Source organism: Agelaius tricolor, unplaced genomic scaffold, assembly GCF_023055355.1.
Source record: "Agelaius tricolor isolate 1412-34295 unplaced genomic scaffold, bAgeTri1.0.p SCAF_7, whole genome shotgun sequence".
Lineage (NCBI taxonomy): Eukaryota > Metazoa > Chordata > Aves > Passeriformes > Icteridae > Agelaius > Agelaius tricolor.
Window position 1 is genome coordinate 44,650,129 of NW_027269267.1, and position 124,966 is coordinate 44,775,094.

Consider the following 124,966-nt stretch of genomic DNA (forward strand, 5'->3'; position numbering starts at 1 on the left):
AACAGAGTGCCTGGGGAAGTGGTTGAGTCACCATCCTGCAAGTATTTGAAAGATGCGTAGATGTGGCACTTGAGGATGGTTTAGCGAGGAGTTGGCAGTGCTGGGTTAACACTCTCAGTGATCTTTGATGTCTTTGCCAGCCTAAATGATTCCGTGGGTCTAAGGGTTGTAAGTTGGTCAGCTGCCCACTAAAAATAGCTATTGGTCAGTCACTACCCAGTTCTTGAACATCAGCTTTAGGCAGAGCAGTCAGCCACTGCTGCCTTCACCCCGCTTTGTTGCTGTCTCAGGTGTAAGGAGGAAGAGACAGTGATTCTCTGTTCAGGGCATAAGTCAACTTTGAAATCATCCAGCCTTCCAGAACATATAATTTCTATCAGAGTAAAGAGAATAAATACCCTCAGTAGCCCCCAGTGTACTACTTTGCAACCAGATAGCAAAGACAAAACTTTGATTGTGTCTTCTCTCTCCCTTTGGAAGAAAGAAGGGGGAAATGTTGAGTGTAAAAACCATCTGACCCCAATTCTACCATGTTTTATTAGAATAAGTAACAGAATCCAGTTTTCACTACTACAGATACCTGTAATTTTTATTCCCACAAGTAAAAGGAGAATTGAGCTTCTACATGTTTAGTCCCAGGCAAAATGTGTGTCTCTCAGTTTGTTATCACTAATAATGGTACTAGCCTTAATTCTTAGATGTGCGTTGTTACTCCAGTAAGATTGCAAAATTATATAAAAAGATTAATTAGCAGCATATGTAATATTGAATTTATTATACAGTGCTAGTGTACAATGGAAAAAAAAAAAAGCCAAGAAGAAGTTCATTATAATATCAGTCCTGGAGGATGCAATGAGGAAGTAGAGCTTCAGTTATATATCATAGCATTTTTTTTCACTGAAATAGTAGTTAGGCATTGCAATAAGTTGCCCATGTAATTTATTACATTAGTGGTTCCACCACTGTCTCTGGAAGCATTCAAGAGGTGTCTGGATGTGGCAGTTGGGGATATGGTTTAGGGGTGATAATAGTGGTGCCAGGTTGATGGTTGGACTAGATGATCTTGAAGGTGTCTTCCAACCCTGATGATTCTGTGAAATACTCAAAACAGATTCAAAATGGCAGATTTTTTTTTTTAATTTGAACCAAGGATCCAAAGTCTTTTAGTGGACCAGCAAAAAAACCCACTAAATGGGTTTTTATTATTTAAATTTTCAGTTCTCATAATAGGAATATGACAGTGTGATCTGGATATTGCATGATTTGCAATATCCTGATGCAGACACCAGTTTGGAGATATATCAGGAGACACATTTGAAGACAGGGTAGAGCATGTAGCATCATAGCACAGGATCTGAAGAGTCACCATGGGAAAGCTTATCCTCAGTTATGAGTATAAGCAGTTGAAAATTTTCAAATGCTCTCTACTGTTTGTGCCACCTACACAAATGTTGCTCGCAGGCATTCATTTCAGAACTCAGTTGCCAAAGAGAAAAAGCTTAGGACTCGGTGTCATGCCCTAGCATGGATACAAATACATATTCTCCAGAGAGATGCATTGATCACAGACATCAAGAAAATGGTCCAGAGATTGGCTCCTCCTTGACTGGGACTTCTTAAGTGAGATACCCAGTAGTATGGGTAGAAAGCAGCTTGAAGTTATGCATACTTCAGCTACCATGCTCACAGTCAGTGTGAGAGACTCTGTCTTTTTCAGGCCTTTCCTGTACAAGTGGATTTAGTAAAGGGTAAAAATGCATTTCACTGTGTTGTATTTGTTGCTGTATTTTAAATGTACATGTAATTTCACTAACACATAATTCCACTAATAACATAGCTTCACACAGAGATGCTGGCAGGTAATATGTATGTCGATGACTACACTGTCCCATGGTTTTCAGGTTGGTCAGTTTGAATGCTGCAGAGATGATTTGAACATCTTAGTTGTTTAAATAGTTCATTGTTTGGGTTTTTAAACATAAATTACTCTCCTCCCAATATTGGCATTACTAATAAATTGTTAATGAGTTCCATTCAGTATGTCAGCAATAAATGATGAGTTTGATAAACCCAGAACTTCATCAGCACTCTACAAACTGCACTGAAGGCTTGATGGTTCCATTCTTTTTTTAAGACATTGCTAAAATGTGTCTAACCCCAACCCCAAACGTCCTAATGTGCCATGAAACCTGTTACTCCTGGACTTGAGAAATCATATGCTCTAAATCAGTAGAAATCTACCACAGAATTCTACTTACACTGTATCCTCTGTTAGGAATTTCTGAATCAGTGTAGTCTCTAATAGGGTGTCGATGCAGAGAACAAAGAAGCAGGAAGTCCGCAAATCCCATCTGCTCTTTTCTGGTAATAAGCTTGTTGCTTTATGCTGCAATAGCTGCAGGCAGGCTGGATCTGCCTTTCAGGCAAGCCAGTAAAGAATTAATTGCTGTAATCCAGTCTGGGCTATACAAAAGATGTGTAACAATAAGGTCAGAGCACGGACAGTAAACTCCAAGTCTTGTGAGATTATTTTAAAGTGCAGTTCCAGTCTGAAAAATGGCTGTGAAAGTTGTTTTATAAAAACAGAGCCACTATCATGCCAGCAGAAGTGCATCCTATCCAGTATTCTGCCTTTAGCAAGGCCTTATAGTAGCTTTGTAAGGAAAATATCTCAGAAACAAGAAAAATATTGAGGGATATTTTCCCTCTTTCAGAAGTCATTGAATCAGGACATCTGGATCATTTAATTTTGATAGCAACCAGTGTGTAATAATATTCCATTTGCTGAGACCCATTTTTAAGCCATTTAAACATGAGGGCTCTACAACCCCCTGTGGCAATTAGAGCTGCAATTTAATAATGTATTGTTAGAAAAACTGCTTCTTATTATCTACTTTAAAATCTGCTGCTTAGTAATTTGATTGGGTGCCCCTTAGTTCTGGTTTTCTGAGAAAGACAGAATGATTAATCATTCTCTATTCAGCTTCTCTTTGTCATTCATGACTATATAAAATTTAGATACTTCTCTTCCCAGCTGACAAGCCCTAATTTATGTAGCCTTATCCCCACAGAAGTCAGGCCAAACCTCCCATTGTTTCCTGTCTCACTCCATAATGAAAACGGAATTTTCTAACCCATTTTTTTCCTTCTATTCTCACTTCATGTTTTCTTGTAAAGCCAAATTTTCTCAGTTAAAGAAATCAGCTTAACCAGAAGCATGTTGGCTTCTTCAGAAACACTCATCTATTTATGAGCATGCCCTGCTTGAAAAAATCTCCAATAGATTGAAAAAATCTCCTCCTGTAGACTCTTCTCCAATATATCATACATATCCATAGCTTTTATATTCTGTTATTTATTTCAATTTGTACAAATTGGCTTGATTAAAAAAAAAAAAAAAGACTAAATTAAATGTAGTTCCCCAGAGCAGTTTTCGTGGTTTTTTCAAGGCTGATGTCCCAGCTAATGCATCCAATTTGTTTGGCACCAAGCCTGCCTTGATTGGTAGGGTAAATGTTTCTGAGAAGTTCAACACTGTCACTTGAGCTGCCATAGAGATTTTGCATAGATCCTAGACCTAGCAATTTGTTATTGTTAAATTTATATGTTTACTCTGCATTATTTGAGCAATTAATCACTTTCCTGAAGTTACAGCATGGATTCTTCATTCTCAGTGTGTCTTGCAAACATTTTAACTTCTAGCTGTTGCTAATTTCATGCTAATTGACTTTCTCTTTTTTATACTGTTTCCTTCTCTGAGCTACCATGGTTCCTTCCGGCTTTTTCCTTATTTAATTAATATTAAATTGAAGTACATTGTAATCACCACTAGAATGGATTTACTTTAAGAACAAATCCAAAATTGCATCATTTCAGTGAGCTCAAATTGCTCCAGTGCTTATGGTATCCAGAGATACTCTCTGTGAATTCAACTCAGGCTCTGCTAGTTCATAGATCCATCTAGACAGAATTATCCATGACAGCTCTTGTTCAAGGGGTTGTTATTTGATTGTTATCAAATCACTCTGACTTTCAAATGCTTTAGACTCCCTTCCCTTCCCTCTCCCCCTTCCCATCCCTTCTGTTTATTGTAAACTGAAAACATCAAGCTGAATCTTGCAAATCAGGATGGGTTTCTTTCTAATGATCTTCATCGATAACAAAGACTAATTAGACTTTCAAAGAAGTTTGAATATTTACATTGTCTCCAGTATACAAAGCTATTGGAGAGTATAATTTGGTTCACCACTGATGAATAAGAAAGAGAAGGTTGAGGGGGAGATGTGATGTTCAAGGTTGTTAATAAATGAGCTGATAATCTAAAAGTAAAGTTTTTGAAACACTGTTTGAGTGTGAAGTGCTGAAGATCATAATGACAGGAATATAGCTTCTCTCCAGAAGGCTAAAAATCCATGGCACACCTTCTGCCAAGACTCCAGATTTCAGCTTGACTTATCTTCAGGGAACAGTGGCAGTTGATTCAGGAAAAATGCCTTATTTCGTGATAAAATGATTATAGGAATCATCTAATCCTGGTTATGATTTTTTCTGTTTTTTTTTCTTTTATTCATCTTCTGTCATCTTTACTTTTTGTCTATTTGCATATAGTCGGGGAAAGAGATTGAAGAAATTAATCAACTTTGCAAAAAAGTGGAAAAAATTACTATCTATGTTAGCAAGTCCATCATGTGGATACATAAGTGATCTTTACAGTTTGCAAAATGTTAGTATGTGTAGGCCAACAGACTCAAGACTTTATGATGCTGCAAAGTGGTTTAGAAGTTATCATCCTAAAAAAATAAACAGCAATATGCTTAGCATTGGTTATGTGATGGATGTAGGAAAAAAATTAAATCATAGAAACAACCCTCAGTCCAGCAATAATTGTGTTTGAGAAGGCAGATCTGAGTAGCACCATGTCAAAGGAGCATGGAAAATTTGCAGTTGCTTGAAAGGCTTTTCTTGTGTCAAAGTGGGCGTGTTAGCTTTTCAGATAGGGAATGGTTTAAAATAATAAGTACCTGAACTTTCATGTAGGTTCAGTTTGGTTGAGGAAGAATCTTTGCTGACTATCCAGAAAAGCTCATGGAATTTATTTTTATCATTTATTTTTTACTGTGAGGTGGGATAGGAAAAAAAGCCTGTAAAAAATAGTGTGTAACAACTTGTGTATAAAAACTTGTCCTTGCACTATCTATAACCCACTGAATCACAAAAGATACAATAAAATGGCAGAGATACCTAGAGGGTAATTTAGGTACAGTTAGAAAAATTAGATCCAAACTTTTTTTTCTGGACCCAATGTTCCATAAACTGTATATAACTTGCAGAGTACTTGAGATCTTTCCTGCAGCATCACTAGACTGGCATAAAACCCCTTGCCCTTCCTCCTGCCATGCCAGAGCTCCTGGGTCTGGGTAGTGATGGATCTATCAATCTTACTGGATCTGTCTGGATCCCTTTTGTCCATCCTTGAGATGTGCAATCAGTTCTGGACACACTTCCAGGGCTGGGGGAGTGCTGGTCTAAAATCAGCCCTTTCTGGGACAATCTGGAAGTAGAAGTGCAGTACAGCAAAGGTATTTCTTGAGTACATTCACTGGATTGATGAAGGGTGTATGAATTGTGGTATTACTAAAGGAGTGTATTCTTCTTAGCTAGATCTTTTCCTTGTGTTTGCTCTAATTTCATCATAAGAAGCAAGTCCCTGCTATCTTCACTCCCAGTTTCATTTATGTTTCTACTGAGGAGATTCTGATTCTGAATTCGAAGGCAGGGGAGTTTTTAGATAGTCCTAGTGATCTCCAAATTAAAACCCAGAAACCACAGTTCTCAAAGCATGTGCCCTCCTCTGACTGGATATTTGGGATGTCTCTCGCTAGAGTGGAAGAGGCAGAAAAAAACATTGCTCCTTCCCAGCTTTTGTCCTTCAGCTTTCCAAAGATGTCAGTCATGTCAGAACTGGTATGCTTGCTCCCAGACAGAATTTTGCTCTGAGAAAACTGGTGTTTTGTTCAAAAGGCTTTTCTGTTACTTTCACATATGTCACTTGGGCAAATGGATAAAGTCAATGCTCAAAAGCATTATCAATTGTGAAAACAGTTAAAAACAGTGTTCAAATGCATTATCAGTCAGATACTTCCGTAGATTTCCCAAATATTGTTTAACTATTTGGCTATTTGAAATTACAATGCTACAAGTATGGTTAGCTGGATTCTCATTCTTAATTCCAAGATTTGAACTACATACTACATACAGGGATAATATAATTCAAAGTTCTGTGGGTGGAAACTCCCTGGAGGAGTTATATCTTCTCCCTGGAGAAGATATGCAGACCAATGTTTTCTGGAATATTCCATCTTACAGTCAAGTTTGACTATTAATTTCAATGGCACCATTATTAGCACTAGTACTGTTAAAATTCCTTAATTGACTTATTTACATAGTGCTTTCATCTTTTTCATAATGTTTTCTCCCTTTTCTGCTGCTTTTAGTATTTAAACATATAAAAATGGCTTGAATGATAGAAGAAGTTTGTCCTTTCTGTCCAGAATGGATTGTCTTCTTTTTTTCCTGAGTAAGTAGTTTTAAAATGTTGGCTGCCAATTGTTTTGACCACAATAGCTGTCTAAGCTCCCTAAACAGATGTCTGATGACTGCACAGCAATGCCAAGATTCAGACAAGTGCTTTTGGCATCATTATATTCAGATATTGATTCTAACAGGACCAAACCAGTCACTTTTAAGTCCCAGCACAGCCTACAATGCTGTAGCTGTCAATTTATAACTGACACAGTTATAAAAACCCCATGAAAAAATATTCCATTTCCTAGCAGCTTTCTTGGAAAGGGAGGTAAACTCTGGATTTTTCTTGGGTCATACAGGTGCAGCAGTACCACCCAGAGGCCACTGCTATGCTGGACACTGCACAAACTGGAGAGACTTCCTGTCCAAAAGGGCTCAGAGGCTGGGAAGGCAAAGAAAACACTAAGGCTTAGAAGAGATTATCATACAAAGATGTATTTGTAATAGTCTTCAGATGAAAACCCTCAAAATTTAATTCTCTCACTATCCTACTCAAGCCAAATCTGAATGTAGACAACCCTTCTAATCATTGACACTGCTTTTAATTCTTATTTAGACCACTTGGATAAGATGATGAAATTCCAGGATTTGGTTTTTGGTCCCAAGACAATGTATTTTTTGTTCAGGAGTCATTCCTGAGCTATCAACAAGCATATAATGAATGTGCAAGCAAGTGTGGCTATCCAGTGGAATGTGGGCCCTAAGGATCCAGCCTGCTCTGGGTAGGGAGTGTGGCAAAAAGACTACCAGGAACATCTTGTTTATTCCACACATCCAGCTGTTCCACGTGTTGCACAACCTGCTTAGGTATGTTGGGGGAGACATTGAACTTGGCACTTCTATTTTCTGGGGCCAGTTCCTCTGTTCAGAGAACATAACCTCCATGGTTTTAGGAGGTGGTAGTTATTCAGGTGTTCAAGAAGGTCTCATTTTAGCAGATTGTGCCAAACATATTTGAGAATACCTGCAGATTCTTCTCTGAAATGCAAGGAATGTTTGTAAGTCCTAGTTTTGCTGATGATTTTAGAGTTGAGTTGCTCAGACCAGGCAAAGCACAAAACAGAAGAGGGGGCCTTTGAAGTCAAAGAAGGACCTTATCAGTTTAAGAACTCAGTTGTTCTGCATCAGTTAAGCAACTAAACAGAGCTGTTTTGGTCAACAATTTCAGACTTCAGCACATCAAACCTACGTACGTATTTAGTCTCTTTATCCTTTGCCTTTATGGAATGATGGATGTCTCTGCTGCTGTGAAGAAAAATGAGGATGAGGGGACAGTGTTACAGATGTTTATCACTCTCTGTCAAGCACTGATAGGCAGGGATGCTAAGGCTGAGCATTCTGTGGGACCCTACATAGGATACAACAGAATATATTAACACTGCAAAGATGTTCTTATGACATTCCTTGTTCTTGTAAGTATCAGTAGTTTTGAAGCAATCTACATATTTAAATGCATCAATATGCATTATATGCATTATTTCACTCCTTTCTTCTGATTGCTTGATTCCCCTCCCCGTAGAGCAATGCCCCAGCTTTGTAAAATAAAGTATCCATTACACACTGAAAAAATGGGCCTGATGAATCACAAACCCCCACATAATTTAGTACATCATCTCTCAATACAGCTTTTCAGTCTAATTTAATGCATTATTGAAGATAACACGTTCATTAAAACAGCTGCCAGCAAACTCTTCATTTGGATTGTTTCATGGAAGGACTAGTCAAAGGGAAATGAAACACCACAGGCTAATGATATGCAAAAAGGACAAAAAACATGTAAGTTTTGATACATTGGTATTGAGATGTTAATATGATTTTTCTTAATGAGTACTGCTCTGCCAGATACGGTAAATCACAAACCTGGTGTTTCTTCTTAGCCAACTTACAACATATAATAAAAAATAACAAAAAAACACATGGCAAAATTACCAAGGCTGTTCAGTGAGGATGACTTAATAAGCACAGAATTATTATTTATTGTTTCTTATTGCTACTTCTCTGTCAGTGAGCATTTAAGTAGCAGATATTTTCATCCGGAGCTCCTGGTCTCTGGGGGAGTGAACTGAAATCTCTCATCCTCTCAAACACTAGGAAGTCCTAGATTCTAATGTGCTGGCTCAAATGAATGTCTAACATCTTCCATTTTAACTGGGCTTTAGCAATAAGTGTTGGTCTCTCAACAGGACCAAATTTGTGACGTTAAAATTTTGCCAATACTTTTTTCACCCCGTTGTACCATTTTTTACTGGTGAAGCATAGAGTTAATAATTATTGTTTCACTAGGACATGTCATCAGCAAGAGACACACACCAGAAAAATTATCAATAACTAAAGATTTATTAGAGTTACTGACATTAATTAATAAGATATTCATAAAATTAACAAAAAAAAAATCTGCTGTCTCATGTCTCCATTGCATAATCAGTCCGAACATTCTTTAAGCCAGACAACATACTCAGCTGCAGGCCCAGTGCTTTAAATTACACAGACATCCATACCTCCTGCCTCCCCTGTGAAATGTGCAATCAAGGAGAGAGAGTTTGACTGGGACAGCTACTCACCAGTCTATTATTAACCTATGGCTTTAATACTTTGCATGCTTTTAAGCTCTTGCCTAGGTCCAGCAGCCTTCAAACACTCACTCTTTGTCATGTCCAGGAAGTCCACTTAAACTGAGATGTAAGGAAGAAAAATCCATTCTGAATAAATCATAATCTAAAGCATCTCATGACAAAGACTAGTAGTCAATACCTTTGTCTGTCCAGTAAGCTACTGAACTATTGATTATTTCAGACAACATATTATAAGAAAGCATGAATTCTTCTTTCAGTTTCAATAGTTATATTCTCTCCAAAATGAAAAAAAAAAAGGTTTCACTGTAGTCTCAAAGGAAGGAGTGTGACTGACATAGTGTAGATGTCTAGAAATCTGAGCTGTTCATTCCAGGTTCCTTTGCAAACCATGGAAGTAAAGATGTACATTGATTAATGTCACAGTAAAATAGATGTTTGCAATCTGACCAATTGAATTGCTTCCTACAAATGCCTGCTTCTCTCTATAGGATAGAATAAATCAAGTAACTCAGAAACAGAAATCTACACTGTAGATGTATAAATTTAGGCAAGATGAATCGATAGTGTTTCGATAGTCAGTTTAATAAAAGTAGGAAAGATAAATACAACATACTGTCATGCAAAGTAGGTGTTTGATTATTTCATGGCAACTATTAAGTGTGCACTTCTTAAAAAATGGTGATTAAATAGTTACCAGAATTGCAAACATGGAGTGGGGTAGTTCTTAAAACCCTCTAGCAATTTTTGCCCAGATTCCTTCTACAGTAGTAGAGATGCATTTTCCAACAATTATTTGTTCCATCTCAAACTTATCGTTTAAGTTATTTAGGAAGAACCTTTCTCTGGAGTTTGATGTCTCCCCTTGAAGGTGCAATACGAACCTACTTCCCTCTGCATGAAAAACAGTCATTTAAACTGAATTAGTGACTTCTAAATGGCTAATCTTGATGAGGAGAATCCCATTCATGCTATATTAAGCAAGCAGGTCTTTATATTGGAGGAAAAGAGAATACAGCCCCTTCAAATCAAATATGTAGGAATGTCCTGGCATTCAGAACATTTCAATCAATTATCATTGATTTTACTTAAAATTTAGTGGTTTCACAGATCTGATAAATATACTGACCAATATCTTGTTTTGCTTCCTACAATGTGTGTATGAAAATGCATCTAAATTCTCATTAAAATAATTCTTTTAATAACCATGCAGTAGGACTTTGTTCAGAGAATTCCCAGCAGTAAAAATGAATAACTTCCCACAGTATTTTGAATTAACAGGCCAATACAGTTAACTTAACATTAGTAATTTCTTCATCATACATTCTGTGTGTCAAAATTAGTAGATCCATTTTTCTGCAAAAGAGAAAAGATTGGTCAGAGATGCCAAGCAAATGATTATGCTCTAAGTGTCCTATAAGGGACCTTCAGATTTTTTTTTCTTTTTTAGAATGTCTACTGAAGTCTGTCTGTCTGTCTTGTAACTTGATGAAACAGGACATGCCAATTTATTGTGCTTATTATAGAGATCCTTGCTATGTCTTTATACAGTTTATAACTGTTACTGTCCTTTATTAATTTTCTGATCTGATTATTTGCAAAATTTCCCATTCCCATCAGATTTTGCAATGAGTTAATGACAAAAGTATTCTAAGAAAACAAGTTTTTAATATAATTTTAGTTAACATGATCTTATCTCAGAATTACATAGTTGAAAACCCGCTTGTCAGAGTATTTCATCTACATCTCTGTTTGTATTAATTTGGTACAGAGGTGCTGACTTATAGTATTGTGAAATAATAATTGCCATGGAGAGAGAAGACTTAAAATCTATCAACTTCTAGAAAAATTAATAAAACAAAACGTTTACTTGTCCCTGCCTTGCATATTTTTTTACTCACTTTGCTCCTCACAAAGGTAAGAATATAATCACGTGTAATATCTTCATTATAATATCATAGATTTTGTATCTTCTCTGATCACAATTACTCCACTAGGTGAAAATACCTCTTCACCCTGGCTTATTTGTTTCAGTAGAACAATCTGATTCTCAGATGGCCTTGTAATTTATTCTCACTTCCAGGGCAAGATGCCATTGCTCCCCTCTAGGTGTCTCTATTGATTGCACAGGTACAACTCTACAACTCTCTACAAGAGAGACTTGAAGAGATGAACTTGCAGTGCGACCAAGATCTCCCTCACAGATGCAGAATAATTGTGTCTAGAACCTGGGGTTGGATATCATCCTAAGCACCCAGACTTACTGAAGTAGATGCTTTGGAAAGGTTTAAGTACACACAAATGGTCAAAAGCAACAGCTGTGTTGTCATATATTGAAGTCTTTTGAATGAAGTTCACTAAATGGTTTTTCCCACCTTCAGTATTACACATCTCGTGCCTTACCTTTAACTTTGGAATAACAAGGCTCACAGTGCACAGTTTGTTTGTAAATCCAAATGCTGTCTCCTGCTTTTAGATCTTCCAGAGGTCTCTTACATACTTCACACTTCAACACACAAGTCAAAGAATGAAGAAAAATTAAAATGAAACATTTCTCTAATACTCTTACCCAGCATGCTTTCCTTTAGGAAACAAACAAACCCAGACTAGAATAGGAGTTATTAGTACTGCAATATAAAAATGAACTCTGAAATAGTAGTTTCAGAAAACAAGAAGTTAGATATCTGACTATGTCGCTTTTGGATATCTAAAAATCAGATACCAGTGTCTCAACTTGTTGCCTAGGTATTCATTACACTCAACAACCCTGTCCCTCCTCCAGACATTTCCAAAGAGTATTTTTACTTTCTCTGTCTTAGCTTAGGTGTTTATCCTGCAATAAGATGAATCACCATTTTGAGATCCTTTTACTTCTTCACTGAATAAAGGGAGAATGATCACACATCTAACACATCTAACTCAGAGTAGATCTTTAAGAATCTAGATCTGCTTATTTCAAAATATCTTATGACACTTTATCTTAACAGTTAACTATGTTTCCCATTCTTGCAGTATCTGGACACTGCTTTCACAAACATCTCAAAAAAGGTAATTTTTTGAGATAGAGAAGCATTTCCCATGTTTCACATATGAAAATGCTCAGATACACACAGAGGCTGACTTACCAAGATCACAGACAGGTAAAGCCTACAGTGGATCAAGAAGCATGGTAATTTGATACAGAAATTAGGATCTTGATACCCAGATAATTTTATTTATTTATTTAAATCTGATGAAAGAACAGTAAATTCTGGGTTCTTTGCATATTTTATCCACTGATAAGTGAAAATCAGCATTAGTATTAAGGTGCTATTAAAACAAACTGCTGTCTTCACTGATTTTATATTTCTTTGTTTAAATCAGCAAAAGGGTGGACATGTGTTCAAAGCTCTGATCACCAATATTAGCTAGAATTTTAACACAGAGGAAAAAAAATCTAAAATTTGGGTTATTTAATAATGGGCTTTTGGTATATACCTTTACAAGGAAATGAAGATGGTGTACTGCTGTCAGCTATGTGCAAATCTCTAATGGATATAGGGTATTTGTTAGGAAATAAATGAATATTAATTATAAGAAATTGCACTACTTAGCTGAATATATACCTGCAAGTGTGAACCACAGACCTACATCAATTGTTTAATTTTTTTGCCAATGCTTTCATAAGTTTGTAATTATACAAAAATTAAGCTGAATAGTCCTGGCCAGATAGGTCCCCATTTGATAATAGGTAACAAAAAAAATAGTTTAAAAAATAAACATAAGTATTTAACAGATAATATAGACACTACCAACATGTAAATACTCCAAATGAAAAGCCCATTCTTCTTTATATGGGTTGATCTGTCTAAAAAGAATGGAAGCAGACCAGAACTTATATTTACTTGCAATAACAGTATTGAGGACATATTACATAGTAGTTCCCATGGAAGAAAATGCATTTCTGGTGCTCAGAGAGCTCAAAATGTCCACAGTAAACAAAAAGGACATGAAGCTTCACACATGTGAAGTGCAACCTTACTGCTGTATTCTGATTTGCGTTACTTTTCATGTAGTAAATAGGGACTGCTGTCAGAAGTGGAAGTAAAAGCTGTGCAGGACTGGGCAGAAATATGAGCTGTGCTAATGCAGTGACTTTGCTGAGTATTGTTTGTTAGAACAACAAACTCTGTGTGTGGATGCAAGCAGAAATAAGACAAATGAGGCAGAAAGAAAACAGACTATGGGACTGAGCACTGCCAGGCACCCCCTGAGAAAAGTTAAAGAGTGAATTTTAGGCTAAGGCCTAGGGCTTGGAATTACAAACAAAAGAGAAATTTCTTCTGTGCTTTCATTCTTAATGGAAATAAGAACAAAGTACCTACTTTTTAATAACTAAGACTGTTTTAGATGTCAATCAAGAGCAACTAAAAAACTTCATTAAAAACTGAATAAAATTTTACAACATGAAGAAAGTATAAGTTGATATAATTCACTGTATCAGACTTGAAGTGAAGGCTTAAAAATGTGTAGGACTTTAAGAATACATTCAGCTGCATCCTTTATCCTGATTATGGTTGCAAGGGAGGAGAGTAGAGGGAGAAGGAGAGAGGGAGATAGAAAGAAAAAGGAAGGGATTGTGTAGGGAAGAGAGGCAAACAGAGAGATTAGTATTTCCTACATTAATCTACTCCTCCAGTCTCAAGACTTCTTATTCTCACAGGTGTAGAAGGCCTAAGGCCTAAATAATCTCTTATTATATGTGTACTATAATGCAGGTATTACAATCAAATTTCATTTCTTGATAGCAGGTGAAATCTTCTTACCTTGAAGCAGGTCGAATGACAGTGAATTTGCAAGGCATCTAAGATCATTTTGGCATCTATGCCCAAGGGCTTCCTGCAGTATGTACATATATCTTTTCCAATTATACTCCTGTGTATATAATATAACATCAGCTGTCAGAAAAAGGGCTGCAATTGAAATGTCAAGCAGAAAATTGATAAGGCTAGCACACTGCGTGGGGAAGACATTTGTGTACTGTACAGTGGCCATAATGGGAAAATGTCATTTGTGTATTCTCTCCATTCCAGTTGATAGGTGTCATACATGTGCTCCTGTGATGGGCAAATTGCTGAGCACAATTGTCAAGTTACAAAAATACCTTGGTAGATAGAATGGTCTTCTCTGGTAAACTGAATTAAGCTGCTTAATGTTTGGGAGCATGTATACTAAACAGGGATAAGGTGGAGGGGAATGATTTTAATGTTTTAATCTCAAAAGTAATCTGGTAGTTGAATTCCAAAAGTGCCATAATTTGATCAGTCTGGTCCACAGAAATCTCTGTGATGCAGAGGTGCCTGAAAACTTTTTTGACTTTCTGCACTGTGGACAGAACTCATACCTTCTTGGCAATTATAGCAAATTAATGTATGAACAGCCTACAGGGTATTTGTGACAAAAACATTTTAAAAATTTTTCTCAGCTCTTACTGCACTCCTATGTGACATCACTCTGTACTTTGTCTAGATACAACTGTTGGTTTGTTTTAGCATTACTAAATCAATGGCTCTTGCTCCTTGCCTGTCAGTGACAAACTGCTGTACTAATATTTAATCATCCCCGGAGTTCCTTATCCTTAGTTGGAAAGGATACAAGTTTTTCTGATTAGGTAGTTCCATGTAGTAGGGCTGTCCAAATGGAATTGAAAATTGTGGGTCCTTTTAACTTCTTTTTCCCCATGAGGTAGGTTATTACAGATTGAGCAAATATCCTTCTTATATTTGGGAATGTCTTACTGCTGTGAAAAGATAGTTTTCAACAGCTCACCACTGTCATGTGAACCTATTCCTCCATGCTTGTACATAAATTTGGTCATTACCATTCTCACAAAGGAAGGAAATTTTGCAGAGTAAGCGGCTGCCTGAGATAGAAACCTACAGAATCGCAAAGCCAACTCTGTCACTTAAGGCATTGGCTCTTGTTTCTATAGATATTTTCAAATGTCAGCTGTGACAAGCCTAACATAATATTAGGCTGCTGAACTGTGGTAATGATTTGATGGCAAGATCTCACTGAAAGGAGCTTTGTATGAAAAGCTGTCTCATGATGGTGACTTCCAGGGCTCTCTTTTGTCTGAAGACTTGAATGCTTATGTAAATGTCTGTGTCCTTTGCTACTCTACGATGTTATTAATGTGTACTTACCGATCAGAAGTAGAATAAACAGTTTTGATAGTATTTCCAGTTATATTTTTTTCATAGGCACCAAGTGATGATTTGCTGTGAAGCAAAGAGTACATAGCTATCACTAAACAGTACTACATTTTTTAAAGGCTTCACTACATGGACGATAATATGCAAAATAAACTAAGACAACATGCTTGTAAAAAAACATACTTGGTGATGAGTTCTTTTTCTGTTTTTTTCACAACCATCAAGAATAATATATCAAATGAAAAATGTAAATTAGTAATATAGTAATATTTTTAATATAGTGTCCTTAGACTGTGTTCTATTTTTGAATGATTCTTCAGTCCTTCAGAATTAAATCCATGAGTCCACTGAGCAAAATTTACATAACAGTATTGGGTTTCCTGTGTTGATATCTCAACCTAAATGATACATATCAGAGAATGGTGAAAGACTACATTTTTTCATTTTCCTCTTCTTCTTTCACTTGTCCTCAAAGAGCTGTCAAACAGCCAAACAAAATTACAATATGTCCCTAGAATTAGAGTGAGAGTCTTTATAATACAGGCTTTTCAGTGTATGATTTGTGTTCACTACAGTAAATGTATTGTTCCTTATATCAGAGTAGAAAGGAATATACTGAATTTAATTATCAGGGAATAAAATCTTCCATTTTTAATACTCCCATTTCCAAGTTAGTTAAATGTCAGTTTTGTTTCCATGGAAGGGATGAACATGTATGTGACAGTTGAAGAAGTTATCTTGCCATATGCGTTTTGAAGATTTCTGAATTGATTTATTTATCCTATTCTCTGTAAATTCTTAAGGCATATAGTAATTGTTACATGTTTCATATCACTCCTGAATAATGCTCTGTAACATTAGGAGCAACTGTTTATAATCATGTGTGTTTACCAAATGTTGATTTTTTTTTCCAGGAAATACGACAGATTGATAACATGTGTGTGTAAGGTTTTATGAAGCTCAGATACTCTTTTCTACATACATGTATTTTGTAAAGTACATATATCTTATTTGATTTCTGTGCAGCACCAGAAATGTATTTAAATTGCAGTTACAGATAAGGTGAAATGATAAATGTTTTATTTATATTTCATAGACTATAACATAGAAATAACAATGGGCTTGTTATTTAATCAGAATGTAACAAACCTGGGTTTGCTCACCACAGAGGAATTATCTCCTCACATGAACACCTAGAGCTCCATTTACATTTCAGGTGAGATGAAAGTAAGCTTACTAAGTAGGAATGCAAACTAAAGTGATCACCTTTTGAAAGAGTTTCTCTGACTGAGAAATTCTCTTGACCAAGAATGTGCACAATACATGTCACAAGGTGCAGTAAATTGATAGTGCAGTTGCCTAAAGTTTCTTGCTACAGTGAAAAGTGGCAAAGGAATATGATTTATTTGTTCCTGTAAAGTATGAGTCTATGTTTGTTATTTTTGTTGTTAAGCTTATTTTTTCCCAAATCTTCCATTCCACTTGTATTTAACTGTGGAATCTTGGGGAAAGTGAGTACTGTGCATTGGACACTCGACATAATATGGGCATTTACATGCTGCATGCCTGAAAGCAACATTATCTTACAGGAAATCAAGTGTCCTAGTGTAGAGAACAGCAGCCCTTGGATTTTACTAATTGTATTATGGTTTAAATACACAAAAATATATATAATCACAGCTTAGGTAGGAAACCTCAACTGGAGTATGTAAAATAAAAAATGCTGAAGCTACAGCAAAAATATTTCCAAAGCATCAGTTTCTAACCTTGTCAACTGAAAATGTAAGGAAACTCAGAACATTTAAATAAATGCCTAGTCTGACAGCTTGACAAGACACCAAGTGAAAAGTGAGTCCCAGTGTAGCCTGAGAATTGTGCATCTGATCACGTCCCTTCTTTCAGTTCATATCAGTTGCTCCTTTACTTGCTATGGTGTGACTTGTTCATGCAGCAAACTACTCAACAAAAAATACTCTGTAGAACCTATTGCATAACACCTGAAAGAATAACCTACAAAGACCATTCATTTAATAAGTTTTCATGAATTAAAATGGGATTAGAGGTTCAGGTAGAGGGTATAAAGTCTATCAAGTGTAAGGTAACATTGCATATTGCAGCACATTCTTTGCCCTGTCGTTCTTCTATTACTGATCTCTATTTTAACTTTCAAAGATAATCAGAATATTACAACTCAAAGCCGTTATGTGCACAAAATTCTGAAAAATGCTAATTAATTTTTCTGTTGAATATTAATTTTTAATCTTAAATTGTAGGCTGTTTAGCTTTGCTTTTATTCTCAGCCAATTTATGGGTCTGTCCTTCAAGGTCATGCAGAATTTTCAGAATACACAGATTTCAACTGTATTTCAACTGCAGATGTAAGAATATGAGGGAATAAAGATCCTGTGCCCATTCATATCTACAGCAAGGATCAGGTGTGCATAAGGTTAAGGATGGGGACATTGACCATAATTCCTATTAAGTATCAGACTGTGACCTTTTACTTTCCCTGTCAGCAAGGCTCCATAGATTTCTCCTCTCCCTGCTGAGTCATCAACCATGGCTCAGGCAGTTTGCAACTATTATACAGCAATACAACCTATAGGTTATGTCTTTAAACAATCCTTCCTACCTAAATAATTAATCCATATAGATGGGTAGATTGATACTGAAGAGAGGTTTTCTTAATCCAAAAAGGTCTTCCACTCAAGAACTATATATCTTATACTTTTTTGTTGTCATATTTTGTGAAAACAACTTTGACCATGAAAAACAAGATAATGTTTCCTTTTATTTCAATTATTTCCCGATACCAATAGACATGGTTTACAGGTAGCTCTATTGAATATCCCTACATCACATTTTTCACTCAGATTTGCAATGTGTGGTTTTGTAGAGGCAGAATCCAGCTAGAGCATGAATACTGCAAGAGAAATGTTTTTTGAAATAGTTTGTTCTTGGTCAGAAAGTCAGAATCCCATGCCACAGTGTCAGTGGCATTGGGTTGGGTTGATGCTATGTGGGTTTAGATTCATCCCATATAGGTGTAGGAAGTTAAAAGGGCACTTTAAGGGAAGAGGTAATGTCTTCCTTACAGTCTCATAAAGGAACAAGTTCATAAGAAATAAGAGCATTCAAGAAATGCCTTTCCTCTATTGATTAGATAAGAATTCTGGCTTAGCTGCCCTCCTAAATTTTATGTTTCAGCTCTCTCTCTAGAGCTACATAGGGTGTGTCTTGTTCTCCTTACTCTGTGCATTTGAGTTATGATTTGTGACCTTCTGTGCCTGGGATCCGGGAAGTAGATTTGGAAAGTGGCTGCCATGATTCCAGAGACCAATGAGAGCCTTCTAAGAATTCCTGGAATTTCTTGCTTTTTATGGATTATTTATGAAAAAAAGCTTTTTATGAATTATTTTCAAGAAATGGCACTTTAGCCATTACAGTACCCAATTAATTTTCCACAGTACCTGGTCTTTCTTTCATTGTCACTAGAGTACTTTATTTCTGGGAGATTATTTCGAGCCCTTGGAGGATTTTCATAAGCTTTCTCAATTATCCTAAAATAAAAAAGAAACCACACAACAAGAAAATAAACAATTTTTAGAAATCTTTTTCAGCTACACAGTTTTAATTTACACTTACAGTCATTAATGCAGAAGCTTGGACTAGAAAAAGCAGGTAAAATAAATTTAGCTTATTTTGGTCAAATAATTGCTGGTGAAAAATAATACAGTCACTGACCTATAATTTTTAGTCCTCCTTTATGCTGATATATTCATATATATTCATATTGGAAACTTCATCTAACTTTAATTGAACTCTAGTTTCCTCAAAGTGCCCACTGGGGTTTTCAGCTGTGCAATAATTCTCAGTTGTTAATAGCATCCCACATTTTCTTGTCAGTATTCCATAATGTTTTATTCTTAGGCTTTTAGTTCCAAATTTTCTTTTTTGGATGTACTACTGTTATGTTTTAATTAGAAATGACTAAATAAATGTAGATATGTAGACTAATTTCAAAAAGCAGGACTATGATGGAAGCAAGAGAAACCCCCTCCTGCAGTTTTCCCTGCCACAAAACATGCCAGGCAAACAAATATAAAAATAGATCTTGTCATACAAATTATGGGATATCAGGAATAAATGCTAATAATGTTTCTGATGATTTTACAAAGCAGCTCAGACAAAGGCTGCCCTTGTTTGGTTCTGCCAAAGGTTATATTCAGGAACAACGTGCTCATTATCTGCCTTAACTCTGGATGTGTGGGCTGCAGCTTGATTATTTCAGTGAGCTTGCCAAGGACAGAGGCTCTGCTGAGCGACCCTCACTCAGTGCTCATGGTGCTTTATATGCAGAGCGGGGCTGCAGGAAGCAGCACCTCCTTTGTGCCCAACTCCTGATGGGGCAGGCCCCTGCCAGAACTGAAAGAGAAACTCATTCACTGGAGATGCTCAGTATATGCTTCCCTGGTCAGACTGTCCAGTGGAACTGCTGGGATAAAAATATTTTCTATCAAAAAATAGAAAAACTGCCTATCTCTACAGATAACTACATTCTCCCTCTTCATGTGGATATACAACAAAATGGAAGACTCAAAAAAGACACCATCAGAATGGTGCCTAAAACATACTACTAATCTCACTTTATTGTCCAAAATGGGTCCTAGATTTTGTAAATAATGAAATCTAGTAGCAGTTAAGCTTTTATACTAGGAATGCATTTTCTTTTAGTTGTTTGAGATGCCAGCAGCTGAATTCACAAAACACTTAGATAAGCACAAAAATACTAAGGAGAATCTTGTCACTAGTCATTTTCATTCTCCACAAGAGATTATAGGTTTGACTCATTGCTTATCAAAATACATGCAGCTTTATTGTTATATTTGGTTAATCATGCACATTTTAGAAATAATACAGATATCTTACACTGGGCAAATTCTGTCTGCTTGTAATGGGAATTCATATTTTCTGATTCTACTAAACAGCTACAAGTCTTGATATTTGATCATTAAACTTTAGAGGGAATTATGCATTGATTCTCACCACTTTTTACTTTGGCCATCAGCAGACTTTACTTCAGTGTGATCCCCAAGGTCCTCATCTCTGAAAGTGAGAAAGACCTCAGAATTAATAAAAGTATTTTATTTAACCTAAACATATTAAATGGTCTAAATTATTTATGCTGAAGAAGAAAAAAACCCATGTGCATTTCCCAGGTAAGACTCCTGACTACAATGAGTGAGTTATCTGTTCAGGTTTCAATATTTTTCAGTTTCTTTCCAATGTGACACTGCAAAAGAATTACAAATGGCTCAGAAATGTCAAGTCCATTATAGTATTGTAGGATAATTCAGGTTGGAATTCAGGGACTTCAGGACCTCTTTGGTCCAACCTTCTTCTCAAAGCAGAGGCAGCACTGAGGCCAGACCAGGCTGCTCAAGTATTTGTCTATTTGGATCATGAAAACCTTCAAGGAGAGAAATGGCACCATCTCTCCAAGCAAGCTGCTCCAGTGCTGGACAGCTGTGCCTGCAGCCAGTCAGAATGTCTCATGTTTCAGCTCACAGCCACTGTGTCACATCGTGGTGCCACCCTACCGGGGAAGGTCCTGCCTACATCTTCCAAACTGACTGTGGCCCTGTCACTTTCACTTGGTAAGTGACTTTCATTCAGTTCATGCATCAGTACCATGAACTATGGAAATGGCTATCAAAGCATGTCCCTTGCTTTGTTATCATATCCAGTCCAAATCTCTCTTTCAATTGCTGTTAGCTAGGGTTATGTACAATCTCTAGGTCCATGTGGTCACATTTATACCAGTAACTCACCTATCATTGGCTGTGAAAAAGCTGATTTAATATAATAAATTTCATGTATTAATATACGTCAGGTATATAAAATATAATTTTACATTCATATTGGATAGTAAATGCTCTATAATAAAAATATGACCCATTGACAAATAGTTTAAGTTTGAAAAAAGGTCACTGTTGTCCTCATTTGAAAACAAATAAAAATCTAATTGTTTTTACTGAACAGAACCTATTAATACTAATATTAAATCCACCACAAATATTTTATAAGTATATAAGAGGCAGATTATGACAGGCTTACCTCTTATTTTTCTGATCAGCAGTATTTTTTTCAGTCAAAGCTGAAAGGTTTTTTTCTCTGAAAAAAAATCCCCAAATAGAACTGTTAAGATATTCCCTCTTTCTAGGAAGGGACAAAGTGTCATAAAAGAAAGAAATATATATGCACACATTTAAAAGAAAAAAAGTAAACTTTTAGTTAATTTTATGTTAAAATTTTGCAAAACTGAGTGTTCTTCAAAAAAATATGTTTGTAATTTTCCCCTAGAAAGGTAAAGTTCTGTACTATTTATTTATAAAAATTATTATCTAGTACATCCAAGAAACTAAAAATGCTTTTTAAAATTATATTAATTCCATAGTTTAAGATTGTTTTTTGCCAGTGAAGACAGTGAAGAAGAAACATGAAGTTTCAAAGAATTTATAATTAATTTACAGATTCCAAGCAGCTTAATCCATGTTTGCATCATTTATTTGCAAAAATAAATTTTTATTTAAATTAAGACACTTCAGCTTCTGAAGATAAAACCTAAATATATGGCCACATGTCCAAAATTTCACTCCTGGAATGACAAGAAATTACCTCTGTGTGTCATCATGGTTAACAATTAAAGCACTGATCATGTCTGTATTTATATTGAAAATGTTAGTATCTGAACACTTGCATATTTTACACATAAGGAAACCTTTTCTTTGATTTCTAAATGCAATTAAATTAGAGGCTAGGGTTTTTTTTTATTTTCTTTACTATTTTAAAGTGGTTCCATGGATTCAGGAATGGAATGACTTATGAAAATATTGTAAGAAAAACCCCATGGTTCTCTTTGGGTAGAAGGAGAGAGCAAAACAGAAGGCCAAGCTAGCTCTGCGAAACTCCTAATTTGGTCACTTCAATTCATGATAGGCTTAAAACTTTGGATACTACTAAAATTCAGTAGTGTCTCAAAGCCTTGGACTCTATCCTAATAAATTCTCTATGAATTAACAGGTTTTTTTAAAAAAGATACCCAACTTAGAGTTTAGTATTAAATGTATATCTCTATGTATGCCTATGTGTGCATATATGTAAGATTGTCTACCGTAAAATAGATGATCACAGGTTAGCAACATTTATCTGCTGTTACTGTTTAGAACATGCTTCTTGAAATTATTTGTAGAGTATCAGTGCTCAATGTGACAAATATTACACAGCTCTCATTAGGACAGTACTCCACCAGTTCCTCCCTTTCTCTGTGCTGAAGGGCTGCTTGCAGATCTCCAGAAAATTGGCTTGAAACTCGTTGAACTGACACACTGTTCAAAAAAGAAAGTTCAAGCTGTTCTCTATTGATCACTTCCCTTGCTGATTGAAATGCATTGTTGCACCTGGGCAACACTTACCATCCTTGAGTTCTCCAATATTTTGCTTACTGCCCCTTCTCTAACCATATCAAAATATTTCAGTGATAGTTCAATGTGGAAACATGTGAGGCATGTATGGAAGCTTGCCTTAGGTAGTACTTGTTCTGCTGACTGTGCACATGCCAGTGAATTAATCTGTATTTCTATATTCATCTTTCTATATAAGGAATGCTACTTATTAATCTATAGACAATTTAAAGGTTAGCAACATTACCTTTCCTGACATTCTTATAGTTGCAAACTACTCACTGCCTTAGAAATGTATGAACTTTGAACACTTACTCTTTGTCACTTGTGGAAGAACTTGGAATTGCTTTGCTGAGGTTATTGAGGTCTTGGTTCCTTTAGAAACAGAATAAAACCCAGATCAAATCACAATTAGTATAGCCAGCTGTCAATTAGTCAAATGCTCATTTTAAAAAATGTTATAATTGACACATTCTTTATGAACGAAAAAATTTAACAGATGACAATCATTTTAGTAATTCAAAGGTATTCATAGATACAGCAATATGCCCACCATATGCACCTACTCTTCCTGGAATAAAAAGACCAATTTATGTTTTGGAAACAAAAGGTTATATCTAGTGCTATTGTCCAAATGATAATTCCTGCTGAACTTGCATTGTGGACAACTTCAAAGAGTGTCTGACCTCAAACATGCTATGATATAAGAAAAAATCTTTACCAAGTAGCACAATCAACCAAGTACTCCTGATATGTGTATGAATCATATCTTACCTAAAAAGTGATTATGGACTAAGTCTTTCTGTCTAAATAAAAAAAAAAAAAAACAAACAAGTTCTTTTATCTATTTTGTAGGCTATCTTGACCACCTCCTTCCCAACTAAACTCTCCCTTCTCATAAGAAATGTATATAAACTGAGGGGTGCTGAGATCTGGGTACACCCACTGATTCTTGCCCTTCCACACAGGGATAGAATGTCATTTATCATTAATATCTGATGTAAGGAGAAAAAAAATCTTCCTTGAATTACATCCTGTTGGTTAATTATTTTCCCTTTTTCAATACACTAATATTAAACATATATTAATGTAACAAAACAATTAAAAATAGAAATGTAAATTAATGTATTTTATACTTTTTGAATTAAACTTTTAGAAGTATCATGGCAAAACATGGACTGTTGCTTTGAGTACCTTTATTTTCCTTCAAAGTATTGCACTGGTGTTAACATTTCTGTCAAATACCTCACTTCTGTGAAAATGCATTTTCAAAAGGCAAACTCCTCTACTTGAAAATTTTCCAGCAGCTTTACCTAAAAAGCTACCATCTATAACATTAGCTCACTACAAAAAAATTATAATTTTACTCCTCAAAAGAAAGTAATGGGGAAAGAATGATGCCTTTGATGATATGACCTCCTATATAACCTGTTATATAACCTGGCAGTCAACAATGTTCCATATGTTTGTTTACTGACTTTTCATTCTGACCTGTTCTGTCATGAAACAACATCTCCATGGAACATAAAAGTAGCCATTTCTGGTTTCCTCTTGGTCATATTTGTCAGATTTGGGGCCGCCTTTGATAGGATTATCAAGATCTCCATTTTTTTAGGAATTAAACAGTTCAGTGCAAATAGAGTCGACTGCCATTTAGCTAGAATTCCGTACCAGTCCTTAATAAACTATATACTTGTGGAAAATATTTTTATATTATCACCAACTTAACACTTTTCAGAGTATTCCTTCAGAAGCTGAAGCCTTGCAATTATCCAAAAATATCCTTTCCTTGCTGAACCGGATGGCAAAGTGCTTCCTCACTATGTGAAGGTAGCAACACTAAAATTATAATAAGTGTAAATGAGAGCTCAGGTAGTTACTTAACTTATATTTTTGCAACTTTTATTAAAAAAAAACAACAGCCAAACCCAGCTGTGCATATGTTTGGCTTGATTAAATATGTATTATTATTCTTGTCTCTTGCATCCTCCATGTCTTTCTGTTCTTAGAGGTATTTTAAATATTCACTTCAAGTCTTCTCTAAAGTCTATTGAAGGTTTGAAGTTGCAGCAATCTCAATTATGATCTTTATGCTCTGTGCAACCTGCACATATAAGTCAGCCTCAGTATTGTATATTGACCCAAAACACAGGAAGCAGATTTGAGGCTCCTGTTCACATTCTGCTTGCAATCACAGGATTATGTGCAGTTTACTCAGCACAGTTATCAGAAACCTTTCTGCTGACTTCTGCTGCCTTTCCCAGCATGGAGCAATGGAAAAGCTGTGACAGTAGCAAAGCTGTGCCCTGCAGGCCACTGTGTCTGCACCCTCCCATGTCTGATTGTCAAAGGCATGTAAACATTTGCAGAACCAAATCCCAATGTACTTCCAATGAGATTTTGCTCAGTAATACAGATATATTTGAAATTTTTACTCGTGGTGTAGATGTAAAATATTACATTCACTTTTGTATGATTTTCAATTTAATAGTCTTAATAATTCCTGTGGGCTCCTCTTTCAGAATTAGATACCTTAGTTGAAGCAGCCTTCCTACAAAAATATTCCAATACAATGCAGATAAAATATGCTCCCACAACAAGGCCCAAAAACTAGAACTTTCTGTGTTAATCCTTGTAAGAAATGTTAAAATATCTCAGTATTATTGTATCAAATAGTACATAATTGCATGAATAATGCTATAGAAATATATTTTAGAGCACTGGGAAGTTGTATCACCTATATATTTGTTCTACTAGGTAGTAGCTTTCTGTCAAAAGGGGTGCAAGAAATTCCTTTGAGATGAGCAGGAAAGATTCTGGCTCTAAGACATGTTCTTTTTAAGTTTTCACATGTATTTTAACACTCTTCCCACATAACTTCACATTTCTTTACCTTAAATTGTTCTGTTCACTTTGCACAGAATTTTCAAAAACAGAATGACAGTTATCAAAAATAGTTCAAACTTGGCCTACTGCCTGTTTGGAAATAAGGGGGAAAAGAAATTTCCAATAATTTAAGACTTACTCCTTCAGAAATGCATGCACTAGCCCATATTAATCCTTGGTGCAACTCGAAGGATAGATGAGTTAGTTCCCTTCTGTAATCTTTAAATCATCCTGACTGTAGCTGACAGCATTTTGTTATTTCCTCTCACATTATTCTGCTCCTGTCAGTGCTTTGGGTATCCCAGTGCACTGACTGGCTTGCAAGGAAGATTTTACTTGCTATCTAGGTGAGACTACTCATGCACTCCTTGTTACCTGCAGCCTGATTCATAGAACACCAACCCTGAAGGATCCTAATAAGAGAACAGAAACAGTTGCTGCTGCAGATTGCAGCACAAAAAACAAGCAGACTGACCTGTTCAGCTACACATCATGGCTCCTATGAAAGAGAACCTCTGTAAAATAGAGCCTTGGAAGATAGTAATTTATTGTGCACTTCTCAAACTTTCAGTCCCAGGAAACATCTTGACATGACTGCAGCAAGTATCCAGGACTGATGTCCTGCAAGTTCTTTGCCTTGAGATGGCTGGCTTAGTGCAAAGCAGAGGTCACAGGATACACAACTGCAAGCTACTGGTTCAGATTAGTTCAGGTTATTAGCAACTGAAATTAAAGAGCTGTTATTTATAAAAAGAACAAAATGTAAGGTAGAACAAGCTGTAGGACATGGAGCATAACTCAGAATTTATCTGGTTGTGCTCAGGGCATACTTTTGCTGACTTTTTACATCTCTCTTTGCTCACACAGCTATGTCTGCTTTAGCAGTAGCACTCAGTACTATCAACCAGTGTTGATATTAGGACATAATCCAGCCTCACATTGAAAGTTCAAGTAGATTTGCATTACAGAACCTAAACAGAATTTCAGGTTAGGTTTCATTTGAGAGTTGTTACTGTGTTAAAAATCAGCAACAACTTACACCTTTTTTAATACTTCTGAAAGATGACAAGTATTAAAGTAGGAAAAAACTAAAGTATATTCATACATTAAAAAAGCTCCTTGAATCACAGTAACAGTGAAAGGCTCCTGTGAACTCTTCTCCAGGAGAAGAGTTTCCAGTTGCAAGTATAATTTTCACTTGAAAAAATGAACTATTGCTGTGTCCAAAGCTGGCTGAACTGAATTCATACTTCTTACATTTGTCAACAACTTTTTAAAACATAGATGATGATGGAAAACAGCAGCATAAAACTTCTATACAAAGCAGTTTAGACAAACTAGGGGTAATATATTTCAAATACAGTAGGTGGCTTGGAATAGATGTTGACATTTTTCATAGGTCATTCCAAAGGATGCCACCTTGAAGTATAGTATTTTCTGAGACAGCTATTAAATCCCTGTGAACATTCTGCCTAGGGTGAGTATTTTGAAATGGATGAAAATGAGGTAGGTCAGACAGCCTGCCAGGAGGAGAATATATAGTTTGCTCACAAATTTAATAGGATGAAATATTTTAATAAAGACTCAGGATATGGCTGGAAGTTTTTAGGAGCACCTAACTCAGGACAACTAATATGCATTTTTGCATTCTACATAAAAATACTTAGAATGGCAGTACAGAAGATTTTGTATTGCATATGGTACAAAAGGCTCCCAAGTACTGAAGAAAACAAATTAATTTATTATAAAATAGAAACATTAAGTTTTGGATTAAGACCTAGGTATGCTTGTCATTATTGTTAAAGTATGGAAGACAATTCTCTTGATTCATTTAATTTTCTGTTTGTAAGTGACCACCTCATGGAAAAAAAAAAAAAGAAGCTTATTTTGTCTTTAACAACATCTTTGCAGAAAAAATGCACCAAATAGCACTGTGAATCCAAAGAAAGCCCCACCCTAAATGATAGAAAAGCTCATGTGCAGCTTTGCTGCTGTGGGTCTTATGCTGTAGACTTGTTAGCCATGAAATTTGCTGCTGCTCTGTGCTGTTTTGCCTCTAGCTGCCTGTGTAAAATAGGATTCGAAATCTGACAACTAATGAAGACAGTCCAGCAGAATAAAAGAGTAGCAAAGAGTATAAGTAGGTTTAAAAAAAGCTGTCAAGGCAGGCTGCATGCAAAATGTATTGCTCAGTTTAGCCAGGGACTCCTGTTTTGCCATATCTTGGATCCCTATGCCCCTCAGACACAATCAGAAAGGGAAATTATATAAGGCTTGTGTGACAAACTCTACAGAAGTCAGCTAAATTCCAAAAGCTTAATATCTCTGATCCTATATCAATATCAGCAAATGTTCCTTCTTTATGGAACAAGTGTGGTTTGCATTACCTGATTGTATTAATGCCTTCCGTGATTAAATGTATGAAAGATCTATGGACATCTTCTGTAAGCAATCTTTAAAAGTAGAAAAATTAATGTAATATGTAATCACAAAGAGTGATTCTTTTTCCTTTTATGCTCTGTATCAAAAAGTTAGAGAAATTCAATTGTCTACATTTTGCTTTGCTTTTCAGTCTGCCTTTGATTTCTAACTCAGTTCACTTGAGATAGAGCAATTATATAATATTTTTCAGGTCTTCTGCTCTGTGATCTGTGCTTGTGAATCTCACTTATTTCAGATAGTAGTTTTGAAATTCTGGTGTATCTGGTGAGAAGTCAGACTACATCAAAAAGAAAAACATAAATTAATCTGATCCACACATTCAAGCACATCTCCTAGTTCTTTCTGATTTCTTGGTTTTTTTTTAATATTGAAAACATACAGATAAAATTTCAATTAGGAAACATGAATCACACCTACAAAAAAGATTTAGTGATGTTATTCTTTAGTGAAAGCAATGAAAATATTTTTAATATTTGCATTTAAAATTCTGAAGGCAATGAAGAAAGCATCAATGCAAATAAACTGTCCCTAATGCTGAGGTGAAATTGAAGTTCATTCTAGACATGTGGGAGTGAAAAACAAAATTTTAAACAGACCCCAGTTAAACTCTTGAACCTCAAGGATCAGGAAGCAGAGTATGAGCCCACAATTCTCTCATTATTTAGTGAATACTTCCCTAACCTGTAGAAGTCCTGAGCCTCTATCTAATTCCAAATGTTCCCTAATTCTTGAAGGCATTCTTTCCCTATTGCCTAGAATTTTATCATCCATCTTAGCAGCTACACCAACAGTTGACATAATACCCAAGCACCAATAGCACCAATACTTTGTTATTTTATAGACTAGAAAACTAAAGGACCATGCCTAGTTGAGGCACTTGATGTGAAATCCAGGGATACTCAGTGAGGTTTTGAATTTAGTCTCTCTGTCATCATCGACATAATCATGAGCAATCAAGAGGCAGCTTTATTAAAGGAATCATATACAGTATTTTTAATAGATCTGCATCTGTTTTCTGATTAAAAGCCCTGAACAGAATTATAAAAACTACCAAGATGACTCCCTATTTCTAATATATGATATAATAAGATATATGTAATATGCTTAAATGTGATACCAAACAAGGTCTATCTGATGTCCATTCTTCAGTGATCTCCCTGTTGACCTACAAAGCATTCTGGTCAACAGCTTCTTCTTCTGACATGATGGAATATGAAAAGAACACGATAAGAAAGTCTGGCTAAAACCATAAGGATATTTTTGATTTGGTCATATCAGCATAGGAGAAGAAAAAAACAACCAATTTCCAAGTGGGCCTTCCAATGCTGAAATAAAAGAATTGGTCTAGAGTATATTAAACAAGCCAGCCATCTTACTGGGTAAAGTTTAGCATCATGGGCCCAGCTGAATTTTGATCCTCTTTTATGGCTGCTTTACTGTCCCTGTAAATCCCTGTCCATCAGCTTTTGTCAAGTATAACTGAGGATGAATAAAAGAACTTTTTGAGAGAAGATTGGCATTTATCCTGGAGCAGGGTGCATTTCCTTCCACATTGCTATGCTCACTAATCAGTGCCAGGAGCCCTCGCTCAGACCTTTCATCAATAACAGCTGAGAGTTAGGGCACAGAAGATGACTGCAGTCAACTGTGAAAACCAATTTATAATGTGCCAAAACAAGTGTAATGCTTAGCCCAGAGGATTTTGGAGTTATATACAGAGGAAGAAGCTGTTGATCAGAATGTTTTATGGGAGATAGACTGAGAAAGATCACTGGAAGAAGACAACTTATTCAGTTTTTCTGGAAAGATATGTATCACCCTGTAAACACTGTATTAAAATTCATTTTGGAATAAGGGGCTTGGATCTCTTAAAGAAGCTGTGCAACAGTGAATCATTTGTATCAACATGCAGAAAAGCTGCAAACAAGTGTTACAGTGAATGCCAAATCTATCAGAATTGAGAGACAGGAGGAGTGTGTCACTTGGAAGGGGCTGCTGCTGAAATACAAAAAAAAAAAAAATTAAAAACTACTGCATTGACTTGTATTATCAAAAAAATTTAGAAAGTGTAAAGTGACTTCACTTTACCATAAAGAAACAATTGTCATTGTAGCAAAAGCAAGCTAGTGAATTATGGGTGTGCTTCTGTGAGTTCTGCTTCAGTATCCTTTCTTCCAACAACTTTTGAGGGACACAGGTGACCTCCAGAACATTTTAGAGGTCTCTAGATGGTCTAGCTAAAAAGTCAAAGCAAATAAAAGACATCCCAAGGGAAAATTCATACAGAAATTACTCATGTAGGAGCCATGTCTTTAAATTTTGGCCATCTAAACCTCAGTTCAATCTAAGATAATTCCTTTGAATATTTCTCATGGCTCTTTGGAACTGCATATCTTACAGACTCATAGAATGGTTTGTGTTGGAGCTAAAAGATCACCCAGCTCCAACCCCCGTGCCGTGGGCAGGGAGACATTTCACTAGGCCAGGTTGCTCAGAGCTCCATCCAGCCTGGCCTTGAACACTCCCAGGGATGGCAATTTAATGAGAACACATAATTGGCCAATGTCTCAAAATGCACCTACACATTCTTTCAATTTTATGCTTTACACAGCTCTAGAGCAAGAAAGGTTTCGTCAATAAATGTTTGTTTAGGAGACCTGACATCATGGTTTTAATTCCATTGGTTTGGAAAATTCCAAGTCAATAACAAGTCACTAATTTTATTTTTTTTTTAATAGAACCCCTGTAAGTTAGCTTTTTTTCAACTTTTAAAAGTTCCCAGTTGTTGATAGACACAGCAGTGTGAGTCCTTATCAGAAGAGTTAGTTTAAGCATAGGTAATTAATGTGTTCTTCTTTCACAATCTATTGCAATGATAACTGGGAACACATCTTGGGTCAAACAGGAATATCATTAAAAAGGAGCATAGTACACACAGATTTACAGCATTGTCTGAATTTTCTGCTACCTGAGAGGAGTAATAATAGTGAGTTATCCTGTACACTAGGGGAAAAACTTGCACAGGAGCAAGAATATAGGATTCTGTTAATAATGCCAGAAAAATTTATTCTAGTCCCTTGTTTCTCTTCCCTAGAAATTGCCTCTCTCACCCACATACTTACAAATAAACAGCTGAACTATTTTCTTCAAGACAACTTCTGTAGCTGCCATACTAAAAAGACATCTTTATGTAAGGGTTTCTGCAATATGCCCTTTGTCTCCACAGACTAATAATCTTTCCCTGCTAGCAGACAATCTCACTACAGATGCTTTAAGAGCTGAGTGAGATCTCTCTCTAATCTCTTGTATAGCCCGTTACTATCACCTCAAAGCTTTTCCTAAGGTATGTCCAGCATGAATTAATTCTGACATATCTATGAAAAATAAAAGATAAATTAATTAGTTAGACAGTTAGTGAACTTATGGAAATACAACATTTTGATTATTCTGCATTCTTGGTTGGTAATAATTTTGTATGCTCTGGTAAATGTGGCTCACTGTGCCACCATTACTTTCTGTGACTATGTGTAGTTCAATACACATGAACTCCATTATAAAAGCCTTTTTATAGAAACATAGGTTTTTTTGTATCCCAGTAGTAATCATTATTGAAAGACTGACTAAAGCTGTGTTAAACACCCTCAGAATGTTTGAAGTGGTTTAACATGATTTTCTACAGAACACTGTTCTTTAAAAAATGGTTTTTAACACCTGCATTTAATGGTTACTACAATTATGGAAAGGAAAAAGGCAGAGGGAGAATCTTGCATTTTCACTGATGTGGAAAAAAGCACAAAAAGGACTTGATAAGCCACAAGTAACAGGCCCATTGAGGAAATCAGAAAAATATCTCTGAACATATCCAGTGTAGTGCTCATCTCCTGCTGCATTTGTGAGATACCAAAAGACCTGATTTGACCTGTTATGCTCTGAAATGTTCACAATTCTTAGGCAGTAATCTTCTCTTCTTCTGTGTCCTAGCCTACTTATGCTGCCTAGAGAATCTATAGATGCCCCAGCTAGTCATGAGATGCCCATTCTCTGAATCAAATCCAACAGGTGAAGGTCCATAAATCCATGCCTTCAGATGTGAGATGTGTATATATATATATATATATATATATATATCTACACATACACGCTGTGTTTTAAGATGGATGCCAGGTCTAACTGTTGTCCTTAAAAACAATACTTTTTCTTTTTACAATTTTAGCCAGAAGAGAGTATCTGACATCCTTTTCAGGTAAATCCCTTCTGAAAGATTTTCCTTGTATCACTGAACAGTTTGTTAGAAAGCCAATTGCCATTTTCCATTTATTTTATATTGAAATTAATTCCTTATTCCTTTAACATCCCTATCAGAATCCTGAATGACAGACAATTAATGAATTAAGTCTGAATAAAAGCATAACCTGAAAATCTTTCTATTCCAAGGAAAAATATAGGTACCTAAAGGATGTAAATTAAGACAGTATTCTAATACACATTTATATTACTATATATACTCTTCATGTAACTGTTTCCTTGCCCTGTGTGACACAACCATTTTTGCCAAAAACATAGTATTTATGTGACATCTTTAAAAAAGGGTAACTTTTGCTGGCAGCTGATTAATGCAATTTTTTCTAGCAAAAATGTAACAAAAATCTGTAGTTTTGTGAAGCTAACCCATCAGCAGCAGATGGATGACATCTGAAGCACTAGCCAAATGTAAAGGAATTATAGCAGCAGTAGAGAGGGCTGAATTTTGCCCACTAAGATTACAGACTACTTACAGTTTATATACTGACACAAATAGCAGTGCAGTGTTGCCATAGAAACTTGTAGACCAGTAAAATATTCCTCCAGCTCTTCACCAATGAAGGGACAGGAATACAGAGCTTGGTATGGTAATGAGAGCAACCAGGGGATGATTAATGTGAACTGATTGAGGGTGAGGATTAAGTCAGACCCTAACAAGCCCTTAGCAGTGAAGAATGGCTGTGACTTCCCTACTTAATACTAGGCGTATTTAATTCTCGAAGATCTCCCACGTTTGTTGACAGGAAAATGTTTCACAGAAACATTGCCTTTCTTTTTTTCCCTTTTCCTAGGGATTACACTGTCAGACATCTTTGAGATGCTTTCTTAGTCATTTTGTACTGGTTTTACATTTTTAGGACTTTGGGGGAGGGGAACAGGATTCAAAATAGTAAAGACTAGCTTCAGATCTCATAAAACTGAGCTTTATGAATCAAATTAAATAAAATTAACTAATTTAAATTAATTTTAATGTTTGCACCATTTAATATTTCCACATAAAAACTGCAAATGAGCTATTGTAATTCTCAGTGCACATCTAGAAATCTCTTTCTAATTTAATTCATTTTATAATTGCATATTCAGGCATTTTACTCTGGTCAAGGTCACAGAGTAAAATTTTTTGCATGTTTATAGAATCATAGAATGTCCTTGAGTTGGAAGGAACCTTAAGAATGATCCCATTCCAATCCCCTTCCCTTGGGCAGGGGCATCTTCCACTAGACCAGGTTGCTTAGAGCGCCATCCAGCCTGGCCTGTAACACTTCCAGGGATGGGGCAGTTATTGCTGATTGCTTTGAAAAATGTAACATCTCTATCAGTACAGGACCTTACAATTTCCTGAAATTTTAGTTTAAAAATGTTTAAAAAAACCCCAAAAGTCAGTGTCTTTTCCACCAACACTTTTTATGGTATTCTGCAGACTTTCAAAGATTAGTTGATATGGCATCTAACTCATCCCTCAGAAACAAGTCCATCTGTTGAGACATGCTAATTTTGTCACCCTAAAGGGTATATGTTGGGTTTTCACTATTCAAAATGCTTACACCACAGTGCACAAGTTGGGGTGTTTTTAGATACATAGTAAAGTATAGTTACTACCTCTCTCATAATGTCTGAAATGTAAAGAAAATACACTGTATAATCCATACTACCCTGATTTTTCTGTTTCCAAACATTTACAGCAACTTAAGAAACATGCTGCTTTTTAGGATGCAGGCTGGACAGACTGGAAGATTAAAAAATTAAAAAGCTATAAACTAGCAAGTCAATGAGAGGGAACTCAGAGTTTGGACTTCTAGGTCAATGGTTAAGACTGTTTAAATGCTGCATTAATCACACACCATGGCCAAACAAGCTATCAAATATAGAAGTAAAGCAAACCGAGTACTTAACATCCCAATAACCAATGCTTATGAAAACACTGGTTTGATTATACTGTTTATGTTACCTTGCTGTAGCTTGATTGTCTACATCAGTCTCTGATTTCTGAGGAGTCACCTGTTCTGATGAAGGGGCAGCCCTGCAACAGGAATGGTGAAAGCATATTTAAGGCACAAGAAGACATTTGAAAATATTGTATCACTTAAATGGTTTATCATTGTAAATACTACACCTTCTTTCAGGTGTAACTACAAGGAGTTCACATTGTCTTTGAGAAATTTTTTCTGGTTTTTTGCTTAAATATATGTTTTATATCTGTATATAATATGTGTATAAAGAATTATACATTTATTAAAAAAGAAATGTAATGCTTCAGTTCACTGGATTACCACATCCACTGAGCCTTTTGAAAAACGAATATCCCTGGACTAGTTATTTGGCTAATATGGATATAGTAATAAAGTGGAGTTTCCTTTACTGTTCAAAAATTATTTTAGTAGTAAAAAAACTCGAAAAACCTCTTCTCCTTCCTAATATATCTTATTTAGTAAAGACAAAACTTTTATTTAACTAGAAAAGTACCGATTTTTAAAAAGCTAAATAAATAAACATTTACACTTTCCTATTTTTCTTTATGTGACCAACCAAATTGGTCTCTACAGGGATAGTAAAATGATAGTGATTATAAGAAAAGGAGAAGGTGGCAGATAGAATTGATGAGGGTTACCTGCTTCTTTAGAGTATTTTTCTGTTAGTATGGCAACTAAACCATGACAAGTTGCATAGCGGTCTTAATTATAAGTCATGAAACTGCAGGCTGGTTAAGTAGTCTTTTCTTAATTTAGACCATATGAAATGGACATTTAATTAATGAATTAATTTAATAAATTTATTTTCTAAAATTAGAGCAATATTTCCAGACACTAAAGTTTAGACTACTTTGCATTGATTAATCTTAATGCCTTCTTTACAGGCCTTTGCATGTGCAGAGCTCCTTGATTTAACTTTCTGTTTATTCACATTGCTTACATGCTCTTTAACAGTTTCTTTTTCTTTGCATAGCTCACACTCTTTCACTGACTTTAGAGCAGCAGTTGTATATAAAAGAGTATTTGCATTAGCAACATATATGACTGTGGAACTAAAACTGCAATGCAGTTTTTAATGTTTTATGCAGTTTAATGGGTTTTTTTCAATTTGAGTAAATATCCAGTGAAATATTTTAAGCTATATGCAAATAATTGCATTTCTGCAGGAAAGGAAGTCTTCTTCATGCAGTTCTGCAATGTCAGCTACAGAGGAGCCCTCCCAGGTAAATTACACAGTGTTTGTATTATAAATAAATGTAAAATATAATTGAGGTTTATGCAAAGGAGCGTGTTAAATTTCTAAATCTACTAAGAAGCAAAGTAAGACATACGTTGTTGGAGCCTCTGAATTTTCTGAAGTAGTTCTAGAGAAAGAAAAGAGTAAGCATTTCAGAAACCAAGTAGCCGAATGCTAGTATTGAAGCACTTTGCAAGATTAGTATATTTCTAAGATTCAAGATTTCAAGCAACAGCAAGTACTTTTACTTTCCCTTCCTTCCAAGATATTTTTTTTTTAAATGTAGAATATACATTTAACTCAAGAAACATAATACTAAATTCAAGCCATATTCTTTATCTCACTAAGACAATCATTCTTCAATTAACATTCTCCAGTTAATCACTTTGATTAATAGTGTTTTGTTTTCAGCACATAATCCACAACCATAAAACTCAAATACAGTGAGGTGCTTATAGTCGTAGCTCCAACTGCAATTTCTTTCAAGTGTTCTTTAAAGTGTGTTTAATCAGCTGGAACTGAGGCAAAGAACTCTGGAAGTTTATATATATCATGTTTAACTGTAAAAGTCTAGAACATCTCAGAATCACAAAAGTACATAAACCGTGACCAAGAAAGCCCACATATCCATGGTTGCTGGACTTCCTTCCTGAGGACAGCAGAGCAGTCAGCCATTCTCAAATATGAAGAAAAGACACAAATAGCAAATATCTCTTTGCTCAGTCTTTAAGACAGATAGTGACCTTTAGAAACTCTGCTTATTAGCATCTATGCATGGCACTTTATTTCCTGAAACTCACAGGCAAGTAAGAGGCTTTTCTTTGATAACTATTTTTAATTATTATAATATTCACAACTTGAAATAGCTTTCACATCTTCAAAGCACTTTTAAAAGCTAAACCAAGCAATCATTAAATGCCCATCACTTTTTTTTACCAGCTGTTTGTGATGGCAGCATTGTTAGAGGATCTAGGAAGGCTCGTGAAAGCTTCAGAAAGAATATGCCTGTTTTCAGTCTTCTCTGAGCTGTGAGACTGGAGGAGTAACTGGATAATTAGTGTTAAGAAGAACACAGGAATTCCAGCTTGCTATTGGAAGCTGGGTGGATGCCATATACAGCATTATCCTATGCTTTCAAAATTACTATGATCTTAGCAAGATATTGAAATGAAGCCAGATAAATTTTCAGTTGGCACATTGAGAACATCTAGTAATGACTGACTTCAAAGAAAATAAACTTTAACATCTTTGAGCCATCTTTCTTCTGGGTGGAGAGTGACTGAATCTTGGCCAAAAAGATAGAGGGTAGTAAACAAAGCACAAGATTAAAAATAATTGCTAAACTTGGTTTTAAGTCTTCCAGTGCCAGACATTCCATAAGCTCCCAGGGCAATTGTCTACCAAGACTTATATCTAACATCACAGTGTATCCATTCATTTCTGTTTGATTTCATTTTCATCATTGCTGTACACGAGACTCATGTTGGAAATTGTCCAGGTTAGAACTAGAGAAGCAGAAGGCCATGCTGCAGCAAATAGTGGGCACAAGAAAAAAAAGATCATGAAGGTTTATTTATTAATATTTTAAACCATCCAAATTCTGCTTTTAGATAAGAAAGAAACAAGAAACATTCCCCGTTCTCTTTCTATTCTGCCAGAAAACAACCACAACTTCAGAAATAAACATCAAACATTTATCTTCAAGTAACTTTAGTCTGATTGGTTTTGGATACTTTGATGACAGTAGATTAGTAGATTTTGAGGTTTTGTTCACAAAAGGGTCAAGGGTGAGCCCCTGACTGTGAATCCAAATGGCACCAACAGATCCCTGCCCTTATGGCCAGTCTCTCTACAACACATTTGCCTTGAGGAGAATTAATTGGAATAGTCCAAAGTGAAACCGTGAAGAAAGAATTGCAAGCATGATAGAAAAATTTTGGGATCACTCACATAACCTCAGGTTGCTGGCACTTCATATGCCCAGGCCCCAGTCAATGCTGGGCATCAGGCTGCCAAGAGCCCAAAAAAGTATTAGGCCTGAGATGCTTTCTCTTTGCATGGCATCTTCTGCATCTATCTCAGTCCACCAAAAGACTGCCCTGCTTTCTTGCTCCCAAAATGAGCTCTAGCCAAGAGTTAGGAAATAAGCAGCGGTCACTGATACGCACCGTTTGCTTTCCACTTTTACTGTTGGAGTCTTACTGCTCGAAACTGGAGGAGGCATCCAAGATTGCCTGTAAATTTTAATAAATAATTTTTTCAGTATTAGTTTAATGTTCTGGACCTGAACAGCATACTGTGAATGTTAGAATAGAAGTGATGTAAAAATACCTGGAACTTTTCTTAAATTATCAGTATTTTTAAAGACTGCACATTGATAATTTTTAGACCATACTTACAGAAAACTGAATGGAATAGGAAATAGTACAGTAATTTTATTTATCGTGAAAAATGTTCTGTGACTCTAGGTGTTTTTTTCTGCAATCTGAGTGGTGTAAATAAATGGATCATTCATGGAAAGGACAACCAGATAAAATGCACAAAGGGTGTCAAGTATCAACACAAGAAACACAGTCAGGCTATTAGAGGTCACATAAACAGCACAAGCACTTTCAGTTCCTTTTTGTTTGTTTTTTTTTTTTTTACCCTCACAACTATCAATCCAGCTATTGTTTTTGAGGTAAAAACAATTACACCAGAAGCAGTGAAATTCATTGTTGGCCTTCCATATCTTCCAAGAGCCTGAAGAGAACTACTGGACTGAAAACAGCATAAACTTCCACTAAACAGGCCTGTTAATATAAATACAGAGACATTTTCATTTCTACATTCATTATTCTACTGATCACATTTTTATGCATTAAATATAAAATAGAAAATCATGAATGAACAGAATTTCCAGCTGGGAAGGATGCAGAAAATTATGGCTATCACCAGCAGTACATTTTAAATTAAAAATTAATTTAGTTGCACAGCCTGTTTTTATTCTTGCCTAGATAATGCTATCTGAAATCCAGATTTTTAAAGGTAGTTGTGTATCATTAAGAAAACTGTGATTCATATGTGCTGCAACAGCACAGGGTGAAGTTTGGCATAAGAGATTTCACAATTCCAGTGAGCTACAATGCTTTAAAACTGGACACTGAGAATGAGTACACCAGCTCATGAGGGGCTGCAGCCAAGAGTTAGCACCTATTGTGCCATAGCTCACCAAACAGGCTCAACAGAGATAAAGGTTGTAAATCCCATGGAAAGATACAGAGGATGTAAAAGTTTCATTCTTGAAGCTTGCTGAGTTTTAGTGTGCTGAAGGAAGAAGTAGATGATTTTTTAATATCATTGTGATACATTACTGAGGCTTGACACAGTGCTATAGACACTCTGGCAACCAAGCAGTGGTGATAATGAATACCTCTTTTTCTTGACTGGAGAAATGACTGCAGTGGTTGTGGATGCTGCATTAGGAGTCCAAGATTGTCTGTTAAGGAAATATATTTAGTGAGTTAATCTTCAGAAAAAGCATAATTTTATATTATTAAAAGAAAAAAATATTGTATTTCTGCTATCAGAATGATACAAATGGGTATGGTAAATGCTATAACTATGTTTATATACTTCAAAGGACACAAGATGTGGGAGACCTTAAGGGGTTCTGATGTTTACACAACTGCATTTTTACTTGATATCCAAAGTAATTTCTGGCTTCTTAAAATTTTGACTTCTGTACCTACACTTTAGTCTCCAAACACTATAATAATAATATCTTTCATTTTCTTACTTTAAATTTTGTTTCTTGTTCAATTAGAATGCTTTATGTTAGGATATATTTGTAAAACTAAACTATAAAAAATCCAAGCCAGTGATTTCTTATAACATTTATCAAAAAGTTATTATCTTATCCTCTGCAATTCTTAATGATAGTAATTGGCAATTCATAATAACAGTAATTGAAGAAGAGTGCTTCATAAATCATTTTGCTCTCTGGCAGGAAAAAAAATACATACAATTTAAGTCTCTCTTAAGTCCCACTTCAGAATTAATTGTTGGTCTCTAAAAAGCCCTCTCCAAAAAACACCGTATAAAATTCAATTTATATGATGCTTCATGTGTCATCATCAGCATGATTTACAACATAATGGTGCAAAATTATAATTTGAAAGAGTGACCTCAGTTGACCTTTAAATGCCAGAGATACTGATTTTCTCTTCAGTGTAATATCTCAATTCTCCACAAGATGACTTTTAATTGCTGTGCTCTCTAGCAACTATGTTCTGTGTAATTTATTACTGACACAATTCTACTGACATTGATGAAGACACAAAGTGATGCATTTACAAGTATGGTGGCTGAGCTCTTCTGACTTTCTTAAATGAAAATGAAAATTCAGGTACTAGGTGGAAGATTTTTAGAAAATAATTTTTCAGTGTTGTAGAATTATATGACATATATAGAGTGACCACCTCTGAATCATAGCAACTTTTTAAATAATGTATCAACAATATTGTAGTAACTTCTTTTAAATTAAAACTGTTTTAATCAAAAGACTGGCATTCTGACCAAAGAAAATATTTCCACTGGAAAAATCAACTAAGTTATCAAAAACCTATTTGTTATGTTTTGGTACTCAAGTTTTCCACTGGCAGTGTACAATGGCATTTTCCACTGAAAGCATTAAATAGATTTTTTTTCTTTATCTTCCTCAGAATTATGTATTGTATTTGGTAGATTTTATGCAGGGAGTTCTGGAGCTCTAGAACACACCCACATTTTTCATAATACTCTTACTCTTTTTTTTTTTTTGTATTAAAATCCTGTAATTATTAAATAATCATTATGCTGAGTAAATGCGTGATCTGAGGTGGTGTCCCTTTTAAACTATGTGGAGAAGTAGGATTCTTTAAGGAAAATTCTTCAGGTTTTAATGATTTTTTTTTCTCCTCACCAAATTTAAAAAGAAGTAATTTAGATATAGATGCCTACATTCCAGAGGTCAGGTGGTCAAATGAAGCCTAAACCAGGCCATATGCCATGCAAATAATTTCTCTGTATAATCTTGGTGTGTATATGAATTCTAAAGTTATGGTAATATATAACACTTAGATGATAATGCATGATGAATGATACATGATAAATTATAATACATAATACTTAGATGATAATATTTCTGAAATTCATACCTGTTGTTTTGCTTATGGTTCAGAGTTGGGGACTTATTTATTTTATCAGTATCACTTCCAGCTGGAATTCTGTCAGAAACACAGGAATTATTTATGATACACACTATTTTTTTTAAATCCATTTTCAATTAAATTAAAAGATAGAGTATCATTTTGCCCTGTGTACTGATATCCCAGTATCACAAATATCCCAGTATCACTAAAGGTGGAGAACAGAAGCTGAAATTATATAAATTTAGTGTATTATTATCTGAAGACTCTGAGTAGCTCACTGAAAAAGTTTTCCAAGATGATGTTCAAACCATTCTGTATTAAACCACTCTGTTGCTAACAATTTATTACAATTCCTTTGAATTAGGTCAAAATACCAGAAAGAAAGCAATGTTAAGTCAAGCAGTACACACAGAACTATTGCCTTTTTCTCTGCCTCACTATTCCTAGAGAGATGCAACAGTCTTGTTTTATTTACAGATTTCATAGATCAATGTGATCTATTAAATCGAAAATATTCTAGTGCAAAATCCCTGGCAAAGCATACTATTGACCTACAGGAGTAATTTCTATCAAAGATGTTGGATTCTTTGTGCTTGAACTGATTTCACTAAGCCATGAAATTTACATGAAGGAACAACCACATGATTTTTCAAGCCCTTTATATACGCTACAGTTGTCGCCTAAAGCCCTTCAAAATTTTCACAGAAAACACCATGTAGCTATCATAGCTGAAGCAGATTAGATTCTTATTTTATTCCAGTTTACTTCCTATATATGGAATATTTTTTAGTAAGGACTGGGGGACTCAGAAAAGCTTAAAGTGATGTATACTGAAATAGAGGACAAATACTAAGTTGAGAGGGTGATCTTAAATATTGGATTAAATCAGATGAAACACATCTTGAGCTACAACTTACATATAATTTTTTTAAATTATTTATTCTCATCTATAAACTGAAGCCATAGATGCAAAAATTATTAATCCTGTAATCTGATGTTACTTATAAAATATTTTGTGTCCTGCCTTCAAGCAGCACAGGATACTGTTGTATTTAATGAAAAGATGTCCGGGGAGTTCTGGGACACAATCTGCACCAGCGTGTGCTCTGTGTCTTTTGCAAATCTTAAATGCAGTTTTGCAAAGAACCCTCTCCTGTCAGGGCAGCATGTGATGTGACAGCAGCTACAGTTGCTGGAAGGTCACTAGAGGTCTCACTAACCCTGCTGGCACTGCTGCGGATACAAACCGAGCGTTCCCTCTCATTCACCAGCGAACCAGCATTTCTTTCACGTTTCATCGCGAATTTTCAAAATTCCAGCACAATGCTTTACATAGCTTTGTATTTCCTCATTTTAAAGCCAGCACTTTTTTTGCTTAAAAAAAAAGTAAAAGAAAGGTAAGCATTGTGTTAACTTCTTGTATAACTTTCGAGCTTCTGATAAGGAATCAAATAGACAGCCCTGGATCAATCGTCCATTTACACAAGTAATGTTTATCCGAACCAAGTTAAATTTCTGGCCTCCACAGTATCCTGTGGTGGTGACTCCTACAATTGATATGTGCATTAAAGGAAAAATAAATGTTCTTTTCCTTTCCTTTTCTTTCCTTTTTCTTTTCTTTTCTTTTCTTTTCTTTTCTTTTCTTTTCTTTTCTTTTCTTTTCTTTTCTTTTCTTTTCTTTTCTTTTCTTTTCTTTTCTTTCTTTTTTTTTTCTTTTCTTTTCTTTTCTTTTTTTTTCTTTTTTTTTTCTTTCTGTCTTTCTTTCTCTCTCTTTTTCTCTTTCTTTCTCTCTCTCTTTCTCTCATTCTCTCTTTCTCTCTTTCTTTCTCTGATTCATTTTTTTTTCTTAATTTATTAGCCAAACATTTATAGGGTATCTCCCCATTCTTACAGTACAACAAACAGAAAATATTCTCTCATTACTCAGTTTCCCTATATTATTCTTTTCCAAACTGAGGACTTTTTGTCTTTTCAGACATTTTTCATATAAGAGCTATTCCATCCTTTCTCACCTTCCTCTTTAATTTTTATTGGTTCTATTGTAGTTTCTTCAGTGAAATGATGCATGCAGCATTCAAGATGTGGAAAGCAGGTTCATACCACACACTACAATGGTTTCTGGTTTGCTCTCTGATCCTAGTAATTTCTATAATTCCAAAGTATTAGATTATTAATAAAGCAAACAGTGAAAGTATGTAATTTGCTTCTGTCTCATCTATCCGGATCTAATTGCTGTAGATGCAGTTGGGATTTAGTGTTGCTGGAAGCTATTCTGGATTTAGGATTATTTAGTACATGGAAAAATAGCATTGTAATTTTCATCCCCACCTGACTTAAAAGGTTTGTCCCATCTTTTGTCAAATACTTAGTTAGTTCCTAATAATATTTCTGTTTCCTCTGGGAAGGATGTTCTCCACTTGCTACATTTCTTATTTATACCTAAAGTCCTCTTTTGGTATACTTTGTCATCAGCTGCATGTAAAGAACCCTTTATGTTAGATATTTGTGTGTATGCAAAGACAAAGGTAGTCAGCTTACAACCTGAAATAATTCAGATACTTTAATATCTCAGCATAAACCAAAAAGATATCAAGTACAAAAGAAAAGTGGTCCTCAGTGACCCTGTAGAAACTGGATTTGTCCTATGACTTCTAAATTAGCAATCAGGGTTTGAGGCATGAAAATCAAGCTTTAAAAATTGTTTTGAAGTGAGTGGCCACCTGGATAGGTGTAACATAGGTGATATTTGCTACTTGAATTTCCAAAAAACTTCATAGAAGTCTGTTTTAAGTGTTTTTAAATCAACTGACCTCCCATGGGTAATAGAGAAAAAAACTGCGTAAAATGTAAGAAACAAAGGTTTGAAATAAATGACAAGTTTCCAGAGGGGAAGGAGAGATCTGTAAAAAACCTGTATTGTTCCATACATTCATGATTTATCTTGAAAAAAGGAGAGTGGGATGATGTTGCTTGCCAATGTCATTGCTTCCTGGTAGTCAAAACAAACGGCAACTGGCAAAGCTTTTCAGAAGTCATCTGCTAACATGTCAGATTTCTAAAATGGCAGATGACATTCACTTTTCTTGGATGCAAAGTAATGCCTGCCAAGAAAAACAATTGATCTCTGAACCAGCAATTATCACTCAGAAAAGAAATCTTGGAATTACATAGATAATGTTGTGAAAATTAAAACTCAATTCTTAGTAGCACTCAAAAAAGCAAACTCAATGTTATGAAGTACAATGGGAGGAATTGCAAATGAAATAGAAATCATTGTTATTACTGCTCTGTGTACATACAAGGTGTGCACAAATCTTAAATACCTACATGGAGATTTGGATTCCCACATCAAAAAACTAATATGGAAATAGAAAAGATACAAAGAAGAGCAACAGGTAAATTGAAGTTATAGAATGGCTTCCTCGTGATGAATTAAACAATACAGTGAACCAGGATTCACTGGGGTGTAGAAGAATAGGCAGGGTGATGGTACTGCACAGGTCTCTAGCCTATTCTTTTTCAAACTCCTGTGGAGAAGGTAAATTTTATGTAACAATTTGCATTGTTTTTTACAAGAGAATTAAGGATCATGAGATTAAATAGCACAGTGCTAAATCCCAACTAAATAAAGTGCCCTTTTCACACAGTGTGCATTTAAGTTCTGGTTCTCATTGCCCTACCACATGTTAATGGAGGTTGGATTTTGAAGATGCAACACAGAAAGAATTTGCAAACACAAGCATGGTCATGTCTTCACTCAGCAGAGGTCAAGGATGAACAGAAAGTTCAAATTAAGCACCTGTATGACAAGCATGACTGATATTGGTACTGATCATAGTATTTGCAAAGAACTTTGGTTTAAGCCATCTTGTGCTTAGCTGTTGGAGATAGGAATTGGGTTTAGAATTTGAAAAGGAGGAAACTGGGTAGGAGTGGTTATCAGTTGTGGAAAGATACTTGCATTTATGAGAACAAGAATACACAGAAACAGGTACCAAAAAAAAGAAGATATCAAAAGAACCTTTTCTCAAATCACATTTTCATTTGTCTCATTGAAAATTCATGCAAATATCATTCAAAGTCTTTTGCTTAGATGCTTAATAAATAAGAAAACTTTAAAAATGCACTGACTTCATTCGTCCTTTCCTTTTAAAGACCTCTCACAGATATGACAATCACAACATACAATACATCCAGAAAAAGAGCCCTACCTGTCCAAGGTGGTATCAGATCTGTATCGTCCAAGAACAGCTTTCTGATCTTCCTTTTCATTTGTGCTACTGCTGTAATAAAAAAATTAGGAATGCCACTTTGGTCACTGATTTTATTAAACAACTTTCATTAATGAAAGAGTATCTATGTCTCAGATTAAAGTATCATACAGGGTTTTAGACCATCCAGGTGTAAACAGATCAAACCCTGGATCCATGGCAGTAATCATTTATTGACACTGGAGTCAGATATACAGTGAAAATATGTATAGACTAAAACTGAACAAAGCAAGTTCTTTGCTTTGTTCATGATATAGCAAAAGGATACTCAGGTTTTTTTGGTAATATAATTAGAAAGGTGTTCAGATACTCCACCATACCTGTGTAGGCTATCTTGGGATTTGTATTGGTTAAGCACCGCCCTTCCGTAGTTTTCATCAGCACTTCAACCAAAAGAAAAACAGTAAGTATTAAAAATAGATCACTTTTTCTTGGCAAAAGATATTCTGTCTTCCATCAGATTTCACAGCTGTCCACTACCACTGTAATTGCACCAGCTGCAGAACTCTGCAGTACAAAACTCCAGACATTTTGGAGTAAGAGTTATCTCTTCCTACAAGCTGTTCATGAACCAGATAATGATAACATGGTCTCAAGGCATTGTTTCTGCTGTAATTTTAGTCCTAGTTTACACTAGAGGAAATTTAAACTGATTCTGACTTAGGGTCCTTAATAGAACTTGCCAAGATTTATAATCCTCTTGCTTATAAAAAGATCATAATGTTGCACGTGAAATGTAGGATTTTACTTGTAGGGCAGAACTTCATTAAATACTCAGCACTCAAAAGTCCCAATGAAAAACAGTCAGTGAATATTCATCAAACTAAAACTTCCAAAAGGCAATCAATACCTCATCAAGATAAATAAATAAGAGTTATTTGATTGAATTCCCCTAATTTGGTTGACACCATCCATGCAAAAGTAGATGCTCCATGCAAAGGTACATGGCATACTGAACTAAATATGGAAGAAATGCATTTCACATTTTTCTTACCTTTCCTCCTCAGGCTTCTTCTTTATCCAGCTGTTATCTTGCAAAAGGGTCCGTCGTTTATTAACATCATGAGTAGCCTGTTGTCTGCTTTTAATTGCAACAGAGGGGCTCTTCTTATCTGCAAATGCAGAGAAACATGTCTTGAAAATGAACATGTAGAAAAATTTTGTCAACCTAAATTACTATTACATCAGTTGAAATGGGTAGAAATTTAATACCAATTGAATTTTCAGTTATCACACCTGTTTAAGCCAGATTGCTTCTTGAAAAGTTTGCAGTTTCACCTTGAAGGGCCTGCAGAAGCCCAGCATAGCAAACTAAATTCAGTTTCATCCTTAATATGAAACTGCTTTGCCTGTTTCTAATGTAAACACATTTCACAGATCTGATAAAGCAATTATGAAATTTGCATACCACAGTAATCCCAGGAAAGTCAAACTAATGAATCCTGTTTCCTGGGGTGTTGTCTGTGGGTTTTGTATTTGCAGATGTGTGACAGGATACAAGTTTTGAATGACAGCTAAACTTCAGGTGACCACCTGGCACCCCTACTACACCCAGCTCAAAATATGTGGATTTTCATGTTTCTCAAAGAGTCAGACTCCCTCTGAAGCTTTTTCCTCAAAGGCTGTATGAACAGAGTTTCTTTACTAGTCAGTTACTGAATCTTAATCTGAACTTTAAGCAAAGCAATACCTTTACATCAAATTTAACTAAAATTGGTGTATGGTTTCAAAGGTTATTGGGAGAGACAGACTGACATGCTGAACAAACATGGAAGCCTTACTTACTTTTGAAAACAACCTAAAATATCTTGGTCCAACAAGGCTGATATTTAGTGTATTGGGAAAGTAACAGTATGATATTCACTTGATTTGGGAGACTATGGACTCTTCCCTGTATTAGAAAGCTGATGTTTATCTCCTTTGGTTTTTTCATGAGAATTTTGGCCCTTTTTGCAAGCAAAATATGCAATGACTATTGTTTACTATTCTCAGTCCACCTAAGTTTCATATCATCAGCCTGTTTAAGGTAAGAGGAAATATTTTAGTGATATTTTAACATGGCCTATTAAAATGAAAAGATAGAAGTTAAGACCAAACAGAAATTCCATCTTTTTGATTGCTATATTTGCCCCAAATTTTTCCAGAGAAGAGAGGGTGAAGTATTAAATATGCAAAATCTTTTTTAATACAAGCAAATAAGAATTTTAAAAAATATGGAAAGTACAGAGGATCTTGTGTTTTCCTTTAAAGACCCTAATGGCTTTCTCCATTAATTCCTCACTCTCTGAGCATTCACGCAAAAGGATTTTTAAATTTCAAGAAACATCACTATCTGGTGTTCAGTAACTAGACTGTAAATACTGTATGCAGAAAGAACATGGCTCCAGAGAAAACACATACAGACAGTAATATGTCATTTTTCAGAGCTGTGTTTTGGCATTCTGCTCTGATTTATAAGAAAATGTACTCCTTGCATTTAATACAAAACTTCACCTGTAGTGATAACATGAAAAAATGACAAATAGCTACAGTGAGTGGAAGATCGAATTGTAATAAAACATCAAAACATTTATCTTTCATGACAATAGCCAAGAGCAAATTTTTAAATACTTTTTTTTTCTAAAAGTAGATAAAATAGAGATAAAATTCTGTAAAAAGAATAAAAAGAGATCTGTAAAAAGAGATAAAATTCAGTCTAAAAATGTATAAATGTGTGTAATTCGAACCGTGCCTGTTTCAATTCCCTATAGATATGTCCATACTGCCTAGTGAAAGAGAAGGAATGAAAGGTTTGGACTCATCACTGATGTTGCCTAGTTGCATATGTTCTCTGGTTCTGTGTTGGACTTGCTCTCTCCAAGACTGAGGTGCTAGAGAAGTGGCAGGTATTCTAGGAGCCATGGCTGTGATAGCACAGATGTGTCCTTCCATCTCTTGGCCTTGATCCCCAGGTTTGGCTTTCTTCTTTTTAAGCAGCATAGATCCAGCCAATTGACGAATGACCAGGGACAGGGAAAATGCTGCTTGTAAGAATGAGCTGACAATCATGGTGGATTAACAAAATCTAATCTATCTTCATTGCATGAATTCTGCATCAGCCTGTTCACTGCCTATTGAGCTAGTTTCTATCTTAAAAATATTTATTAAAATATGACTTTAAAGACTTCAAAAAGAAATGATGGCATCCCAGGCTTGCCTGAATAGCTCCAGTGGGTTGTCAAAAATCACTTGGATTTCTCAGAAATCATGGCTTTTTAAATGGCTCAGAGATGGCTCAAAGAATGTTTCATGAAACCTTGTGTAAAGCTGGTAGCCCAGGAATATATATTGTTTTCTTGTCAAGAAACACTTGACAAGTGTTTAGCGGATTAGGAAGCAATCTGCTAATGCCTGAGGCCCTGGGCTAGCAGAACAGTACTCTTTTCTGCCCTAATGAATTTTCTCCCGAGCTTCAGCTAAAAAATTAAATATAGATCTGATCTAACAGATAAGGTCACACGAGCACAGGCAGATGCAGCTCATCCCTGTCTCTATTTGACAATAAAACTTTATGTCCTCAATGCAGTAGAGCCAAGCAGTTCCCTGCTGTGGCTACATGAATTTTGGTGCACTTGAGCCTGGCACATCCCACCTGAACCAGGTCCTCATGCATCTCAAAATCTTTCTGTCATTAGAAATATTTTTGAGGTTCAGGGAAATGGAAAATTTCATCATGTTTCTAGTTTGCCTCTGCTTATTTCTCTGCATAGAAAGCAAATTCCAGCCCTCCTTGAATTTTACTCCTACAGAGGAGTAAATAATCCTACCAGACGATGATTCAACAGCTTTTCTCTCCCCTTCCCCAATTCTGCTTTTCCTCAATTTCTCCTCATTTTCCCTGTGCGAGTCAAAGAGATGGTGAGGAGACCAGTGGATCTTCCCACTGCCCTTGCGGCCACTTTGCTCCGGTGGGTTTTCCATGACAACCACACCACCTTGCCCCTCACCACCCAGCTCCACCACACTCCACTGCCCAGTGGGATGTTCTGGCCTCAATCCCTGCCAGCCACATGCCCAACACCCAGAGTTTGGCACAGGGTCATGGTGGCCCAGGTCACCCTCCTGCCACTGCCCCGTGAGGGAGCTGCACCAGGGGCACACAGAGGCCTGGACAGGAGCAAGGCCTCAGCCTGCAGTGCCCCTGGGGCAGGAAATGGAGGAGACTCAGTATTACCACCTTGATTTGGAGACTGTTTTCGTATGTTGAAAGCTGACATTTGTCCCGTGGGATTGTTCTGTCCTTCTGCAGGAATCTAAAAGAAAAAGTGACAAAGAAAGGAAGTGAGCGTTGTCAGCCACATTAGGAATCGGCCCCAAAGACACGTCAGGTTTGCTGTCCACTTCAGTCACCTCCTTGCACAAGTTTAGTCTGACAGGCTGGAATGGCTGAGGGCTGCCCACAGCCCTGCTCAGAGTGAATCTGGTGGCTTTTCCCTGCCTGGTGACAGCCATGTGCATCCCTGCCCTCCCCCTGTGCTGTCACCCTGCCCCTTCCCTGTTGGGAGCTCCTGCCCTGGGAGCACTTGGTGTGGTGAGAGGCCTCAGGGGCAAGAGGAGCACTGCAGGCTGGGTTGAGGTGACAAGCTTCAGGGGAAGATGGTGGCAGTCCCTGGCACAGCACCTGGAGCACAGCTGAGCTCACCCAGCCCTGCTGACGGGTCACTCTGACTCAGTGGCCAGCTCCTAATGTAGAGGGCCAGGACAGAAAGCAGTTCTGCTGCTCTGCAACAGTTTTCCAGTCACTGACTTCTCCCCTTACTTCAAATCAGCTTAAAAGCCTCCAAGACTGATGATTAAAAAAAAAAAAAATCAAAACTGGGAGTTGAGCCACTCAAAAGATTTCATGTTTTGCTTTGAAAGTGGATTGTGAATACCAGGATTCCTAGAGAAAGCCTCAAGCAGAACATAATGACATTTTAATGACAGAAAATTTTCCTTTAAGTTAAAAAAGCCCCAGATACTAACATTGACTTTGGAGTTTGGGCAAAACTGACCCATTGGATTCATTTTTGTAAAGCAGCATTTTCCAAGAAAACAGTGTTGTGCTGGAAAGCTCACAACCAGCTCCACTGTCAGGCTGCTAAAATTTACAGAAGCATCAGAAAACTGACAGAAACAGTCCTTAAAAATCAGAAACATTCCTGGTTCTCTGGATGACAGAGCTATCCTTGTTTTCTTTTTGAAGATGTAAAGTGTATTGCTCACACATGTAAAATAGAGTGGAGACACCAAGGCCTGTGGCTCTTTCTTTACTGATGGAAGGTGAAGATTTTGGATTCTGGCAAAAGCTTAAGAATAATGCTTACACTGACAATAAAACATTGTGGATGCCACAAAGGATTGAACTTAAAGCAGATTTTTCTTTTCTATGGTTTTGCTGCCCAACAATTACTAAAAAAAGCTTATGGTTAAAAAAAAACCAAAACAAAAAAAACAAACACAAAAATAATCCAAACCACCTCCTCAAAAAATAACATCTCAAAAAATATCCCAACATAAACAAACAAAAAGAAGCATTAAACAACTAGAGATCTTTCTAGAAAGTAAAGATATAAACAAAAAAACTAATATTGAAGTCTGAAGTCTGCATGTATCTTAACCAGTTGTGAAATTCCAAATATTTCTTAGAGTTTAAAATTCTGGAATTTTGAAAGGCTCCTACCTGCATTCCATTTTTTTTAACCTTAGTTGTTGGTATCAAGCAAGCATTGGCACAGTGTTTGTAGAAAACATGTGACTGCTGGATCTGGTTCCCACACAATAAAAATATGCTCGGGGCTATGGTGAGGCTTATTTATTTTGCAATAGGTTATAAAATGCCTTTTAAAAATATTTATGTAAGGTTTTAAGCATATATGAACTGAATTTCCTAGAAACTGTTCAGGTAGGTTATCAAGCAATCCGTTTTTTTAGATAGTTACCACTTTCACTATAAATTTTCCTGAACTGTCCCAAGATGATAGAGAGGTCTCTGGTTTACTTTTTCAGCTTAAGTACAGCTGGACATTTGATCCAGTCATTCCCAGGATAATAGAAAGTTTGATATTTCAGTACATTTTCAAGCAATGAGAACTAGAACTTCTTCATCCAAGAAGTAGTAGTTTGCATAGAAGGATTTTGGATTTATTTTCTATTAAGTACTTTTAAAGCCATTTGCTAAGGGAAATCAATCATAAGACTTTGAAAAAGGAGACTTCTTTTGTGAAAATTAAACCAAATCAAAAGCAACTATAAAGAGGTTTGCAACTCCTCTTGTATCCATGAGAGTCCAGTATGTTTCTTTCATCCTCCAACATTTTATTAATACTGGGCTTTTTCTCATCCTATATTAATTTTTTAATACTTTTAGGGCAAAAAAATATTTCTGTTTCACATGTGCACAGCATCCAGAATAAAGTGCTGCAAAGTGTCCTAGCCCAAAAGCAGTATGCATAAATGAGTCTAAGAAACAGGTACACTCCCTTTTACAGTCAGCACTGAAAATGTGCCAGGTAGTCTGAAACTTTAAACCCAAGCATTTTAGTCCTACAGAATACTGCCATTTTGTCCTTAAGGCTTTCCTCTTACCTCTGAGCTTTCAAGATGTATATCAAAGATTAATTCATTAAAATTTAAAATGCAAATTAAAAAAAAAATCTTACTTTAATCTGTAGCACAGACAATCAAGAATCATCAGGGTAAGATTTAAATGTTAGGGCTTAGAAATGAAAAGAATCTTGCATAAAGAGGCAGAATAGAGCTCATCAAAGCATTTTTCCTTGGCCTTCACTATTCTGAACTGTGTGTGTTTGTATCTTTGTATTTGAAAAGGGGAGTGGACTAGAGATTATGAGGATACGATTAGTTTAAAGATATCAGCTCATAAAGATCTGGAACTGTCACATTATTCACATAGGTCAGTGAACAGCTCATCTTCAGACCATAGGGAGATAAAAAGTTTTTAACTTTGTAAATGAGATTGTGAGAAAGCAAAGTTATAGCTTTCTGTACTATGCTGTAATAGTAAATTATGTTCAGACATTTTTAATAAGATCTCAACCACCGAAGCAAAACAACTCAGCTGGAATGCAAAACAAAAACAAACAGGAATGCAACTCCAGTGTAATTTGAATTTAAAAACAGCGTCAGGAAACTCTAAACGAAAATTAAAACTGCCCTGGCCAGTCCAGTAAGCAGCTCCTAAATGGTTTTAAGACATGCCAGTCCTAGATTCAGATCCTCAAACATTTTGTGGAAAATCCAAACATAATCCCAAAGAAATTCAGAAAAACTTCAGACATGGCTTCAGGGAAAGTAAAAGTCCATCTAACCTGGCAAGAAATTCCTCCAAAAGCAGCACAAGTCTCTAATATTATTTTTATCACAAATACCTATATTTGTACTTCTACAGCTCCTTTTCATCTCCTGCAGTGACTGATCAGCAGAATACCTCAGGCCTGCCTTAAATTCTGAAAGCCAGACCTTCTAGTTTTCAGATCATCTGACCACACCCATTCCTCCACCACAGAGTCCTTTTGCCTTCCTTCTGCTCTTGGCTGTGGCTATCTGTGTGATTAGGCTTCACACATATGCATTGCTGTATTTAAAAAAATACATAATAATAGAAGCATTTCCTGTAAGATTCATGTTTTCCACATCAGACTGAACTAGTTCCAACAAAATAAATCTTTGCTCTTTGGCTACTAGCTATGACAGTCATTAAGACCTTATTCATAAGAAGACAGTTGATATGTATTTTGCTTCTAATAAAACAAGATTAATTTCCACAGCTTAGAGGCAAAAGGCCTCTGCATTATCTGTATAATAAGGAATTCAGCATAGTAAATGTTGAAGGAATGTCGAGAAGGATACGCCTTCTTCTCTTAGAAGCCAAAATATTTGTTTTTATCCTGAAGTTTTTCATATAAAGCATTGCCAAATTAAATGCCTAAAATGTCAAATTTCCCACTATTATTAATGAACTGGGTGATACAAAAAGTGGTAACTGAACAACAGACTTAAAAAAGGAGTGTTTCAGAATTTTCTGTCATCCAACTTCTCATGCTGTATTGCTAAACCAGCCTCAGTTGTAGAGAAGTTGCTGGGATTGGCATGTCCACATTAAACACCAGCTGGAATAAACAGGTTCAATATATGGCTCTACACAACCACAGCTTGCTGGCTGCTGTTTGCTACATGATCTTCAAGTTCCAGCTTTCTGAAAGCATCTAATATTTGCCATGTGAAAATAAAAATTGGCCTATACTTCATTCTTTCTCTATCCCAAATATGAAGCTTGCCACCAAAATACCAAAATTTGAGTTTTTTGAAGAACTATTCTGCTCTGAACGAAGCTGAACAGTCAGTATCCTATGAGAAACCAGAGCTAAAAATTGTAGAATCATTCCACTAGAACTGAAGACTTACTTCAGCTCTACCTTTTGTTTTCCTTTGTTTTCCCTTGTAACTCTTAATCTTAATTCTATAGTATGTGGCTTATCTTTCCTTTATGTGAGTTGAATGTAGAGAATACGATGGTTTAAAGAAAAGCACATTTGGTCTGAATCACAGTTATGAAAGACACAACAGAGTTTCCTTGCTTTCAGTTAACAACTTTCAAGTCAGCAAACTTCATTATTTCCTCCCTCATTTCTCTTGAATATAGTGTGAGCCAGCAACTGAATTAAGTAATCCTGACTTGATACAGGATAAAGATTTCCAAGCCCTACTAAGACACTGAGTACGCACATAACTGCAGCTTTTCATCTAGACAAGTACCCATAATTGTGTGAGGTAAAATCTTTCTGGTCTGGAAGTCAACAGCAATTTTGCTGTTGTCCACATCCATCCTTTCTCCCCTCAGATAACAGTGCTGTGACTGGGCTGTCAGATCTGCCTACCTACACTTACACTCAAATAAGAATTTCCTGATTGCAGATAGAGGCTGTTTTGCAAACCACTATCACAGCCAGAACCATTCAAGGCTGTGCAATCCTCCATAAATCCGAACTTGTTATTACAGACAAGAATATTATCTCTTCAAACAGCCTTAAAGGCCCCTTCTGTCAGGTGCAGATCTCTATGTATAACTGATGCTCTAATTTCTTCCCTACACAATTGCATGTAACATGATTCTGTTTGTTTGGCAATTAGCTAGTCTTTTTTGTCCTTTTGCTGAAAACTACATTTAAAAATTGCTAAATTTATTTTACAGATATTAAACAATCACAAAAATGTGTTCCTAGACAGATTTTTTTTTTCAGGAATTACACATCAGAGCAATAGCCATATAATACGTTTGTGAACTTCTGAAAATAACACATTGTGTTTAAATAAATATTTTACTCTACCATTTTGTCCACAGAACTAATAACACAGAAAAGAATTCACTCAGAAAACAGAAATAACGTGTATTTGTGTGAGAAAGAAAACAGGCAAGATAGGAGTAGATGCCACGTGAATATATGACAGCAATCATTCACGTATTTGTAGCTGAAAGAGCTCTCAAAACTGGTTTTTCAAGATGTGGGCGGAGGAGATTCTGTTTTGAAAGAAGCTGTGGAGCTGTCACTAATGTAAAATCAACTAAATCACAATCCAAATTTGTATGTATTTTCAAATTAGAAATACTCATTCAGTTGTAAATGTAGGCTTTTTTTTCTAATAGAGTGTAGAAAAGGGGGTGATAATTTTAATTTTCTTTATTCAGCTCTGTCATCATTCAATTCACTAGATTTTTGATGAAGAACACTTCCTGTTTATCCATGTGTTCAGGTCATTGTATAGCTAAGTCCTTGCATTTAAGTAGAATGGGTATTTTTGCAAAGGTGAAAATTAAAGACAACTGTTGTTTTGGGGTTGGTTTTTTTTTTCCCCAAAATAATAAAAATAATTCAAGAAAATTATAAAAGAGTAAATACTCATTAGTTTTAGACAAAAAATCCAAACAAAGAAAAAAACCAAACAAAATGAACCAAAGAGCAAAAATGACATTAAAACAGCAATTCATGAAAAGTGGTCTGAACAGTGAATTTATCAGAGAATTATCACTAGAATAAAATACAATTAGCAATATAATATAAATAATGAAATAATTAATATGGTCTGGACAGAAGTCAGAAAGTTCTCAGGAATCTGAACACCAAAACTGTATAACTTTCAGAGCTGCATTTTCATAGTCAAGTTCTCCATACTTCTTGAAAATCAGATCCTTTGAAATGGCATCCTAAACTGGACAGTAAGAAATCACAGAACAACTGAAAATGTAGGAATTTCCCTACATGGTAGGGAACAGTATAAAACCAGAACAGTTAACATCCTTACCTAGGTATGGCAGAAGTTGGTGTCCTAGTGTGGCTCAGTGTGGTTAGTCAGCTTGGAAAGGAGGCACAATCAAAGCAGACTGAGAGCTGAACTGTTCTTCTCCATCCAGCTGTCTGAAAAGTCAAGAGATTTCTCCTTCAGAGGCTGAGTCACTTAAGGAGGAGGTAGGAGGTGTGGAAAAGGGTGGCACCTTGTAGAAATACCAGATCAATTAAGAGTACGGGTGAGTTGCTGTCCTTCTGCGCTTGCTGTTCTTTTCAAGTGCAGTAGGGCTGGGTTTCACAAAATGAACCGCCTTCACAGACCTTGAAAACAGAAAACCAAACAATTACCATTTGGAAAAATATGCTAGAGTAATTTGGATTTTCCACAGAAATACTTGTTGCAGAGCTATAGGGCTGCCTCTCAGCCAGAGTTTCAGGTATTTACAGGGATGAACATGAAGTAACACCACATTTCACCAAAGAGAAGTTCTGCAGAAATGTTACATGGGTATCACACGCTGGGATCTGATCTGCATTATTTGCACCATTTGGGTATGTGGGCAGAGGCAAAAGATCTGGGGGGAAATCCCTCCCACGTGAGATCTTGTTGCATGTCTCTCTTATCTCTGCACATTTGCATTTCTCCTTCTGTACTGCCAGCAATAAACAAAGGAGGGAAGAAGTTGTGCTCACTTTTTTTTTCTCTCTTTAAAATGGCTGCAGATAGATTTGTAGGCTAAGAACTGCCTTACTGTTAGTAAATAGAGTAGTATGAAATCAGTACTTTTCTTTTAGGTATGCTGTATACAACTCCATGCTTCTCTTTAAGATACAGAGGCTGGTTTTAATGTATCTTATACAAGCCCACCTTATTTTATATTTGGGCAACTTTTGAATTGAAATATGTGAGAGGTCATTTAGCAACCTTTAGTCCTATTATCTTTTGTGAAAATTAAGAATTTCTTTGAACTCAAAAAAGCAAACTGGCATGAATTAACTTAGTAATAGCCTGTATTTTTGCCCATGGTTACCTTTTCATAGGCTTGGTACTTAGTAGGATGAAGCTATTCTCCAAACATTGGTTCTATTTCATAAAAGACAGCTGATGAAGCAGAGCAGCAGACAAGAAAATACCACATATTATACAAATGGTATAAACTATTAACTACCACAAATCTCAGAATTAATGAATACAAGCATGCACACATTTCTAAATTTTGTACATCTCAGGTTCTCTGTCTATTAAAGTCAAAAATACTTACAGCAGTCCTGGAATTTTCAGGTACTATGTGTTTATCTTTTTACAGTCAAGAAGAAACTTTTGTGAATACATGTCTTTGCAAACACATTGAAAATTTAGTTGCCTCCCGTATGAAACAAATATCTTTCCCCATAAGAAATGAGGAATTAGCATTAAATGGGAATTAGCTTTAAAAAATCTACATACATTTTAATTTGAAATTGACATCTAGCTTTTATTCATAGTAACACCTGAGAGTAGGAATATCTTCTTTTCGAAACACTTTTCTTTCAAAATTCAGGTGCAACGTGCTATGAATTTGTTATCAGTTTCCATTCAACCAGACAAGCCCCACTTGTAAATCAGAGATATGCTTAACCTGTCTCACAGCACTACCTTCTTTAGCCAAAGTGTTTGGGAAACACAAATAGAGATGCAAACAATACAGTCTGGAGAAGTTAAATTTATATTTTCCTGTATGTATGGCCTTTGAACACAGAGAAGAAACTTTGGGGCACAGCAGGCCAGTTCTGCTACCTCAAATAAGCCCAAGGCTTATTCTAAGGCAGTCCTTGCTAAGTCTTTGGTGTCTGGTGTGGCAGAGTAGACAGCCCATAGGAAGATGCATACATATGAAATTCCAGCAATGGTGCTGACCTCAACCTAGGAATAAAGCAGGCCAGCTGTCTTTTAATGACAACCACTATATTCATTGGATGGTGAATTTTTGGTGTTAGTTATGCAGATTACTTAATATTTCAAAGCTGTAAAAAATAATTCAACCTTTTTTTAGACTGAAGTAAATCTGACTTACTTATAAACAGTCTGTCTCATTTTCTGTGTTGTAACCACACGCAAGCATTGTTCCTAGGGAATAAAGAATATATGATGCAGTGCTGTATATCAGGAATTGAACAGTTTCAGCATAACCATAACAATGAAAATGACATAACTATTTTCCATGAAAAACTTCTCATATTCTGAAGAAATTAAGCTTTCAGAAATTCAGAGGAACTCAAACTTTGCCTTTGGATCTCAGTATAACATGTAACACTTACAAATCCAGCCATGCCCAGAGTGTGAGAACTGTTCTGCAGTCAGGTTTCATTTTCTTTCAATTCTCTAGTCTAAGGTTCATATTAAATTGAAGGAAGGATAGAAGTGAAATACAGCAAAATGTAATTTCTCAGACTATTTCAGAACTTGAATTATATTTTCCTTACTACCTTTCTTACTCTTAAGAAAACATCCAAGTTGAAGCAGAGGCAGGCAGTATTCTAGACATAGATTTTTCCATAGTGTCAGAAAAGAGCAATGCAAAAAATACAGACAAGTTTGTATTGACAACTGATGACTATCAACTGAGTATGTAATTTACCTAACCATTGCACTGGGCATGTACTACTATTGATTTATCACATTTCAAGTATATTTTTCTTTTTCTTTTTAGCTCAACCAGTGAGGTGCTTTGGTGCAAACAGTAAATTGTTTCATATCTATCTATCAATAATCTACTTGCTGGAACTTAAGTAAATACTCTGCTTTTGCTTGTCATTCTCTCAAGAAGAAAAGAGGAAGTTCTCTGAAAAGTAGATACAAACATAACTGGCAACATCCTAGGCTTATAGAACCCCATCAAAATCATTCTGATACCTTGATTTAGCAGAGTGTGTAGCCTGTCATAATTTATGACAGAAAACAAGAAATATCTTAGAATTCCTCCCTACAATAAATCCTCCTTACCCTTTATTAATAACCAGCAATTGGGACACATTAGTGATCAGTAATGAGAGGCCACTATCTCTTGCAGCTTAGATTTTTGACACAGTTTGGAGGACATTTCAAGCAGGCTCATTCTAAATACCTCATCTACAATGAAGGCTTATTTGCCATCCAAGGAATTCTCATAATGCCTGCTAAGAAACTGCCAGTAGAGAATGTTGACTTTTAAAGCAGGGTAGCACTGGCAAAAAACTGAACAGAAGTACTTCACAAGTGCCATAATTTAGTTTTGAATGGCTTATTCAGTGTCATTAAAGTCAAAAGCTTATAGCACCCTACAGTGGCAATACATTACCATACTTCCCAACTCTCACAGTTTTCTGAACAAGATGATTGTGCTCAGTGTTCTTAGCTTCAGCTTATCCACTTTTCTAGACATTCTATGTCCCTTGATTGCTAATAAAATACATTTTCTCTACATTATTTTCTTGTCAATTTTGTTGGTTTTCCATTTTTCAGTACAAACCCTACTGCAAAATATTGGGCTACCTCCACATCTTTGTTAAGGTTTATAAGACAGCATAATGAAAACAGCATAGTGTAGCCTAGCTCCATTGAGCTTTTATGTAGATTCACAACACAGAGCTGGGAATGAGCAGTGACTCAGAAGAAAATTTTTAGACAAATAAGGTTCTGTGACTCCTCCCAAAAAGAGAAGAATACTTTACTGAATATATTTTTTCATACACTCAGTCCTCCAGAAGAGAAGTCCTGTAATACTTCAGACTTTCCAAGTAGGATAGGTTAACGGTGGTGTTATGGGTTATGAGAGTCTATAACTGGTATGTCCGAAAGATTTGAAGGCAGCCTAGCAAATAATATTCAATTTTTTTTTAGTTTCAAGATAGGGTAAAGCAGCTACATTTAAGCTATTAAATGAAACATACCAAAGCCCATTATCTTGCCTGAGGACAAGGAGCACAGCATGTTCTGTACCTGTATCACTTAAGTTGCTTTTTGAAAAGAACTGTGTGGCCTCATTCACACTCCTACTGAAAGCAGTCCAGAGCTTGTAACAGGGAGATCTGTCCATGCCTAAGTCTTTTTTCCGAGACAGATAATTGTCATGAACAATACTGTGTCAAGGACTGTGTGTGATAATAGTATGGACAAAGAGAGGATATTGCTTAGGTCCAGATGCTATTCCTACTAAGTTAACTAGTATGGTCCTAATAATTGGCCCTGATTTCTCTAAATTTAATTATGTTCAATAGAGCTCATGTCAAAAGATGACTAAAACTAAACACTCTGAAACATATAGATAGGTGTAGGCAGTGGATGGTGCAAGGCAGCATTTAGCAAACTAACACAGCTGGTTAATGTAATCTTTTTCGGGGATGTGGGTTGCACATCTGTGCCACCTGCACATTTTTCTTGCTTAAGCTTAGTGTAAGCTCACCTATGTACATAGACAGCAGTTCCAACAGGTTGAGTCAAAAGGGAAGGGGTCACTAATGCAAAAAACCCAGTGCAACAAATAGAAAAGGAAGTGATGCTCATGCATAAGGTGACACCTTCCTCTTGAAGGTGACTAACACACAGCCTGCTCCTCCCTAAATTCCCAGTCCAGCCCTACATAAAATAAGCTGATGGTTGAGACCTGTGTTACGTCTTTATACAGAGTTACTTTTCACTCTGGTCAAAATAATTAATCAAGAGAATATATTGCCTATGGGTACACCCTTACCAAGAGGTATGTGTGACTCAGAACCAGATTATGAATATCTCTATGAATCTGAATCCCAGTATTCATGGCTGCAGCACAGAGGAGAGGGAGAAATAAGTATGACTTTTTCCCATGGGCAGGTTATTCTAACATGATAAATTCCACCTGAAGATTCTGGTCCTCGTGCTCCTTGAAAGACAAAATAAAATATACTAATGATCCAATATGAGATGGAAAGCCCTTTTCTTCATGGGCTTCCTTGCTCCTACTAGGATATGGGTTTTAAAGGTAAATAAGCAATGTCCTAGGCTTCCTTGCAAAGGGCAACTAATGGCAGTGCCAATTACCTGCAGTACTGTGTAACAACTTTGTTCTTTCCTTTATGCTCAAAAATTAGAATTCTTCTGCCTAATTCATGTGCAAGGCTCATGCTGTTACAATCCAGTGATTAAGAGGTGCCTCTGCACAGGTTTAGGTGCAGATGAGACCATATGCCCAAGTCAATAATACAGATTTATTTGAACAATGAGTGTGAGGTAGAAAGATAGAAATAAATAGAGAAGAGGTGAAGGGGACAAGAGGGATGGGGTGGTGGAAAGAGAGAGACAGAGAGTTAGAGTCCCAGGCTTGTTCAAAACTTTTCACCAAATATACATGTCTTATTAATTAGAAATCTTTCTCTATTGGTTAAACAATCCCCTCTACTCCAAAGCAAATTAGTCTGCATGCTCAGTCTTTCTTTTGAGTTGGTGGGTTTCATGGGTCAGTGGGTTATGTGTTGGTTGTCATGATCTCCCTTGTGAATTGTCTTTATAATTGTCTTTATTAGTCTTTTCTTATCTTGGGAGTTATGCCAATGTCCTTGTAGCCTGTAGACTCTGCATTCTTTGTGTCCACAATCAGTGATACATTTTTCTTCCCAAGCTTTGCTAACCTCCCCCTAGACCTGAGATCACTGAAGTGTGTCAAGCCCTCAACTTCAGCAAGTTCTACAGACAAGTAATTTATCCTCCAACACACAGACAACAGTACCACCTTTATACAGCCCAAGGTCCAGGTATCCACAGAGAAATATCTGAAGGGCCTTGGTGGCCACTGGTGGTCTCAGATGCCATCTGTCCCATAATTGGGGTGATCCTTGTTTGACCAGTGATATGCCATTAGCCATTGTTTCTTTTCACACAGTTTGCCATGGTGAAAATTTCTGTCCAGATCCATTAACCAGAATGTGCTGACCTTTACCAGGCCTGAAATGAGAGTCTTCCTGTCTCAAATTCATCCCTTCTTTGACACACACTTAACTCTCTCAAAGAACAGGACAAGAAAGCAATAGCTCACCAATTGGAAGAGTCACTTAGCATATGACTAAACCCAAGTTCAAATCATTCCTCCTTTTGATAACAGCTTATTTTTACCAGCAGACTACCTTAACCACTGAGTTATAGATTTTTATGTAAGGGAACACAATTGCCTAGGGTTTTTTACCTCCTGAAAGTTTAAATATTCACTGGAGAAAGAATAATGCAACAGCCCTTTTAATATGGCATACAAATATTGGCCTCACTACTGTCAAAATGAATATTTAAATAATATGTATGGAATTCTCATTTTTTCTTTTTGTAATTTCTCAGCACTTTATCACTTAAATGATTAAAATAGGTAGACACGAGAATTATTTTGTAATATGGTGTAGCAACAGCTGTTGTACAGAGGCAGAAGAACTTATAAATACTTTCACTAGATTAAGTTACTGTCAAAGTGAGAACAGCATTTCACAAAGTCTGGTATGAAATACCATAATGCACCAGAGATAATGTTGTGTTTTATGGATTAACTTTGGCCAGCCAAGCTATTTCCTTTAGTTCTTGTAGGCTGGTGTTCCTGGGGAAGACCTTTCAACTGGATAAATTAAGGCATGCAATCTTTTTTTAACCACACCTTTCTGAATACAGGAAGGAGCACTGTCAGAGCTTTTTCATATGCATTTTTTAAATGCTAAGAAAACCTTAGTCACAGTACAGACGTATTTGCAGCCCATTGTTCTCCCAAAAGGGTGTGGCAAAGTTCATAAACTAAAGGAGGAAGAAAAAATGTCATAAATATTATGCAAAATGTCTCAAAGTTTTCACATCTTCTGGTTGCCCCAGAAAATGTCTGAGCAGTGTCTTCTGCTTATAGCAGGTGCCAGTGCATTTCATGGAGGTACACAGTCTTCAGTGTTATTTGGCCTCATTTTCTCACAATTTGAATAGGTCCTGACTCTGCAAATAAGTAAAATATATTTCAGAAGTCCACAAAAGTCTGGTCCATAGCATGCTAAACTTGAGTATTTTGATCTTGCACCACTGCCATTACTGCCTTAGCTAAAGAACATAGTTACTAATGTTATCAGTTACTGATAAGATCAATTATTTGAGGAAAACTGTGCTGAAAATCTGGCTAAGTCCAATGACATCTGTGTGACCCCAGATGAATGGGTGTAACCAGTTTTGTAGCTTATGTCATTGATAAATAGCTTATTTGTTAATTTGTTACCAGTTTCTGAATTAACAAAGAACATTCACATAGGTGGCTAAAGAATCAGATTGTGACCTAGAGTAGTAGAGGGAGTGTGAGAATTAGGATTAGATGGGCTTTTTTCATTAAAAAGTGACTTTGTAATATCTCTATCAAATCCCCTCTGAGAGAGCTCTGGGAAAGAACAAACAGTGCAGATCTCAGGAAAAGCCATCTCTAAAATATGTTAGAAGAGGCAAAGTTAAAAAGAGAAAAGTCTTTTCCTGCTCCTTGTCTGAAATTTTCTTATAGCATTTAATTGGTCATGGGCACTGTAAATACATAGGGGACAACCCCCACAGGCTCTTCTTTTTTAAGGTTGCAGATAAGGAGATGTATCTGCCCCAAAGAATTATATCCATGTGGGGAAGTTCACATTACACTTGTCTGATAGACTGGCTTTCCTCTCCTTGCCCTGGTGTTGTGTTCCAATTTTCTGCTAGGGCTAAGCAGCCTTCTCTTGTAATTCCTTCTTTTATTATTTGGATCAAATTAGTTGACTGAGAACTTGATTGTCATTTGAAAGCCTACATGGAAAATCTGTACCAATCAAAACAACTCAACAAACCAATATCCTACCTATTTAATGAAATCTTCCTTTGATGTAAATTCCATACAGGTGTTATCATCTCACTTAACTGCTGTGCATGATAGCTAAATGTTACAGATTGTGATCCTGTTCTCTATCCACATCAAAGCTGAATGTGGACATGGAAGAAAGGAAGGTTCCTAGAAGATGCTGGCTGCGGTATAGTTAGCACAGAACAGCTTATTGTAAAAGAGTTACTAGAAAATGTGTTCTAAAGTCAATAACTGCAAAAATAAGACACAGACCAAAAACGTGAATGGGAAAGGATAGAGTTGAAGTTAAAAAGGTTCAGAGAAGAAAAAAAAAGATGATTGAAGATGCATAATTACTTCTCCCCACACCGAACAAATGCATCAGCTAAGACTGTCTTAATGTGGTGAAAGGAGGTGTAAAAATATCATAAAAACATCATAAAACAGTATGAGGAGGGTGTATTTCAATTCTCCCCCAGTACAAGAGCTATTTGCCATCAACGAGAAGAGAGAAGAGAAGAGAAGAGAAGAGAAGAGAAGAGAAGAGAAGAGAAGAGAAGAGAAGAGAAGAGAAGAGAAGAGAAGAGAAGGAAAAGGAAAAAAAGAGAGGTGTTTCTTTCTGTATGTAGGATGTAAGCTCTCCTTGCTGCAGGAAGATGTATCTCCAATAGGTTATGAAATAGTTTACTTGTACTCATGCCTGCCTGTACTTGTGCATGTGTGTGTGTGTGTATGTATGCAAGTATGTACTTATATAGGCATGTGTGGGTACCCATATGTCAAATAGCTGAATGAGACACAAGCTTGAGGAAGAGAAAAGCAGTGATGGTTACTAAATAAACAGAAATTCCATTGGGCTAAAGAGGAGCCTGAGAAGCAAATTGATGGAGACTCTAAGGACACTTAGGGAAAGCAACTTAAATGCTCTCCCTGTTCTTCCACTCTTTCCTTAACTCTGGAATTTTGCTTTTGGCAGCTGTTGGAGACAGAATACGGGGCTGACCAAGGAGTGCCACTGTCATGCTATGCCCCTATGATCAAAAGTTGTATAATGCACATAACTTCACGTGCATTAAAATTCTTTCCTAATTCGTTGATGATAATGCAAACAATTAGCAATAGAATCAAAGTGATACCATTTTTCTGTGGAAATGTTGATTTGTCAGGTATTAAAATAAATCTTAGCGAAGGGTTTGTCATTCAGCCCCTCAACTGAGAGTCTTAGAGCATTGTCACTTTAATTCTTCAGACTGTCTTCTCTGTTTACATGACAAATGTGGAAAGTATGCAAATATGTAAACATGGAGAGAATTTTACTTTGTTCGTACATGTTTAAGACCCTTTCCTTACTAATAAATACCTTTGCAATCCAGTAAAAATTTTTCACCTGTTCAAATAACAGAAAAAATAGCAAAGCAGATTTATGTAGTTCATCTGCAGGAGTAAAATTTAAAATGGTATCACGGAAATGGCATCAGCCGTCCATATTCCCCTTCCCTGGAAAATAATTCAGCTGGCTTATTGTTCTCCCTTATCCACAGAATTAGAAGGTTTAGTAGCATTTCCAAGCATCTTCCAAGGAATAAACTTCAGGTGCAGCTTTCAATCACAAACTATGTGAAGGAAAAGAGAATACACTTCCTTAATCAACACATCTGCAAACAGGGCCTTATGAGCTGGGAAGCTGAAGGAACAACTGAGTTTTCTTCTTGCCTTTTCAAAAAACTTGTCCTTTGATATAAACTGGCCAATAGACTGGTATCAAAGTCAGTACATTTTAAATATCAATTTTTCCTTCCCTTTTATTTTGAGTAAATTATATTCTTCTAAAAATTGTTTTCCAAATTGTGAGTACTTTGGAAAGAATGTTGGCAGAAAAAAGAACTTTTACATGAGTTTTAATGTTCAGTACATGAAAAAGAATTGAAAGTTCTTTAATTTGTTTTTGTTGCTGCTGCTAAATGAAATTAAAACAAGGCTGGGCTTTGAAATGGGATGATTTTTAAATAATTTGGGTGATATTACAAGGGAAAGAATCAAAAGAGAATGATTATAATTATCTGGATGTAATCACAGAGGCCCAGATAAGTTCCTCAGGTTCCAGATCCTGCCACAGTGCAGTAAGAGCATAACATGAAGAACCCAGTAATTTCAGGTGTAGGCTTCTCTGGATCTCTCTCTCCATTAGCTCATCTTCTCTGGATCTCTCAGGCTATTAGCCTGGGAGAGCTAAATGCCAATTAATGTGTAAGTAAAGAATTTGAATTCTACTCAATGAAGGAGACACCAGAGCAGTGACAGCAATTTTCAAACACTTGTTTCCTCAGAGCTGGGCGAGACTTTCCATCACAGGCCCTATTTAGCAAAAAAAGCTAGACTACATCAAAAGCTAGGCTCCTATCTCTAAATTTATCACTCAAGACACCCCTAATGTAATATCACATAAAAGCAGATTAAAGTAGGTCAGAGGCTTGGGCTGTGAAAGTTACTATTTCTCTCCACTGTTTTGAAAGGAAGCCTAAAAATGACAAGTCAGATTTAGGCATCTACTCTGTAGATACCTATACATTTCAGATGAATTCCATGTAATAGCAGAATTTCAAATATTTTTTTTCTCTTGCAGAAAGCAATGGCTTCTTGCTATATTAAAAGGAAAAGGAAATGAGGGTGCAGGTTTTTTTTCCTCTCTGTCTGGACAAAATTCTAGCTTATTCTGCAGCCTCAACAGTACTGCATCTATAAAAACTCCCTACTGCACTGTAGCCCTTCACACAAAAAGTGTGTCTAGAACACTATAATCTGTCCATGTAGGAGTCTGACACACAAAGAAATTTTAAGATGAAAGAATAGAGAGGAGAGAAAAACAAACAAACAAAAAAGTGCTTTCCTGACAGTTTCATCCCTTTCACTCACAGGTACTAAGGAAATATTACTTTCATTCCTAGAAAGAATATGTCATATTTTTCTGCATTTGACTTCTCTAGCTATAGCAACAGTAAAACTTGTATTTTAGTGTTTAATTGCTTTACTTGTATGTGTCTATATTCACTGTGTTCACATCCTTGACCTCCAGATAAAACAGTATAAATGAGTTTTGGCATCTTCTATGAATTTGTGAATAGAACCTCATAGCATTGTACATAATCACAATCTTTGAATTCTAAAATTTTTCTTAGTTTTCTTAATATAACTTTGAAATAAGCAATTCTGCTCCAGAATATTTGAGACTTCTAAATTCACAGTGCTGAACTCATTTTAGGTTGAAGCAGAAAGCTCCAAGCCAGTGAGCTTTGTTGTAACTTAATTATATGGCCAAGCTGGGTGTGTGAAAATATCCAGTGCGCACTGGAGAATAAATTGCTGGGTTTGGTTTTTCTTGATTTACAAGTTGCTATAAGTGGTGCATGTTCCCAGGGAGTGGTGAAGAGTAGGGGTGTGTTAAACAGGTTTAAGAACATTTTAAAGAAACACTGTCAGGTTTGAAACATAGTAGATTTGGTGTACATCCTCCCTCCTTCCAAATAACATTTTCTGTTTCTGTGGTTACAAACAGCTGAGTTGCACACTGACTCTCTGTTTAAGCAATACCACAAAATCCAGTGTAGCAGTTTTGTGTCACACTGTTGCTCTCCTTTTTTTCTTTATTTTTGCCATCAGTGGGGAAACGAAACTGCCAGAATTGCTGTTCTCTGAACTCCTTGGAGAGCTCAATGCACATGCCATTGAGTTCAGCCAGTAAAATCTTGTGGGTTTTCTGCAAAAAATAGCTGTGGTGAGGGCAAGCAGCTTCTGGATCAAACAATTTCTCTGCTCAGAGTTGTACAATAGTTATTTGATAGTGTTACTGGGGCCACCACTTCAAGGTCTGAAACTCCCCAGTACCAAGTCTGGGCTGCAAGTTCCCAGGACCCTTGGAAAAGTGACATGATTTTGAACCTAATTTTTTTTGTTTTTTGGAAGTTTTGCATGGAGAATTGACATAATTTTAAATCTTTTATAGACATAGCACTGATTTTGAGCCTTGGAGACCTAGTGGGTATTTCCTTCTTCTGGATATCCTACTGGAACTAAGGAAAATTCCAATTGAATTGAAAATAAGAGTAAACTTTCTTAAGCAGATTTCACAAGAGATGCCTGGAATATCCATTTCAATAGCTTGTTTAGTGTAGGAGAATAGAATCAGCTGAGCGGAGTGTATATACAAAATTCTGTACATACAAAAAGCCGTTTGCCGTTATTGCAAACAAAACTGAAGTCTTTGTTTGGAAGGATTCAATGTTATTCCCTAGGCAACATTTTGAAACCACTTTTCTTCCCAAAGCTGGTAAATCTGTTAATTTTATTTCTCTCTCCTGTGGCATTATGCTATAGTACTTGCAATGTTATTCAAAATTCTATAAAATAAAAACATTCAATACCAGAAGGTCTGGGAGAATCATAGAATATCCTGAGCTGGAAGGGACACACAGGATCATGGAGTCCAGCTCCTGGCCCTGCATGGGACATCCTCAAGAACCACACCCCATGACTGAGATCATTGTCCAAACACTTCTTGAACTCTGTCAGGCTTTGTGTCATGACCTCTTCCCAGGAAACCTGTTCAGTATTTAGTTATTTGAGTAAATACATCTTCTAAATTCCCCCTTCCAAAGGTAATAAGGGAGCACCATGACATGCTCACAAATCTTTATTTGCCAGAGCAACACTTAGTCCATGAATAGGAGAGAGTGGAGTTGTGCCTTGCAAGTGCCACTGTTTGGAAGACACGGAACAGAGGGAGACTGAAATTTGGAAGCAGGTATCGAAGTAACTGAAGAGGATTTGAAATAAGAATGAAGGAAAAATATGTCAAAGGAAAAATGGAAGCAAGAAAGGATCTCAAAGGTCAAAGATCAGTCTGATTTCATATCCTGACAATGCAAATCCTCCATGGCAGTGTTCATGAAGGGTTTCAAGAACAGTATCCTTGTAAATGAAGATTAACGTCTCCTTCTGGTTTAAGCAATGGTAGAGATGTTTGTGTAAAAAATAGAAAATTCTTTGTCCAGAAATTGTACACTTTGGAAAAACTGCAATCAAATGAAGAGAGACAGGATGAGCAGTGGTGCTGCATGAGAACTATGTCATGAACAATGCATGGTATGTCAGCTATTCCATCCACATGGCTTGTGTTTGGGACAGATTAATATCTGAATTAAGCTGCAGAAGGAGCAAATAAAGGCAAACACAGAGGATGAGGAAAGAGGGTTGATGAGTTGCAAACAAGGGAACCAAGTGATTGGAAGACAATGCCACAAACAAGCAAAACTCAGAAGTTTGGGCATGAGGGCAATGGCATTTATAGCCTCTCAATACAATTTTTTCTCAGGGTTTTTCAAGGTCAGCCTCCTAAACAGCCAAAGGTATCACTGCAGGGACTGCATGTTCAGGAAACACCACAGAGATTGTCATGAACCAGTATCTCTGTAATTTATCTAACTGCACAGTGCAGTGATCCAGTAAATAGGTGTTGACAATAGGTTTTGCAGTGAACAGCAAGGGTGTGCTTTCTTTATCAGTTTAAACTGATCTAGTACCACATTCCCACCAAAAGTAACAGTTGTGCCTGGCCTGTCCTGCCTTTGGCTGTGCTCTCCAACTAGATTGCCTAGGTCAGATCACCAAATATCAAGATTTAATTCACTGCAAGTCTCATAATCAAAAGGACTGAAGCAAAGCACGTGGAGAAAAAAAATATTCCAGGTAGACCAAGTCCATTCCATTGCCAGAGCGTGTTTGAGTGGTTTACATCAGTCAGGGAACCAGCTCTTTCAAGTTAGCACCTTAATTTAGTAACAATTGGAACCAAAAAAACCCTCAAAAACCAATATTTTAACCTCTCTCTAAATTCAGTCTTATTGTTATAAGTGATTGTTATTAGTAATTTCCCTGTCCTAACAGCTACAGTGTTCTTAATACAAGAGGTGTCCCACAGGATTTCAATTGAAAGGATTTTCTAATACTTAGAAGGAACCATCTATGGCCTTTCTGAGAGTGTCCAAAGTTTCTTGAAGTAGTATTACATTAGCTTTTCTTTCATCTACAAATCACATTTTGTTCAGATCTCTACATGCATACGTATGGGAAAGGCTAGTAAAAACATAATTTGGTATATATGGGTGATTTGCCAATTATTACCAATTCATGTCCTTTTCCATATGGAGCATCTTTGTCTGATATTAACACTTTTTTCATATAAATGGTCTTTGATATCTTTCAGGCACTTTTGGGAAGGGTAAAATTTGAGGATAGGATTTGAATGACAGGAACTATTGTCGCTTGAGGTTTAAAAGAAGCTGTCTGACCCCCAAAGTAGTCAAAAGTGCTCCAGTACTTTAATCATCACTGCACTGGACTCACTCCAGTGAACCATAATGTTTTTGTACTGGGTGATCCAGAACTGGACACAGTACTCCAGATGTGGCCTCACCAACACTGAAGAGAAAAAGGATCCTCTTCCTCATCCTGCTGGCAATGCTCTTACTAATGCAGCCCAGGAAGCTGCTGCCTTTTTTGCCATGAAGGGTGTCTTGGCAGCTCATGATCATCTGGTTTTCCATTTTCTGAAAACTTTCACTCCAAGGACCTTTTAAGCAAAGCAACTTTCCAGCCAGCATGTCCCCAGCATGTACTGGTGCTTGGGGTTATTCCTCCACAGATATAAGGGCTTGCCTTTACCATTGCTGAAGCTGAAATTCCTCTCTGCCCTGCTCTCCATCTTGTTTCAGTCCCTCTGAATGGCAGCACAACCACTGGCACGCCAGCCAGTCTGCCCAGTTTGTACCAGCTGTGAACCTGCTGCAGGTGCACTGGGCCCCTTCATCCTGATCACTCATAAATATGGAGAGCAGTATCAGCCCCAGCACTAAGCCCTGGCATACAGCACTGTGCCTTTACCAGATTAGATTCAACCTTCTAAAGCACTTGTGACCATCCCGCTTCTTGTGATGAAAGCCAATTTCTCTTCTCCCTAAGCAGCATATACACCATATAAATTGCTACTACCCAGAGGGAAGACCAAGCCAGAATTAATAACTTTGAAAAGAAGCCCATGCTTTCTCTCTTTAATTATATAGATCTTCTTTTTATGCGACAGCATTAACCTGCTTCCTTCCTCATTTTGTCCCATTCTTGCCACATCTCATCTCTGACAACCATGCAGCAAAAAATTAAGGGCTTCCATGAACCTTTCATTTAATAACAAACAAGAAGGAAGGAGGTAATCACCCATACATTGGCAACTCTATAATTATAAAGTCAATTAAATGTAAACCATCTTCACTACTGCCTTCTAAATAATTTCTTGTAATTACTAAAATGTACTGATTTATTTTCATTCTTCAGTTTTGACAGAAATTACTATTAAAAAGTTTGCAAAAAGAAAGAATATTAGAAGTCCAAAATCCAAAATTCATACACAGGAAGATGTTTAAATGTAAGCATAAATTTGTATTAGAAGCAAAGGAGATGAACATAATAAATAGGCATGTTTTATTGCAGTATTTCCACTGAGGTATTTAATCAGTTGCAGTTTTATGTAAGTACTAGAGAAGTTGTTCCGTGATCAACATCCAAGTTAATCAGAGTACAGATGTACTGTATCTCATTAGCAATAGTACTATGGAAGGTAAAATAACTGCTTTGATTTATCAACAAGGTACAGAATATGCATTCAGGTAAATATATGACCACATACTAGAAGCAGACTTCATAGATAGTATGCAGATGAGTGAAACTTTAAGCACTATTTATGTGTTTTAATTCCACAGTAAATTTAATGTATGTATAATAAAAATATTAGTTTACTGAGCTTAAATATGGTCGTGTACAAAATTAAAGTTCCACATAACAAGCTTTCTCTGCAGTTGTCCTGAAAAGTGTGCCACCGTACAACTGGGAGGAGTCTCAATTCTGGCCCCTGGGCCATTCATGCAGTCTCTGATCCCAAGGTGGCCACACGTCCTTTCTATTACTTTCTCATCAATTTGCAGTTAATGGAGTGGTCCTTAGTCAATACCTTGAGGAAATGGTGGTGAGCACCCACCTGTCTCCAGTTCCAGATGGGTAGAGTTCAGAATAAGGCTCCTGCAAGCCAGATGTAAGGCATTCTCTGCCCTCAGTAATTCTGCACTGACTACTCCTAGGTGACTGCACAAAGGGAAAGGGAATTTCAGGTGGCTCCACAACCAGGGATCTCTGGCTCCATGCATTATTTAAGGCAGGCAGAGACAGCCTGACTCAGATTTGAGTGTAAAGTGGCAGACAAGTCACTGGTGTGGTGAGGTCACATATCCTCTGGTTATATCTGACCTCCCTCAAACTTCTTTAATTTTATTGTTGAGACCTTCGAAAGTTCTATCCATAAATTCAGGGAGAAAGTTCAGATTAAGACCAAGAAAAGTGCAAGTTCTGAAATCATCATAAAGCAACACCAAACACAAGGGATTAGATTAATCCCTTGGAACAGACACAAGGAAATATCTGCTCACCTCTCTCAGTGGATAGCGATTTTCAGTAAACATACCTAGGCATGTCCAGGTATGAATTTTTACAGATCTTGGACTGGGATGTGCCCCAGCTATTGTTGCCCCTGCCTCCTAGCCCCATGCTGTGCCTTCAAGTCTCAGCAGCCATTCCATTTTGTAACACTGAAGCTTCAAAGAAGGATCAGACTTGAGAGCTTCTGCTGTTTCAGAATCACTCAGTGTAATAGACAGAAAAATCTGTGAAGGGTTTATTCATTATTTCTGGCACCACAAGATGAATTTTCAGGAGGCTGCTCAAGCTGTATGGACAGATGTATTACTTTAATATTAATATTAGAGGAAGAGCAGTGCCCTTACTTCTGACTGCAGGTCCTTGCACCTTCCTCTGAAGCATCTCCCTCCAGGCTCCATCAGAAGCAAATTACTGTCCTGGATGGTGGGTAGGTCTAATCTAATGTGTCCATGACTCTCTAAAGGAAAACATTAAAAGCAGAAGTTTGCTTCTTCCTACCACCCTTTGCAACAGAAAAGAGCAATTCAAACCAAGATATTGCCATTGAAATGTTACAAATATTGAAGCAGGGTTACCCCTTATTTTTAAGTGTGATAATTTATTTAATTCATTTAATTTTCTACACTCTCTCAAAAAAAAAATCATTTTTTCATCCAAATACTCATTAGTGCAAAGATCACAGGACAGGATTATATAGACAAGTCTGAAGAGGAGACATAGTGCTAATTTAATTTAATCATCTATTAAGTATTTACATAAATACAGTCCTCTAAGGAAATAAGCTTTTATTTTGCCAAGAGCAGTTCCTTGAAAGATGATATGGCAAGAAACTGTAAACATATTATTACAAAAGATTATTTAGAAGTAAAAGTACTAATTTTAATTATATTGGATAATACTGACGCTTCACATTCTTTCAAAAATTCATTTATTCTGCTTGCACCAGTTGATAGATGCTTTAAGACACAGGCAGTAGGTTTTTCTCCTGTAACAAAGTCGTATGTTCCATCCCCTTGGTAAGACACACCCTCTCTGAAATAATACAAGACTCAGACAGTCTTCACCTGACTGGGTAAATGTAGAGAATAAAACAGCCCCTCACCTTACTATGATCCAAGACAAGAACAGCTGCTTCCAGAGGGGTGGGACTTTCTCACAGACCCCACATACAGACTCTGCCCTCTTCAAGGGCTGCCTTCTCTACTGCACTTACATCCACAGCAATCCCTTCCCTAGTTTACATTTCCTGCCAGATCATTTAAGGACTCAAACCAAAGCAAACTTATGCTTCAATGCAGGAAACTTGCTTTGAGGTTTAGGAGTTCAGGTAGCAACAGTATAATACAGTAGTACTGTTCACTTATACTTCCTCATGCATTTTCCATTAAAAACATTATTTAATTAATATTATTTCACAAATAAGGAGAATTTGACTGTAAATAAATTTTGATTTTGCTATTCAAGCAAGAAGGCTGCATAACAGAAACTGGTGTAAACTCGAAGGATTCTGTAGCTCAGAGTTCATAGCAATGTCCACAGTGGTAAAAGAGATACAGTATTTTAACAAGGAGGTTCTGCTAGAAAAGTACTGACCTATGCAGTCCTATGCACTTAGTCTTTTGAAAGATTAAACAAGTTGTTCTGTAAAATGAAATTTAAATCTAAAACTGGAACTGTAAAAAAACCCTCAGCCTGCCTGTTGACTCTACCCAGAAAAATGTAAATTCTGTAGGAAGATCACTGTATTTGGAGTTCCCTACTGACATACATATATGCCTCTGTAGAGGTATCTGCATGGCTTGAAGCAACTAGCTTGGTGTCTGCCTCACATCTAAACTGGGAGAGGAGTATCCAGGTGACCTAAAAGGAGTTTGGTGAACTACAGGTTTTCAGGGTGGCTTAATGCAGCAGTCAGTGCTGGGCACATAATACACCAGAGGAGATGCAGAAGCTTTATTATAAAACAAATGTTATCACAGCTGGTGTAGTACGAAGGGGCCTCTCTTGTTTTACTCAGAGCTTATGACATGTTGTTTCATTTGTGATTGGTACCCTGATTTTACCCAGGGAAAGGTGGCCACAGCTGTGCTGCCTCCTACCTGTTAAACCAGAGTTTACGATGCTCTCCTCAACCAAGGACATGGCAGTTTCTTAGTCCGGGCATTATCTCATCCATATTTTGCACATGCTGAAAGTGAAAGCACAATGGAAATGCAAGAGTTCAAGCCGTTTTCCTAAAGAAAATGTTCAAACTACAAATTCTGGAACAGGAGGTTTCATCTTCCCACACATCAGACACCAGGAGAAATAACCATCCTGTGTTTTTCAGATGGTGCCTGTGGTACAGCTAAGAGTTATTTAGCTGTTTTGCTTTTTATAACCATACATATCATTCCAATTTTGTCTTAGAACCTGAAAATTATTTAAAACATCACTTGTCCTCTCTGTGTATGCTTGCATCTGTCCATAAGCCTCCTGCTACATTTGACAAGGTAAATCCACAAGTTGTGTCTTCAGCTCTTTTCAACCTCCTGAAAAATTACAAATTTCATAGTCTATCACAAAATCTCTCTTTTTTTTTTCATCCTGCAACACCATCAAGTTTTTGAATCCTCCATTTGTGTTACTAAAAAGTTATGATTGTTATAAATTGTGAAAGGTGCTTTATACCCTGAACTATATGGGGAAAGACTATCCAGATGAGTCCAGCTCAGAGCTTCCAGGTGTTTTAGCCATCCCCTTCTAGTCTGCATCCTGAGCATGCACTTTTGCCTGTGAGCATAATGAATGTCTCTTAATTATTGTGGTCCTTTTTATTCACATGCATTCATTTGTCTTCAGTTAACAAGAGAACTACCACCAAAAAATGCATCCACAAGAGGGATTCTGAGAGTTAAACCAAATAACTGACACTCGTGTTTCTGCACAGATCATGCAGCAAAGGCCATATAGAGACTTGACAGACTTTATTCTGAGAACGGGTGCTTTTTATAAAAGTGATATTTAATCTTACACGTGCTTATTTGTACTGCAGATTCCCTGAAAAGAGAGAGCGACACCGAACTGCCGTTCTGGGTTCTAGAACATACGCACAGCTCGCTGCAATGTGCACTTTGAGCACTAGGTGGAAACAGAGCAATGAAAATAAGACCCGTTATCGACCCTTCAGCGCAAGAAATGGAAGAGCTTTTCTCAACAAACGTGACAGATCCCAGAAGGGAGGAATGGCAGCTAAAATCCACTTCATTTTGTTGGGGGGCTTCTGTCATTCTCTCTTCTTTCACACAAGAATAAACGAAAATATTATCCTTGGTCTTCTTAAAATTGATTTTTAATTTCTTGCTTTAAATTTTGGGATATCTTTATTCACAGTGCTCTGATACATTTCTGTTGGGTATTCTTCAAATATTTCCATGGAAATTAGGCACATAGCAATCTTTCCTCTATTGCTATTGCAGTTTTGCAAAATTTTATGCTGAATATATACTGCTGCTTTTGTCTGCTCCCATTTCCTTGTTATAGATTCTAAGCAAACAAAATAGTGAAAATAGAAATGTAATGTTTTCCTTTCACTTGCTTATGCAACAAGAAAATCAGAGCTAGAAAAGTTACCCTAATTTTGTTCCTTTTATCAGACAGTTCTAGGAGACTCTATCATAATGTTTTTTGGGGTTTTTTTTTCATCTCAGGAAAGAGAACTGGAACAATATTTAGCTTTGGATGGCAGCCATATTTTATATATTATGTTGCTTGCGGAAAACTTGGCTACAGAAAAGTCTGTATGCAACTGCAGCAAAAGCTCACAGAAATGAGGAGAAATGATGTGGCATTACACTGGAAACCACAAAGCAGAAGTGAGACACACCACAGCAGTTCTGGTCCAAGCATTCGTGGTCAGGATGGGACACCCAGGCCTTCTCATGTTACTTCCAAGATCAATAGTGTAAGACCATCCATTTGAAAGGATATAGTCATGATTTATGCAGCCTCAAAAGAGCCTGACCTGGTCATCCCTCACCCTTTCAGCTCTGTCTGCAGAGCCTGAAAGGTCTGGGTTAAGAAGCTGGTACAACAGCAAGGGACATCTCTAGTTTTATTTGGAGTGCATGACATGCTGTTTTGTTTGTGACTGCTACCCTATTTCATTTTCACTTCTTCCAAATTCTTCTTTTTTTTTCTTTCTTTAGCTAAAACATTGGTGATTACCAATAAGCTGCTCAATTTCATTATGCATGTTTGCCCAAGTTCTGCATCTATGCCCACCTTTTAACCAAGAAAAGGCCAGACCACTCATATCTCAAGCCAATTTTACAAACTGAAGCAGATTTCAACTGCCTGAGGTGACTTAGTCAATCGGTTCAGATGCCAGAGCAAGTACTCATACTGATGGAATTCAAATCAAAAGCTGAACTGAACTTGAAACCTGTTGAAGCTTGGGGGTAACTAAGACCATTGTTCCAGATCCAAGAAAATATAATCTTCTATCTACTGGGTAAATATATTCAATAAGTTAGTTTAAATTATTTCAAACACATTTTCTAAACTCTGTAGGAACAAATCTAAGCTAAACTCAAAGAGCTAATATCAGATAGGTGCAAAAACCTCCTGTCCACAATCCTGAAGGAAGTTTGTGCATGATGTGTACAATGAAGGTTAGATAGGTCAAGACATTAATGCAATTATAAAGTAAAGCCTTAGGTTGTGTAAAGGTTTTGAGGAATTCAGTGCCAGTTGCCATTAATTTAAACCTGACATTTGGTACTGTATATTTCCTCAAAGATTTTTGAAAATAGTTTAAAAAAATAAATAAATTCCATTGGACAAATAGTGTCTACTTTGTCCTTTGTCCCTCATGAGGTGGTCATCCCAATCCTTATAATTATGTTTATCTTTTAGAGAAGACACACATTAAATAGCATGAAAATCTCCTTGCAATATAATAAGAGTGTCACTCATCCTTTACTTACAACTGAAAGGTGATGAATTCCTAAATAAAGTACAGGAATTGTTAAACACATCTTTAAGAGGTTCTTGTGTACATTCACTAACATCTCTGCTTGAAATAGTGTCAGAAGATACTGGCATGCATTCAATTTATCCTATTTTTCCAAATCTGCTAAATATTTAGAGAGTGGATTTTGTATCAATAGGACTTTTTAGTAGTCTAGCTACATGACTGAACAGTTTCATGACATCAACTTAAAGAATTCACATGTTGGTTCTGAAATAAGAAGGAAAAAAGTACTTTTCAGAACAGTCAGAGCCCATGTTACAGATAGCAGGAGTACAGGGGAAATTCTACTCTTAAATTAAACAGAGATTATATGGAAAATGGTGCAAGTCAAGCACAGATGTTCTTTTTTTATTTCAAATTCATTCCCATTTAAAGTTCCTCAGGTAAGCTTATTGCTACAACACGGACTTACCAATTTTGGCACTGAAGACTGTAGCTCAGGAGAGCTGTCCAGATGCAGAAACTTCCACTGCTCACAAAGCCTTCGAAGACTTGACCACTAAATAGAGGATGCCTGATGTGTTTCCAATTATTTCCAACAGCTAAAATCCCTTTTCCACCAAGATTCAAGTTTTCAGGCTAAAGCAGACTGGAAGTTTACCTCTGCTGTTATCTGCTTTTGCTGGCTGGCAGTTGCTGTTGGTGACTGGAAGTGTTACTAGGAGTGGTTTTGGCTCTGAATAGGAGAGCTGTGAGTCAACATGTGGGATAAATCCAGACATGCCCAGCTTTCCTCCTGCTCTGTAAACACAGGGATCTGATACAGAAATCTGACTTTGAAGCACTTCAGATGCATTAAGTGTATCACTGCCTCTCTGACACATAAAGACTGGCTTCATACTCAGCCCAACAGTCATGTGGCACAGGTTCTTTTTTGAGGCACTTGAAATTGCAATGACTTCCCTGCCTGCAAGGTCAAGCATGAGTGATAAGCATCAAAAGTGAGATCCTGGCTGCTGTAAAGCCAAGGGAAAAAACCCATTGATCTCAAGAGAATAATGGCAGTGCCTCAAGACACTGCAGATCACTTTGGAGGAGACTTCCCTCAGAACCCAGTTTTTTCCTCTCTATTGTACTGTTCTGGCCACTTCTTTAAATCTTCTGCATCTGGAGCCAGTATCTTCTACCAGAAAACCCCTCATGACAAATTTCCTTGTTTCCTGTCCTGTTTCCTCAAACAGGCTGCTTTTATATTCTTGTTTGTTTTGACCAAGTGAAATTCCAGCTAATAGTGTTATCTGGAATATTTACATACTAATTTTTTATTTTCTGGGTGAGTAGCTGTGTTAAAGCAAGAGTCATTCAGCTGAGTTCTTTAGAGTATGTCTTTTTGCTATACATCAGGAGGATAGCAATTGCTTTCCTGGGTTTAATATCACACATACCACACAAGTCTTGGCAGTGGAGAATATCTTCTGCAGACAGACTGGATTTTAAGCAGGTGACCAGCAGTAAGATATATTTATTCATAGAAGCTACTACTAATTGACACAGTAAAAATGGAATTTCATATATGGAATGTTAAATAAATATAAATATATTCAATAGACAAACTGCTACTGTGCTTTTGCATGGGAGGACATCAGGAATTTGTGTTTCAAATGTTTAGAAATAAGGTGGTCATAGACAGAAACAGACATATATGGCTATATTCTTTGCAGTCTCTGCCTAATCCTGCTATCTCAAATAAGCAGAATGAACAGATATAAACACAGTTTTCAAAATGTTTATTAAGAAAATTCAAGGAGAAAAGAAGACAGAAAGAAATAAGAAGATTGACTCAAGTGAAGTCAGGATTCCTCCATGAGTGGCTACTTACATCACCTACTTATCCACTTATGAATCTGTGCATTTTCATCCCTAAAATATTTTAGGATTAAAAATAACTGTTTGCTCTTTACTCTGACATCCTGTAAAGGTCATTGGCATCCTGTAAACTGTGAACTGCTCTGAATTTTGTTTATATTAGAATGCATTTTTGTAAGGTAAAGTGGATAATATAATTTATCAGCCACTGTACATTTATCACAGATAGCAGAAAACTGGTTCCTTGCAGTGATGTTAAATCTGCAACCCAGGTAGTTCCAGAATCCGTATGCAGGGCATAAAAAAATTTGCTCATTACTCAAATTAGACCATCAAACTGGCAGGGCATGAAAGAATTCTCAAATGGTTCTCAGATAATTTTCCACTATCCTTTAACACTGTAAAATTTATTTGCTATTGGATCTTTGAGTAAACAGCTATAGGTTAATCTCTCCGTTAGTCAACAAAAAGTTTGACAGCACTTGATTAAAATGTAAGCATCTTAGATGCAGAGCTGCTTGTAAGGCATATTTAGAAGCTGAAGACTTACCTAAAGCAAAAAGCAGTTTATCTATGTGGCTTGCTTAGCTTTTGGATGCTGGTCTCCCTCTTGGTAACTAAAACAACTGAAAGCAGTTAGTTATGAGCTCTGCATACACAGGTGTGCACATGCATGAACATACTCATATTTAATTGTCTTTACATCAAATTTCTCTTAGCAGTCTTGGCTTTCATAAACTGTAATGATATCATACAACCAAATAGACCAGTATCTGACAATACTCAGTGAGCAGCACTGAAAATACCACTTATATAATAATACATTAGGTTGATACAACTCTTTCCTATTGAGATAGTTCATAACTGAAAATTTCTTAGAATATTTAGCATACGCCATCATAAAATCACAGTGAATCATTAAGTAGCAGCCCTAAGAGCATTTTAATATGACAAGAGTGTATTTAATGTCAGTTAACAATGAGTGTAACTCTAAAAATATACACTGTCTGTGTTTTTTGGATAGTAATTCAGGACGTGTTAATTTTGTAATGTCAGTCCTCTGTCACCCCATCAGAACCTTTGATTCAGTGCCCTGTGCAAAGTGGCACAAGTTCAAGAGCATATCAAGGAGTGGAGAGCTTAAAGCACACACAGTCACTTACAAGTATTATCATGCACTCAGAATAATTGCTACTAAAAAAAGCCAGGGGCTATCAAGCAACATTTTAATCTTAATTCAGAGTAACTACAGTGTAATAAGCCCCTCTCTGCTGTTTCTAACTGGAGATTCTTAAAAATACTTTCCTTTCCAGCTGAAATTACAGGAACTATTGAGGAATTCTCATTGACTGGTGCTTCCTCAAAGTACAGGAAATCACAACAGACTTTCAGTTACAAGTAGACACAACTCCTTTTTCATTGTTCTATTTAGATTAATTCATTTAGATGGTTTTTAGATAAACAATCCAAAACCAAGCTGAATTTTGACTGAGAACATATCTTCTCATAGCTGTGCTTTAAATAGAAGCCTATTTGACTTCAGATTTGGCACATGAAAAAGGAAATCTTGTCTTACTACACACAATATATAGAAGTGTAACTTGTATTTTAGGAATTCAGTTTGTAGCATTTTGTGTTAACCTACTGTACTGTACCTTCTATCACTCTAGAGAAGACAAATAATAAAAATGCATGTTGTATATAAATTGATATCGACTGCTTTTGGTCTTGAATAAAGAAATCACAAAATCATGCCATCCATTACAATGCAGTATGGACACATGAAACTTTAAGAGAAAAAAAATTGAAAACTCCCAGTGGTGCAATTGTTTCATTCATAGAAGGTAGCTCAGCAAATCTGTTCTTCAGAATTGAAATGACACATCCTAAACTATTCCAAGACATCGAGGATGAATGCCAGTCTTATAGACGGCAAGAAATTCTTGTAAAGTCTACTGTGAACAAATCCAGGGCTGGTAGCTAAACCAGAAGGAAATATAACACAATTACTCCCAGTGCTCTCATGAGGCCTTTCTCAGAACCATAACAATGAGAAGTAAAGCTGTGCATCACTCTTCTCATTAATTAACCCGCTTCTTTCTACAGGTGCGACATAAGAAAAAACAAAATTATGGAGACATGAACTGTCACCAGTTCTCTGAGCTTCATTGTGCAGAGGGGCTGCATGGGAAAAGCCCTTTATTCACCAGGTAGCAGGGAGAAATGCCTGTCTCTTGCTGGGCCAGAAAAGAGCACGCAGGCAAGCAGACAAAGAAGTCAGCTGGTCACTCCAGCTTCACAGAACCGGTGATCTCACCCTCTCCTCCCACTAGGACAGAGAAAAGAGCTGCTACAATTTGACTGATTGGTTTTATTTTATTACCTACTCTCCTGATATTTAAGAGAAGTTCACGCCCAGTTCTTGATCACTTAAATTCATTTTAAATTATTGGACGCAAGCCAGCTGATGATGACAGAGTTTGGGATTTTCATCTCCCTATATGAAAAGGAAAACAGTGCTGGACAGTTACATCAGTGCTTTTTAGCAAGGCATTAATAAATCTTGTGGATGTTACTGATACTGATGATTACTCACAAGCAATACTTGAGAGCTCAAATTCCTGAAAAGAATCAAGTGCCTTAAATATGTATTTCAATGATTATTTATGTATTGAGGATGTCTGCCTTCTCTATACTGATGACATGAAATTAATTCATAATTTATAGAAATACTTTGGAAATGCTTTGCTTGATTCAAAGTTATGTTTGTATAAAAGTAGTATGAGTATGAATGGAATAAGCTTCATTTTGAGAATCTTTTTCTCATGAACAGATGCCAAGGTTTATTCATTGTCATTTAATAGCAGAGTTTAAATTTGTCTCATAAGTAACAAAAAATATTGGTAAAAAAATGCTGCTTCTCACTGCCATGGAAAATAGCAACACTATTTTTATGGCTGGACTGATTATCTATAGAACCAAAAAATGGATACCAAAAAAAATCTACATGCCCCAATTCTACACATGTGATTAAACTATTTCAGAACTGTGTCCCCTGACCTACCTTGTCATTTTGCACACTGGCAAACTGCTGAAAAAAACACATTTGATATAGTTTGGTTCCTGTGATTCTTCCTTGCTTTGTGGTTTTATACTCATCCCTGGATGTTCTGCAACCCTGCTTTTCTATTTCTTTAAGTGAAAGCTGCTGTTTTGATCATCTCTAGCATGTGCCAAGACATAAGACAGATGCTTCAATGGTGCAGTTGTGCATCCTCAGAAGGAAACTTAATACTGGAGAAAAAATTACCTCTGCACTCAAGATTAAAGAAAGGATTTACTCTTCCTTTGGTTATTTTCCTGCTGCAGGCAAAGTGAAACTGTGTCTGCAAATGGCCAGGAGATTCCCCCTCTTCTCAGCAGCAGGGAATAGCAGCTTGGGCTGGATTGCCCAGATTTGCAAACGCAGGAAACCACCTACAAACAGCTCTCAGGAATGCAAAATGTGCAATGAAACATGTGGCAACACTGAATGATTAATAGATACATCACAGGTTACACAACTAAGTGGTAAAACAGCCAGCTTAACAGAGGGACAGCTTATAGAATGCCTTCACTTTTAAAAATTTAGGGAAGGAAGGAAAGAAGGGAGGAAGCAAAGGAGGGAGAAAGGGAATAGAAGGCAAGGGAATGGAAGTGGAAGAAAATATAAAAAAAAGGGAGAGGGATGGTGGAAAAACTTTGATTTTTTCATATATGTTGTTTTATAGAATTTTTTTTAATTTCCTGATGAACTGCATGAGTAAATAAAAGGATTATACTAGAGCATCACAGAAGTTCTACAAAACAGCCTCCACAATTTACATATTCTGAGTTTATTTTTGTTTTAACAGTTTTTGCTGTAGTAGAAATCTGTGCTCCATCTCTTTCCCATCCCCTAAAGTTTTTCTGACATAATCACCAGGACTGTGTTAACAATCCAGAATGACTCGGTCATGTTCTTCTGCCAAATCAAGCCCAACTGTTCCAAATCAAGCTGGAACTCCGTGGTTTCAGTTAGACACTTCAAATATGTCCTTCTGAAAATAAACATTATCCCTTATTTCCTATGATCAGATGAGAAGAGCCACATCTTAAAAGAGTCTTGAAATTTCTGAGATACCAAAATAGTGATGTTTATTGGTCCAAGAAAATCCCCTGTAAATAATTATCCAGAGTTAACAGTTTAAATATAACCATGGGTTTATACCAGAAATAACATTTATTGATACATCCATCTTGCTGTTACATTTTTGTACCAACAAAATGACCCTCTCCAATCACCAGGTATGCAATCTCTTTCAGAAAGGAACAAGATGAAAAATAAACCCATTCACTTTTTTAACAGGGCTCTGTCATCCTTTCTTCTAAATCTCAGAGGTATTTATACTTATACAAGAGCCAGTTACAGTTCATCATGTTGCTCCAGCTCTACATTTGTAGCAGCACAATGCCATTAGTCATTTCCAGAACCATAGCTATTAGAGATTGAAGTGACCTTTAATGTCATCACATCCTACCCCGATTCCTACTATCCATGGCAACAGACTAATGTCAAACACACAATTATGACTTCACTGCAAAGTGTAGCAACAGAGAAGCTGATTTCTAGTTTTAAGATGAATTTCAGAAGTAAGAGGCTTCTGCCATCCAAATCAGTGAAAGTTATCTGTATTCCATTTGTAAGTTGTTCAATAGTCAAAGTATTTCTAACCACCCACCTCGCACTGGTACCTAAATAAAAAATTTATTCTTTTTGGCACAGGAGAGAAAATTAAAATGGCCACATCATGCAAAAATTGGTGTTTGATCCAGGAATCTTTCTAACAAAGGACAGCTTTTTTATAATGTAGAGTGGACAGGGTTTTTCTGTCTTCCTTACCCCAATCAAAGCCTGAAGGCTCCTGTATTGCAGGGATGGAGTATGTACAGGCCCATATCCATTTTATATAATATGGACTCCAGTGCAAAGCAGTTCACAGTTACATCCCCCATCCCCCTGCTGGAACCACCCTGCTCCACATCAGACTAAAATAACACATCTGCAATGCAAGGTGTTGGAACCTGGGATAAACACAAGGTTCACCAACATTGAAGTGTAAATATACTTCTGGAGATGAGTAGTCTCTACCTGCTGCACATATCTGGGTGTGCATGTGGCTGAAATGCATCACTGTGTGAAGATATTGCAGCTTGCTTTAGTCTAATTGCAATACAATGCAGTTTCAATGTGGCACTACACTTTTGGGAATTATCCCTTCCTTGGAGGTGGGAATACTCACCCTGGGCCACTGCCATGCTAACACAGCCACATCTACTGCTTGTAGGAGCAGAGCTGATGGTCCTACAGGGATATTTACTGGGCCAAACCTGCCCATTCCAAGTGCATTGTGCTTCACTGAAGCTCACTGGAGAGTTTGCTCAGTATAAACATGATATCTTAACATAATAGAAACAATAATCAAGCCTCCTTTATTTGTGGTTAATGACATTCCTGCAGCAAAGTTGCTTGGCTTGCAAGAGTTCAAACACCAAGAGTAATCACATCAAGATCATTTATCAAGAATGAGATGTGTGACTCAATTTTGTTGCTGGACCTCGGTCTCTAATGGGATTTAAAGGACATTTCAGAAATAATTAAAACCCTCACAATTATCATAGAGAGTTAGAGTCCTATGACATCTCACCTCTGATATAAACCCACAGGCTATTGCAGCTAGAGACATATGATAATATAGCACTAGGCAAGTGCAAAATGCCTAAAAATGTACTCAGACAAGGTCATGTGTGAAAGGGAAATTATTTTGTCATGAAGAAGATTCATTTCCCACTGACATTCCAGTGATCAAACAGAACAAAAGAGATATATTCTTAATTTGTGTCTATTCAGACAAATTCATACTGAAATAAAAGGATACCCTTAATTTCTCTTCAAAAGGACTGAACAGGACTACATAAGGGCTTACTTAAGGAGTTGGCTCAGAGCTTTGTAAAATGTAGTGTTGGGAAACCACTGAGCATCTGTGGTTTTATATTTCAGGGATGATGCAAGGTTTTTCAACCTTTAAATTACAGCTTGTGCAAGCAATACTCTGTTATTTAAAAGATTTGCAGATGTGTCCATCTCCAAGGTAATGGGCATTGCATTTCTGTCATTCAAAAGGCTGTGATTCAAAATAAATCTAAGAATGAATGAATCCAATCCTCTCCTTCTCTAAAAGCTTCTAAACACTACTTGGAGGGATTCTAGCAGAGACTATAATAGATTTGTACACAGATACTCTTAAAGAGTTTACAGATAAAAGAAAGAATTTTCAATCTCTATTTTAGAGGGAGGGAGGGAGGGAGGGAGGGAGGGAGGGAGGAAGGAAGGAAGGAAGGAAGGAAGGAAGGAAGGAAGGAAGGAAGGAAGGAAGGAAGGAAGGAAGGAAGGAAGGAAGGAAGGAAGGAAGGAAGGAAGGAAGGAAGGAAGGAAGGAAGGAAGGAAGGAAGGAAGGAAGGAAGGAAGGAAGGAAGGAAGGAATATTTCTTTGACTATTGAACATAAGACATAAATAGCTGCATAGGTTTATGACTAATAATATCTGCAGTGATGAAAGCTAAAATAACAGTTGTTTCTCAGAAATAAAAGCTGATTTCAATGAAAGGAAATAATGTTACATGTGTACAATCACTGGGAAACACCGACTGGCATTTTCCCTTTTGACCTTACATGATGACAGTGTTACATTCCAATGGAAAACATTGTCAAGCCTCAGTTCAGCATAAAAACACTGAGGAAATTACTGTGTAGCAAAAAACAGAACTAAAAACTGTTCCAATATAAAAATAAAGTCATGCTTGGAGTGATCAGCATCTCTGAAAGCCTGTTTATTCTGTTGCCTGAAATCTGACAGGCCCATGATAAATTAAATGTACTACATTTAAAAGAAGTGTTTGGGGCAAACTAGAAACGCTTTGTTTTCTTTTTCACACTAGGACTCAGCTGACTTACATACCACATCACAAGATGCAAGGATGTGGCAACCCTGCCCTTCTTGCTGTGTGACAAAAACTTTTAAAAAAATAAAAAAGCTATGATAAAATTAGAAATTGAAATCTTTAAAGCTTAATATTATGCAAGATATTCTGTAATAGAGGAATTTTTTTTTTGCACTTTAGTTTCATGATTTGGAGTTTGTGGCTGTCAGTTTACAGAAATAAATCTCAGAGAGTCAGATTTGCGTGGGACTCATGTTCCGCCTCAGCTCTCATAATGCTCTCTTTGCATTGGGGTGGAAATATCAGGCTGTTAACCTGCTTTATCTGAAATAAAGAAATAATATCTTTTACTAGGAAACATGTAAGATTTTACCAGATTGTTGAAGGTGTTGGTTGAAACGAATCTTCTAAAAATTAACCTCCTTGCTGTGCTGTGTTGTTTTCCCTTCTGAAAAACTTTCAGACTCTGACCCCTGATAAATTTTTTATTTCCCAAAAGGGACAGACAATAAAGACACTGCTGGTAAAAAAGAAGCAACACTGTCCCTGTACAACAAAAGTCAGACTTCTCTCCCTTTTTCACAGTTTGGACAAGGATAGTGAAGAAATATTTTTGAGGGGGTCCCCCTGTGCTTGTATTGCTACTGCCTGGGCTGGGAGCAGAGAGATGAAGGTTTCCCACCACCTCCAGAGGAGACTTTGGATCCAGAAAGAGATCCAGGAGTATCTTAAAAAGCAGTCCACCTGGTTATGTCTATATTGGCAGACAGATGCATTGTGCTTTTACCTTTTCTGTTGTTAAAGAAGTAAAACAGTCCCTGGTATGAGGCCCTGACCAGTTCCCAAATAAATCTTCAGCTTAGCCCTAGAGTTAGAAAAAGCCATGCACTATTTCCCAATAGTTAGCTGGGATGTAGCAAACTTGTTTATGAGCCTTCAGTGGTAAGAACAAGACTAGTCCATGCCAGCTGGCCAGAGAGGACTGAAGCAAGGATCCTGGCACTGCTGTATTTGCAAGTACAGGGATAGCCCTGTCTTGATGAGACAAAATCTGTGGTGTTTACTACTAGGAATGGGATGAAATCAGCATGACTCCCAACATTAATAACACTTGTGGAAGAGCCAAGAGAGCCAGAGAGGTGAAAAACAGCTTATATCCTGAAGAACAGGAATGTTGATTTGAGTAGAGAGGAAAGCAGATGGAGTAAATGGATGAGCTGCTCAGAGAAGAGGGGGGACATAGGCTCCTCGCAGCACATTTTTGACATTAAAAGTCCAATGATTTTCTTTTTTTTTTATTTCTCAGTGTTTGCAGATGTGTTCAATATTTTCAAGATTCAAAATTTTTTTTTGTGTTCCTTTGTATCTTGGTCAACTATATTTCAGGGCTTTGGGAGCTGTTGGCATTACAGCAAACCAAGATGAGCTTTCCATGTCATGGACTTTCGTTATAAATCCAAAATGCTGAGTAAACTCCCTCAAATTTCCCAATTCTTTTAGACAAACTATTGTGAGGTATAAAAGACTCATCAAACTGAATGGAAAGGAGCAAGTGCACATCTCCTAAATTATCATGCTTTATAATATTTTCAAATGGATTTTCTATCTGTACACAAAGCTGACCATCAAGTTCAGTAGCAAAAATAAGCCCTCTTCATTAATTTGAATTTACTGGTTAGGTTCACTACCTCTGCAGTAAGAAGTCAGATTGACACATTTTAATAATTGCTTTGTGTTGGAGGAGGGAGTGGTAATTTTATATCATTACCCCTTTTGGAGATTATTGCCAAGGTTAAAAACCTGTTTCTATCACCTTTAAAACTACTTTGAAACAAATAAGGATTATTTCAATTGCACTTGTAAAGGAAAAAAACCTCATTTAGACTCATCAGCTTTAAATTCCTTTCCTTTATCATTCTTAATACAACAAAGTCAAAAGAGGCTATTAAACACTATTTCTTCTTTAGGAATTCATTAAGATAGATTAAATGCTAGGTTTTGACTATCTCATTTAATTAGAAGATGAATTTAGTTTTGGTACCACTAAAGCATATTTATAGCTGTTTTAGGTAGTTATTAATTTAAACCCCAAACCAGCAAAGATTTTGCATGTCCCTGAGCCCAAAATGATGTGAGTATTTTCCTTTTACATAGAGCGTGCTGAATTGAATGTTGATTTTATCTGCCATCTACTTTTGCTGAAGTTTCATTTCCTGTATGAACCTGTTCTGCAATGGCATTTTCTCTGATAAATAACACACTAGATTCTAATGAAAAACAGGAGATCATCTTACAGCATTTCTTACTGCCTTATGAAATTGTTGTTTCACCCATTACCTCCTTACCACATCTTCATTATACTGCCACACCCATATAAAAATTTATGACAACAACATACAGAATACACAAATTTAAGGAATATAGGGACCCCCAAGCAAATTTTGTTTCCAGCGAGAGTCACAAGAAATTAACAATATAATGGAGATACCTTGAAAGGTTTGCTAAGATGGTCAGAGGAGAGAAAAGTCTTGTTGTCCTGGTTTGCCAGTGCCACTTGCTGTGGCATCTGCTGTCTAGGTGGCAGCACTGCTTTGAACTCGTCTCTACAGGGATGTCTTCCCACTGCAGCACGGGGCAGAGCTAATCCTGACAAGTCTAAATCAGCTAATGATTTCACACCACAGGAAGCCAAGTTGTGGAATGATGACAGACTGCAATGTGCCAAGTGCCACAGACACACCAGGGATGTGCATGTGAAGAGAAAGACGAACAGAGGCTTCCTCCAGAGCTGATCTGTTTTCTTTCCACCTAAAAGAGCCTGGGGTGGAAGCAGTATTGAGAATGAATATGTGGCTCTGTATCCAACATTGCAAGAGCAAGTCTGCTTTATGTGCCCTACCCCCAAAATCACACAGACTCACCAATCACCTACTTGTTTGGCATTAATTTGCTTTATGAGGATCAGCTTAACATACGTATCTCAAGTGTCACACCAACCATAACCTGATACCTTCCATCTGCTTCACCTCCACAAAGATCCCAATCCAGTACATGATCTAAAAATAATATAATCTGCAATAAAGTGAGGTTCCATAAAAATAGCAAATGGGCTTTGTAATTTTTCTTTATGTACCTCTAAAGGCAAAGGTGATGGTGTTACCCACTCTGTGTCAAATTATACAAATATTAGGACACTCACCAGGACCTGGAACATATTCCAGCTTTTGTCCTGAACCTGATGGAGACTCAAATCCACATCTCTCCTCTCTGAAAATGTAATCTAATTATGGGGCTACAAGTCATGCAGAGAAACGAATAAATGGCAGAATTATATAGTGCCACAGCTCCAGAAACAGAAGGAAGGAGCATGTGAACCCAAAGCTGACTGGTAGAGAAAGGATTAATCTAGGATGTGAAGAAGATGGGGCTGAGCTCTCCAGCAGCAGAGATCTGAATCTTAGTTTATCAATGTTTGAGCATGAGCTGAAATTATAAAGGAAAAAGCAAAGAGAACAACTCCATGTTATGATTTGAACTTTTAAAATTAAAAGTGTGCCCACCCTGAAGGAAAAAAAACCTGTCTTCAGGAGGAGGCTTTTAGTAGTACATCACAAGTAGAAAAAGGCTTTGTAAAAGCAGCAAGGCACAGAAAGACTCAGAGCACAGGCTGCCAATTCAGATGCTGTACTTGGCTTGGTGGTGCCATACCATGAAGTGCTAGTCAGTCTGGCTTTCAGTGCACACTATCACCCTTGGGAAAGGAATGGAAAATCTACACCACCTTTTTATGGCTGCAAAGGCATCAAGGAACTCTTGAACCACAGCACAATGAGGGAAGTTTGCTTTCTGCTCCCTCCTAACTTTCCTTCAGCCAAGACAGAAAGAAAGTGCAGAGCCTTGTTCTTCCCCTCAAAGCTGACTTGGTGAACCTTCTGTTGAGCACTTAGGGAACTTGTTCCCTTCACAAAGCATGCAGGCACCACAAAGTGTTCTCCCCACTCAATTAATGTTTTTTCTTATCTAATTTTATCCTAGATTTTCTGCCTTTTAAAGCACAGATATAATGTCCCTGAATAATAAAATCAGGGGTATTATCAGCTATTTATTTTTATACTGGTATTAAAAACGCATGTGCTGGGTTTGAATCTTATTAAATTATTTCTCTACAAGTTTGGTATTTACATTCTAGAGGCGCATGGGGAAATATTGTAAATATTTATAGTACTCTGGATGAGGAGACTTGAAAATTAGCAGAAAGAAGGTTTCCATACTGCAGTGAAGACTGTGAACATTTGCTTTCCTAGATGAGATGTGCCTATTTTCACTTTGAAGTCTTGCCAGGTGTTAAGACTGAGTTAAAGCACCTGGCAAACATGAGTTCTGCTACATCTGAGCTGTCAGTTGGGCCTGCTCCTGTTGCCCACGTGCACATGCTGGATCCTTCATGGAGCAACTTGGTATCCACCCAGTTAAACCTGGAAATGACTCAATGATAAAACCAGCTCAGGGCCTGCTCCAATAAGCATTATGGGTGGAAGCAAGCCAGCTCCCATCACCTCCACCTGGCCCAGCCTTCCAACCCCTTCCTAGCAGGCAGTGAGCTGTCATAATACACAACTCCTTATGCAAACACACCCTTGGCATCCTGCACACATACACCAGTGTTTAAGATGCCTGGGAGTAAGTGGCTGCAAGGGATAGCTGCTGCATCTGTCATATCCTAGTGCTATAGATAGGGCCAGGCTGCTCGAGGGGGCGTGCAGCAAGTTGTAGAACACAATTCCCTGATTGAAGAAGTGGGAATCCATCCTTAGAGCAGGTGGTGGGACCAGCACAGACACAATCATCCTTTCCCTGCTGAATCCTTTCAGACAGAGGTTGTGTGCAAGCCAAACCCAGAGAAGCTGCAACTGAGAAAAGTCTGGTTATGCCAACTACTGAAGCTTATTTGAAGTTCATTTCCTTCTAAGTCTCAGCTTGAGAACTAGTATCAGCCAGTCATGCACTGCATGCCCTACTTACTTTACTTACTTGCCTATTTTTTGAGGGGGTTGTTGTTTGTTTTTCTTTTAACCACTGATAAAGCCAGTGCTGAATGCTGTAGATCAGGTTTGGTTAACCAGCATTGCCCTGGAGCTTCGTGCTGTGTACAGATTCCTGCATCATGCACACCCTACTTTTTCTTGTTTGGTGACTCCTCCCAGATTCATTGTCCACTTTCACCCCAATGACTGTTTCTATTTTCTGTCCTTCTTGTGGTTCTGTCCAGATGCTTTATTATCTGCATTTTGTAGAATCTGTAAACAATTTTGTTATTTTTATCTACTTTTATTTTTATTTGGGTTTTTGGTGTTTTGGTTTTGTTTTCCTTTTCTTTATATCAGCTCTGTGATTACCTGAAACCTATTGCACAAGAACACAAACACACAGTTCAAGCTTGGTGATTTTCTTTGATCATTAACAACTATGATTAGAATGATAACTGAAATCTACACAGGACGAGTAGAGTTCTACATCATCTACATTCAATAAATTGCTCAAAAGTGGAAATCTTTGTAGTTTTATGAGTTATTATTCAAATAAACTGACAATTAATTGAAAACTTCTTTTGGAATAAATACTTAAAGTAATAATTGATAGTTATTCAAGTAATTTATTAAAATTCACATAAGAGCTATACTACTTTATGCCTTTCACCCAGTTTTCTTCCAGCAAACTTTTTTCTTTGGCAATTTTTCTCCACTCAGAACCAATTAAGTACTGACTTAGATATTGCTCACCATATTTCTTTGTTCTACAGTCATCTGTCTGAAAATCTGATGACCTCATAACACGATAACTGATAAACTCTTTTCTTCTTATATATTATGAAATAGAATATTTTTCCATAACTGGATAGGTTTTTTTCATTTTTTTCACCAATTAAAATTATCACAAAAAGTAGATTAGGAACTTAAGCATTCAATGGATATTTTAATACCTATATTCTAAACGTGTTCTCTAATCTATTTCACAAAGCCCATTTCATGATGGTTTCTTATTCAGTGGTGGTAAAATTACCTGAGATTCTTCTCCAAGAAAATTAATTCTTACAAAATCATTCTTACTCTAAGTGTGCTACAATCAAACCCTACTGAGACTTCTTTCATTCCTCATCCATTTCATCTTTCCCAAGACAACTTCTCAGATAGGCTTTACTTTCACTTCACATTTCATCAACATTGCACATGACCCTATTACTCTTTCCACCTTGCGCTGTCTCTTTGTACTTATATTGGCCAGTCAACAAAAATCCCTGGAGAGGCAGCAGGCTCCTGCTGACCTCCTGTGTTGGTGGGTTCAAAATTAGGCATGAGCCACACACGAGCCAGCAGTTCACCTTGGCAAAAGATGCCAAGGATGGCTGACATCATCCAGAACTGTATTGGCAGGAGAAAAGCCAGCATTTCTTAGGTCACGTGAATAAGAGTGTCCAGTTTTAGGCCTTCAGTACAGGAAGCAGCAATAAACAGGGGTGAGTTCAGCAGGAGCAGCCAGGATGATTGTGGCTGGACCATTTGTCCCATGAAGCGAGGCTGTGGGACTGGGGCTTGCTCAGTCAGGAGAAGAGATGGCTTTGGAGGGACATGACAGAAGCCCTCAGTACCTGCAGGGATGTCACTAAGGAGATGGAGCCACAGTGAGAGGTGTGAGGCTGAGAGGCAGCCGCCAGCTTGTATTAACTAACAAATTAATACAAGAGTGGTTCAGAGAGGATATGAGGAAAACCTTTCTTCCCATGAGTGCTGTCAGGAGGAGCAGGTTGTGCTGAGAGGTTACACCATCTCCATTCATGAAAGAGATGACTGGATAAATCCCTGAGCATCCTGGTCTGACCTCAGAGGTGGTCATGATTTCAGCAGGAGGTTGGGCTGGACCTCCCAAGGTCCCTCCTGTCCGAATTATACTGTAATTCCCTGGTTACAAGGATTGCCTGCAGAGCAGCATTAAATATCACATAATACAATTCTCATAGATCTCCTTATTAAAATTGTTCAGATTAAGCATTCTGGTTAGCACAAAGACTGCATTTCATCACTTGTAACAGTCATAGCTGATGGTGAGATCTAAAGCCCCAGCTCATTTCATATACTCTTTGCTATTGTGTAGAGACACTAGAGCACATTCATGCTCTTGTTCTTTGCCTTCTGTCTCCTAGCAACTCCATCTGCTGCCTTATTTTGAATGTTGGAACTACAAGTCAGATTTATTTTTTCTAGTTGGGAAAAAGCTGCTCCTTCCCCGATTCCAGCAGAGCTTAACACACAGTTTTATATTTAAGATGCTGGAGTGCCTTTTGCACAAGTAAAGATGATTTCATCCTGCATTCTGTCATGGCATGAACCTCGTTTCCACAGATCTAGGCCACTTCTTTACCCATGGGTTCTTGACCACATAGGAATTTCAGTGGCTATTGGTATTGTCAGTTGTCTGCAAAAATCATTAATCCACCTTTGGTTTGAGGGAATGATTCTGTTGTTTTTTGTTATTGGTTATTGTTTGGTCTTTCATGAGCTATAAATAGACATTCTTGGCATCCATATTTCACACAAATCTCTCTTACTCATTCCCTGGCACATGACATATTTCCTTGCCAATATTTGTGGAGCACACTGTGAACTGAGTGGCGCTGAGAAGTGTGTAATAAAAGTGCTTATCCTGTACATGCCTGTCAGTTACACACCCGTTAAATTTAACTCATCCAGCTCCATTGTCATATTTTTATCCTTCACAAGTGATTAACCATCACAGCAACATAATCTCTAATCAATCCAATGGATAAAATGATCAGGTGATGGGTAGAAAAAAGGAAGAAAAATCAATCTTCACATGGAGGATGTGAGAATGCCTCAAGAGAGCACCAAAATATTGCAAAATATTTCACCTTTCTGAAAACATTTGGTTCTTTATATGTGGAGGACTGACTTTTATTAACAAAGTAACTGAAACCTAAGCCTTCTTTGTAGCCTACAGAAAAATCATGGTGATTTTACTGTATCTTCAATAGAATTGGAGCCGAATCTTTGGTTTTAGAGGTCTCTGGTTCCTTAGTGTGACTTCTTCCCTCCTCAATAGCTTCATTCCTTTCCATAGCTGAAATGTTTATGTCAGTCGTCTCTCCAAAGCTCCCTCATTGATCTTTGCAACCCCTTCAGGCATTGCCTTTTCTGATTTTAGTAAGATATACTGTTGGGCTGCTCATTTCTGGAGTGGAGTCTGCTTCAAATTTGAAAAGCTGAATTAAATAAGAAAAATTGTCTGACCTTAATGCATTCAGGTTGGATTGTACCCTAAAACAGAATCTGAAATAGAAAAGCAGCAAGTGCAAAGGCTACAAAGTATTCTCTGGTAAACATTCAAATGAATTTTCAGCTTTATAAATCATCATTCCTTGGACTCTCTCTTTTGAGCTACAAGACTGAATCATGACACTGAAACCAAATTGGCGCAGTGATTGTAGCAGTTTTAGGAGAACAGATTAAAAGGAAATGCAATCATCAAAGCACATAACAATACAGGGAGCTTCCCTTATACAATATACGCTGCTTAGCTGTAGCACAGCCAAATTATTTATTTTTACTCTTTTATATATTACTCCTTACACAGAAGGGTGAGTTTCAAGAAAACCCACACAGCAGTGGTGTCCAGGATATTCATATTTAAAACATTCCCAAGCAATAGCTAATGGCCCCTGGTTAAACAATACAAATGATCATTGTGCTGGTATATGGGTGATGTCATCAACTATAAAACCCCACCTCATTCCCAAATTCCCATGTGGAAAAGAGGTAGAATGTAGCCCACCAACTCTTTTGTCTCCCTGGAATCTGTTGAGGCTGTTGTGAACAGAACTAAGAATTGGCCAATTTAACAGAACAAAATTTTGATGATGAGTTTATCCTCCCAAACATTTTGCCCATGACACAGTAATAAATAGAAAACAAACATGGAACACACTGGCTGTTTGTGTTTATTTCTTCTGTAGTTGCCTGGAAATGATAAAATTAGCATGAAAAAATGTATAGTAAGATAAATATTGATTTTATTTGACAAAGAATATATAGTTTTGAAAATTTTAAACATAGCTGGGGAAAAAAAGAAATAAAAAATGTGATCTTTTTAAGATTTCTATTTTAATTTGCACAGCTGCAGTCTTCTATCATAGTGAACTAAAAGAATGAGTCAAAAAATACCAGGGAACTGACACTTAAATCATATATGTCTTCTAGTTTGCAGCTCAGCATCTGCTGCATCATTTCTCAGATTTCAAAGAGGCTAGGAAGAGAGACCAAGGATAAGAAAAATGCATCTTTTCAGCTGAAAGCATGTATTTTTCAGTGACAAAGGACTACAGGCCATTATCCAATGCTATTACACAATAGAGGGGCACTCTGAAAGTCTCATTTTAATTTAAAGGAAAATCTAGCTCTACAATGGCAATTTGAGGGGAGAGGATGGTTACAGGGAAAAGAAACTTGATTCAGACATGTCAAATTTTCATGTTCAGGAAAAATGAACATACCCATTTTTCCAAAAAAAGTAATGTTACAGTGCAGACAAGCTGTTTCCATGGATGGGTGACATCTTCAGGTACCCTCCTGAAACCAGCTCAGGGAAATTGTTGTCTTTTGTACTCTGCAATAGTTTTTAGTGCCAGAGTTCTGCTTTCAAGGATTTCTTCCTTAAAATGAAAGGGCCAGATTCTTCTCATACAGTTACAGAAATTAGGGGAGAAAGACAATAGAGAGATACCAGCACTGAAGCAAAGAAAGGATAAGAGACAAAAGCTTCACTATAGCTTTATTTATCACCCTTTCATTAAAAGGAATTAGAGGTAATTAGCCCAGCTTGTAGCAAAATTAAGATATTCCATGTATATCCTATTTAGCCTCTCTATTATCTTTCCCTACATTCTCTCTGTATTTGTCAGAGCTTCTATAAAGGAGTGTATTAGATGAGTTTGGCCCACATCATTAGCAAAATCAATATTTTTTAGTTTAGAATGAGATCAAAATACTGTAGCTCCAAAAAAAACCCCAAAAAAAAGTGATTTGCCACAGAGAAAGCCAACCTTGAGCAGCCAGTTCATGCTAAGGCAAATAAATCCCCAAAATCAGCAATCAGCATTTCACAAAATAAACATATCCATTGACTAGCATTTAGAGACTGGCACTCAGCACCAAAATGGGATGAAGTGGTGAGGTTCCCTTCCTACACTGGTGTTCATGGGTTAACCATGGGGGTGCTGCCAAGCCCTAACTAATCTGATGTGGTCAGAGTACCAGTTGTCATGAAGTTTTAGGGAAAAACTGATTAACCTGCTGGGGCTAAAGAATGGGGATGCTTTTTCTTCCTCCAAACTTCCCACTGAAGAACAGTAACCTTGTCTGGAAGTTCATTGAGTCGAACAAGCAGAGGTGTGGTCACAGCTGGAACAAGTGGCTCCTTCCAGTCAGCATTCACCACTGGGAAATACTAACTGATTCCTACAGATTAAAGGCACATCTCAAAGCCCATTTCTGTTCCTTAAAGTACATCTAAAGGGTAATGAGCTGTGTTACATGATTTCAGCTCTACTCTCCATGTTCCTCATAACCATTTCCATTTTTCAGGCAGTAAGAAGGCTGTCCTGTAAATAGGGAATGCTCTCAGTTCTTCCTGTTGAATATTTTTTACCTTGAATAAAACAATTAACTTGTGACAGGGAGTGTCAGCACACAAATGAAGCCTGGTGTCCAATTAGGTTCATTACTCTGGATCCTAGACTAATGCAAGTACTGCATGCAGGGTCATGTTGCTGTCTTTTTTAAGATACCTTTCCCCCATGTGTCTTACTGACCAGCAGCTGTAACAGCTCTTTATCTGACTTGATGAGGTTTTATGCTTCCCCCTCAAAAGCCCTGATTCTGTACACACATGCGCACACAAAAACATCACAGTCTGCTGGTGTGCATGGTGCTCTCATCCCATGGTGCTACAAAATGTGCCAACAGTGTGTCTGCAAGGCACATTTTGTGACAGCACATTTTTCTGCACCAGTTAGGTGCTTTTCAAAATGTTAGGTGTGTTTTTTAAGAACTGGACAAAACAGACTTAAGTAACCTGGTGCAAGAAATCATCTAAAAAAACAAACTCCAGCCTACCACAAAACCCCTGTTCTGGACAAATACAGATGAAATGCTAATAAAGATGCTATTTTTGCCACAAAAATCAATAAAACAAGCTTTCCCCATTACAGCTCATTGACAATTCACCCAGTTTCAACAGTAGACATGAAAACTTATTCCTGAAAAAGGTTACTTTGCACATTGATTTGAAAATTGTGAAGCACAATTTCAAAGCACAACTGAGAGTTTTTGCTCCCAGTAAAACAGGACTTATTATTCATCTTCTTATGATCTGTCTCCTGTCATTAAAAAGAATGCCTGGGAATAAGAATTCACTCTTGCAGTGCTAAATAAATACCATCATTAAGGAATCTAAGATACTCAGCTTCAACAGCTCACTTTTATAGCAGTAATTTACTAGGTTTTCCTTATGACATAGCAGTATACTACACACTTAACAAAGATGTTCATAATCATTCAAATATTGAGACAAACCTCTGGCTGTTGCTATGATACAGCACTCATTTTACATTCCCATTTAGGTTAGCGGAACATTTGCTCTGCTGTTTACTACAAAGAAGGCAAGACAAAAAAAAATCAGTGTTTTATTTCCTCTCCTATTTAAGAATTATTTAAAATGACTCACAATACCTCTCACCCTGCCTTTTGTTGGAATTACAGCACTGAGACATCACGTTAGATAACAGCATTGAATGTCCCAGCTTATTGCTTTTAGCCTAATTATTATAACATTGAAAATTAATAAAGAAAATTACATGTAGGCTCATATGATGCAATTTACATCTCTGATAAGGGAACAGCCCAGAAACAGTTACTGATGGTTCTAATTTTCTCTTCCTCTTGTTCCCAACCCAAGATTTAAAAGGAGCTAGTAAAGGGGGGAATCATTGTGTTGGCAGGTGTGAAGCTTGCAGTGGAATATTTTGTTGGCATTGCAGATGAAGTGGAAAACTTAACAAGGAGAAAATTATTGAGTGGGGAAGATAAATAAGGGTCAGCTAAGTTGCTGCTCTTTTCTTCTTTTCACTTTTTGTATCATTGCATTTGAAGTTCTTGCCCTGTGGTTTCAAGTGGGATCTGGTACTGGCTCTCCTGTATCTCAGAGTATCTCAAGCCCTGGCTGGGGCTGAAGGGACCTCTGAGTTCATCTGGTCCTACCCCCTGCTAAAGCCAGTCTACCTAGAGCAGGCTGCACACAATTGTGACCAGGTTCATATGTCTCCAGAAAACGAGACTCCCCAACCTCTCTGGGCAACCTGTTCCACTGCTCTGTCCCTCTCAGAGCAAAGGAATTTGTCCAAATATTCACATGGAACTTCCTGTGTTTCAGTGTGCATGCCTTTCCCCTTGTCCTGTCACAGCACCACTGAAAAGAACCTGGCCCCACATTTTCAACCCCTCCCCTTAAGATGTTTGTATGCAATGATAAAACCCCCGCCTCAGTCATCTCTTCAGGCTACACAGGCCCAGCTCTCTCATAACAAAATTGCTCCAATCTTCTAAAATAACCCTTCACTGGATCCTCTTCTCATTCCTTGTCTTTCTTGTACCAGGGAGCCACACAATGGACACAGTACTCCAGATTTGGCCTCACCAGGGCTGAGTAGAGAGGCAGGATCATCTCCTTCATCCTTCTGGCAAAGCTCTTTCTAATGCACCCCAGGATACCACCAGGCCACAAGAGCACACTGCTGGTTCATGGACAGTTTGGTGCTCACCAGGACCCCCAGGTCCTTCTCTACAAAGCTCCTTTCCAGGACAGATTATCCTGCAGCTATTTTATGGCAGGATGGATTGTTTTGTCTGTTCCTGAGATGGCCAAGGAGTTGCTTTACACTGGAAAATTTTGTCTCTTCCCATAAAGTTTTTTGTTCCACCTGAGGAATACATGCCTACAACTATATGGTGTCATTCTGACTTTGCTGTGCTTTACATCCTTTCCTTCTTCCACGGAATAGCCTTGCCTTGCCTCTTCTGCTTTTTGTACGATTCGAGAGACTCTGGAGGATAAAAAGAGGTAAACAACATGGTTATCCAGGCCACCACAGGAATGAGAAAAGTCTGAAGGAGAGCAGTGGCCATAGACAGGAATGAAGGTGTTTCATATTCATGGGATCTCATACCTCTTTTCTCTTGCTATCTATTGGTCCTACCTGTGATTTCCTTAGAGCCTTTACAGATCTTCTTCTCTCATCTCTTATCCCCATGGGATCCCACCACCTTCCTAGAAACCTTCTTCTCTGGAAAAACTTGTCACTGTCACAAGACTTGAGTTAGTTCTGGTCCTTAGCCAGAAGGGAAGTGATGGCTTTGGAGATAAGGGAGAGAAAGGTCTAACAAGAATCACAGTGGAGAGAGGTCAAGGCTGATCATACAATTGCCCTGATTTATATGGCGGTCATATGCAATTCCAAACTCCCTGTTGGATGGGGGTTAATCCCCGAATTACATTGGTAGGAGGCATTGTGGGTGCCTGTGATAAACTCAACTAGAGGAGATTTCATGGCGATTGTTGGAGCTCTTTGTGTAAATATAGAATTGAGTATTTCAACAAGAGCATCAACCAATATGCAGGAGGACATTTAAAATACATAGGAAATAATCCCTAGGCAGTGGATGAAGACTTCTGTAGGTGTAGCAGTGCAGCCATGTGTCATATGTTTATAATTTCAGAACAAAAGCGCTGTCTAAAATGGAGAAATTTCTGATGTAACTATTCTGGCATATCAGTATTAGGTTGTTACACTGGTCTGATTATATCCCATCATAAATACACTGGTGAATTCTCCAGTGTAAACAAGCCTTGTAGAGGAAAGTGCATTGTCTTTCATTACTTCCTGATGAAAGACTAAAATATAAAAAGAGCAGCATGCACAATCTGCCCTTTGGAAGGCAAAATAACAATTCTGAGTGCCTGTCTTCCTAAGGCAAACACAAAGGAGTTGAAGGCAAGCCTGTTGTATGTCTGTTTCAGTGCTCTCTGCCCCTCATTTAATCAATGCACAGCACTGAGGAAGAGCTAAATCCTGCTTGTTTTACTGAGGCAAGTGATGCCATTGACTTGAATTAAGCTACCTGCAGGATTAGAGGTAGAAAGATTAAGACCTCAGAGTAGCAAGTTCATTTCACTCTGTTTTCAAATGCAAATAGTCACCTCTCAGTTGTCAGCTTGATTCATCTGTTGGTTGTTTAGCACAATGAGGCTCTGATTCTGCTGCCTGATGGTTTCTCCTAGGCTGCTCTCTACCACAAACATACTCAACTTCCATTGAATAATTGGGATGGAAGTGGAACAGTAAGTCCTCTGCAATTTTTAAAATATATACCAATACATATTGATGGATAAATCTATCACAAACCAGACAGAAAAACTTTCTCATAGAGAATTCGTTTCATCAGTTGGATCCCTGAGTTTTCAGTTTGCAACATGGTTTTATACTTATTTTATCTCTTATGCGGACAAGTTTTTCTCACCTCTTGACCCCACTGTACTGCTGAGGGAGAGACCCTGATTTGACAGGAAATATGGGAAGTCTCACATTATCTTACAACTCATGCCACTATCCTGTGAAACCGCTTTACAGCTGCCTTCATTAGAATGTCTTCAGCAAGTTAAATAAATTACTCAATGATAACTCATCTGTAACCAAGAACATATTTTGATTAGTACTGCAGTTTTAATATGTAAGTTGTCATTTTAACATATATATTAGTTATTTTGGATGGGACACCACTGACAGATTACTGACTGTTCCTGTGTTTATCAGAAACCTTACCAAATTATTCCTAATTGCACAATTGTCCTGTGTTTATCAGAAGCCTCACCTAATTATTCCTAATTGCATACCTTTACCTCTACAGCTATGCTGAATCTTTCAAGAACTTCTTTTTGATAATTTATTTGATTTGTCACCAAACCTCTGTTTTATCTTTCTACCAAAAAACCCCAAAACTCAAATGAAACCATTAAGTCAATGTCATAATTTCTTTATTTTTTATTTTAAAGAAATTAAAATTGGCATTATGTAGCACTGAAAATTATTACAAAAGTGTCGCAGACATCTTTTGTGAAAATCTTAAGATTTTTTTCTCTTCTGAGAAGCTGAGGCCTCAGAAACAAAATGTAAACCATGGTTATCTGCTGCTGTGGAATGCAACAGGTGGATCCGTGATTGGTCTCCTGTGGATGTTTGGATTTAGTGACCAGTCATGGCAGAGCTGGCTCTCTCTCTCTGTCTGAGCCAGCTGCCTTTGTTAGCATTCTTTTCTATTCTACTCTTAGCTTAGCTAGCCTTCTGAGAGACGAAACCTTTCCTTCTATTTCTTTTTAGTATAGTTATAATGTAATATATATATCATAAAATAATAAATCAAACCTTCTGAACATGAAGTCAACATTCTCGTCTCTTGCCTCATCCAAGAACCCCTGTGAACACTGTCACACAAAAGGAAAATAGTAATATATCATGAGGTTATATATCATACCAAGGTGTTGAGTTGCAAAGAAGAACTAAAAAATGAGGAAAAACCAGGAAAAGGATACAGCTTAGCAGTGCATATTTAAATGTTGAATCTGATTTTAAGAAAATATGATCCATTTGTCTGCATTTACAGTGTCTCAAAATTCTATTTTAAAAACCCCTATGGTTTATTTTAAGCACTTCTAACTTTGCAGCAAGGATCACTGTGTGAGTCTTTGCTGCTTATATGAAAATGTTCAGCCTTCCAAAACTAAAAATTTTTTTGAAAAATGGTGCTCATTAGAAGCAGTAGCCCTCAGAAACTGAGGTGCTTTCCTGAGTGTTTGGACAGCAGGTTTACAGTTGCATTTGCCTACTCTGATTCTACAGAAGTCAGTACTCCTGGGTATGTGGCACCTCTACCTACAATTCTGACTGAGGAGCAAAAGCTCAAAAGTTGGCACACTTTTCTGAATAAATATTTCAGGTCTTATTTCTTGAAGCTTTAAGGTTGTTCATTTTTTTTTAATGTCTTGCCAGCTCAAACCTTCTTGCTTTGGCTTTTTCCCAAAAAAAGCATTGTCCCAAATTGGAAGTAAGACTCATTTGAGGGAAAGGTGTCTCAGAATACAGGAGTCTAAAATGCCGGATCTTGAACAAATTTAACAAAAAAGGTGAGAAAAAAAACCCAATCAATTATCTGGCAATTCTGATTTTGCAGCAAGAAATACCCTGGATAAATTTATAGCTCAAGTGCAAAGTCAAGTATGTGATCTGGCTTTAAAAAGTCAGAAGCTCCTGAAGGGAGGCATAACAAATACGGTGAAATTGGGATTTGACTTTTGTATTTAACATGTTGTGCAGGTTTTAGATGGGATAGAATTCATTTTCTACATAGTATCTGGTATAGGGATATATTCTGGATTTCTGATGGAAGCAAGATTGATACCATGATGTTTTAGTTGTTGCTGGGCAGTGCTTACACAGAGCCAAGGCCATCTCTGCTCCTCACCCCACCCCACCAGCGAGGAGGCTGATGGTACACGAGATGTTGGGAAGAGACAGAGCTGGGAGAGCTGATCCCAGCTGACCCCAGACATATCCTTTACTGTCTGGTATCATGCTCAGCACGTAAAGCTGGAGGAAAAGAAGAGAAAGGGCAACATTTGGAGTGATGGCATTTGTCATCCCAAGTTGTTGTCATCTTATTGCAAAGCTCCCATACCTTCTTGGTGATTTCTCACAGGCATCTCCTCACAGCACTGACACCTTCTTCTTCACAGCACAGCCAACAAACTCCAGTACCCTTCTCCACCAGCTAATCCACTCTTTTGTAGCACTTGTCTTCTTATTGGACACAGCTCTGGCCTATTCAGGGCAGGCCTGTTCCTAATCTTTGGTGATTAGCACAGCTGCAACTCCTCAGGGGTGAGACTACCTTATGCACTATTCTCTTACATTCTATCCCCCCACACCAAGTCATCATTTTTTGTGAAGAGGCCCTGCTTCCCTGGGGATGGCTGAACACCTGCCTGCCCATGGGCAGCAGTGAATGAATTCCTTGTTGTGCTTTCCTTGCACGTGTGGCTTTTGCTTTCCCTGTTAAACTGTCCTATCTCAACCCATGAGTTTTCTCACTTTTTCTCCTTCTAGTGTCTCCCCCATCCTGCAGGTGGGGCAGGATGAGCAGCTGTTTGGGGTGAGCTGCCCACTGGGGTTAAACCACAGCACATCACAAACTTTGGAAAGATGTTTGACACAATAATACAGCAGATTAATAAATGTGAGGTACAAATTAGACACTTCCTTTCACTCTTCAAAGAACTGTTCAGACTGACAACAGACAGCAGCTAACCACACTTAATACAAGGTCATGGTGCAGACAAAGGCTTATAGAGGTAATAGAGCTAAGTGAAAAATAGATTATTTTCCTGGTGATATTTCACAGAAATACTACAACGTCACAAATTAAATGCTAAAACAAAGATATGCTTAACTCTGTAAGATACCCAAGCATGACTTTACTGTATTGTAATAAATGTTTTGCAGGTAAAATGGGCTGTAAATAAAACATTCATTTCAATGCATTACTTCTTTAATCATAGGATTGCTAGAGGTCTGGCGTGGCTCAGAGGATTAAAAAAGTGCTGAACTTCACTAATATTAAATGTAGGCCCAGGCAATTGACTTTGCAAATATATGGCCAACCTGCATTGCATTTGGTAGTAACTAGATTGTAAGTAGATCTTGGATAGTAATAAATTGCATTTAGAGAGTGGTGGTCAACAGCTCAGAGTCCTGACAGATGTCAGTGACAAGCAGTGTCCCTTGAGGGGCTCATACTGTTTAAACTTGTTTAATATCTTCATTAATGATATAGACAAAGATTCCAAGTGCACCCTCAGCTAATTTGCAGATGGCACCAGGCTGAGCAGTGCAGTTGGCACACTGAGGGATGGAGTGGCATTCGGAGGGACCTGGACTGAGAACCCGAGAACTGAGCCATGGGAATCTCATGAGGTTCAGTTAGACCAAGTGCAAGGTGCTGCACCTGGACTGGGGCAACCCCCAGTACCAACACAGGCTGGGGAATGAACAGATGGAGAGAGTCCTGCTGAGAGGGACTTTGGGAATGCTGGTGGGTGAGAGGCTTGACATGATCCAGCAAAGTCCCCAGCACAGGAAGGACATGGACCTGATGGAGCATGTCCAGAGGAGGCCACCAAGATGTTTAGAGAGATGGAGCACCTCTCCTGTGAGGAAAGGCTGAGAGAATTGGGATTGTTCAGCCTGGAGAAGAGAAGGCTGTGGGGTGAGGCCTACCAGTACCTGAAGAGAACCTATGAGAAAGATGGAGACAGACTTTTTACAGGGGCTTGTTGTGACAGGACAAGGGAAATGGCTTTAAACTGAAAGAGAGTAGGTTTATAGTTGATATGAGGAAGAAATCTTTGCTGTGTGGGTGGTGAGGCATTGAAAAAGATTGTTCAGAGAAGTTGTGAATGCTCCATCCCTGGAGTTGTTCAAGGCCAGGTTGGAAGCAACCTGGTCTAGTGAAAGATATCCCACTCTGTGGCAGAGGGCTTGGAACTAGATTTTCTTTAAGGTCCCTTCCAACCCAAACCATTCTGTGAAGTAGAATTCTCTCTACCGGTTGTGACCAGCATAAAGCACATCTGACAGAGCTGTGGAGGACACATGGTCTTGCTCTCAAACCCTTAATGCTAAGCTCAGAAAGTCCATAACCCATAAGCTCAAAAAACAAATATTTGTGAATAAAGGTTTCCTCTCCTCAGAAATGCATTTTCTGTAGCAAATCAAGCAGGAATAGATTTCATTACTGAGGTTCTTCGATAAGGCTTCATTTAGCCCATAGCTCAGAATCTCTGACAGCAGTATCATGGCACCTCTGTTCAGCACAGGCTGTCTTGCCTTATATTGAAATATATTTTTTAGAAATACGTTTTTAGAAATAGCTTGGATTTTGTTGCTTTAACTGATTGTCAATACAATGACAGAATATATTTGAATTAGAATGGCAAAAAGCAATTTTATTCCTTCAGAATGATGCTTAACTTCCATTTTGCATAAAATAATTCACATTAAAAGGTCAGAGATGATCATTTTAAGACAAATCCATAGAAGGAACTTAGAGGCCTAAAAATCATGTGATGAAGTAATGTGATGTAATAAAATGTCTCCTGAGAATGATCTGCATTGTCACAGTGAAGGGAGATGTCTGAGAATGGAATTGAAAACAGCCAGCATGCTAAGCAGGCAAGTGTCTAGACTTAACTAAAAGGCATCTCAAATCCCACTGCTCAAGCTCAGGGTCTTGCCATCTGCATAATGTTCTCTTGAAAATATAGGTCCACATTATTTATTTCAATGAACTTTGTATGAATGCAAATGACTTTTTAAAGTGATGGCACTTTTAGTGACACCACTGTCACTACTCAACAAGACTCATACTTACCTGACTGCTAAAAGTAAAATCATGTCAGCACAATAGCCAGATTTTGAACATTCAATAATTATTCTTGGCATTTCTGTGTAGTAGTGTTGCTTTCTCTGCTAGTTTCTTGCTTCCCAAAGCTTTGAACTGCTTTCAGGTTTGACATGGGGCAGGATAGAGCCTGCTGTTAAGATGTTGCCATTAAACAAATAGATTCTACCTCCTTCAAACACATTACTGAGTCAGTTACACAGGTTGGGTGGATGGCAACTCTTCTGGGTTACTGGAAAAAGAATTATTTCCTTTCCTTCTTCTAGCTCTCTTCAGTAAGAAAGGAGACATTTTCAACCAAGTTTTAAGAGAAGCCTGATTCCTTATGTTTGTTGGAACTACTCCAAATACTCTTTTGATATTTGAGTTATGTGTTAGTGGATATGCAAAGGACAAGAGAACTTATTTTTTAGGGCCTCTAAGTAAGGTAATAAATTCTGCTAGATGTAATGCATCTTAAATGGAAACCATTTCTAATCAGATGGTTTGAGGAAAGTGTAGGCAGTAAAGGAATATATGTGTAGGCATTTAGATATATGTACACTTGCATTTAAAAAAAGTTGGAAGATTTTCTTTGAAATTGCTTTATGGTGGAAGGGTATGATATGTACTTATCTCCAAAAAACCTGAAAATATTTCAATTGTATTAATTTCAGAACAGGGCATCTGAATATGATGAGATAAAAGAAAAATTAATGCAAATGAAAGAAGAAAAAGGAAACACACATCTGCTCATAATCTAAGATTTGTTATATATGGCTTACTTGCAATGATACTGTCCTAGTATTTATCTAACTTAGAGTAAAAAAAAAACCCATACTTGTACTTATGTTTGCTTTCCAGTTAATACCAAGGAAGTATTCAATACTCATTCAATTAATTTTGCTACACACCATGTTTTCTCTTATTGGAGTACAAATATAAATGCAAAGTAAATCTGAGTTTTGTGTGAGTTTAAATCATTCATGTTTGAAATGGTTTGTAGCTTTGAGCTCCATTACAACTTTTAAAGTAATATATGACCAAATTTTGGTCAGAAAACAGATGAAGAGTTGGTCAGAATTTGGAAAATGTGATATTAATCAGAAGGATTTTCTAAATACAAATTTTGTGTTGTAGCTACTAGTTCTCCCTTTTTTAATATCTCACGGTTAATGAAGAAAGTAACTAAGTATGTTATCATTGTTATTTTAAAAGACAAAGTTTACTGGCTATCTCTTGTTTTCTTTTTTTCTTAATGTAGCAAGAATATGCACATGCAGTATGCCAGTTTCTAGAACACAGTTTTGAAGACATGCTTTCCCTCAGAACAAGAGAATTTGGTATTGAACCCGCATCCATTAGCATGTAGTGCCATTTTACCTGCTTTATAGCATATGCTGCATCCACAGCAGGTTGGTAGGTACGACACAAAGCTTTTGGAAGGCCTCTTCTCTTTGAAAAGCCTTCTGTGGGAATGCTTGGATTCATGCTTCTGGTTTCATACTTTACAAATGCAGTACTCTCATGGTTTCAGAATTTTTCAAGAACAAAATAAACAGCGTGGAAAATGATCAGGTTTGTTTTGTGAGCAGAGAAAGGAAAATCCCGTGGGACTCCAAGGAGGCTCTAGGGCAGGATGAGTTAGCTGAAAGCATCCTCCTGGTTGATGTGCATGGTAGCAGTTTTCACCACCATAACCAAAACATTTTATTTCCATGTGTTTTCTAGGAGACCATTTGCTGGACTGAGAGGAAAACCAGGCAGTACCAGAGGTGCACTCAGCACAGTGCTGTCACCTGCATGGCCAAGTTTATAGAAACACCATGCAGCCATTTCTCTGCTCTGCAGCTGGAAAAGCCCATGTTTTGTGGCTGATCATTATTTCCTTCCTTGTGTTCATAGGATGCCATCATGATTGATAGCATTTACAGCTGTGCAGATAAAAAAGTCAAATACCTGGATTATTATTTATTATAATTGTAATTCATAATGATTTATATAATATTTGCAATTCAGTACTCTTCCTTTAGATTTCTGTTTCTTATTTCATAAAACAAGTCTATCAATCATAGTAATTATATATCACTGTTTCAGTTCTGAAAGAATGTCTTGGGACTGTAATTTTTACAATTTCTGTGACAGACAAACATTAATTTATTGACAGCATGAGTAGCAACCTGGAAGAATGATTGAGGCCTTCATAGTAAAAATTGTAAAATAAATTCCCCAAATCCTGTGCCTTTTCCTAACATGTTAATGTCAAAAAGTATTTAAATATTTTTGTATGGATGATTATTTAGAATATTTTATATCGATATTGTCTGTGGTTTTGTGCTCATTTTTGGTTGAAACAGCACACCAGAGCCCCATGCAGACATGATTCATCAGTTTACTGTGTTAAGAACATAATAAATGCTAAGTAATTTGCATTATTTAAATATATATCTACATATATGCTATATTTAACAAAACATAGGCTAAAAAACTCCATGTGGTACTCCATAGAAATTACCTATATTTTAAAATGACTGCAAATGAAAATACAGAGACCATCTCATTAAACTTCACTCATTTACAAACAGTCTTTAGGCACTGTGGTACAACCTACACATTAAATTAGTCTTTTAAATATTCATAGATCTAAATTAGGTATTTGAAATAATTTCCATTTTGAGTATTAATATGAATATTGAAATCCCAAGGCAACTTGCACATTTAAAACATATTTCAAATTTACTGATAACTTCTTAAAAGTGCAGTAATCTGTTAAGTTAGAGCTTGGAACTTGGAACTTAAACCATAAGCAAAGTATTTAATAATATGACCTACATTTTAGAAGAGAAACTATGGATAGATGGTTAGTTGGTTTATGGATGAATCCTGTGGATGTTTTTGTCTCCCACTTACAATCACACAGAAGTTCTCTTGTCTTGTTTTCTGTCTGCATTGAATTAAAAAACAAGGAAAATCGTTATTATATTTTACATAAATTTTAAATTCAAGTTGCTAGCTGGAAATGAGGAGGAATCATTACATGGGTTTCATCAAAGCCCCCTGAAAATTGGAAAGACAGGTTATGCTACATGGACCAGTTATGGTACAAAATGCAAGTGCACAAATGACCACTTTTGTAAGAATGTCTGCTTCAACTACGCAGTTCCAAACTATCCCACAGCCCAAACAGATTTTTAGGTCTATGCAGAACATTTCAGCTGAAGTTTAAAACTAGTTTTGTCAGGTCCAGCATGAAAATATTTTAAATTGGCTACTCATATGTCTTAAAATTTTGCTGTAGAACATAATGCAGAATACTGACAGAAAGACATCTGCAAGTTTTGAAAGAGATGCTGAAAATAAATTGGAAATTATTTAGGTTACCTTGCCCACACACTATGATAATTCAAGGTGATTTTGTTGCATAAACATCATGTCAGAAACTTCCCAGAAAAAAATACACCATGCAATTGTTTCATTATTAATGCTGGCAAACTTCGTTACAAACCCACAGGGCAAATTCTGACAAACGATGAGATGAAGGTAACAATTCATTTCCCCAAGTGATGGGCAGATGAGTTTTTAGACTACAATACCTTTCAGGAAGATGGATAAGAACAAGACATGAAAATTATCTATTTATTAAACTTCCAGAAGTTAAATACCCCAGAATGTATTCAACAAAGATATGCCTTTCCCCCCCCCCACTTTTTACCCAAAGACCTCATTCTTTGAATTCTTATAGTTTTTGATTGATTAGACTTTAGCAGAGGTCTTTGATACATCTTACAAATGCTTTGCAACATATCTGAGTGTGAAAAAGAATTGTGATTTTTCATTATATCGGCATTTTCATTTGGTTACCCTCATGCTGGTTCACTCAGTTCCATCAAGGATGCTTAGCAGGGTGGCCTCTAGTTGCAAGCCTGACTAAAGCAGAGCTATCACATCTGCTTATTTACTTGTGTTCCAAACTTGAGCAGACTGGCAATGCAGTAATTGCTGACATATGAGCTCAGTACACAGGGATGTGGGCATTCTTCCTCAGCTAATGTGGTCCACATTTTGTGGTCTCAGGTTGCAGGGAGTAAGGCTGCTTGCAAATTACACCTCCCACTCTGCCTGGAACAAGGAATTTTGCAGCAACAGTGCCTTCCAAGAGAAAACTATTGATGCTGTAATTCTTATTCATTTGTCTCCAGGAAGCTTTCAAAAACTCTCCAAGGGAATCATTAATAGATTGCAGAAATCAGCTGTCACTTTAAAAGATCCTCCTTCCTCTTCTTCTCCTCTGTAGGGACTAATGATTTCCATTCAAGAAGATCAGCTTTTCAGCTGCACTTCATGCAAAATTCTAACTAAACATAAATGAACATAAATAAGATTCATTAATATAAGCTACTATTTTTATATTTTCATTTGGGTTTGTTTTATTTGATCAGGGGATGCCACATGCAGCAAGTCTTATTTCAATAACATGATTCAGCTTCTCTGCTGAAACTTGGCATCAGATTTTCAGATATTTGAAACATAAAATATAAATATGTATCATCTTGTATATAAAATTTCTGCTTTTTTTCATTATTAATGTGATTCCTAGAGAAAGGTACAAGCCACCCAGCTGCTAAGTCATTAATGAATGACTAGCTAATTAATGCTAGCTAATTAATCAGAAGAAGTAGCTATGGGAATGGCAAACCTATAAACATGTACTCTGAAACATTCTCTGTTCCTAAACTTTGGCATTGTCACAAAAGTCCTAAGACAAGGACTCCTAAGGCAAATCCTTAACCAGCAAGGTAATTCTGACCCAGCACCAGGGGTTATGATAGGATATAGGTCTGCTCACTCTTCTCGATGGCTGCTGTGAGCCTTATCCTAAAAGGGGAGACATGGCTTTGAACTGCCTGAGGGACCCCATAAATCTCCCACCTCAGCTCTTCAACATTTTCTCACCCCAACTGGGTACTTAAGAGCTGCTTCCCACACCTTTTGCCTCTAACTGCTAATGCAATGATTGTTTCAAGAGAATTACTGAAGATACTACTTAATTACTAACGTTCCCAGCCTAGCAGGAATATGCCCTGTACATGGAATAACAAAACAGACATAAATTGAGGAGAAATACTAAGTAACTGTATTTTCTGGTCTATTCAACTCCAACATGTAATAGGAAATAATCTATCTTAACATTGTTGGATTCTAGTTTTCTTTAAAATGTCCTTGTAGTTTGGAGCTATGTAAATAAAAGGTGAAAGGGAATTATTTAGTAATTATTAGCACAACGAATTTTTAGATATTAGGGACCACTTCCTTATCTAATCGGAAAATGGTAGAGAAGCTGAATAAACAGATATCTTATAATTTGAGGCTTTAACAGGGAAATAGTAACTCATGCAAAAATTTACACAGAAAAAGAAATATTTAACCAAAGATTTTAGTTTGTTCAGGTTCCTGAAGATAGGCCTATTTAGTCTGTTCACTCTACTCAGCTACTGAAGAACAGTCTCTTTGCAAGCTCTATAATAAACTGCAGCCTTATTTACATTTTACAACATTTCTTGCAAATTAGATCTCACAGTGGATGCTTGCCTCAGTCAAATATTTTTCAAGCACCTAGAAGGCACTCATCAACAGATGTTTTGCTCAGTCAAGCTTTTATCTCATGGTTCAATGTTCATGAAGCTTTTCATGAAGGATTTCTTATTAGAATGGATATTTGTATGTATGACATGTCTTCTAATCACAAGTGCAGCAAAGCATGTGTGAGCAAACTAATTTGTGGGCAGCAACTACTTGTTACTTCTTGAGACTTTAATTAGGAAACAAAAATGACATCTTATGATTTGAGTTGCCAGCATCATAGACAATCATGAACAGCAAGTCAGAAAATTTGGCAGTAGCTTGGCTAACCTTGACTGATACACTTATGCAAATTATGATGCTTATAAATAAACAATGGAAAAAATTAATTTAATATAAAATTTAATTGCTTAAGACAGTTTATATAAATATAAATAAATATCAACCAAGAATATATAAATAAAATAAAGCCATGAGAAAGAAAAAAGTTCTTTTGTTATGCAACAAAAATGTTTAACTAAACACACAAACCTTTATTTATAGCAGACTGAAATATCAACTCATTTCACTGGGTGATACTTGGATCATCAGAAGATGTTAATCTGATATCAACATGGCTCCTTTCTCCTAACAAACTCTACAAAGCACATATCACACCAGGAATGTGTGTATTTCATGCCAAGAACACCCTAATCTGCAGTGTCCCATCTCACAAACTGTGGAAACTATTCTGTAGGTACTGCATGAGAGAATTCAAATAAATTCAGGCTGGATAGAGGCAGAATTATTGCAAGTATCAACACATTTTGTACACACAGTCTAACAGTCTTTTACCTGCTGGAGTCTCCACAGAATCTTAAAAAATTCCACCTGCTTTGATCAGATTACAGGAGTCAATCACGTCTTCTTTGCACTACATTCCAGTAATAGCAGCTCAATCTCTTACCAACAGGATGTTCTGTTTAAACTGATTAAAAACTGCAAGAAAATGTCTTTCATGTCAAAGAAAGACTTCTGAAATACATTAATCATTATTATTTGGTACTACTGAATAAGTCCACAAAATCTTACCTTGTGCTTTAACTAAAGCTAAAATTCCCCTTTCGAAACTGCAGCGGGGAGAATCACAGGCAGGCTTATAACGATAGAAGGTGGCAACATGCCACTATTCTTTTGTTGTCACTGGCAAGAGCACAATCATGTGCCCTTTAATCTTTGTTATTCAGCCTGCTGCTCATATGGATAACACAATCAACCTCTTCTTTCAATCAAAGGAATAGGGACAGAATCCGCTGCACTGAGAGAGGTGCCAGGACCAGACTAAACTTGTGAAACCCAAATACTCAATAAAAATTTAGAGTGATAAAAGGTGTCTTTGTTTTGCTGCTAATTTACAAGATATCCATTTTGTGGCACAAATTAATTTCCTAATAAATTTAACTTATTTGTGGTTTTTTTTCATACATCACCAAATACAGTATGCACTTACTGCATTATGAGTAGTAATAATATTACTACAAATACCAATACACTTGAAAAGTTTCATGTATTCACCCTTACAGATTTTTGTTTTGAAGCTTTCCTAGTGCTCAGTCCCATTTAAGCCTGTTGTCTAATACTAAAGAACTAGAAACCCTGGTAAATTCTATGAAATATTTTAAGATTCCTTGTCTGTTTTTTATCTCATCTGAGATTTTTTAAAAATAGTAACATCTGAGCAATTGATAACTGCCAATAATCTCTTGTTGACTTTCAAAAGGCAGTTAGAAATAGTTTCAGGCAATAGACAGGCCTCTCTGATTCTGTGCTTCTACTAGCTCCTTTTAAAGGATTATTTTATATCATATCATATCATATCCATCATATCATATTTATTATATTATGAAAAGGGGATTAGGGTTAGGTTCAGAGGAAGGGCTCCAGTGCAGCAGGTCAGAACAGAGCTCAGACCTCGATGCAGAATGCAGGAAGAGCTGCCTGAATTTAGAGCAGTGAACAGCTATCCTAAAAAAAGCTGCATATTTTAAACCCTGTTCTTTTGTGCATGAAATCCCATGCATCCACATGGGAGTCACAGTCCAGACCTTTACAGAAGCAGTATATTGATTCCAAGAGTGTGTGTTTCTATGTATTAACCTTTTAGATGGAGCCTTTAAGATTTAGAAGACCCATGCTTTTTTCCCTTGTGTGCCTGAGATCAGAGATGCTTTGGCTGATACCGTCCAGCAATTCAGTACCTTGATCAACTGGAATTACTCAGGGTACCAGAGGTGAGATGGGTGCTGTGCAGTTGATGGGGATAAGCAATTTTCACAGGAGTGAAAAGACAGTCATGTAAAGGCACACACCAAAAAGATGTCTTCCACGCTACAGATTAGACAGATATGGTCACAAAGGACCTAGAAAATCTGACTCTTCTTACAGAGTAGGCAGCTAATTAGATAGGAAACGCGTCTTTTTCGTAAGAACTTAACCACCAGTACAGTTTCCCTTAGATAGGTCTTTGATTTAACAACTGTACAGATGTCTCCAGCCCCTGGATTACTGAGCTGACATCTTTTATACCTTCCCCATTTTTGGCTGCAATATATCCTGGTTTCAAGAAGAATGGAGACACCACTCTCCAGACAAACTAAGACACTTTGATAGGGGTGAAGGTGTCCTCATGAAAGGACCTATGTGCAAATGAATCACCTCAGGCTGGAGATGATAGGAGTTCAGGTTTCCCAGTTCTTTTGTACATGTTACAGTGATGAGCCTTCAGTGAAACAAAAGGCCCTGTTGTGTCCATTGTGGTTTTTGAGAATGAAAACACTGACCTTTGTGCATGCCTCAGTACAATTTACATGGATTAAGTTTGACTAAAATGCTTGGATTCTTGGGTTTCTCTAGGGGACTTAGGTAGAGTTTAGTGACCTCACAGTCTAGTATCTCAATTAGATTGGGAGCTTAAAGACAGAGACATCATGTAAATTCTGGGTAGCACATTTTTTAAAGAGCTCTTTTATCATCAAATTTCACTCAGTTCCCAATAGGAGCTGAGCAAGTCTTGGGACAATACAGTCTCAATTGTCCATGGCACTGATTATTACTTACAAGTATTATTTCTACACACATAATAGTTATGCTTATATTTAGAATATGCTTAGAATCTTTTCCTTGTAAGGAAACAAAACTTATTCTCTCTTCAGATTTTTCACAAAATGTAGTGGCATAGAGTTGGTACAGAACAAAACAAACAAAAAAACAACCAGACCAAACAAAACAAAAAAAGCAGTCAATGGACCATCATTTTCCTTACATGTCATATTCTAAAAATCAGAAAAGTCACTGATCTGTCAAATATTAAGCTTGTGCTTCAGAGACTTCACTAACAAAAGTAGTCTGTAGATAATTTTTCAGTTTTTGCATTTTATTTTACTAGTTTCAACTTCACAGGCAAGTTTCAACACAAAAGAAATATTAGTAACTATACATGGAAGTTAGGTGTAAAAAGAATATCAGAATTGAAACATTACCATGTTGTGCATATGATCCTAATTATGATGTCATTATTTAAGGAAAGATCTTGTTCATTAAAAAATCTGCCATTGGAATTTAGCTAAAACATGTTTACAAAGAAAATGGAACAAAACAGACTTCACAGACAGATGCCATTCAATTCTAGTTACAAATGCATGTACTTTATACAATCACAATTCAGTATTGTTCCATTTGGAATAACTGTGAATATCAAATGTTCATTATTTGGATATGCCAATCTTGATAGTTCTTGGTAATAGATCTTTTAAAGCCTCAATAAAAGCTAAAACCTCACTGAGTCCTTGTCTAGGCTGTACCTTGTTTGAACACCCTCCCACTGTCTACTATACTTCCCAATACTAATGCAGTGAAAACATTTCTGAAGATGATTCAGTACCATCTCCCAGAGCCTTGCAAGAAGATTTACAATCAAGACAAATTATGTAAATACAACCTCTGTTCTAACTAAGAAAATGCTAATACTTCATACTTGCCTTAAAACAATTTAAATAATTGGTGTGCAGTTCACCTTCATCTTTATGCCATTGTATACAGAGCTAATCATGCTCATACTAAATATTTTACACTCCTCAGGCTCTTGTGTGACTCACGGTGGAGCAAACTAATTTTTCTAGGAAGAACTCTCACTAGAACATCAACACAAGGGGTAAAAATGCTTATGGTAGCAAAGGCCTGACATTTAAATACATGACAGCTTTCATAAGAGCAGACTTTTAATTCCAGAAATAGATAAAAATCTAGCTAAATTCTAGGTCTGTTGGTCTGAGATCATAGGCAGTCTGTCATCTGTGGAAGCTTATCTATGGTGCAAACCCACTTTCATTCCTCTAATGACAGCTGGGTAACTTCACAGCTCCCTCATACCCTCTCACATATTTATGTGTTATGGACCTAACACTGAAGCATTCAACACTTTGCTAAAATGCTTTTATTACTACTCTGTCTAGTCTAATTTAAGAATGACCACTATAGTATAATAGATCTCAAACCCTAGGCATTTTTCCAGATAATCTTCTTAAATTTCATTAATTTGCTTCGTTTTGCTGAGTAACACTGTCTTCAGATTTCAATCAGTTCAAATATTTAGAGATAACCAACTCCTCAATTTTAAACACTCCATATGCGAAATGTAAGAAAATTTAAATACATATATGTCTAGAAATTGTACAAATTTATACAGTATATGAATAATTACTTAGATATGCATATATTTACTTTTTTCTTTGTTTTTTTATACAAATACATTTCTAAGGCCAGGGTCTGGACCTTTATAGAGGGGTAGGCCCCTGGACCTGACCTCAAGCAACTGCCTAATCCTTTCCTAAACCCCAGGAAACTATCAGCTAAGCCTAATTCACTCTACATGTTTGACAAGGGAGTGGCCCCACTCTCCTGGAGGCAGAAAGCAGTAATATTCACAGCAGTACTTCAAAAGTATCACCAGTTAAGTAGCCTGAGGTTCAAGCAAATGCAGTAGCCATCAACTAGAAATAAATAGGGCATTGAATTTCTGACACAAGCTACCTTTCTTGGCTGTTGAAGAAGGGCCATCCAAGAATAAAAGATTTTGCTTCAATTCGCTTAATCTTTTTTGAAGAAATGATAAATGAAGCTTATGATACTATGATACACAGCAGAAGACAACAGCAAAAATGGAGCATCCACTGCTAAATGATGAAATAGGTGGAAGAGAAGAGAAGAGAAGAGAAGAGAAGAGAAGAGAAGAGAAGAGAAGAGGTGAAGAGATATATCTGACTAAAGGCCAGGGCACAGGGAGATATTCTCCAGCCATTATTATCTATTTAACATTATGCCTTAAAAATTAATTAGCATATAAAATATTACTTTAAGTTATACTTGGTTTCTAATCAACAAGCCAGTTGTTTCATAGAAAAATTATGGCTGGGACAGCCATCTCTATGTTATATTTCTGCACTTGACTTTTATTAATGTGTAAAGCCTTTCATTCTTCATCATATAATTCAAACATAACAATTTCCGTCTGACTGACTCCTGTCAGTCAATATCAATTTGAGCTATCCTTAGTGCTCATAGACAAATTTGTATTGCTTACAAAAGTAGAAAACACCCTCTCTGTCCTTGAGACAAGACATTAGGAGTGGCACTAAGTAGCGTCCAGTCTCAGATAGGCTTTTGTGCAACCCTTCTTGATCCATCCCTAAGCCATTGAAACCATCCTCCTGAGATTTATTTTTGCACCTAGTTGTGCAGCCTTGCAGTAGGATTATTTTGATCCCTAGGTCCTGCATGAAACTGTCATGTGAAATGGTGCCTGAAGCCTTTCCGTGGTCAAAATAAATCATATCTGCTCCTTCTTTACCCATCAGCCCATTACCTTGTCAAAAAGACAAATAATGTAGTTTGACATGATCTGTAATGGACAAATTGATGAAAGCTCTCACTTTTACATCTTGTTTTCAATAATTTTATTTGTTATTGTTTCTTACATGAATATATAGTATATAGTATCTTGGGTTACTTTCCCCCACACAATTTTCAAGAATTAGTACTATTTTTGCCTTCTTACAGTTTTTTGGGACTTCATCCATTCTGCATGAGTTCCCAGATATAAACGCTAACGGCTTTGAGATGGTCCCATTCAGTTTGCTGAATCTCCTGCTGGGAATTTTACTTGACTGAACAGATTTGAAAAAGACTCATGAGTCTCTCCCCTCTTTTTTACTTATAGTACAGTGGTTCTTACCTCTATTTCCATATGTCTTAATTGTGTTAGCCAATTAGGTATTTTGCTGAAGAATAAAAAAAAAAAAAGACACTTAAACACTCAGAATTCTCAGGATATTCCACTATTGGATATTCTATCACTTTGTGTAGAGATCTTTCTTTACTCTTCTAAATACCAGTATGCTTTCAGATTATTTTTTGCCTCCTGATAACTGCATGTCATTTTATACTTTTTTATAAAAGTATATACTTTTTATATGCTTTATATAAATTTTATACTTTTTTGATTTCGTGTCTACAATTTCATGTTGTTCTTCTATACTCACCATTAAGAAATTCTGAGAAATCCCCTCTGGTGTGTGAGGTTGCTGAAGAGTTCATATCCCAGTTAAATTTGTGGTGTAACATAATTTCTAGCCTTTCTTTGCACTGAGTTCTGTGTTTGTGACCCATAAATGGCTTTTAAGACTCTATCAGACTTTGTGCTCTTTATTTCTGTAACTTCACTTTCCCTAGCTTCTTATCTATCACTTCCCTGAGTTTATGCAAGTCTGCTTTCCTGAAAAAAAAATATATTTGTCTCTTTCTCCATCTTAAGAGAAAAGAACTTCAAAATTCATATTTCATATTAACCTTTATCCATCCACTTTCACTCTCTCAGTAAGGTCTTCCCAACTGGCCACAACCAAGTTCAAACATGTATTACTGTCCATCACCTCACTTAAACCTGTCTGCTCTACTTCTTTGCAAGCTGATGCCTGAAGAGCTAAAATTTCTCACTGACAAAAAAAAAAAAAAAGCAACCTTCCTAGTTTTAGTTGGTAATTCCCCATTTAAAAACACAACATCCAATACTTGCTTATATTCTGTTGGAGACCTTGAACACAACAGTAAATAACCCTTATTCATTGGCCCCTGAATGTGTTGGTTTGGGTAAGGATGGAGTTAGTTTTCTTCACAGCACTATGAGGCTGTGGTTTGGATTTCTTATGGCAGCAGTGTTGCAATAGAGATGTTTTAGTCACTGCTGAGCAGTGCTTATACAGGGTCAGGATCTTTTCCATTTTTCACCCACACCACCAGCGAGGAGGCTGAAGCTGCACAAGGGCTTGGGAGGGGACGCATCTGGGACAGCTGACCAAAGCAATACCCCACAGCACATGGCATCATGTGAGTACATAAGGACAGGGGAAGAAGGAGGAAGAGGGGCATGTTCTGTAAATACTCCCAGATCACAGAATATTCTGAGTTAGGAGGGACCCACAAGTATCATTGAGTCCAAACTTTCAGTGAATGGCCCATCCAGGGAGCAGCCCCCCAGCCTTGGTGTTATTAGCACCATGCTCTGACCAGCTGAGCTCATCTCAGGGTCTCATGTCCAGATTGATTATTGGGATTTATCTTCCCAAGTCACTGCTTCATGTGATGGGAACCTGCTCTCCTGGGGATGGCTGCACACCTGCCTGCTCATGGCAAGGGGTGAATGATTTCCTTGGTTTGCTTTCTTGCATGTGCAGCTTTTGCTTTCCCTGTTAAACTGTCTTTATCCCAACCCACAAGTGCTCTCACTTTATCTTCCAATTCTCTTCAACATCCCACCAGAGGAGAGTGAATGAGTGATCACCTGGGACTTGGCTGCCAGCTGGGATTACACCATGACACCAGTTAGGTTCAACGAGTTCTGTGAGCATTTTGAGGGCTTGAATATCTTTACATGTATCTTTTATATTAAAGGCAATATCTCATTTCTTTTCAATTCAAAATCACACTTTATTTTCAATGCTATCAATATTCTAAATCTGTGAACTGATTTTCCATAAAGAAAGTTAAATCATTATTTCATTTGTGTACTAAGACATCAAGACCATCATTTGCATCTAAATCTATTCTACTGTGTTAGATGAAATACCTAAAATGTTTAAAATACAGCTTTATCACCATTTTGGCAGAGTAACTTTCTTCTTTTCTATGTTAAACCTTTAAGACTGACCTGTAAACTTATGCTTCCATCATTTCCTAATCTAGACTAAAATTTTTCTCTCCCATAGCTTTGATAATGTGCCTTCATCTTTGGTATGACCTCAGTGAAAACTCCAGTGGAAGAAATGAACTCCTGTTCAGTTGTCCCCTCAAGAACATCACTCATGGGCAATGAAAATCAAGTCATCCTGCCTACGAGTCTGCAGATACACATTTTTATTCAATTTATCTATACCTATGTGGACTGTTACCAATAGCTATGGACACTAAAGGGAATTCCAGCTCAGCTCTCATTTTTACTCCAGGAGCTATGTAGCCTCTTACTTTCCTGAGATGGCTCCTGGCATCATCCATACAGCCTATGACTTGGGCTTATAAAGCTGTCAGTGCCAGGACTTTGGCTAAATGAATTAATCTGCCTTCCCACCACTATTATTCTGTGGTTCCAGCACACTGTCTTCTCCCTTGTCCCTTGAAAAAGCACTATTTCCTACTTAAGTTGAAAAATGTTACCCACCTGACTGTTCCATCCCACTCTTAACCACATTTATTCTCTTCATTTTATGTGATGCACATATATGTACTCCACATCCCAAGTAGGATCTCACTTCCCTGTTCTGATTGTAACAACTCTTAATAGATGATTTATTTAAGAACATTTACCTTAAGATTGTACCTCTTCTTTTCCCACTGATCAAAGCTATTCCTTGACTTTTTGTAACTTGTTCCCTTCAGAATTACTGGAGCAACATATGCTCATTCAGATTTTTAGCTGATGTTCATCAGTCTGATCTCTTTAAATTCTCTATTTTTAGAGTATTATCTCCTTGTCGTTTGTGAATTCCCTAAAAGCTCTCAGGATGACTATACCTGGTCCAAAGATTACATGGTTAGACTTCTGCATTATATATGTCCAAAGGGATATGGCATATGTATATATGGCATTTTCCTTTCCAAATGCATTTCTAACAGGCTGTATCCATTCATGTAATGCTAAGAGAAATAAATGAAAAAAACCCCAATTTAAACAAATTATCATTTCTCAATTATAAGACTGGAAATGTGCTTTTATAGAGTCTATTTGGCCAACTCCTTTCATTAGCTCACTCTGTTGGCAACTCAAACTCGACAAATGTGTTTTTCCCTGCTGTACTTTTAGAATAGATCACTTTCCTCTTGGGCACAATCATCCATGATATTTTCACAAATTCAAGTCACTCTCAGAAATTATTTTTCTCTACTTGACAGTTATTTTCCTTGGGTTTCCAGCTCTTACTCTGTCATCCAGGTACATATTCCCAAAGGTGTTGAGGCCAATATAGGTATCAGTCTCCAACAGCATGTTGGTGGCCTTAGTGCAATATTTTCCTTGTCTCCCTGAAGCTGCAATATACTGTCATCTGCAGCTTTGCTGGGGAGGAGAGCAAAGAGATAAACAAAAAAAAAGGTTCTAGGGAAGGTACAAAAACAAAACTAGGTAGAAAGTTAAGAATGAATGTGAGAAAGATAAAAATATTCAGGAGACAGATTTCTTTTCTCACATGCCTCAGCTCATATTGATTATATCCACAATAAGCCACCTACACAGTCACAGCTTCTAAACTGTATCTAGATTAAAAATATTGACACCAAGAAGCTGTCAGATAGTTCTTGATAACTTGTTAAGAAATGTTAAAGAAAGGAAAATTAGAAAAAATATTAGGCAGGGATAGAAATAAAGGAAGTTAATAATTTCAAATCTAGTAACTTCTATATATTTACCTTTTATAAAGTTCCCTGGGAAATGACAGTAAACCATCCCTGCCTCAAGCCTCTTTCAAAGATCATGCAAACTCAAAACTAGCCTATATAATTTTTTGTGGTAAGGAAAAAGCTCACCAAGTGGTAACTAATTGAATATATCTCAATTTTCAAAAATTATTAAGGAAAACAGTTGAAACTGAAGAGTAGCAATGACAGTGGATATCATGAAAAAATCTCCTTGGTACCAACATATCTTGTCCTATTAGCTTCATTGTTATTGCATGTGTAAATAAAATGAGCAATTATATATGTAAATAAAACGAGGCCCAATGAAATCTCTACTTCAAAATATTCTCCCAAGGGAGCCAATTATAAGCTCCTTCACTTAACACACTAAAATGCTGCAACATAAAAGAATAAAAAAACTTCTAACAGACAGCAAACTATACTAGATGATTCACCATGAAAGGCTTTTCCATATCTGATTTCTATGAGTCAAGGATCCATAAAACCATCAATTTTCAGGGGCTGTCGCCCCCATTTCCTCACTAGTAATTTCTGTTATCACTGGAAAACAAAGTTACCAATAAAGACACCAGTGAAAAGCTGCTAGTTATATGTATTTAAAATGCAGCTCTTTTATTCAAATGCTGCTATGACATATAGCATTTCCCAGAAAAACCCACTGATTTGCATACAATTTTATCCAAGTAAAAATATGTTGCAATGTTAGTTCCTGGAAATAAAAATTTAATTGAAAGTTGATACTCTTTTATTCCTTTCTGCTGTCATCCTAATCTAGTACAAGAGTACAGACCTGCCACAATTCTATCATGTAATTAGATGGTGCAAGATCAAATGTCCTCTGTTGCATTGTTAAAACAAAATCAGGACCATGTTAACTATCAATGTTCAGTTCAACCTGTCCTGTTCTCACGAATGGGCCTTTTAGATGCATGTGCAGGAATTGAGGATTAGAAAATAAATACATAAATAAATAATTTTAAACACCAAATATATTGAATCTAGGTGTTTTTCAGGCACTTAAGTTGCTTATCATTTTATCTAGTCTACTGTATTTATCTAATTTATGGGGGTTTCCTTAGAGTTCTGCTTATGTTTTCCACAACTTTATTTTTCTGTTATCCATGAAAAGAAGAGCAATATGTTGACTTCCCATGAATTGTGAGGAAACAAAATTATTAATTTTAAAATATATCTTTGAAATTGTAGAACAGAGATACCTGAGTCTTACTTTTGATAACATTATTAACTAGTTCCACTCAGAATATGGGTAAGTGAAAATAAGCAAGAACACTTCTGTTATTCCAGTATTTGTTAACTTGTATTTTTTAACATGTGCACAAGAGGCTTACTTGGAATGTGAGAAAGTATGAAGAATAAAATGAGACCAATAAAAACTGTGGCAATAGAAATGAAAAATTAATTTCCACATTAAAGTTTTAAAATATAGGCTAATAATAAAACATCCACTTAGGTGGTTTTCCAATCCAAAAGAACATCTTGTAGAACACCAGTTATCACAAACAAACAATTAAAAACTAAGTACTAAAGAAGGGAAAATTTTGGTTTTTACATAACATTGAAGTTATGTAAGGTTTCTCATTATTCTCTCACATGCAAACTCTTTCAAGCAGGTCAGTTTCAGTTTTGCCTAGCTTGACAAACTTCCAAATTAATTTCATAGGTCTGAAATACATAAAATATTCAAGTCCCCAAGTATTTCTTTAGGCATTTGTGCTGGTTTTGGCTGGGGCAGAGTTAACTTTCTTCCCAGTGGCTGGTATGGGTCTCTGTTTTGGATTTGTGCTGAACACAGGACTGGTGATAATGGGCTGGTTTTGTTATTGTGAGCAGGGCTTGCACAGAGCCAAGGCCTTTTCTGCTTTCTATAACAACACACTGGAGAGGGAGTTTGGGTGCTTGGGAGGTTGGGAGGAGACACAGCTGGGACAGGTGACCCCAAATGACCAAAGGGATATCCCAGACCCTAGGGCATCATGCTCAGTATATAAACTGGGGGAAGAAGGAGAAAAAGCAGGGATGTTTGGAGTGATGGTGTTTGTTTCCCCGTGTCACCCTTGCATGTGAGGGGGCCCTGCTCTCCTGAAGATGGCTGAACACCTGTCTGCCCATGGAAAGCAGTGAATTAATTCCTGCATTTGCTTTGCTTGCATGTGAGGCTTTTGTTTTCCCTATTAAACTGCCTTTATCCCAACCCATGAGTCTTCTTCCTATTCTGTCTCCAGTCTCCCTGCTGGTGGAGGAGTGAACAAGTGTCTGCATGGGGCTTGGCTACTGGCTCAGGTTAAGCCACAACAGAATAATGAAAATATATCAAAATTCTTTGAAGAGTGATGAACAGTATTTTATTTCTTTATTGAAATTACTGCTCTCTAGTTCTCACAGCTACAGTAGCGAGATATTTTATTTGTAAGTAACACATTTTTAATTTTTATGTCATATGGTTTAATGAAAATGTCAGAATCCTAAGCCAGTGCCCTTAATCGGTTCTGATGAAGGACTGATGAAGGAATTTTGAGAAGTAATTTTTTTACTTCTTGTTGGCATTTTTAATGAAATCTGAAATACCAATGTTGTTTGTACAAAATGTTCTGAATTGATCATGCTCAGAACCCAAAATTTAGTATCACTGAACTTAACACTAACTTTTAAACACATTGCATAATGAAAGTGAAGTTTCATATCGTATGGAACTAAAATTTCCTGTATTTTCTTTTGTTTTGCAATGCATATTATTTATCTCTTCGTGACCTATGAAGAACTTACCCAGAAAATTTTATTTAAGGACGTATATTGATCTTAGTGTTGCCAAGGCAGCCAAGCTAGCTGTAATGAATGTAATGCTCACATTGAGTGAAAAATGGAGAAATATTTTTCCAAATGAAAAAACTTAATTTTCCCAATACATGAGCTGTACAGACAAAGAAAAATATCATTTTCCAACACCTGGCTTAGGAGAGATGATTGAATAAGTTTTTATTAGTGCTCTTTGGTGTTAATCAGTTGCTATGAATACTTGTTTGATAACAATGGTATAAAAGTTTGCTGACTGTCATATGCAATCCTACAGAAAAAAAATCCAATTGTTTAAGAAGATATCACCTTCAGCTGTAAATTTAAGGTTATATGAAAACACAGTTGAATTCTAGTTTACTTTAGCTAGCCTGCCTTAGTTCACTTTAAGAAACCTTGGGAGAAAACACTGCTGCTCTTAGGGTTCAGTGCTGATTTTCCAAACTGCTCTCATTCAATTCGCAGTAGGTTGTCTCTCTATACCTCCATCTTCAATCTGAATAATGGAATAAAATAATGTTTTTTCTTTAAGCAGGACCATCTCCCAGCTCAGAAGACTATCAGAGGTGCATAAACACCTAAAACTGGCCCACACTTACTTAGCACACATAAGCAATTCAGTCACTGTAATGCCAGTCTCTGCCTTCCAGGTCCTAACCAGATTACCAAGTTCAAAATTGCTCTTTCATTTATTCCTCAGCAGCATAATAAATCTTGAATTATTTTCTGCCCAGTAAATAGTGGAGCTTTGAAAGAAATGCCTTTTGCCACCATCCTCCTCACATCCCGACAGTGAGGTCACCCCTCAGAAATAGGAGCTCTTGGCTTGAATCACTGAGTCAGTGATCATGAAATCTGAGACAGCAGGAGCAGTCAAGATAGTGAAATCTGATGATGATTCTTTAAGACATACATGCCTAAAACTTTTGCTCAGAAGTGATAATACTAGCATCTAAATGACTCACCTTCCTTTCTGGTGGGAGATATTTATGTGCACACACATAATTACATAAACATGTATTTGCAATACGACATCTTTATGCATTTCTTGGGGAAGAGATCTTTTCTTTAAGTAGAAAACTGAAGAAATAAAAGTGCAATGTACCATGAATATTATGTTTTTCTCTTTATGGCAGTGCATTATATGTACTAGAAGGCCTTTGCAGTAAGATTCAAGCTCATTTCAGATCTCATCTTTCTTTAATTAAGGTAAATTAGTTGCTCATTCTCCACTGAAAATTCATTTTCTCTTTCATATCTCAACAATCTTGTTTTTTAGCTAATAATAGAGATTTTTTTTTTTTTACTAATCCTTTAGCAGTTCACTATGTCTCTATAGAAGCTTTGTTTTGCTATAAGGTCAA

The 124,966-nt window shown here is 36.9% G+C and overlaps 1 protein-coding gene and 1 long non-coding RNA gene across 2 annotated transcripts; one reads left to right on the top strand and one right to left on the bottom strand.

Moving 5' to 3' along the window:
* Positions 1-8,903: 8,903 nt before the first annotated feature.
* On the bottom strand, positions 8,904-77,480 carry SCEL (sciellin). Its single transcript, XM_071431019.1, has 20 exons — positions 77,186-77,480; positions 55,623-55,737; positions 55,433-55,545; positions 49,308-49,383; positions 46,086-46,203; positions 45,412-45,474; positions 45,032-45,103; positions 40,827-40,895; positions 39,062-39,127; positions 37,818-37,883; positions 35,744-35,776; positions 34,391-34,462; positions 23,128-23,187; positions 21,467-21,523; positions 20,396-20,455; positions 18,820-18,909; positions 15,341-15,415; positions 13,961-14,069; positions 11,559-11,661; positions 8,904-10,511 (listed from the first exon to the last, which is right to left on the bottom strand). The coding sequence occupies exons 4-20, from the start codon at positions 49,345-49,347 to the stop codon at positions 10,495-10,497; spliced, it is 1,170 nt and encodes a 389-aa protein (XP_071287120.1). The 5' UTR covers positions 49,348-49,383; positions 55,433-55,545; positions 55,623-55,737; positions 77,186-77,480; the 3' UTR covers positions 8,904-10,494.
* Positions 38,126-75,083, top strand: LOC139591858 (uncharacterized). Its single transcript, XR_011679782.1, has 2 exons — positions 38,126-38,439; positions 74,794-75,083. It is a non-coding gene; the product is annotated as an uncharacterized lncRNA (long non-coding RNA).
* Positions 77,481-124,966: the final 47,486 nt, after the last annotated feature.

Coding starts and splice junctions, on each gene's coding strand:
- SCEL (XM_071431019.1), bottom strand. CDS start 49,347: ATGTCAGCTTTCAACATACGAAAACAGTCTCCAAATCAAG. Junction 46,204..49,307: donor AAAACAGTCTCCAAATCAAG/GTGGTAATACTG, acceptor CTGCATTTGCAG/ATAAGAAGAGCCCCTCTGTT. Junction 20,456..21,466: donor GCTGATCAGAAAAATAAGAG/GTAAGCCTGTCA, acceptor TCTCACTTTCAG/AGATGAGGACCTTGGGGATC.